Genomic DNA, 126,428 nt, shown 5'->3' with positions numbered 1-126,428 from the left:
TAAATGAAGGTTCAGAGGTTAATTCCAGTCCAGGCTTTGTTTTAAGCGTGATTTGGATTATTATTACAATGGTTTGATTAGCCTCAAGAAAGTATCATCAAGAAAGTGTCATGGGGCTTCCCTGGTGGCGCAGTGGTTGAGAGTCCACCTGCCGATGCAGAGGATACGGGTTCGTACCCCGGTCCGGGAAGATCCCACATGCCGCGGAGCGGCTGGGCCCGTGAGCCATGACCGCTGAGCCTGCGTGTCCGGAGCCTGTGCTCCGCAGCGGGAGGGGCTGCAGCAGTGAGAGGCCCACGTACCGCAAAAAAAAAAAAGATACATGCACCGCTATGTTTGTAGCAGCACTATTTACAATAGCCAAGACATGGAAACAACCTAAATGTCCACTGACAGATGAATGGGTAAAGAAGATATGGTATATACATACAATGGAATATTACTCAGCCATAAAAATAATGTCATTTGCAGCAAAGTAAGTCAGAAAGAGAAAGACACATACTATATGATATCACTTATCTGTGGAATCTAAAATACAACACAAAGGAACATATCTACAAAATAAAAACAGAGAGAACAGACTTGTGGTTGCCAAGGGGGGAAGAGGGGTGGGGGAGGGAAGGATTGAGAGTTTGGGATTACCAGATGCAAACTAATAGGGTGGATGAACAACAAGGTCCTATGCACAGGGAATTATATTCAATATCCTGTGATAAACCATAATGGAAAAGTATATGAAAAAGTGTGTGTGTGTGTGTGTGTGTGTGTATATATATATATATATATATATATACACACACACACACACACATATACAACTGAGTCACTTTGCTGTACAGGAGAAATTAACATTGTAGATCAACTATACTTCAATAAATTTTTTTTAAAAACTGAAAGTGGATAGGATATTCTTTTTGAAAACAAGTGTCTTGAAGTTAAAACTAAAATTTGTTACACTTAAAAGGAAATCTTAACCAGAGCCAAGCAACTGTCATCACTATTATTAAATATTTGTTGATTCCACTGTTCCTCTTCCCTGTTATTAGATACTGAGTACTACATAATTTTCATGTTTTAGGTGTGATGGATTCTCCACCAAGAAACTTAGAGGTATCCATTATTTCTGATAATGAACCATAATAAAATGGATAAATATTTTAAAAAAACTAAAATTTGTTCCTTATGTTTCTCCATAATAAATTTTAGATATTTTTTTTAAAGTTGATCAGAAACTACAAAATGGCACAAGATCTATGGAAGGGAATTTGTAATAGCCAACAAAAGTAAATGTATACTTGCCTTTGACCTAGAAAAACACCCTAGAAACTTATTTACTGCAGGTTATTAACAGATACTAAAACAACTGCTAGGGGAAGAAGATTCTGAGTATCAAAATATCACCCCACATATGATGCTTTTATTCTTATGGAAAAGTCTGTCTTTAAAATAGAGAGCTCTGGTGATTACTATCTTAAGCAAGTAATCAAACTTAGCACACTAACCAAGGGATGTCATAAGTTTACATCTTCCCAATGGAATGCAATTTGATGTACACAACATCACCTTCAAAATATTTTGAAATGACCTTTTGAAGCTTCTACACCAGGAGGTGGCACACTTTGGTCACAGGCATGTTTTTGTAAATAGTTTCTTGGGATCACAGCTATGCCCATTTGTTTCCTTAGGTCTTTGGCTGTTCTCCCACTACAAAGGCAGAGCTCAGTAATTCCGTACCTTACAGCCCACAAAGCATCAAGAACTTACTATCTGGACCTGTTCATACCAAAAGCTTGCCAACCTCTCCTCTGAACCCATTTACTAACTGACAGGAAATACAAGACATGAAGGAAAACTTAAACATACTGTGAAAATAGAAGCAGGAATATAAAAATGTGTGACTTTCTAAAAGAAGGCACGTGAGTCGTCAAAGAGTCAATATAATGAATATAATAGACAAACAACAGCAAGTGATCTAGGTTAAAACAGACTAAAAGGCATAAACAATTGTCATATATAAACCCTGATTGGGTTGTAGATCCCAAAACTACCCAAAACATATTTTGGAACAACGTAGAGAAGTTAACCTTTTAGAGTAGATATTAGAAGACATTGTTATTTTTACTTTCCTTGTGTGAAATAATGATATTATGATTTTACTAGGATAATGCCCATATCGTTAGGAGAAGCCTTACCAAGTTCTTAAAAGTCAAGTAGCATGTATGCAATTTATTTTCAACTTACACTCAAACACCTCACTATACAATGTATTCATAAATCTACGAGAGAACAAATCTGCACAGTGCTAAAAATAAGTGAACCTACTACAACAAACATTCATTGTACTGGATGTTAACATTTTCTTGAGGTTTAAGATGTTACCAAAAAAAAAAAGTGAGTAAAAAACACACTTAGTCCAAACTACACTCCTACCAGGACGAGAAGACGACAACATCAGAAGTAGACAGCTAGCCCAAGATACTGGGCCTGACTCGTATGATCATTTATAATGTTTTCTTGACTTCTTGAACCATTGCATATGAATCAAATGTTTTCCTATCATGGGCATGATCCTATGCTAGTTTTAAAAATCAACCCAATTGTTGGGTTTGTGACCAATTATCTTTGTCTAGTACTTCTGGATTACCTTGGTGGATTTCTCCACTCCAAGGCTCTAATTGGTTGGCCCTTAGGAAATGTATTCTAAAAGAAAGAAATTATAGTCTGTTCAAGCCACTATCGGTATACTAGGTGGGATCCTCTCACCTAGCCAATTAATAATACCTGCTCTGACACTGGTCATAAAAATGAATTTTCCTCTAAAGTTACTCAAGCTCAGTTAGAGCAACAAGCAAAATTTCAGCCAAGGAATAAAACCTCTCACAATTATGGTACGGATTTATGTGGTTAACACCAGGCTATGGTCATTTAAGTTTTAAGACCCTCCTTTATCTTGGGAACAATTAAATGATACTAAGGATAACCAGCCTAGTAACACCAGGAAGTTGGGCTGGGAGCCTTATGGACAGTGCCAACACATAATTTCCCTGAAAGATAAGGATTGGTACAGAACAGACTAAGTCAGATGACCTGGGAATATACTGGGCTGCACCTAATGGAAGTTCTTGGCTTAATTCTTACTTACGACTTTAATAATACTGCTAGCTATGTTATTTGTATTTTGCCTGTTTAACAGGATTATTGTTTCTTGTATTTCCAAATGTGTGACTGAGCCTCCAACAAAAATAATGATGACTAGGCAACTTGAAGCAGTTGATCAAGTATATAATTCTGTATGGGATCAATGATTGTAATAGTGTAACTCTAGATATGGGAAGATGCAATAAGAGGAAATTTTTTTTTCTTGGAACAGACTAGTAAGACAGGTGATCCAGAGACCCTTGGCTATTGTTAATAAGACCTAGTCCAGTAATAGCACATTGAGTGGCTTATCAGCAAAATCTTTGCCAAACTTAGGAATGAGCCTTCCTAGCACCGTGGGACAAAATGGTCATGAAATGCCTCCCAAAGCATGGTCGAATTTATGACCATGAGGGGGCCCTGTCAACTACAAATTGGCACTTGCCACCTACCTCTACAAGGATTAAATCATGAACTGCTGCAGCTGCTGACTTTCAACACCCCCTGAAATGAGGCACTCTGTGCTCTGGGAAAAACTGGCAGAACAGGTCTTCAGATAGTTAGATATTTTCAGGAACCGATTTTATGAGCCCAATTCTTATATCTCCTCATATCTAGAAAAGCACTAAAATCTTTCATGGTGACTCTGCTCCTCGTGACTAGCAGTAACCTTCACAAGATTAGCAGAAACCTTCTGCAAAAAAAATATGTGCTTGATTGCATGTACTCCCCCTATACCAAAATCACATATATATTAACCTTCCCCCCCCCTACCTCTTTGGAGCAGTTACTCAGAGCTATCTGAGACGCTGCCTCTCGAGCCCCAAATAAAACTTAACTCACAACTCTCACGTTGTGCATTTTTTTTAAGTTGGCACATGTAAAATGCTAAAAATAAGTGAATCTACTACAAAGAACATTCATTGTACTGGATGTTCACATTTTCTTGAGGTTTAAGATTTTACAAAAAAATATATATATATATGGGGAAAAAACACGCTTAGTCCGAACACCCTGTTTATGGTTCCTCATTCTGGAACTAGTATCATAAAGCCTATGCCACATCTCCTGGAGGCTCGTTTTCACTCTGTGGGCATGTACAGCCCCAGGAAGCTCAGATGACGAGAAGACTAAGTACTCTTGCTTTTTATTAGAAGAAAGATCTGTAATCTACATACGTTTACATTTATATACAGAAATATGCACACCCTTGACACCTGAGAAAGTATTTTATCTACCTCTATGTAATATTCAAAAATAAAGAACACGGGAAGACAAACCCAAATTCTCAGATGAAACATTCTTTTTCATACAAAAAGAACCGGCCTTTTAAACCAACTCTCCCTAATACTCAGAACAACACGTTAGGATCGCCAGGTTCCTGACACCTGGAGGAGGTGGGAGCTGGAGCAACTGTTGACCAGAACAGCGGAAATTCTTTTCCTCGTGGAGGAAAGTCACAAAAAACAGAGTGGAGGCTTTAGAATAGGGAAACACAGTGAATGACAACACGCCGCAGAAGCGCCCTTACCGCAAGTCCCACCGGCTAAACGCAGTGGCTCAGGTCCCGGAGGACGCGAGCGGAGGGACCAGGTCTTTCTAAGGCAGCGCCGTGGTGGCCTAGTCCAAACCTGTCCTTTATCGCCCTCCTCGCATCCCAGAGCCCTCCCTTGACGCGAGCCTCACAAAGGACACGCTGAATCACACGACGACTACAGCGACTTGCTACACCAGGAACTGGGACACGAGGCAGAAGACTGCCACCAACCAGCGACGCTACTTCCGCTTCCTGCCTCGGCCGTAGGGGGCGGGGCCCCGGGACTCTGGCTGCCAATCAAGTTCAACCATTGCTGGCAGGGAATTGTAGTTGGTGCTGGAGGTCTTGAAGTTGGCTCAGCCTGGGTTCTGGAAGCAGAAACAGGCCCAAGGAGCCAAACTTAGGCTAGAACTAGGCCTGTGGGCGGGGCTGTGAGGAGAGGGCGGTCCCATACCCAGAAGTGGTGCTGGTGCAGGAGGAGGCCCAGTGCTGGCTTAGGGATCAGAAAGGAGAGGTTGGGGGTGGACACTCACCCACCAGGTCGCTCCTCAAAAGCTTATCTACCTGCCTGTCCTCAACATCCTGGAGCCTTTAGAATGAGTCTCCAATATTGATAAGGCTGCCAACCCATGAGATAGGCTATCTATGAAACTGAGCGGGAGGGCCTGGGGCATGGAGGTCTCTTTTTTGTCCCCTATTTCTTGTAGGCAAGACTCCAGACTCTATGACCTTCCCAAGAGCAGATTCAAACAGTTGCCAATCAAGGGAGGAGCAGCCAAGAAACCACCTGAGGCAAGATTAAAGGGACCAGAGAAGCTCATCAAGATTGGGAGACTACCTGAGACCCTGCACACACCCTAATCTTGTCAGCAACCCCAGCCTTGGGAAGTATTGTTATAAAACTCCTTATCAAATCCTCCTGGGAGGGGACACATAGTTTTTCAAGGCAGGAGCCCATTGTGTCCCCCTTTGCCTGGCAAAGCAATAAAACTATACTTTTCTATTGATACTTCACCCAAAACCCCTATCTCTGAGGTTTGATTCGGTACCTTTGTACAGAGAAGCTGAGCTTTCAGCATCATCTCCTCCATTCAATCAATCCTTTATTTAACCTTTATTTCCCCTTATTTTTTAAAAATTTATATTGGTCACCGTACTAAACTCTTATCATTGATTTCTTTGTGTATTCAAAGTAGTGACATTTTTCTGTTACCTATGTGTTTTTCTTCCTTGAGTATTTATTCTGTTTTTTATTTTCCGCATGGCAGATACTCCAAGATGAAGAAAATAGCAGGAGAAGTATAGGAGAGGCTGAACCCTGTGCAAATAAAAGATAAAGACCATGCTTGTGGGCAGCATACAGTTAACTTCTCCCATATTTCTCATTCTCAAGGTCAAGGAGACCTTCCCGACTGTACATGAGTGGAAAGTCTCCTTGGAGGTCAAAAAGGGAGTGATGTCAACCTATCCATAGGCCTCTTCACTGGAATCCATCTCAGCTAAGAGATGCCCTCGCACACATGGGAGGGCCCTAAGACAAACCAAATACGGACTCAGAACCAGGCAAAGCAAGATGATTGGCCAAAGGAAACTCAGAAGAAATGCCCCGTATACGTAATTCAAACTACCATGAGGGCACGACTCTCCGAGTCCGCCCGTGTATCTATCCACACGTACTCTTTTTCCTCCTAATAAACACTTTATTTCTTTCACTACTCTTTGTCTCTTTGTGGAAATTTATTTCTACAAAGCTGATGGGCCAGGGCCTTATCACTGGCCATTGGTCTAGTGGCTAGGATTCAGTGCTCTCACTGCCACAGCCTGACTTCAATCTCTGGCCAGGGAACCAAAAATCCTGCTTCAAGCCGCTGCAGGCGGAGGCCATCTGAGATCAGGTAGTGAGGAGCTTTATAGTAATGGTTCAAAGAGGAGGGCGTGATCAGCTCGTGGACATTCTTCTGATTGGCTGGTGGTGAGGCAATCAATGCCGAAAGCTCTGCTTCTTTGTACACTGGTGCCGAATCGAACCTCAGAGACAGAGTTTTGGTGAAGTATTAAAGGATAGCTTTACTGCTTTGCCAGGCAAAGGGGGACACAGCGGGTTCCTGCCTTGAAAAACTATGTGTCCCGACCCAGGAGGATTTGATGAGGAGTTTTTTTTGTTGTTTTTTTGGTTTTGGGGGGTTTTTTTGATGAGGAGTTTTACAGCAATAGTTCAAAGGTGGGGTTGCTGACAAGATTAGGGTGTGTGCAGGTAGTTTGCCATCATCCATGCCCATGTCGTTTTGAAAGTTCTCATTTAAAGAAGCATTTTCTCATCCCACCATACCTTTGGGTTATAACATCTGCCTTGTGCTTGTGGACGGGAGGGTGGACAACAGTTTGAAAGATGAGAAAATAAAGGCCCAGCATCACCTGAACGTAATTCCACTTCAGCTCTTCCTCCACTCAGTGGGTCGGGAAAAAAGCACTACTGGGGCAGGACTGAACCTACCCGGTGACCCTGACCCACCCCCCAACCCGGCAGTCCATACCTCTGCTGAGTGACCTTGACGCCCGCTGAGGCTGCAGGCGCTGATTCCCACTTCGCTTCCGGTTTTGTGAGCCGGAAAGGGGCGGGGCCCTAGGGAGGAGCCTAAAGAAGCCAGAGGGGCGGCCATGTTCCTGAAATAGCTCCAGCCTGGCGCCACTTACCAAGGTAAGTGGACGGAGCTAGAGAGGAGAAAGATTCTTGAAGGGCGTGGCCTCGGCAGAGATAAGGCCTGGGGGCGTGACCGGGGCTGAAGACCAATCCTAGAAGGCGAGGCTGGGCGTAGGTACAGGATCTGGTGGGCGGGGCTAAGCCGGGCTCCAGGCTCAGGGTCTGAGCTGGGGGAGGGTTTCAGGTGTGAGGGCGGGGCTTGGGCGGGGCCTCGCTTCTAGTTGGCCAGTCCTCAGGATATCCAATACAGGCTTTTCTTGCTCCTTTTCTCTACCATTCCGAGACCCTTATACAACAGAACACCAGGTTTAGGAAGGTAACTGTCCACAAAGGGATGATCCTCTGTTTACCCTGTTTCTTCTTTAGGGTGTTAAAGTTTAAATTTTTCTTCTTCAGTGGGTTGTATCTTTCTATTAGGTTAACTCCTAGACACTGTACATACATACATCTAAATTTTCGTTTCATTTCCCATTTGACTATTTTTGGGGAGTTCTGAGAGATGAGGGATGTGCTCTGGTTTAAATCATAGGTGTAAGTCAGAGTATCCTGCTGATAAAGTGGATATTCAACAAATACGAATTCCTTTCATTTTTCCCCTTATGAAGGGTGAAGAGGAATACGAATGTTAGCAGCGTCTCTTAATTCCTGTGTTACGAAGTTATAATATTTTTCAAATAAATTTATTTATTTTTGGCTGCGTTGGGTCTTCATTGCTGCTCACAGGCTTTCTCTAGTTGCGGAGAGCAGGGGCTACTCTTCTTTGCAGTGTGCAGGCTTCTCATTGCAGTGGCTTCTCTTGTTGCGGAGCATGGGCTCCAGGCACACGGGCTTCAATAGTTGTGGCACACAGGCTCAGTAGTTGTGGCTCACAGCCTCTAGAGCACAGGCTCAGTAGTTGTGGTGCGTGGGCTTAGTTGCTCCGCGGCATGTGGGATCTTTCCGGACCAGGACTGGAATCTGTGTCCCCTGCACTGGCAGGCGGATTCTTAACCAGTGTGCCACCAGGGAAGTCCCAAGAAGTTATAGTGAATAATTTACATGGCAAATTTGGTGATGTGCTGCCATCTGCTGGGAATCAAGGGTATTAGATTCTATCTCAACTGGCTACTTTTGAAATCAACCATAAAACTTCCCTTTCCGTATTGGAAAGTTCTCATTTTAAGAAAGCATTTTTCAAGACTGTACTTTCAGGGATCATTTCTATAGGTCGTTTCTAGAGAAGTTTCTCTGAATGTGTAGAGCACCTGAAACCACGAGGAGGAGGTGTGGTGTTCTGTCCTGAGCATGAAGCTGGTTATTGGTGTTGCTTCTGCAGTTGCCATTAGCCATTGATGATCGCTCTTCTCTTCCTTTGGGAGAGTGAGAGGGAGAGAATGCCATCTGAGTAAAAAAATAAATAAGAATAATAAAAATAATAAAAATTTTAAAATTAAAAAAAGAAAAAAGAATAAACAAAAAGAGAAAAAAAAAACAAAAAAAGAGAAAAAAGATTTTTTTAAAAAAAGCATTTTTCCTTACCACTATACCTTTGGGTTCTAACAGTGTTTAGTGCTTGGGCTTGTAGCGGGGAAGAGCGACGGTTTGGCAAATGGGAAAACTAAGGCCCAGAGTTATCTAGACACAGTATTTCCACATTACCCCCAGCAATCAGGCTGAAGGAATTTGGGGACTGTGAGAATTTCTGGAGGAAGAATGAACAGCAAGTGCAAACGTCCTGAGGCAGGAAAAGTTTCGCCTCTTTGACCAACAGCAGAAGCTCAATACCTAAAATGGTTGAAGTGAATTGTGAAGGTTGGAGACCAGCAGGAGATAAAATCAGAGAAGTAACAGAGTCAGATCATATGAGGCCATCTGGGCAACTGTAAGAATTTTGGGTTTTACTGTGAGTGCGGTGGGGAGCCCCTGAAGGGTTTTGAGCTACATTATCTGATGTATATTTTTAAAAGATCTCTGTCTTGTGTGTGACTCCATGGAAGCAAATATAGAATTGGGGAGGACAATTAGAAAGTTAAGGAAATAATCCTGATGACAGATGAAGATGTCTGGACAAAGGTGGCAGGGGAGGATGGAAGGAGTGGGACAGTGCTCTGATGCTAGAAATAAGGCAGAGCCAATGACTGTCTGCTGATGGATTTGTTGTGTAGTTTGGGGGCAAGGAGTCAAGAATGACTCTGAGGGACTTCCCTGGTGGTGCAGTGGTTAAGACTCTGCAATCCCAATGCAGGGGGCCCAGGTTCAATCCCTGGTCAGAGAATTAGGTCCCACATGCATGCTGCAACTAAGAGTTCACATGCCACAACTAAGGAGCCCGCCTGCCACAACTAAGACCTAGCGCAACCAAATAATAAAAGAAATATATAGATACTTTTAAAAATGAGGATTTTTGTTTGTTTGTTCTGTATTGTCAAATAAAAATAATTCTGGACATTGGTAAGAGGAGACTTTATTCAAAATGGTTATTGCAAGAGGGAGAACACTCCGACGAGATCTGCAAGCATCTTAACGAGTTAGGCAGAAAAAGGCTCTTCTTTTGTTGGGGGAGTTTCTCCCCAAGAAGCTCAGGGATATCTTTGCATTTAAGGAGGTGCAGTGTACATGGCTGACATTAGCTTTTGATTGCTGAGGCATCTATTTCAAAGATATCCGTTTCAGATAAATCTATTACCAGTTGCATAACACAGTTACTAGCTAAACAACCAGATAGAAACAAGGCTGCCCCATCCACGAAGGTCCTCTTTTAGCGATCCCTGGGCAACCTAGATAACTGATTGTTTAAGTGATCGCATTTTTCTCTTCCTGCCCCCTAGTTCCTGCTCTTATGTTTTAAATTCACCAATACAGAATGAAACCTTAAAATACTTGTCACCCCACCCTCCACCCCAAGAAAGACAGAACCCAGGTCTGTGCTTCCTATCTCCTTCTATTTGAGACCTTAGGCATGCCCTCGTACCCTTTAGGACCTGTGACTAATAAACCTTGTTTTTTCAAGTTCCCTGTCGATTGTTGCTGAGGTGCTTCTTGAAATTCTCAGTGAAAAAAAAATTAGTAGCCAATCTAATAAAGAAATAGAGAATTTTATTCTAGCCAACCTGAGGATTATAACCTGGGAGACAGTCTTTCAGAAAGCTCTGAGGACTTTTCCACCAGCTACAGGTCAAAGCACAGTTATGTACATTTTTTTGAGAAAAAGGTTATACATCAAAGTGACATTCTGAGAGTTCACACAGTACAGATCTGCACGTACAAGGTGAATAGTTAGTCATTGTGACCTTTTACAAGATTAAGAAAGGAATGTTATCTCCCAAGGAGTTACCTTGCTGGTGCCAGGAGAAAATTGCTCTTTGCAATCGGGCAGGTATTCTTGTGTCTTCTGAGGAGGTCTGGTTAATGTATAATGCAGAAGCACGTTGTACACGAAGGAGAGGAGGTAGTGGCCCAAATGGGCAGAGAGAGAATCTATGTTTAATTTTTTCTTGTCCAGCCTTAAAATAAATTTATTTCATCACAATCATAATAAGAAACCATAAGGGCCAGTCCAGCCACATAGCAGTGGCTCAGGTTGGGGAAATGTCTGTGGAGGCTCGCTGCATTTAGTCTGGGCCCAGGTGAGTGCTCCAGGCATCCCTAGCTGATAGCATCCTTGTCGATAGGCTGAGATAGACGCAAAACAGGTATGGGGACTTCCCTGGTGGCGCAGTGGTTAAGAATCCGCCTGCTAATGCAGAGGTCATGGGTTCGATCCCTGGTCTGGGAAGATTCCCCATGCCGTGGAGCAACTAAGCCCTCAAGCCACAACTACTGAGCCCATGTGCCACAACTACTGAAGCCCGTGCGCCTAGAGCCCGTGCTCTGCAACGACAGAAGCCACCGCAATGAGAAGCCCGCGCACCGCAACAAAGACTAGCCCCCGCTCGCCGCCACTAGAGAAAGCCAGCGTGCAAGCAACGAAGACCCAACACAGCCAAAAATATGTAAATAAATAAATTTATTTTTAAAAAATAAAAAAAAAATTTTTAAACAGGTATGCATCACTTTAGTCTGAGTTAGGGCAGAAACTCCATTCCTCTGGCTCCCTGGGTCCGAGTGGGGGGAATTTCAGCTGAAGCAACAGTTCTGATCCCTCTCTGCACATACACGTGCACACACTTTATCTGAATAGTGGGTTTGGAAGAAGGAGCTGAGTCTGAACGGTTCACACCCTTTCTCTCTGCCTTTTGGAGTCTTCTGGGCCCCAGACAGAGGGTATTTTGATCAGGCTGGGGCCATGCAGTAAGCATCTACAGGAGCCTTGTGGTTGACCAGCTCTGCCATGCCCGAGTAGGTCTGGCAAATTTAGGGGTGAAATATCAGAAAACCCACCAGGCTGCATAGTGGAGCCACGTGTTTCAGTCCTGCTTTTATGGGCCATGAAGCTGATGTTTTCATTGCTGATTCCTGTGACTGGTCTCAAACTCAGGAGGGAAATGAAGAGATGCCCACGTTTTTTTTTGTCCAAAGTCACAATAATAGACTGCCAACTAAAAATTGTCACTTGCCTTCTGGTTCTACAGGAGTGAAGTCACTAGCCACTGCAGTGGCTGACCTTCAACTCACCCTGCAAGGAGTTCAGGGTGGAGATCAGGAATGAGGCACTCTGTGCTCTGGGAAAAACTGGCAGAACAGGTCTTCCGATAGTTAGATTTTTCAGAAGATTTTATCAGTCTAGTGTCTTCCATCTTCTCATATTTAGAAAAGCACTAAAATTATTAACGGAGACATCTGCCCCTTGCGACTAGCAGCGACCTTCTACCAAATGTGTGCTTGGTTGCACGTATCCCCCTTCATTAAAGTCATATGTACACTGACCTCCTCCCCTACCTCTTGGGAGCAGTTCCTCAGAGCTATCTGAGAGGCTGTCTCCTGGGCTATAGTCCTCATTTTGTCCCTAATAAACTTAACTCACAACTCTCACATGGTGCATTTTTTTTTCAGTCAACAAGACAAAGAAAATTTTAGAAGACGATAAGCCAAACTTACAATGATTCCCTGCGGGCCGGAGATTAGAAATAGATTCAATTTCTGTAATGTTAAAATTATTTACAAGCAGGTATTATTATCAACATCAGGAAAATTTCTTGTTAACCAGAAATTATATGTTTTTTAAGGCTCTTTTAAAAAAAATTATTTATTTATTTGGCTGCACTGGGTCTTAGTTGCAGCATGTGGGATCTTTAGTTGTAGCATGTGAGATCTTTAGTTCCCTGACCAGGGATCGAACGCGGGCCCCCTGCATTGGGACTGCGGAGTCTTAACCACTGGACCACCAGGGAAGTCCCAAGGCTTATTTTATACTTTACTTTTTTAACTGAAGTATAGTTGATTTACAACGTTGTGTTAATTTCTTCTCAAGAATTATATGTTTAAACGCAAATAACCATCCATCAGTGAATGGATAACAAATTGTCTCTAGCCGTATGATGGAATACTGCTCAGGAACAAATTTTTTTCTTAAGTTTTTTGGTTTTTATTTTTTTGGTCACGCTGCAGGGCATGCGGGATCTTAGTTCCCCCGACCACCAGGGATCAAACAGGGGCACCCTACAGTGGAAGCATGGAGTCCTAACCACTAGACTGCCTGGGAATTCCTGGGAACAAATTTTTGATCCCTGCAACTGTCTGGATAAATCTCAAAATTATTACGCTGGGTGAAAGAAACAAGACCCCTCCCATACACACAGAGAAAATAACACACTATATGATTCCATTTATATAATATTCTAGGAAAAGCAAAATAATCTATAGTGACAGAAAGATCAGTGGTCCTGGGGACAGGAACAGAGGGAGGGTTATGAGGGGCCACAAGGAAACTTTTGGGGGTGATGGAAATGTTTGTTATTTTGATTGTAGTGGTGGTTTTATGAGTGCACACATGTCAAAAGTCATCAAATTACTTAAACATGTGGTTTGTTATACATTAATTATGCCTCAATAAACTAAAAAAATTTTTTTGTCTAATGGGGCACAGTTACTGGGCCATCCTTTCACATAATGTTCCATGTCAACAAAGCAAATTCACATAATGGTTAAGATCATGGAATAAGATTACTCAAGTTTTGCTACGTCATTAGCTGTGTGGCTTTGGGCAGCTTAACTTCTCTGTGCCTCAGTTTCCTCCTCTGTGCCTTTCTCACTGGGCTGCTGATAGGAGTCTGTACATGAAGGACTGAGCACAGTACCTGACATGCAATAAGCAAGCACTTGATAAATGATACCTTACCTTCATGGGATGGTGTATTTTTTGTTTGTTTTGTTTTGGGGGGTTATTTTTTGGTCACGCTGCGTGGCTTGTGGGATTTTAGTTCCCCGACCAGGGATTGAACCCCGGACCCTTGGCAGTGAGAGCTCGGATCCTAACCACTGGACAGCCAGGGAATTCCCATGGGAGGGTGTATTAATCATGTTTTTTATTTTCTACATTTTATGATGCTTTGACATCTTAGGTCTTGCAAACCTGGGGAAAGACCGCCCCTCCCAGGGTTAGCTAGTTCCTAGAGATAGCAAACCACATGCTTGGGAGCCCGCTTCTCATATGCAAACCAGCCAATCCGATCACCTCCTTTATCTAACCCTGGGACCCTACACCAATATTCCCTCTGCCCTAAATCATCCCAGGACCATGTAGCATGCAACTAGGGACCACCCCTAGAGCCTAGAACCCACTGAAATTATTTATTTATTTATTTAAATGCCTTTAAAAACATATTTATTTATTATATATATATTGATTTAATTGTTGGCTGCATTGGGTCTTAGTTGCAGCACGCAGGATCTTTCTTGCAGCATGCGGGATCTTTTGTTGTGGCACATGGTCTTCTCTCCCTAGTTTCAGCGTGCTGGCTCAGTTGTAATCCCACGGCATGTGGGATCTTAGTTCCCCGACCAGGGATCAAACCCACGTCCCCTGCATTGGAAGGCGGATTCTTAACCACTGGACCACGAGGGAAGTCCCCCACTGAAATTATTTAAACCATCCAATTCTTAGCTTGCTCTGCTGGTCTCCCCTGCCTCTCCCATTCCTTCCAGCAAAAACTATAACAGAGGCTCTGGCCCATGCTTTTTCCTCCCTCCTGCTGACCAGTCCTGGTGCGCCCCCGTGTGGCCGTGCTTGGCATGGCATGCCCCTGCTCTTGGGAATTGTAGTAATAAGCCCTTCTTTAAAGGACAGTCGGAGGATGGAGAGAATGAAGAGACCACCGAAATAAGAAAGCATCTTGAGACCGAAAAACAAGGCAGGCAGCTCTATGTAATCAATGGATCAGTTTATTAGAGGGTAACTTGCTCACAGGGTGGGATCAATTGGACAGCGATCCGGAAGCATTCACAGCCTCACTCCACACCCCCGAGGGGCCATTTGGACAATTTATAGTTAACCTAGGGGATGGGGGAAGGTGCTTGGAAACAGGATGTGCGTTCCTAAGTCAAGATTTATAAATGGGTAACTAGTCTCATGGGTGCCGGGAATACATCAGCAGTGAAAGTTTTCATCATTGTTTGGGGCCTAACAGAGCATAGAGGCCACCTGAACCTAATGATTATGAAACCGTATTAACTACAAAGCCCTTGACGACAGAGAAGTCATTTACTGTACAGTACAGTCTCGCATAGGGTCAGTGGAAGGACAGGAGGAACAGGGCCCAAGATGGTGTCAGTTATGCTAATGGCCATACAACCACTGTCTCCACGTCTATCACCTTACTATACCTGATTAAAACAAGTTCCAGGTACATTCTGTCTTGTTTTATTTTTATTTTGGTGGGGGTGAATTAGAAAAAAAATAGCTTTTTTGCTTTGCCAGGCAAAGGGGGCCACAGCAGGCTAATGTCCTCAAAACTGTGTGTCCCGACCTGGAGTGGGGTAGTGAGGAGTTTTATAGTAATGGTTCAAAGAGGAGGGCGTGATCAGCTCCTGGACATTCTTCTGATTTGTTGGTTGAGGTAGGTGGGAGTCAGCATCATTAACCTTCTGGTTCTAACCGTTCTGGGGTCTAAATGCTTGTGGGCACCATACCGTTAGTTAACTTCTCCCACCTGGTGGAGGTTTCAGTATCTGCAAAACAGCTTGAAGATACTGTTATGTATATCCCTTGGTGGGGGGGGGGGGGTACCAGGACCCTGTCCCAAGGCTGCACTATTGTCCAGGTACATTTTAAAACAGATGACAGGGACTTCCCTGGAGGTCCAGTGGTTGACACTCCACGCTTCCACTGCAGGGGGCATGGATTTGATCCCTGGCTGGGGAACTAAGATCCTGCATGCCGTGCGGCGTGGCCCCCCCCCCAAAAAAAATGTATATACATATGTATAACTGAGTCACGAGTCACTTTGCTGTACAGCAGAAATTAACACAACATTGTAAATCAACTATACTTCAAAAAAAAATTAACGCTCATTTCATGGGTGGGCACTTAGGATCACTATCAGTCTGCCACCTGCATCTTTCAAGTGGTTCAGACTCAAAGGGCAGGAAAAGGAGTTGCTACCTTTTGAACCCCTAAAACCAAAGCCACCTGTGAGGCCCTTCTAACCTCTCCCCATCATCTCTCTGACTTCACTCTTGATTGCTCACCCCCTGTTCCCTCAGCCACTTGGACCTTCTTCCCATCCCTGGAAATTGCCAAGCTCACTCCCATCTCAAGTCTTTGCCTTTTCTGTCTTCCCCAGCGCTTCCCAGGGCTGGTTCCTCACCTCTCAGCTCTGGGCTCAGAGAGGCCCACCCTGCCCACTCAACCAAACACGTGTGCCCCCATCACGTGGCCCTGGTTTATTGTCTCAGAGTCTCTGAAACCGTTCCATGCGTGTGTTCACCTGTTTACCATCCTGTCTTCTTCCTTGTCTGTTTTGTTCACTGCTGTGGTCCCAGTGCCTAGAACCATGCTTGCAAGAGAGCGGAGGCTGAAGGCACATTTGTTGAATGAATAAACCAAATGCTTTTTTGAAAAACGTGATTATCTTTCTTTAATAGCAAAATAATATATATTGCGCAAAACTTGGAAAATACAGAATACAAAATACTGAAAGGACAACTTATAAACTTTATTAACATTTCGAACATCAAAGCATGAGTTGTATCTGCCCTTCTCTCCGTGTCTCCTGCGTGCATGTAGGACTATCAGTGGTGTGTCGGCGTGTCAGTGGTGTGTCGGCGTGTCAATGATGTGTCAGTGTGCTGATGCACATGCGTTGACAGCCCTTCCAGGCTTCCTAAAGGGCCTTGACCCCTCAGGTCTCCCTAACTCCTAACCCACCCTTCCACATCTGTCCTGTTCCTGAGAATGGCTCTTCATCCAGGACCTTCTCGGGCCTCAGGGCTGGTAAAGAGTAAGGCTTTGCAACATAACCGAGAGGTAGCTATGGTCTTCCTCATTTCTGGAGGTGAGGACAGGGCCTCCGAGAGGCTGGCTGATGTCACAGAGGCCACACAGCTGGCAAACCATGATTCTAATGATCTGGAGGAGCCAAGGCTTAGGTTCTCTCTACCTGTGGCCTTCATAGCTCTCCAGCCGGATTACCTGCCCATGGTAAGGTGCTGCTCAGAGGGTCTGGGACTCATTAATAAAAGCTGAGAGGGGTCTCAGGCTCGGCTGGTGCAGTCACATCCACCAGTCCATGGACTCTTTGGGGCAGGCCCTGACAATGACCATACAGTGGGGTAGCCCCTTAGACAGGATCCTCTCTGCCTCCTGACCCTCCCAGCCCAGCCCCTGCAGCTCAAGGACCCTGAGCTTGGGCATGGTGAGGCAGGAGGAGAGGATTTCATGCGGGGAAGGCATTTCTGGGGTGATGAGCGGCCCCAGCAGGCACAGACTCTCCAGGGCCGGCATGCCCTCCAGGACCGACAGGCCAGGGGCCGAGAGGCCCCGCACGGTCAGCCGGATCTTCCGCACATCTCGGAGGTGGCGGCTGATGGCCAGGAGGGTGCTGTCGGCCGAGAGGGTGCAGCCCAGCACCTCCAGCCTCTGCAGGTAGCTCAGCTCCTGCAGGCCCATATCCAGCCCGGTCTCGGTCACCCGGTAGGTGCCGCCCAGCACCAGCGAGCGCAGCGCGCGGAAGCGCGTCAGGCCCTGCAGGTGCTCGTCGCGGAAGGCGGGGACACGGTCCAGCACGATGCACTCGAGCAGGGGCAGCACGGTGGGGTCCTGCTCCTTGAGGAGCCAGGCCATGGAGATCTCACAGCTGTGCAGCTCCAGGGTCCTCAGGGTGCAGGGGAGGCTGGTGATGGGCACCATGCTCAGGTTGGCCACGTGCAGGCAGAGGCGCTTGAGGTTGGGGCACTTCTGGCCCAGGGCCCTCATCAGGGCGGGGGACAGCTGGGGAGCCTGGGAGCCCGAGAACAGGTAGCCGCCCATCCGCAGGGAATGGAGCCGGGATGCCATGTACCGGCGAAGGAGGTGCCACATGACTTTAGGCCGCATCTGTAAGAACCAGAAACGGGGTGTGTGTGGGGGGGCTGTGACTGGGGGAGAGATGTGGGGCATCTTCCAAGGCCCCCACCTGCCTGGAGACAGGCAGTCCCCAGCTGGGGCTCTGATGTTCCCTGGGAATTCTGTCCTTCCCTCACCAGCCTCACACAACCAGATACCTCCCCAGAAGCAACAGGATGATTTAATCTGTGTTGACCTCTAGGTTGGAACGAAAGCAATGGCGATAAGAGACCATAACAGATCCGTCTCTAGCAAGAGAGTGGATTCTCGTTATCTTCTGCAGTAAGCAAGAAAGTAAATCCACCTGGCAATATTTTTATCCCTTTCTTAATGACTACCTCCTCATAGAAATAAGCAATACAAAATAAAACTGAAAAAGGCTAAAACTGCCCAGGGTAAATCAGATCTAGGTTAAAAGAAAAAAATAAAAATCACAGCTTGGTAATAGTGAAAGCTGCAAAAATTAACCCTGGGAAATTAGTAGAAAACAAACAAACAAACTATAACTAACTGGTACCCTGTGCATTTCATTATATGTACATTTTAGCTTCAAAAAAAAAAGGACAGAAAAAAGAAATTGTAGGGACTTCCCTGGTGGCGCAGTGGTTAAGAATCCGCCTGCCAATGAAGGGGACAAGGGTTCGAGCCCTGGTCCGGGAAGATCCCACATGCCGCAGAGCAACTAAGCCCGTGCCCCACAACTACTGAGCCTACACTCTAGAGCCCACAAGCCACACTGAGCCTGCGTGCCACAACTACTGAAGCCTGCGTGCCTAGAGCCCGTGCTCTGCAACAAGAGAAGCCACTGCAGTGAGAAGCCCGCGCACTGCAACGAAGAGTAGCCCCCGCTCTCCACAACTACAACGAAGACCCAACGCAACCATAAATAAATAAATAAATAAAATTAAAAAGAAACTGCATACCATAAAATCTGTTCACGAGGTTTTTTTTGGTAAATATGACTTTTTTATTAGCAAAATCCACGACCAGGCAAGAGGATATTTTGCTGCCTCTCAGTTACACCTTTTCTGTTGGGTTCTTGGTATCCCTAATCCTTTTATTCCTAAATTCTTTTTTAAAATTTTTTATTGAAATATAGTTGATTTACTATCTTGGGTTAGTTTCAGTGTACAGCAAAGTGATTCAGAATATATATATATATATATATATATATATATATTCTTTTTTTACATTGTCTTCCATTTTAGGTTATTACAAGATTTTTAGTATAGTTCCCTGTGTTATACTGTAGGTCCTTGTTGGTTATCTATTTTATATACAGTAGTGTGTATATTTTAATCCCAAACTCCTAATTTATCCCTTCTCCCTGTTGACTACTCTTGACAGAGGAATCAAATATTCCTGATAAAATTTGGACCTGCAAGTTTGGGCCGAGGGAAAGGGACTCACTAGAAACATTGCCCACTAAAAGGGAACTCACAAAAGTAGAAGCGACCGTTGGCAAAATTTTAAATGCCCACGAAGCCAGAGGTTGAATCCCTTTTACTTGTAAAAGGACAAAATTAGAAAATCCTTTAAGTTTCATAATATCAAACACTGGCCAGGATGTGGAGAAGCAGTTCTCAGGTCCTGCTGGTGGCACTTGGTCTGGATACTTTGGAATGCGATCTGGTGGGTTTTACTGAAATGTAAAATGTGGACACCCACTGGCACCTGTTTTGTTTTTAAGAATATGGGAGCAGGAATTCCCTGGCGGTCCAGTGGTTAGGACTCCGCACTTTCACTGCCAAGGGCCCGGGTTTGATCCCTGGTCAGGGAACTAAGATCCCACAAAAAAAAAGGGGGTGGGGAGCATCTGCTGCTTCTCTGGGAAAGAACAAGGTGACCTGGGTGACAGAAGTAGGGAGACCTTACTTTCCAATTTTTATTATTTTGTACCTTTTGAATCCTGTGTATATCTTTTTTTTGCACCGCCCCCCTTATTATTTTTTTAAACTAATTTTTCAGTTTGTTTAAATGCACATACTGCCTGACCTAGTAAGACCTCTTTTGTGGAATTTACCCTACAGAAACATTAGTTTCTGACATCGTGGTTTTAACAGCAAAAACCAAATGTCCACTAATAAGATAACAGCCATGTAGGTAGTAACTAAGAACAAAGTAGATCCAGAGATATGAACCCTGGTAACTCCTCAAAACATGCAGGAAAGAGTGGCAAAATGATACTTTAAAGGTTAAAGAAAAAAGAAACAATACTATATATTTTATATGGGTACAATTATTCCAACCATAATGGCTAACTTGTATTGAGTACCTACTGTTTGCCAGGTGCAGTGATGAGCACTGAACTAGAAAGCTCACACAGTACCTGGTTGTGTAGCAGGTACCTCTGGAAAAATGCAGTGGCCAGAATCTTGTTCTTGCAAGAGTACAGCTATGATTCAACACAGCCTGACTCCAAAGGCCAATCTTGCTCTTGTAACCACTTTACTTTCCTTCCCTTATACAGGCCCAAGGATATAAAGGCATAGAAGATGGGATAGAAGGAAATATTCCACACTTATAATAGTGGTTACTCTGGGTAAGGGTTGAAGATACCAGGGGATGACTGTCAAAGGCTCTTAGCTTCATCTGTGGCAATACTTCAATGGTTTTTTGTTTTTAGATATAATTGACATATTATATTAGTTTCAGGTGTACACACAATGGTTCGATATTTGTATATCTTGTGAAATGATCACCACATAAGTCTAGTTAACATCCATCACCACACATAGTTATACTACTTCAACATTTTTACAAGAATTATTCATGACTTGTGTGATTTTTAAAAATTAAACCTCAAAAAGAGAAATGCAAAACAAATGTTCTAGTTAATCTCTATTACGTACGCTAAAGCATTTAGGGATGAAGTGGACTCTTGTCTGCAACTTATTTTGAAGTGTATTTAAAAAATAAAATGGATTGATGGATGGAAAGAGGGATGGATGGATCGGTCAACAGGGGATAAAACAAATGTAGTTAAATACTAATAGTGGGCAACTTCGTGCTCTCTGTACTATTCTTTCAACTTTTATATATGTTTGAAATTTCTCATAATAAAATGGCAGAAAAAATAACTAAGAACTACATTATTATGTAATGTGTTAGTTTTTTAGTACAGAAAAAATAACCATTTTTAAAGGTGATTTCAATAAAAATAATTTCTATACAAGGCCACAATTCCTTATCCAAAACTCCTGAAGACAGATGGGTTTCAGAATTCAGAATTAATGTGGTACAAATACCATATATGATACCATCAGAAGGGTCAAGGGCAGCACCTTGTTATCAGATTAATATTTTTCAGTATAACATGACTTTTATTCCAAGTGGGATAAGGAAAAGGACATTAATAGCCTCACACCAGTTCACATCAGCTGTTGCCACCAAATGAATTTGTGCCAAGCTTACAAAAAACCTTTTCACTTTTCTGGCTTTCTGATTTTGGAATTGCAGATGAAGAACTGAAAGTGAGAAAATATAAAGGATCCTACCTCTCAGAAATTGTACTTCTAGGTTTCAGAGTAACTGGTACCTGGATGCAAGAAGACAGACACAAGGACATTCTTGTGGAACAAGAAGCAACAGCATCAGTAACACCTTGAAAGTTGTCAGAAATTTGGAATCTGGGGCCCCCACTCCAGGCCACTGAATCAGAATCTGCATTTTAACAAGATCCCCATAGGTGATTCGTATGCACAGTAAAGTCTGAGACACTGCCTTATAAAGCTGTTCACAACAGTAGAAAGTTGGAAATAACCTAACCATCTGTCAACAGGAATATAGATAAACAATTTGTGGTATATTCATTTGACAGCAGTTAAAAGGAATGAATTAGATTTACAAGTGCTGATTAGAATAAATCTCAAAAGCGATGTGTGAATAAAGCTGGTTATATAAGTAAAACAGCATTTAACGATCTAAAGAGTAGAGCAGCATTATCTAAATTTTAGAAATACGTTAACAATACTGTGTATTGCTTACGGGCACACACATAAGAAGTAAATAAAAACGCGAAGGGATACAAATCCACTTTATGATAGTGGTTACCTCTGAGGAGGGTTTCAAAAGTGCAAGAGATATACCTAAAAATGTTGTATGCATATGTGTCTATATAAACATTTGTATGTGTGTTTCACAAGATCAGCAGTAAATAAGGCCAAAGGTTAAAAAAGGTTAAATCTAGGTAGGGGGGGAAATAGTTTCAGATATTATCCTCTGTACATTTCTACATATATTTGAAATAGTTCATAATAAAAAGAAAAAAATAAAATGCAAATGGGAGAAAGTGGAAATGGTTTGCCTGCACCACTCAGGAGATTAATTCTGGAAATAAGTTGACTATGGAAAATGATTTCTCCATGAAAACTCATCAATAAGCCCTTTCCCTGCACGGCTTTGGTAACACCCATTCTGGAGGTGGGGAAACTGAGGCCTGGACGTCACAGTGGAGCAAATAACTGACGCGGCCGGGATGCACCCGGAACAGCCTCGCTCGAAACACAGGGTTGGAGGCGTGGTCCTCGAGGTCGGGCCAGCCCGACCTTGGCCCAGACCTGCCCGGCCAGCCCCGCATACCGTGTAGAGCGTCAGGTCGACATGTCTCCACAGCCACCGGTCGTCCACCAGCCTCTTCCAGCGGTGACAGACCCTGGGGAAGGGGACCTGCCGTTAGAACGTCCCGGCCCCGCGGGGACCAGATGTCCATCTCCTGGTGCACCCCCCCTGCCGCCCGGCCCTTCCCTCGCGCGGGGCGGGGCCGCACCTGGAGATGCGGATCCTGTCCCGAACCGGGAGGTAAGAGAAGATTTCCAACAGGACAGAGTCCGGCAAGTCCGCAAAAGTCGCCATGATCCCGCCGACACGCACTTCCGCTTCCGGCGAAAGAGACTCGTTGACTCGCCTTGGAAGCCCCTAAGAGACGGCAGGAAGTGAGGGTGCCGGCAGGGAGGTGGTCGTGGCTTCCGGTAGCCGGCAGAGTTCTGGCTTTCCTCTTGCCGGGACGTGGTTGGGCCCTGGAGCCAGACCAGCACGGGATCTGAACGCGGCACCGAAGGTGGGGTTAGGGACTAGGACCAAGCCCGGAAGGCGTGGCTAGGGCGATGACGATACCTGGGGGCGGGGTTAAGGGCGGGAACGAGACTCGGGGGGCGTGCCTGGGGAACTACGACTACGCCCGGAAGGCGTGGCTAGAGCGGTGACGAGGCCCGGGGGCGGGGTTAAGGGCGGGAACGAGACTGGGGGAAAGCGTGGCTGGGGTGGTCACGAGCCCTAAAGGGAAGGATTGAGGGCGGAACCAAGAGCGGAGGACAAGGCGGAGAGTTCGAGAATAAATTTGTAGAAGTGAAATAGCTTGTTAAAAGGCGTGTTGAATTTTTCGCTTTTATTGATGGCGCCAAATTGTTCTCCACAGAGCCTGAACTGACACTCCCTCCAGATATATATCACTTTTTTTCTAAATATATCACTCCCTTTTAAAGTTGCAATTCATAAGGGCAGTGAAATTTAATCAAACATTCCCGTATTGATGAGTATTCACGTTGCTTCCAGTTCTATCACCGCAATATCGGCGCTAAACATTCTCTTTATATATGTATGTACATGCATATGTGTGTGTGTGTATATATATATATATACACACACACACACATACATATGTAATATATACCTGTTTTTATTTCTATAGGATAAATAACCAGGAGTTGGGTTGATGGGTCAAAGGACATGTGAAGTTTAATTCTGAATAGGTTTTGCCAAATCACACTCCCAAGAGCCTATAATGGCAGTACATGGTTTTGGGTTGTTTGTTTTTGTTTGTTTTGTTTTGGTTTTGTTTTTGCCGCGCTGTGCGGCTTGCAGGATCTTAGTTCCTCGACCAGAGATTGAACCCGGCCAGGGCAGTGAAAGCACCGAGTCCTAACCACTGGACCGCCAGGAAATTCCCTGGCAATACATGTTTTTAATACACACACAGAGAAGAAATTGGAGACGTTGAAAACTGTTTTAGAAATAAATGCAAACTGGGACTTCCCTGGCGGTCCAGTGGTTAAGACTCTGTGCTTCCATTGCAGGGGGTGCAGGTTCGTTTTCTGGTGGGGGGATTAAGATCCCGCATGACGGGCAGCCCGGCGTCCCCCCCTCAAAAGAAAGCAAACTCATTAAGATGTATATGTTAGGGCTTCCCTGGTGGCGCAGTGGTTAAGAGTCCGCCTGCTGATGCAGGGGACATGGGTTCGTGCCCCGGAACGGGAAGATCCCACATGCCACGGAGCGGCTGGGCCCGTGAGCCATGGCCGCTGAGCCTACGCGTCCGGAGCCTGTGCTCCGCAACGGGAGAGGCCACAACAGTGAGAGGCCCGCGTACTGCAAAAAAAAAAAAAAAAAAAAAAAAAGTATATGTTAAATGTGTGCAATTTTGTATATCAACTATATCTGAATAAAGCTTAAAAATCTGTATGCTTTCACTTATCCATAAATAAATAAAAAGTAAAACACTGTGGTATTCACCTATCAGATTAAGATGAGGAAGCCAGAAAATACCCACACTAGCCTTGGTGTGAGGAAGTAGACCTTCTCAACCACTGCAGATGGGGCAGAATTGATGCAAAATCTTTGAAGACAGTTTGGCAATATCAGATTGCAGCCCCTGTAGGGCCCAATAATTCCACTTCTAGGATCTCAAATTGTCAGAAAGAATGAGGTAGGTCTTTCTGTGCTGTTTGGAACAATCGCTAGGATATTGTTTTCTTTTAAAAGCAAAAGGTGTAGAGAACAGTGTATATAGTTTGATCTCGTTGGATATACATATTTGTTGTGTTTCATTTTATACATAAAGGCCTGTATGAAAACAAAGTCATTCATTTCTGCCCTTTGACACAACTTAAAATATTGTATGTTACTTGAAAATACAAAGTCCCTATCTCCATTGAAATGAGTTATTGACATCTGAGAGGTTTCATCATTTTCTTGGGAGGCTCTGTATCACATGTTTGAAGACACAGAGATGAAATGAAAACTTTTAACTGTAATTGTCCCTGCGGAGGGCCTGGGGTCTGGAGGGTGAGGAAACTTCATGCTGCTGTATATAATACTTCTGTACTGCTTGAATTTTTACCATGTGCAAGAAAGTTCCAAATGTTTTATTAATAAATCCAACCCCTTTCATATTTTTCCTCAAACAAGAGCACAGAAAAAAAATGCTTCATGCTCTGGCAACCATTTTACGACTGTGGGAGAAAAGACCAAAAGAATCACATAGAGGTCAAGTCGCTTGCCAGGGCCACAAGCCCAGATTTTTCTGATGCCAGAGCGTGGGCCTCTATCACAGTGCTCTCCGATTCCCTCTGGAAAGCCCATGCCAGCACGCAGGGGCAATGACTCCTCTGCTCCCAGCGCCTTGGGCTTCCCCTTCACAGCACCTGTGTCACACTGTATTGCAAGGACCTCTTCACTTGTCTTCTTTACTTGTCTTCCTCCTGTATCAGACTGAATTCTGGAGTGGCAGGTCGGCCTTGGACACTGCTGCATCTCCAAGGCCTGCTGACAGGCTGAGATGTTGGGAGAAGGGACCTCCTGAGCAACTCTCTCCACCTCTAAGATTATTTCCCCTCTGGTGAACCTTTAAGTTCAGCGGAACGCAGGTGTCGCTGACCCCAGCTCAGTTACAGGGGTTTCCTAAGAACCATCTCCTCCCCATCAAGCATACAGGAGTGGAGGGATGGGAATCCCCAAGTATAAGCTCCTTCCTCTGGGTCAGAAACTAGGCAACAAGGGGCAGAGGGGCCCTGCCCAGCTTGCTCCTTGAGTTCTGACCCAGAACTCTCCCTCCTGGGAAGCATCTACCTCCTCACAAGAGCAGCTCTGACAGCAGGTCCTTCGGCTGCCTAGACGGGAGGATGGGACTGTCCTGGCCCCTCAAGGGGCAGGCACTGAGGCCCTTCATGGGAAGCGCCGAATGATATTTACCAGGATGTGGAGAGAGGTCTCTAAGGTGAGGTGTCCTGTCTCCTGAGGCCTTTCTCCCTCCCACCTGGCTCTGGAGGAGGCAGTCCGTGCAGCAGTGGCAGCCTAATCCTGGGACTTCCCATTGCCCATCCCCTCCACTGCCTCAGGATGCCTTAGCCCAGTTGGGGCTGGCGGCCCCCGACTAGATCCCCACTACTGCCCATGGAGCCCAAGCCCCCAACAATCCCAGACTTTATATTCCTCCCCTTTCAGCAGCACTCCTCACCCCTTTCCAATCTCCCCCAGCCCATAACTCAGCATCACCATCCTGTGCCTTAGCTCCCCTTTTTTTTTTTAATTTTTAAAAACATTTGGGGTTTTTTTTTTTTGGCTGCACCACACAGCTTCTGGGATCTTAGTTCCCTGGGCACGGATTGAACCCAGGCCCTCGGCAGTGAGAGCGCAGAGTCCTAACCACTGGACCGCCAGGGAATTCCCTAGCTATCTTTGAATCAAACATTGAAAAAATAGAACTTCTTGTTTTAAAAAAATAACATTTACTTTTTCTTCTGATTACAAAAGTAACATATGTTCATTGTAGGTAATATGGGAAAACACCAAAAGCACCAAAAAGAGGAACATGAGACACAGCAATTCCACCGTCTAGTGGTAAACACCATCAACATCTGGTGTGTCCTAGTATTTCTATGTGAGTGCAAAAATGTGTTCCTTCCAAACTTTCTCAGGCACATTAGTCCCCTCAAGCTCACCCTTGACCTTCCCATCTCCCCCTCTTGCCCCATCTGTTCTTCTGCAAGAGGACTGTCAGGGGCTGGTCCAAGACCGATTCTTACTACAATCCTAGGGTGGGGATTGCTCTCCCCATTCATAGGTGAGGAAGATGAGAATCAGAGAGGGGAAGAGTTGAGATCACACAGCTTAATATTAAGGGGTTTTGACTCATCTGTCTGGATCCAAAGCCTGTGTCTCCAATCTGAATAAGCTTTCCGTTCAGATTCCCTGCCTGCTCAAGCCCACTCAGAGGGATTCTGCAGGGGTCGGAGAAATAACGGATCAAAGTCCTGAGGCAGGAAGGCCCCTGAGTCTAGTGTTTGAGGTGGGACTCCTTGGGCCAGTTCCCTAAGGCAGGACAGTCCCAACAGGGTCACAGAGCATCCTCCCTTTCCCCAGGAAAGCATCTCATGTCTTCCACCTAATCTCATATCCTAGATTGAGAAGGCGGATTGGGTGAATCAGAAGTGGTGGCCCCGCGGCTTCCCTGGTGGTGCAGTGGTTGAGAATCTGCCTGCCAATGCAGGGGACACGGGTTCGAGCCTTGGTCCGGGAAGATCCGACACGCCGCGGAGCAGCTAAGCCTGTGCGCCACAACTACTGAGCCTGCGCTCTAGAGCCTGCGAGCCACAACTACTGAGCCCATGTGCCACAACTACTGAAGCCCGTGCACCTAGAGTCCCCGTGCTCCGCAAGAAGAGGAGCCACCACAATGAGAAGCCCACGCACCGCAATGAAGAGTAGCCCCTGCTCGGGGCAACTAGAGAAAGCCCACGCGCAGCAACGAAGACCCAACGCAGCCAAAAATAAATAAATAAAAATTAAAAAAAAAAAGAAGTGGTGGCCCCTTTTCAGAGTGAATCCTTTTAGGCTCACCAAACTAGGAGAATCCTGTCTGCTGAGAAGGAACAGTTCAAGAGTCAGTTCCATTGACAGGTTGGACTTAGGGAGGGGTGTTCTCTGTCCCACCAGCTCTGGGGAACCAGACCAGTTCAGGGGCTGCTTTGGCGCTGAAAGGCAAGGTTGGGAACTGGTACACAGTGCCCCCTGTAGGGCGGGAGCGACCTTCCTTGAAGATACAGACCTGGGAGATTTTGCAGTTGCAGGTAGGCGTGCAACGTGAACTCCATTCTGGTAAGTGCTGGTATCCAGGCCAGGATCAGGAGGCTCCTTCACTTATTGACTGCAGTCTGCACCCAAGATGTCCCTGGGGGCAGGCGAGATAAGCAGAGGGAAGGGGTGAGCAAAACGCTTCCGAGGCCCAGCCCTGAATGAAGGCAGGGGGGCGGACGGGATGCCCGCAGGACTTGACCCAGGCTCCCCAAAGCCCTAAAGCTGCAGTTAGAGGCTCCGTCAGGCTCAGGAACGAGAGGTCATCCCCGCCCACCGAGATGCCACACCAGACGGCGTCTCGGCACAGCGAAAAGCCTTCAACTAACTGCATCCAAACGGCTGGGCGCCGGTTCATGACCTCTGACTCTCCACGCCCCTCCCCCGCCCGGACCCTCATTCGGCTCCACGGTCCGTCCACACGTGTCCCTCTACTCAGGCTCGGGACCCCAAAGCTGCTCCTGGGAACCGCAAGCCCACTTCCGGCCCGGAGGGGCGTACTCCGCGCGGTGTTGACGGGCACTGGGAGGAGCGGAGGGAGGAGCTTTCGGCTGCGCACTTCCGCTTCCGGTTCTTAGCGTCAGCGCCGGTCGGGGTTCTGCCTTCGAGCGAGCTTGGTGTGGCGTCTGCTGGTGCCAGGAGGTTCAAGGTGAGGTGGCCAGGTGGAGAGGCCCGGAGTAGCGGAAAGTTGATGGGACCCGGCCATCGAGGATCCGCCCGCCTGCGAGAGGCGAGGCTCGGCCTTCAGGCTACCTGAAATGGGACTGGGCCGGGCCGGGGAGGTGGGACGCGCGGCTGCCTGGGGTCCGCGGTCGCCATGGGGTCCGAGGTCCTGGGACTTGGGGCCCAGGAAGACTGCGTTCTGGGGGATTGAGGGGGGCGTGAACATTAAGTCTCAATAACCGGGTGCCTTGGGGCCTGAGGGACCCCTGAAGTCCTGATTCTTTTGCCTCTATCCCCGCCCTGTGTAGCTCCAGCCAGGATGATCGAGGTTGTTTGCAACGACCGTCTGGGGAAGAAGGTCCGCGTTAAATGCAAGTATCCACTGGCGGCCGAGAGGCGGTGGCTTCCGGAGGGTGCTTGACATGAATGAGGCAGGCAACTCAGTATATGTTGTAGGGTGATTTTAGTTAAACCCGGGGGCAGGGGTGGGAATGGGGTCCTGGCAGAGTGCATTCACTACTGGAAATGTCCTCGTCGCGTTCTATCTCCCCCTTCCATTTTCCTTAATTCCTCTGCGCCCAGTACTGATGATACCATCGGGGACCTTAAGAAGCTGATTGCAGCCCAAACTGGCACCCGTTGGAACAAGATCGTATTGAAGAAGTGGTGAGTACAGGGGTAGAGCTGGGGGCTGGACAGGAGCAGGCCAGAAGTTTTTGGTTGGGGGAGGGCTGCAGCCAGCCCTTTGCTTAGGCAGAACTTCCTCAGCTTGCCTCCAGGCTGAAGGGCCTCCTTAGGCTTTTTCCTGAAAAGTTTTTATCCCGCAGGTACACGATTTTTAAGGACCACGTATCTCTGGGGGACTGTATCCTTTGACTTATTGAGGAAGGGTCTCCATACCCGGACTTGGTTCTCTTTGTTCAATACTGGAGTCTATATGAGATTATGCACATAATGTGTTTAACTTAATATGTGGCACATGCTAAGTATTTAGAAAATGGGAGCCGTGTAATTATTTTGTTGGGGGAGGAGGGTGGTTGGTGAAATGTTTTGATTTGACTTGGCTTGTAAGACTTTGACACTTTTCAGTCAAAGTATTTATTACTGAGCTCCACTTGAGTTGGGTACGGGAGGTCAGAGTGGAGGGAGACTCGGGCATGTTTGTTGTGCAAAAGGAACATGAACTTCTTTAAAAGTTTGGATTCTTTTCAAATTAAAATGATCCAAACTAAAATGTGGCCACCCTGACCCAACTGTGACAGATGGGAGGGGTGGGGATGGAGCCCACAGTGAGGATTCCTTAACGCTTGTACTTCAGATGAAATCCATGATGGGATGAACCTGGAGCTTTATTACCAATAGGGCAGAATTCCTTCTCCCTGTCCTTCTCTCTTCCCCCACCCTCGCCCCCCACACTAATATGGATGCTTGTGTTTGAAAACTCATGTTAATAAAAACTTAGAGGCTGCTTCATTCACTGTTGTCATCTTTGAGTGAGGGCTATCTCTTGAGGGGAGGGTTGGCATCTCGTCGTCACTATATTCTCAGTACCCAGCTGCTCAATAAGAGTTCAAGATTGGATCAGTGAGGGAGCCAGTAGACTGGGAGCCTGAATGGAAGACCAGAGCTCTGGGGCTAGCCATGTGTCTCTGAAGGTCAAGAGATCCTGGGATTATTGTCACCCTAATAGACCAAGGAACCTCTGGGTAAGGACAGTAGATGTAGTAGTTAGGAATACAGGTTTAGATTCAGAGAGACTGTGGGTGGAATCCCAGCTCTGCCACCAACTGTGACCCTGGGCAAGTTACTTAATCTCCCTTAACCTTCATTTCCTTATCCAAACTGGAACCGACAGTGTTTACTCCAGTGGTGTGTTGTGAAGTGGAGATGAGATAAAGCATGATTAAGCCGCCACAGTTCTTAGCGCTTATGAAATCCTTGTGGACAGAGTGAAACAGTGTGGCATAGGCTATAAGAAGAACCCAGCCTCAACAGTCAGACCAACTGGGTTTGAATTTTGATCATTAGCAGTGGAATTTGGAGGAGTCAGACTCTCTGATCCTCAGTTTCTTCCTCTAAAAGGTGGAACCATGATGACAATCACGTTTCCATGAGATAATGATGAGATAATGGATAATGATGAGATAATGGAGTTAAAACAGCAGGATGGGGCTTCCCTGGTGGCGCAGTGGTTGAGAGTCCGCCTGCCGATGCAGGGGACACAGGTTCCTGTCCCAGTCTGGGAAGATCCCACATGCCACGGAGCGGCTGGGCCCGTGAGCCATGGCCGCTGAGCCTGCGCATCCGGAGCCTGTGCTCCACAACGGGAGAGGCTACAACAGTGAGAGGCCCACATACCAAAAAAACCCAAAATAACAGCAGGATGCCTGGCATTATTAGCTGTCTCCTGCCTTCTTCCCTCAGGTTTGAGTAGACAGGACCACAAACACTCCATTTCTGTTCCCCTGGCCACAGACCCTGGGGTCAACCTTGGCCCTGTCCTTTCCCAGAGCCACATTCTGGAGCTGCTTTGAGAGTTTCACCTAGAGCCTTGCTCCATCCCTTCTCCCCTCTCTGTGTATTGACTTGGCTGATCCTCCTCAGGACATAACTATGTTCAAGTTTAGCCCACTGCCCCACCCAGGCTCCTGCCTGCCTTTTGCCACCAAGCTTCTTGGGATGCAGACCTGCCGGCTGCCTGGGGTGATGGTCTCACCTTGGTCTCCATTGGCCACCTCCCTACCTGCTCCCTTGGCTTCCCTCCTGTCCCTAGGACTCCACTTCCTCCTGACAAGTTAGAAATCTCTGTTTTCTGGTAACCCTGCTCTTATAGATCAGTATCCTCCTTACCTGTCTGCTTAAAAAACAAACCCCCCCAATTTTTTTTTTTTTAATTTCATGACAACCTTGACAAGGTGAGTCCTTGTTTTCAAATCAGCATAGAAAAGTACAGGCCAAAAATAAGACCCCACTCCTGGCCCCATTCTCTCTCCTGAGGTCAGGCCTTTTTCAGTGCATTTATATAAACTTCAGTTTTATTTTTAAAAAGACTGTGCCAATAACTACTTGTAAAAAAAATCCAAATGTTTTGTTAAAAATTGTTTCTTATTTTTATAATATCCCCACCGACAGTGGCAATAATTAACATTTGAGTGAATCCAGAAGTTTTCTGAAATACAACCTATAGTTTTTATACAGTTGGAATAATTATATATTATGTAATATTTGCATACCATTCAGCGGTTTGCTTTTTTATGCTTCTTTCTATATAAATTATGTTTCATTCTTTTTAATTAGTATTTTTATTGATTTTTGTTTGCTTTTTTTTTTTAACATCAAAGGGCAGTATGCAGGGATTTTTGTGGTGATGGCTGGAACTGTAGTGGTGGATGCAGGACTCAGCATTTGCCAACAAGGACATAGGGAGAAAGATGGAATGCAGGCTGTCAAATAAATCTGCCTGTATTACAAATGAATCACATGTCCCCACCAAAGGGGTTAGGGGAGAAAGGAGCTGACCTAAATAACCTTGAAAAAGTAATTTGATTTAATACTGTAAGGATAAAGAAAAAAGAATTATACACAAACACTGTACTTTAGTTGGTAACTGTGTTCCTTACAGTGGTATAACTTAGCAAATCTGAAACTAGTTTTGTACATGTATACACACACAGGGTTGGATAATATATTGTATATAATTAGAGCCAGGTTTCTTGCTGCTGGAGAAAGAAGTTACAAATAAAACTAGGAGAGGGTACAGTGGAAGGGAGTGGGTAGAATGAACCCTGTGGGGCTGGATTAGAGTTGGGAGTTATCAGTGTGGACTCATGGTTTTCGTTTAATATGTTTACAGACACATGTAGAAATACAGACATGTGCATATATCCATATATTTCCTTTACCCACTTAGAGGGACCAGAAGCCGTGACACCCCAGTATCAGTGAGCACACCCAGCAGCCAGATCTTGCTTTCTAAATAATATTCTCCAATAAAAGGAACCAGGGCTTCTGGGAGAAGTAATTTGGGGTGGGGGTGGGGGGGAGGAGAAGTAATTGATTCCAGAGCTAGGGCAGGGAAAATATAAGCTGAGCCCATATTTTCCTGCTCTTATAGGTCAGTATCCTCCTTACCTGTCTGCTTAAAAAACAACTCCCCAAAATTTGTGTACCAGAAGGTAAGAAGTACTCAAATAAAAAGGATGGAAGCATGTTGAAAGGGCACAGAGGCGAACCTGTGAAAAAGCTCTCAGTGGCCAAATTTGGAACAACTTGAGCAACAAAATAACGATAGTATTGGATTATAACCCAAAGAATTAAATGTCCTTGAGCCCATGCTCATATAAATAAATAACTGAATATGTAAATGAGTGGGGGAGAAGGGACAACTCTTCATTACAAAAGGATTTCAGTTAGTTGTAGAAGGAAAGAGAGAAATAAGAAATCACCCACCCTTGCATCACCGTAGTAATAATTGCTGTAGGCAAGATGCATTAATAGATGCTAAAATTGGTGGGCAAAAGTTTAAGCAGAAGTAGGATATTTGCACAGTCTCAAAAGTATCTCTCCCAAAAGTAGTTATTCATTACAAAGGGGAAAATAGTTCAGATACTGCCCTAACCAAGTGATCAAAAACGTCACAACTGAGAGGCAGCTTCTAAGATGGCCCCTAATGATCTCATGTATTCATACCCTTGTGTGATCCTCTCCTCTTGAGTATAGGGTAGATCTAACTTCTGACAAACAGAATATGGCATAAGTGATGGTATATCACATCTGAGATTGGGTTGTGAAGAGACTGGTTTCTATCTTGCTTGCTCTCTTGCTCATTGATGAAAGCCAGATGCCATGTGAGCTGCCTTACTGGCCCCCAGCCAGTAGCCAGTGAAGAACTTGTGGTCCTCAGTCCAGTATCCTGTTAGCAACTGAATCGTGCTAGCAACCATAGGAGGGAACTTGGAAGCAGATCCTATCCAGTTAAGCCTTCAGATAAGACCACAGACACCCTTGCTGACACCAGCTAAACTGTACTGGAAACTGAGATGGCAAATGTTAATCCACTAAATTGCGGGGTAATTTGTTATGCAGCAGTTGAAACCCTAATACTACCAGTAATACATTGCAACATCATTGATCACCCAGTATGATGCACTGAGAAGGGCATATCATCTCTGTGGTATCCCTCCCAATAATGCATAACCTCAGTCTAATCATGAGAAAATACCAGACAAACCCCATCATGACCAAACATCAGAATGAGAGACATTCTACTCTACAAAAGTATCAAGAGCATGAAAGACAAGGAAAGACCTAGAAATTGACATATATTGGAGGAGACTAAGGAGACATGACAATGTAGATCCTGGAACGTAAAAAGGATATTGGTGGGAAAACTGGGGAAATTCTTTTAAAGTCTAGTTTAGTTAATAGTATTGTACCAATGTTGATTTCTTAGTTTTGATCATTATTCTGTGGCAGAATTTCTCAAGTTTTGGCACTGTTGACATTTTGGGTGGATAATTCTTTGTGCATTGTAGGATGTTCAGTAACATACTCAGCCTCTACCCACTAAATGCGAGTAGCATCTCCTTTCTTCCATTTGTGACAATCAAAAATGTCTTAAAACATTGCCAAATGTCCCTTGGGGAACAAAATCACCCCTAGTTGAGAGCCTCTGTTCTATAATGTAAGATGCTAATATAAGGGAAGGCTGGGTGAAGGACATTGAAAACTATACTACTTTTGCAGCTCTGCCCTAAGTCTAAAATTATCTTTTAAAAAGTATTATTACTACTGTGCTCATAAATGCTTGTAAAAAAGAATCAAAATGTTATGTTAGAATTTAAGTTCCCATTTCTTCCTTCACCTGAATCACCATGTTAGTCATTAACATATTTGAATAAATCCAGAAATTTTCTGTGATATAAAACTAGTTTTTACACAATTGAGATAATTGTACATACTCTAATAATACACATAATTAAATTATTTTTTGTTGATTTTTTTTTGGTTTTGTTATGCTTTCATACATACTATAATTGCCACACTGTACTGTGACTTGCTTTTTTTTTTCACCCAGCAACACATATCCTTGCTATGGGCCAGACATTGTTTTTGAGTGCTTTACATAGATTAACTCATTTAACCTTTACATCAAAGGTATTTATGAGATATGTATTTTTCTTACCCTCATATTGCAGATGGAGAAGCTGAAGTGCACAAGTTAAGTAATTTGTTCAAGGTCATAGCAAATGGTAGAGCCAGGCTTTGAATCTAAAGCAATCTGGCTCCTGAGTGCTCTTAACCTTCAATTCCCATCCTGCCTCTATAATTTGTCATAGACATGTTTCCCTGTGTTTCATGTCATTACACCTCATTCTTTTTAACGGTTATGTAAGGGCCTGTGCTATAGATGAACTGTAGTTGAACTCTTCCCTGTTGGTGTCTTGACTCCCATGTCTATCTCCAGCCCTAGGTCTCCAACCACCTCCTCAGTGTCCCACGAGTGCCACAGACTTAATTTTAAATTGACTCATTCAACTATACTTAAATAAAAAATAAATTAAAAAAATAAATTGACTCAAACTGAGCTCATCATCCTTCCATCCGCGCCTCCCATCTGAATGGCAATGCCAACACCCACTAGTCACCCAGGACGGAGGCAGGAGCCAGACTGGGAGGAAATAGGTGAAGTAGACTCCAACGGAAATGTAAGGTGCTTGGGTCATGGGTCAGTAGCATAGGGAAAGAGACTTGCACAAAAAATTAAAAGGAGGTGGGCTAGCTTTGGACATCTGGAGGAAACAGGTGGGAAGACGGAGGATGCAGGAGCCAAATTTAGGCTTCTGGGTTCCTAGCTGTTCATCACCAAGGTAACTGCGTTGCTATGGCAACAGCAAAGGCAGCACAGCCTCTGCCAAGAACCTTCTCTGCTGCAGTTACCTCCATACAAACCAGACACTTCCGCATGGGGAGCTGCGGCCCTCCGGGTACGGCTTAGGAAGGCGGGAATTGCTGCTGCAGTAGCCAATCGGATGAGCTCTGCGGCGAAGGACGCAAAGGAGAGGTGAAGACTTCTTTGAAGCTCGGCAAAGGGCGTTGACAAGGAGGGCTCGTGTCCCTTTCCCACCACTTAGCGGCCGAGGAAAGGAGGAGGGCGGGGCCTGGGTGAGGCCGACCGGGGGCGGGGCCCAGGTAAAACCGTGTGGGGTCCCGCCCACCCCCGCTTCTGCTCAATAGGAAGCCAGAGAGCCCGTCCGGACAGTTGGGGTGTCCAATGAGTGTCGTCGCTAGACCCCGGTGCGGGGCGGGCCCATCCAATCGGCAGCGGCGGTGGGCAGGCGCGGGCGGCAGAGGCGGTGCGGCGGAGGCGGAGCGGGCTCTGCGGCAGGAGGGAAGATGGCGGACGAGGAGAAGCTGCCGCCCGGCTGGGAGAAGCGCATGAGCCGCAGCTCAGGTGCCGTGGGGGTCGGGGCTGGGGCGGGGCCGCGAGGGCCCGCGGAAGCAGGGCTCGAGCTCGCCCCTCGGGCGCGGCGCCGCCCCTCGATTGCCGTGGGGTCTTGGCTCCTCCGCGTCGTCCCAGGGTGACGGCCCGGCTCACCCCGTGGGGGCTGCGAGCCTGAGGAGTGGGGAACCCTGAGGAAACTGAGGCAAGGAGCGGGGCCGGAGAGGCCCCTCGCACGGCCGGGGTGATAGGGGGACGGTGATCCCTCGGCACTCTCTCAGACGATGGCCCTGGCCCTGCCGATCTGACACCTTTCTTTCGGCCTAATGCACGTGACGTCCGGGGAGAAGGTCTTTGCACCCCGCTGGGCCCAGGGGGCACCCCTGGGGGAGGACACCCCAACCCCATGCTGAGGGCGGGGCCCCAGGGTTGCTCGGCCTCGGGTCCACAACCTCCTACTGCTAACATGCCTACTGCCATCCATACCTAATTCTGAGTTTGCGATATCCGCCCGGTGGTATTCTGCCTGAGAACATCCCCCCGTGCTCCGGGACCCGATTTAAGGCTTTTCCCCCAATAATAATGTCAATAATAGGGCACGTTTATCTCAGTGCCAAGCTAGGTGTTTTCTTTCTCTGATTGGCTGCAATTCTGGAAGGTAGGTAGTTATTACTCCCATTTTGCAGGTCAGGAAACTGAGGCCAGAAAACTGAAGGAACTCGCTCAAGGTCATTCATTTCGGGGGTTGGGGGCTGGGTTAGAATCCAGTCAGTCTGACTCCACAGCCCCCTGCCCTTCTTACTGCAAACCACTGAGATACACTGAGGTCCAGTGTTTCACTCCGCTGGACCAGAGCTCAGAGTAATCACAGTCGCAGTAAGAATTACGATTTATTGAACGCCAGGAGCTCTGGTGAGCACTTTGCATACATCATCATCGACTCTCCACATTAACCCCATGAGGTTTGATGTCCTTATTCTCTCACCTCACCCCCACTTTTCAGATGAGAAAACTGAGGTTCAGGGAGATGGAGCCCATTGCCAAGGTTTTAGAGGCAGTCAGTGGGTCAGCTGTCCCCCACCCTGCTGCAGCCCTGGCTGTGACCTGCAGCATAAAGCTGATACTCTGCCCGATTCTGGGCCCCCACTCCCTCCATTTCTTCCCAGTGCAACCCTAACAGTGTTCCCCGTGGGTGACATCGATCCCTTCACATTGGTGGGCACAAGTCCTCCACGTAACCCAGGCAAACTCTCTGCCCCTGGGATGACAGCCTATCTCTACTGGGTCCTACTTCAAGCTTATTGTTTGTGGCCCTCACTCCATGCTCCTTAGTCTCTGGGTAACATCTGGCCCCAGTAATGCTGGCTCCCAGTCCTGCAGCAGAGTACACTGGGTAGGGGAAAAGAGCAGAGCTTTTGTGTCTGACGCATATGGGTACAGTTCCTGCCTCCCCCACATGTGCCTGGAGCAGAGTAAACACCCAGGAAATGTTGCTTAGTTTTGTGGTCTATAAAATGGACATAATAGTTGCTACCACACTCCTAATGTGTGCCAGGTGCTATCCTAAGGACGTTACAGATATGAACTCATACAGCCCTTACAGCAACCCTTCAGGCAGGTATTGCCGTTATCTACATTTTACAGGTGAGAAAACCGAGGCCCAGGGAAGGTTGATCATACAGTGAGTGAGTGGCAGAGTGGCAGATTTGAACGGGCGGTCTGGCTGCTGAGTGCACGCTTGGAACCTTTCTTCCTCACCTGGGGTTATTTTCCCCCTTGAAGTTATGAATGACTGAAGTTATAACGTGGTCTTATTGCTTGTTTGGTGTCTGTCTGCCCCCACCTAGAATGTTAGCTCGCTAAGACCTGGTGGCACTGGTGGACAGCAGTGGGTTGGCTGAATGGAGGCATCTCATTGGCCAGTCCCTTATCACGGCCTTACGGTGGTGTCCTCTGAGCAGGTCCCAGCTGAATTCCACTTCCCCCTCTTCCAGGCCGGGTGTACTACTTCAATCACATCACTAACGCCAGCCAGTGGGAGCGGCCGAGTGGCAATAGCACTGGCGGCGGCAAAAATGGACAAGGGGAGCCTGCCAGGGTCCGCTGCTCACACCTGCTGGTCAAGCACAGCCAGTCGCGGCGGCCCTCGTCCTGGCGGCAGGAGAAGATCACCCGGACCAAGGAGGAGGCTCTGGAGCTGATCAATGGTGAGCAGAGGTGGAGACAGGGTCTGGGGGCCGGCGGAGGGCAGGTCCCTCTCCCCAGGGGCCAGACTGGGCCTTGCAGAAATCATGCCAGACTCTCTACCCCAGCTTGCTCAGCTGTCAGCTGTGGCCTTGACAGACCTGGAAGTGCCTCAAGCCTGCCTCCCACGGCTGCCTCTCCTTTTCCTCTCCAGCTGGTATTTGAGGGTGAGCCAGGGTAGGGGTGGAGGACCCAACCTTGGGGCTGGCAGACCTGGGTTCAGGCGGTAGCCATGCCACTATAAGCTCCTTGACTTTGGGACATTCACGTTGCTTCCTTGAGACTCAGTTTTCACCTCTGTAAAATGGGCATCATCATATACCTGCCTCCAAGGGCCATCGTGAAAGCTCAGTGAGATGAGAAAGTGCGTGGCACACAGTGGGTCCGCATTCAGTGGGAGCTATCCTTGAGAGTAGTATCATCAAGCAGGGTCCTGGGGCACATGTATGGATGGGTCAGGAGGCAGGTTGGAAAGGTAGAGTCGGTGAATTAACTGCCCTGAAGGAGGAGGCTGTTCCTCGTTCTGTTCTGTGTTTCCTCCACAGTCTAGAGCAGCAGTCGATAGGCAAACTTTCTGAAAAGGCCAGATGGTAAATATTTTAGGTTTTGCGGGCCATATAGTCTCTGTCAGCTCTGCTTGGTAACTCCATAGCAGCCATAGATGATATGTAAACAGATGGGTGAGGCTGTGTGCCAATAAAACTTTATTTACAAAAACAGCAGGATTTGACCCGTGGGACATAGTTTGCAGCACCCTGGGCTACAGCTGTCCAGCGTGGCCACCACCACCTACATGTGGTTATTTCCATTTAAATTAATTAAATTTGAGTCATATTAAAGATTGGGTCCTCAGTCACACTGGGCACACTGTTCAGTAGCCACATGTGGCTAGTGGCTGCCATCTCGGACAGCACAGATAGAGAATGTTTCCATCCTTGCAGGAAGTTCTGTTGGACAGTGCTGGTCTGGATCACACGTGTGGTTTCATCATCCACCCAGCCTCTCTCACCAGAGATCCCAGACCCCTCCTGGGCCCTCCAACCCCACATAACCCATCTCTCTCCCATGCCCAAATAGCCTGAGTGCCCATCCAGCTCTGCCAGGTCCTGGCTGTGTGACCTTGAGCATGTTACTTAACATCTCAGAGCCTCGATCTTTTCACTTGTAAAATGAGAGTTATGATAATAGGACCCACTGCATAGGGTAGGTCCTTCTCCTATTGAGAAGACTCTGACCTAATGCAGTAAAGCATGAATAACAGCCTTGGCATCTAGTAAATGTTCTGTAATTGCTGGTGGCGATTATGATGGTTGTTATTAGCACAGCCCTGGCATAATCAGTCCATATTGGCTGTTGTTTTGCTATGACATCACTGGTCTGGTACTTGGCCAGTGGGATTTTATTTTATTTTTTTTAGTTATTATTTATTTATTTCTGGTTGTGTTGGGTCTTCATTGCTGCGCGTGGGCTTTCTCTAGTTGCAGCGAGCGGAGGCTACTGTTCGTTGCGGTGCGCGGGCTTCTCATTGTGGTGGCTTCTCTTGTTGTGGAGCACAGGCTCTAGGTGCGCGGGCTTCAGTAGTTGTGGCACACGGGCTCAGTAGTTGTGGCACACGGGCTTAGTTGCTCTGTGGTGTGTGGGATCTTCCCGGACCAGGGATCAAACCCGTGTCCCCTGCCTTGGCAGGTGGATTCTTAACCACTGCGCCACCAGGGAAGTCCCTGGCCTGTGGGATATTCTTAAACACACCTCTGCCCACACCTACACCCCCCATACAGTGTCTGGCACCTGATAAATAGCACCTCTTAGCCTCCTACCTTCCAGCCTTGTAGAGCAGAGCCAAGCTCTTGCACAGAATCTTGAAGGCAGATTCAAAGAGCTCACCTCCTGAGCTCCGTGAGGGCAGGGACTGGATCTGTCTCTTTCCCCACTGTATTCCTGCCACCCAACACAAAGCCTGGCCCACGGCATTGCTCGCAGCCTGGTTTCCTGAAACAGGAGGAAGCGAGAAGGATCCCTGGCAGAGGAAGTGACAGAAATGAAGGCCTGTGGCTGGGCTGTAGGTAGGACTCAGGGCAAGGCTGTGCAGGGGACTGAAGTGGGATGAGACCCCTCAAGGGCAGGTCCCAGCCAGGTGGAGGACGGCCCAGAGTGAGGCCAAGAGTTTGGGTCCTTTCCCAGAGACCGCAGGAAACACATGGCCACGTATGACTGGGAGGGGGGCCCTGTGGCGCTGGCTTTTAGGAAAGAGCCGTGTGGCTGGAGGGTGACGGACCAAGAAAGCCAGAAGGCCCAGGGCCCAGGCTGGCTGGACCAGCGGTGAGCTGTGAGCAGTGAGTGGGGTCTGGCGGCCCCAGGGGAAGAGGACGTGGCAGGAAACCCGGAGGAATCACGAGATGACCTCTTGGGTCCTCCTAGCTCCTAGAGGGGCCCCTGTTCTGAGGCTTCCGAACCACATGAGAGTGAGCAAGAGGTGATGGGCACTTGGAGGTTGAGCAGAGGAGGTGCCGCCACTGGTTGAGGGGGTTGGGAAGAGGCACAGTCTGGGGAGGGACTCAGTAAATCTGAGGGTCTGAGGAAGAGACGTTGGCAAGGCAACCGTGAGAGGACCTGGCTTCAGCAGAGCAGCAGGCCAGAGACAGAAGCCCTTGCGACAGTCCTGGCCAGAGATGGCAGGTGGACATGGGGATATCTGAGCATCACGTGGAAGGAAAGCTGTTGGGCCCTGGGGACTGCCTCGGAGTGGCAGGTGAGGATGCCCCCCAACCCACCTCTAGAATGGACAGGGATGTGTCTGGTGGGGCTCACACTGCAGTGGGAGCCTGGCGGTGCTGAGGTCAGCCTGGGTCTTGGGAAGGGGTGTCTGGGGGTGTGCCCAGTAAGCAGCTGGGCCCTGGGGCCTAGCCTTAAGTCAGTGCACACTCGGGAGTGTTAGCAGGGGTCCGACATGCCTGCCTGTGCCAGAGGGCCTGGTGGAAGCTGTGGGAGGAGTTTCAACTAGAAACACTGTGACTTGAACTTGGGGCAGGTAGGAAGCAGGTAGAGTAGATTCTAGAGAGATTTAGGAGGCAGAATCGGGAGGACAGGGTGATGGATTAGAGGGGCAGGGGTGGGGTAAGGTCAGAACCAGCGTGGCCCAGCCCTGGAGTCACACAGAGATGGATCTCGGTGCCAGCGGTGTAGCTTCAAGCAAGTGTCTTTACTCTCGGAGCCTCAGTTGCCTCATCTGTAGGATGGGGACAGGGTGGCCATGAAGATCCAGGGGCCAGCCAGCAGCTGAATGCTCAGCAGAGCAATGGGCTTGGTGTCGGACGCTTCCTGTCTACACAGCAGAGCCTCGACCCCAGTCATTTAGGAGTGTGCGGTGGGCACCATGGTCTGGACAAGGCTTCCGCCTACCAAGAGCTCCCTGCTGCTTCCCCATGGCCCATGGGTGGAGCTCTGGGCCAGGACGTGGGAGGCCTGGTGGGTTTAGCGTGCAGACCCTCCAGTGACATTGGCCTGAGGCAGGCCCCCTCGAGGGTCATTACGAGGGAGCAGTGAGATGGCCCGGGCCATGGTGCACTCGGTAACCAAACACTTGTGTGGCACATCAGCAAGCTTTGGGCGCCTGGGCTTGGTTTTCTCTTTCGTGAAAGTGGATGTTGTCCCCCCTCCCCTGTTCTCGTCGTGGGCTTGTTCCAGGTGATAAAGAGACCAGGATTTGGGTGGCACACTCTGCAGCTGGCAGCCTGGGTCTGTCAGTTTGCTTTTAGGTCCTGTGCTCCCCAGTTGCCCCGAGGGGACAGGCTGCCAGCAGTGTGTCCACATTTTCTGCTGAGGCTCCTTTTCCCAGTGCTGGCTCCTCTGCAGCTGCTGGGCTGCGGCCACAGGCTTGTCAGGGATCTGGGGACCGGCTGCCTGTCATTGCCAGTGTCCTTGTGTAAGGAAGCCAGGCCATGGAGAAGCCCTCCCTGCCTACTCCCATCCCTCCATCCCCACATGCCCAGGGCCTGAGGGTCCCAGGGAGGCCCTGATGTGAGCAGCAGCCCCCCCACATGTAACTGTGCCCAGGGCCTGAGGGTCGGTGAGCACCTTTGGCCCAGTGTCCCCACCCAAGGTGGGTGGCTCCCTTCTAGCCTGCTGGTTTCAGGCTGTGTCTCTGGCCTCTCTAGGCACCCCCTGCTGGGATTTGGGCCTTGAAGGAAGGCAGACCTAATCCTGTCACCTTTTTCCCTGTCCAGGCCCCTTCCCTAGTTTGTCTCTAAACCTTTTTATTTTTTCTGGCCGTGCTGTGCAGCATGTGGGATCTTAGTTCCCCGACCAGGGGTAGAACCCACGTACCCTGCATTGGAAGCTCAGAGTCTTAACTGCTGAACCTCCAGGGAGGTCCCATCTAAACCTTTTTAGAGTCAGAGACCAGTCCGTTTGTTCACTCACTTTCCCTGAAATAATTATGGTGCAGCTCAGGCTGCTATGACAGAATACCATAGGCTGGGTGACATTTATTTCTCACAGTTCTGGAGGCTGGAAGTCCAAGATCAAGGTATCGACAGGTTTGTTTTCTTCTGAGGCCTCTCTCCTTGGCTTGCAGACAGCCACCTTTTGTGTGCTCACAAGGCCTTACCTCAGTGCATGCAGTGGGGAAAGAGAGAGAGAGCTTTTTGGTGTCTCTTCTTAAAAGGACACTAATCCTGTCAGATCAGGGCCCCTCCCTTATGACTCAACCTTAATTACTTCAGCAAAGGCCCTATGTCCAAATATCACATTGGATGGTTAGGGTTTCAATATATGAGTTCTGGAGGGACATAAACATTCAACCTGTATTATTTATGGACTGACAGCTAGTAATTGTCAGGGGCTCACTCTGCACCAGGCACTGTTCTGGCAGTAATTCCTTTACCCTTCACAGCAGCCCTCCAAGGTCAGAGCTGATAATTAGCCCATTTTACAGACCAGGCAAGTGAAGCTCCAAGAGACGAAGTCACGTACCAGGGTTGCAGAGCTCAGGATCGGTAGAGCTGGGATCCGAACACAGTAGTTGGGGTCCACAATCTACCCTGCTCTGCCTCAGCTGCCCCGTTGGGTGAGGGTTAGATGGACGCTGTCTGGGTAGGGGGTGTTGCCGGTCAGGTGAGGCAGGGCATTGCTGAGAACAGCCCAGGGTGTCTGGTTTGCACTTCCTTTCTTGCCTCCTCTGTAGCATTTGAGCCTGAGGTTCACAGAAAAAAGGCATGAGATTCCAGCATTTCCGTCTACAGAACCCAGTGGTGGATCCCTCTCTCTCCTTCCCCATGACCTGTTTCTGTCTCATTTATTCACGAATTCCTTCAACATTAGTGAACACCTGTTCAGTGCACAGCACGGGGAGCTGGGGACACAGCAGTGAGCAAGGCCGACCTGGTCCCTGTCCTCCCCGTGTGAGGCGGCAACAGACGCACAAACGGGAAAGGGGTAAATGCAGGGCCCAGGGAGGCACCTCGCCTAGTGAGGCCTTAGGGAGGCTCCTGGGTGAGACCAGAGGACAGCAGATGAGCTTCGGGTGGGAAGAGACGATTAAACAAAGGTTAAACAAAGGCTGAGAGGTGGGGGGCGGGGGTGGGCAAGACTGGGCGGGACACCATGGGGGGTGTAAGACTGAGCTGAGGGGACACAGGGAGTTCTGAATGTAGCCTTGCATCCTGACTTATGGCCAGACCCCTGAAGGTCAGCTTTTGAAAGGAAAGCTCAGGAAGGAAGCGTTGTTTCTTTAAACAAAATCATTTCAGGCTCCCATCCAAGCAGAATATTTTCTGAGAGAGTTGGCTGGTCAGAGGAAGATTTGGGTGCTATGAACTATGGGGGACATGGGAATTCTTTGGCATTTCAGTGGTTAGGACTCCGCTTTCACTGCCAAGGGCCCAGTGAACTAAGATCCCACAAGCCATGCGGCTGGCCAGATAAACCCCCAAAAAACAAACAAACAGGGCTTCCCTGGTGGCGCAGTGGTTGAGAGTCCGCCTGCCGATGCAGGGGACACGGGTTCATGCCCCGGTCCGGGAAGATCCCACATGCCGCGGAGCGGCTGGGCCCGTGAGCCATGGCCGCTGAGCCTGCGCGTCCGGAGCCTGTGCTCCACAACGGGAGAGGCCACAACAGTGAGAGGCCCGTGTACTGCAAAAAAAAACCAAAAAACAATTGGGGGGCAAAAGCTTGGCTTTTATTCAGTCTTTAGGCTGCTGTTGCTTGCACACATGCACTGTGTGCACACCTTGGCCAGGCCACCTACTCTCAGGGGTTCCCTGCCACTGTGCCCACAGCTCCAGCTGCTGGAGGATGCAGCAGGGGGGTGCTTGTACAGGGCTCGGGGCTGGGCCCGACTCCCCAAGTGCTGGGCATGTGCAGCAGTGCCCGCCAAGGTACCTGGAGGCGGGCAGGTGCACTGGGGAGCATTGTGCACTCAGGATTCCCTGGCTGGTGTTACTGAGGTCCGGACAGAAGAGAGAGGAGATATCCTGGTGCTGCCCGGGTGAGGCTGAGGACACAACCAGAACCCAGGGAGAGGAGGAGGTAGAGGAGGGGTATCCTAGTGACATCCGGTTCAGATCGCAGTCACCCGTGAATGCGTCTGGCACGGGGGGATCAACCTGGCAGCCCCAGGGCGGTGTTGGGAGCACAGCACAGCATTACGGCAGAAGCCACTGCAGCATGCGTGCAGTCCACAGAGGGTGGGGCTTGTGTCGCATCCGACGGAGAGCCTGCCTGACCAGGCGGCGCGTCACGGTGACGGCCAGCGCAGACTGCGAGGTGCGGGCGAGGAGGACCAGGGATGGGCAGGTCAGAGAGAAGTAGGGGCAGCCTCATCACCGGCTGGCACAGCCCACACGGAAGAGGGAACAGGATGGTGACAGCACGGGCCATTTGTCAAGGCGTCTGTCTGTGCCGGGCACTGTGCTGCGGGGCACTGTGGCCTGCTGGCAAATGGCTGACAGTTGAGGCTCAGAAGCAAAGGGACGGTGAGGACAGAGCGAGAGTGACAGGGACACGGGGGAGGCAGGGGTTACCGGGCCAGCCGTGGAAGCAGCCGTGCAGATCAGATGCCGGGACACGCAGTTGCTGCTGTGACATGCAGTGAGACGGGGGGGTGGGGAGTGATAGGTGTGCTGTCACCGTCGTTCCAGGGAGATAGATGGATACCAGTGATGTTGAGGTTGGACAGGAGTCGGAGACCCATGGGCCGAGGTGAAGTTTGCACCAGCCGCTCATGAGGCAGATGGCCTGGCTGCGTGTCTGGGCCTCAGAGCACCAGGTAGATTAATCCGCGGTGTCACTGTGGTGCTCAGACAGGTACCAGGCGTATCACAGCCTCGTTTAGGTCAGACAGGAGCAACGGGTAGAGGTGTCACCATGGAGTTCAGAAACCCACCGGTGGGTGTGACAGGGTGCCTCTCACATCCAGCGTGGGCCGGTGTCCCGTCGCTAAGCTGGGGGTGGTGCGTGGTCCCAGGTCCCCCCAGGGGCCTCAGGGATAATGCCCCCCAGGAGAGTGGCTGTCAGGGAAGCCAACGTAGGCCTAGCTCGAGGCAAGGGGCTGTCCGGTGGTGGTCTGGGGAGGACAGGATGGGTTCTTGCTCCAAAGGCTCCTGCCTGGACTCAGGAGAGTGGCTGGCGGCCCTTTCCTACCCCCGCACACGCAGGGTCTGGGAGAGTCACACAGGTGCTCGGTGCTGCCCCCTGGCGCCCTCTGCTGGGAGCCCTTCGCCTCAGTCATCCTTTTCCTTCCCTCCTATCAGCCCGGCCTCCCTGTCCCTCCGGGGAGAATCGGTACCCAATGGGGACAGTTTGGGCTGCACAGAGGGTGAATCTGGTGCGCTACCAACACACCCTGCTGTCTCTGGGGCGCAGTCTGTGGGAATGACGCGTGTCCCTTCCCGAGCCCCGGCTAGGCCGCCGCTGGGTCTCTTCACGATGCCCCAGTAAGCGGCCCTGGCCTTCCTCACACTTTGGACAGATGAGACAGCTGAGGCCCACGGGCTGAGGACCCAGCCGTCTCCTGTGGCAGAGTTGGTCTGGCGCCCTGGCCTCCTGCCTTTCTCCTAGAAGCCTCTAGAAAACTCTCCACTGGGGCTTCCACCACTGCCCTGGGGCTCTTGGGGGACCCCTGGGTCCCAGTGTCCCTTTGTAACTTCTGTCCTGTCTTCTGCTGTCCTCCCCAGAAGGGCCTGGGGGATAGATTTTCTCAGAGTATGTGTGAGGGTAGGAAGAGGCCATGCTCTGTTCATTGTATGTTGCTGAGTGTATGTGTGGTGGGGAGTGACACAGCGGGCGGTATTGGGATGGGACGTGAGATCAGCTGGCTGTTGCGGTCACCACAGGGTCACGGTTTGCATGCACGTGAAAGGCACTTTCTGAGTGGAGTGCCGCCCTCCCTGGAGCCCTCTGCCCCGCCCCACCCCTGACGGGGAGGTCTCCCTGTGTGTCCCCCTCGCAGGTTACATCCAGAAGATTAAGTCGGGAGAAGAGGACTTTGAATCTCTGGCCTCACAGTTCAGCGACTGCAGCTCCGCCAAGGCCAGGGGAGACCTGGGTGCCTTCAGCAGAGGTGCGCGAGGAATGGGCACCACCAAACCCCGGCAGGACCCTCTGACCCACCAGCGCCCGCCCACCACCTAGAGACCGGGAGGGGTAACGCCTGTCGCATGGGCCTTTGGAGTCCACCAGGTGGCAGCAAAGTCCCTCCCTCAGGCTTCAGAGGCCGCCCTGCTGGGGGTCGTGGCCGCAGAGCCTTCTCCCCGGTGACATTCTCTCTTGCGGTGGGGAGTCCATCCGTGTGTCTCTCTGCTCAGTTGTCCCCATCACGGGCCCACCAAGGTGGGTACTTGCTGCCATTTTCCTCTCCTCCTGTTGGAGGTGTAAGGCTGGGGCCCCTTAGAGCCCCAGGGCATGTCCCCCAGCATCCCCTGCCCCGCCCTCATGGGTGGGGAAACCAGGGGTGAGGGGAGGAGGGGGTCAGATCAGCAACCCCGAGTTCAGGCATCTCCAGCTGGGGCTATGGAAGGGGGGGGCGGAGGGAACCAGGCCTCCGCCTCCTTCCCACTCCATCCCTGGGGTCTACAGAGCATCGGGGAGGGGCCCAGGATGGGGCGAGGGGTGTCGGGGAGCCAGCAAGGGTCTGTGGACCGCCTGCCCGCCCCAGGAGGCAAGGGAGACAGACAGTGTGGCAGGGGCTGGGGACCGGCACAGGGAGACCAGTTCATCCCTAGAACGCGTCTCTACATGCGCGGCAGAGACCGCAGCTCTGCCCTCATCCCTCACTTGCTGTCCTCAGCCTTCCCGGGGCCTCCCTAATTGCCCTGCTGCCCTCAGCTGGGCCCCACTCGCCACTGTGACCGGGCCCTAAAGCACGTGACAGATGAGTCCAAATGAGCGCCCGGGGGTGCAGGCGGGAGCCCCATCTGCCTGCCCTGCCTGGTCCTGGCCTGCAGCCCGGGTCTTGACCCCCCACCTGCCATCCCTCATGCTTCCTTCCCCAGGTCAGATGCAGAAGCCGTTTGAAGACGCCTCCTTTGCACTGCGGACAGGGGAGATGAGCGGGCCCGTGTTCACGGATTCCGGCATCCACATCATCCTGCGCACGGAGTGAGGGGCGTGGACGGCCCAGGCCCGCCGCACACACACCCCGCCCCCGCCCGGGTGGGTGCGGGGCAGGGTGGCCGGGTGCGCAGACTCCGCTCCCTGCTGCCGCTGACCAGCGGGCACCCCTCCCTGCTCGTGTCACACAGTATTTATTGATCCCAAAATGGCTGGGAGGGGGGCTCTTCACCACCGGGGGCTCCCTGCCAGACTCGCCTCCCCTTTAGGAATTGACTTCAGAAGGGCGCGGGGTGGAGAGGCTCGCCGGGCTTCCACATCCAAGGGCTGGGGGTGACCTGTCCCAAAGAGAAGGCCTGGCTAGCTGAGCCGCCCCCTGTGTCCCCCCAGGTCCGGGACGGGGGCGAGGGGTGGGGCAGGAGGGCCTTGAGTTATTTCTGGTTTTGCCACCTCCCTCTATTCGGTTGCAAAAAGCAAACGCTCCGCCTGGGGCCCGGGCTGCCTGCTGCTTGGGGGCCCTCTCTAAGCAGCAGTGCAGCACCTTCCCCAGCCTCCATTAAACCTGGAACCGGTGTTCTGCTGTCCCTGTCTCTCATTTCCTCCCTGCGGAGGTGAGTGGGGCTCGATTGGAGGAGCGATCATCTCCCACCATCCCTGGCGTCCAGGTGTCCAGGCCGCCTTTCCTCCCTGAGCAGCCTCTCCTCTTCCTGGGCTTGGGGGCATCCTAGCGGCAGCTGGACTCTCGGGGAATTGGAGCATTGCTCAGCGCCAGCGCTCCTCACACTCGGGTGTTCAAGGGCCCTGACCCCCCAGCTCTGGATTCAGCAGGTCGGGTGGAGCAGGGCATCCTCGGGGAGCCAGATTGAAGCCCCCGTGCCCTGGGTGCTCTCGCCGCCCCCCTCCCACAACTCCCTCCACGCACGTGGGCCACTTGAGTTAGAATGAACTACGCCCAGCACCCTGAGGCCTGCTTCCCTGTCGCCACAAGCGCTCTGGAAGATTGTGCTTGGGTCCTGCGGCCTCTGCAGGCGCCGTTACCATGGCAGCAGGGGGCCAGGCGGGTGGGGGTTCCTGCCGGGCGCCTCTGAGAGCAGGGATCCTGCCCCGCCCTCTGGGGGAGGGGCCTCCGTGGAGCAGAGGGAATCGCTGTGGCACATGGGGGTGGGGGTGGGGGGACTTCCTCCTCTTCAGATTGGGGGCTGGGGTGCGGCCCACCTCTTGTGCATCACCTCCTCGGAGCTGCCCCGGGGCCAGGGCCTGGGCTGGGGGCTCAGGTCAGTCAGGAGGTTTGCGGCGCTGCTGAGAGGCGGTTAGGCCTGGTCTGCCCACCTGCTTCGCGGGGACCAGACCGGGGCGGAGGCGGGGGGCAGGTGGCGGGCTAGCGGGGCTTGGGCACCTGAGGAAAATAAAGCCCTTCCTGGCCTGACACCAGGGAACACCCCGCCCCCCGCCCCCCGTCCCCGACGAAGCTGAGTCTCTGATAAAAGCCCCGAGAATCAAACAGCCACCTGGGCCGACTCCCATCTGGCCAGCTTCTGGAGCCATCGCTCTCTGCCTGCCGCCTGCCAGAGCGTTTGTCATTAGGAAGGTTTAATGAATTTCCTCTCAGCTCTGGTGGGCTGGGGAGAGCCGGATGGTTGGCTGCGCCTCCAGGCAGAATCCTCTCCCACCGCCCGTGGAGGCCACAAGGCAGGCAGCAGCCCTGCTGTCTGCGCCAACCGTTCTGTGGTGTCGGGGGAGCCACTGCACCCCTCCAGGTCCAAAGGAGCCTCTGGGAAGGATCGGAAATGAGTACTTGGGGGCGGAAGGGTTTTCAGGGTCCTGCTCCAAGGCACCGCCTGAGGGTGGGCCTGTGCCTCGCTCTCAGCACCAAAGGCCTGGGGAAGGTCTCCCTGGGCTCCCAGGCATCTGAGATGCTGCCGGGGAAGGGAGGGTGCGGGATGTGTGTGTGTGTGTGTGTGCGCGCGCGCGCGCGCCCAAGCCTGCATGTGCCCATGTGACTAGTTGGCCTTAGGTGTGTGTCTGTCCTGTGTGACCCGGGGGTCCCTCCGTCTGGGCGTGACCACCTGCCTCCATGGACCTCCCTCTTCCTTTGTCTAGCTGTGCAGCGGCCAAAACCCAACACAAAAGAACGTTGCTCTTTGGTAAACATGCCCCCAGAGCCCACTCAGCACGCGTGATTCACGAGCTGTGGCTTGTGTCACCTGCTCCACACCCCTCCTGCCCAGAAGTGAGGCCCTACATCCCAGGCCTTCAGCGTGGTGAGAGTATACTCTTTGTCACTGGTCTGGCATCTCCTGGCCCACTCGACCCAGGGGGCTGGTTTCCACTCTTTTGCCGTTTTCACCAGCTCAGGCTTCTGTGGCCGCAGAGCAGGGCTAGAGCCAGTTACTTCAACTCGGGGTAACATGGGTACTGCCACGGGATGGGCTACAAAGCTTCCCCGATGTAGACAGACACACCTCCACAAAAGGGGAAGCAGGGGAAGCAGTAGGCAGCCTAGGACACACGCAGATGACACGCAACCCTCGCCTGGGTCGAGGGGCAGGGGGTTAATTACTCCTTGCCTACCTTGGTTGGAACAAAAGCCACCAACCCCAAAGTATAAGGAGGGCTGGGCCTGCCTCTCTGTGTGTGTGTGAAAGAGAGAAGGGGCGCCTGTGGGCATCTGTCTGATGCCCAATACAAATCGGAGGGATGGGGCGCAGATGTTCTAGGTGCCCTCGCCCTGTGCCTGTTTTTTGTTTGTGTGTTTGTTTTTTAAAAGCAGATACAGAGCGAAGTGCCTCTCAAGGTGCTTATCCAGGAATCGATTCTCTTCAATGTCGAACTTGTTAATTTAAATGGAAATTAATTGCTTTTCTTGAAGATTTCTTTAAAAATTGGTTTTAAATGAGTGCATTAGGCAGTCGCATTTATTATTCATTGGTTTCATCGGCAGTACGGCCCCAGTGTCCCGAGTTCCCGGAGATGCCATCACGGAGCGGAGATGATTTAATCAGGCCATTAATTAGAGACGGGGAGACAGGGAGGGAGGGTTCCTCCCAGAGGAGCAAGCTTGGCCTCCGTGGCCTCAGCAGGGCCGGGCGGGGGGGGGGGTGTTGTCTGGGCCGGTGGGCTGTTTGCACAATGTTTCTGCTGGAGATTTCAGGGGGGGCCGTGTGTTGGGGCGTACGCGGGGGTGGGGAGTGGTCAGCACTACCTTTGTTCCCGGCCACAGCTTCAGAGGCGACTGTCTCCCCCATCTCCTTGCAGTCTGTCACCCAGGCTACCAAAGATCTGGCTAAAATAAAGCCTTCATTTTGTTTTTCCCCTTCTATGACCCCCTCCCACCCCACCTTAGTCACACTGCCGAGGTTCCTGAGGACTTGGCCTTTGCTTACTTCAGTCTTTTCCCCACGCGCTCACACACCCCTTCCCTTCCTGTCTCTGATACTTGCTAGCTTTGCCCGTCCTTCCCCTCCAGCAGCTCCAGTCCCCATGTAGGTCCCCACGTCAGGGACTATCCCTACCCAAGCCCGGGCACGGGGCATGGGTGTGTCCAGCAGAAGGGCCCCCATGCACTTTCAGACTTGCTGTCTTTTCTTAAGCAGCTAACTCAGAACAGGTGCAACTCATACAAAATGATTTTGATGTTACAAAGAAAAAAGAGAAGAAAAAGGAAAAATTCTGTGTGCTACCCTCTCATACCCATATTCTTAAAAGCAGCCAAATTGTTAAAAACCCATTTTAAAAGCTGCCAGATGGGTTATTGATGCACCTGTGTGATCAGTGAGTGAAAGAAAAAACAGTGACAAAGAATATTCATTTGAGGCCAGTCTTCATCATTGTGATAGAGTTCTTGGTTATCTGGATCATGTTGTTTGAAACAAGTTTGGATCGGGTATCTTCTCCTCTCTTCCCAAAGGGCTCTGCCAGGGCCCTCACCCACCCACCCCCCAGGCTGGGCTTACCTGCCCCTGTTCACAAAGCTTGTGGCCTGGGACAAGGGGACCCAGCTGGGGTGGGCCTCCAGGCTCACCCTCCACCTGGCCTCTTCTGCCCCTTCCAGACACACAGAGCCGCTGAAGCATGAAATGTCAAAGGTCCCGTTTATTCCAGCAACCCGGAAAGAAAAGGTGTAAATAAAATAAACATCCATGCACTCAACTCCTTGGGTCGGGAGGAGGGGACGTGAAGCCAAGGAGGAGGAGGACTGAGTGGGACGCAAAGAGGGAAGGGAGGGAGGGAGAGAGACAGGCAGAGATAGCTGGAGAGTCACATCGAATAAAAGATAGAGAGGCCTCAATAAAAAGAAAGCGAAGTATCAAAATCAGAGATCAATAAAGAAGAGACAATACTGAGAAAACGCACTGACAACAGAAGCAGAGAATGAAAGCTGGGCGCAAAGGTGGAGGGAGAAAAAACAGTACAGGAGGGGAGAGGGGGAGAGAGAGAGAGAGAGGGCAGGACAGAGACAGAAAGATAAATTTGGAAGGACACAGGCGGAGTAGAAAGGGCTCCCGTGGCCCTCGTGTGGCTGCGTGAGCGACGACGGCAGCCCCTAGGGGCCCCCAGCGGTGCTGATGACGTGGAAGAGGGTGACATTGTAGAGCACCTGGTGGCCATTGTTCCAGGTGTAGAGGGCCCGCTCGCGGGGGTTGTAATCCAGCATGGAGATGTGGGAGTACTGGTTGTGGAAGGGCACGTCTGTGTACTCGTAGCTGGACGTGTTGGTGAAGTAGGCGAAGTAGACCTTGGCCCCGGCCAGGTGGGAGTTGGTCACGTAGAGCACGCCACAGATCATGAAGGCCTCGCCGGCGCTGCGCTTGGGGTAGCCGGTGTCCCAGGACCGCACGACCTCGAGGGTGTGCGGGTCCAGCCGGCTGACCACGATGTTGCCTGCGTTCTGGTTGGTGGTGTACACGGCCCAGAGCCCACTCTCGTCCACCATGAAGTCCATGTCCGAGAAGCCACCCCAGGAGTAGGGGAAGGTGTTATTGTAGCCGGCCCCAGGGAGGCTCCTCTGCACCAGCACGGAACGCGAGCGGAAGTGGTACTTGACCACCACGTTGCTCTGGTACTTGTTGTAGAACAGGGAGCCATTGTACACCACGTGGCCCGTGCCTGCCCACGGCTGGGGCAGCAGGTGCTGGATAAAGTTCTGGCCTTTGATGAAGTCTCCCAGAGTACGGAACTCCAGGACCCGCCGGCCCTTGTAATAGCCATCCATGTACCAGACCTACGAGAGAGCCGCTGGTCACTGGTGGACCACCACCAATGACCCAAAGGTCCCAGCAGCCACTAAGGAATCATATGGTCATTAGGGGTCAACAGTCACTAAGTGGTCATTACTCAGTCATGGGATGTCCAGTGACCTTTCACGACCAGGCATCATCCCAGTGACTGGGATCATTTGGTCAGGGAGTGCTATTGGTCTCAGACACTCAGAGGACAGTGCTTGATCCCCAAGAATCGGGGAAACTGCAGTCCCTGGCGACTCACTGGGCCTAGGAGTTCACTGGTCATTGGATACGGGATGGTTAGTGGTCATTAGGCTGCCCTTGGGTGGTAAGAGGTCACGTGAATCCATCGCCCGTGGGTAATTCCTGTACGTCAGCATCCTCTCCGTCAACGTCTTTCGCTGTCACCATGGTATTAGCGTGTGTGAGTGCCCTTACTCATGCTGGTTATTGGGCTAAGCAACCTAAAAACTGTAACGCTGATGTTATCATAACCATTTTTAAGATAAGGAAAATTGAGGCTCAGAGACATTAAGGAACCTCCCCAGGTTTCCCAGCTAAGAATTGGTGGAAGCGGGTTATAACTCCAAGTCTGATTTCTTTCTTTCTTTTTTTTTTTGGTGCCTCGTGGCTTGTGGGATCTTAGTTCCCGACGAGGGACTGAACCCATGCCCCAGCAGTGGAAGCACCAATTCTAACCACTGGGCCACCAGGCAATTCCCCCCAAACCCAAGCTCGTAACCCCTTGGTTGAACCACCACGATGCCTGGGAGGCCAATGATCACGGTGGGGCAGTGGCTATTTGCTGCCTCTAATCTATGACACTCTATGGCTGCCCAGTGACCGACATCCATCACTAGGATAGTCACTAGGCAGTTAATAGATGGTTCCTGTGGATCAGAGGTGATAGGCAATTGTGACCATGGTGGCCACCGGAAGTTTAAAGGTCATTGAGGGCTTCCCTGGTGGTGCAGTGGTTGGGAGTCTGCCTGCCGATGCAGGGGACATGGATTCGTGCCCCGGTCTGGGAGGATCCCATGTGCCGTGGAGCGGCTGGGCCCGTGAGCCATGGCCGCTGAGCCTGCGCGTCCGGAGCCTGTGCTCCGCAACGGGAGAGGCCGCAACAGTGAGAGGCCCGCGTACCGCAAAAAAAAAAAAAAAAAAAAAAATATCATTGAGTGGTGCTGGTAGGTCCTAGTCCTTGGGAAGGCAGTGGTCACTGGAAGCTGGTCATTAGTACTAGTAACCATTAGTCTCTATACAGTCATTGGAGGTCAGCTGACTTACAGATTCACAGGGCTGGAAAGTTCTTGGTCACTTGGTGGTCGCTAGACAGTCAGGGGGAGGTCCAAGGGCCCTGGAGACCCTAGGACACTTTGGCTTACAAGATAATCATTGATGCGGAATCGCTTGGCGCCTAGGGGCAGCCACAGGCTATGTCTCCTCCTCAGTATAGGTCCTGAGCCCTGGTGTGGGCCCAGTCACTCACCCGGCTATCCGCACTGGGGGCCATCGTGTCAGTCATCCAGGAGCCGAAGCGGGACCCCATGGCCCGAATGGTGATGGGGTTACTGACCCCCGTCAGCTTCCCACAGCCTGGGAGGCAGGAACAGGGGGGATGAGGGTGGAGAATGGGAAGAGCGCAAGGGAGGCAGGGCAAGGATGAGGTAGTGTGATCAAACTGAAGAGCTGGGAACAGGGGTGAGGAAGGATCCAGAAATCTGGTCCCAAGGTGGAGTGAGGTTGGGGGTGAGGGACTGGAAGTGTAGGGTCAGGAGCATTTCCAGCTTCTGGGTCTATTTTTGGCCTTGGGTAGGGAGGTCAAGGGTCAAAGTTTCGAAGTTAGAGGTCAAAACCATGCCCTGGGCACACAGAGGGTTTTGGGGTTGGGTGTGGAGGCCAGGGGTCAAGGTCAAGCATCAAGGCATACCCAGCTTCTGGGCACAGGCGTGGAGCCGGGCCTCCAGTGCCATCACCCGCTGCTGCAGGTCCCCGTAGCCGTAGGCGCCCATCTCCTCCTGGATGGCTGCAAGGCTGCCGGAGAGATTCCTCACCTCCTCCCGCAGGCGCACAATGGTCCTCATGTCCGCCTTGTACTGCTCCAGGACCGAGCTCAGGGGCAACAGCTCCGTCATCCTGTCCTTCATCTCCTGCTCCCAAGGTGGAACCATTGCTGATCCCAACCCCTGACCAGTGGCCCAGACCTGAGCCCAGCCTTCAACCCACAACTTCACCCCTTATCTCTGATGCACACCTGGCCCTTGGCATTCAGCCCACACTGGACCCTAGATCTGGGCCAGCCAACACTCGGTCCTTCCCAGATGTGACCCCCACTCTGGGAACTAATGGGCACCGATCCCAATGCTTCTCTTGACCTCTGACCTGAACCCAGAAGGACCCACCTGGAAGCTCTTGGCCGAAAGGGACCCGTCGGCCGCCCGGAGCCTCGCATCCAGGCTCCGCATGAGGGTCTCCATGCTTCGCACGTACTGGAGGTCACGGTACGTCCGCAACTCAAGGACCTCCATGGACTGGGAGACGTTCTGAACCTAGGAACTTGGAGGGTTAGGAAGAGCCACACTCCTGTCCCCATCCCCGGGATGCCACAGACAAGACCTGGCGGGGCCAGAGGCCAAACACCCAACCAACCTTCTCCTCCCAACCTTACCAGCAACCTGACCTCCCAATGGCAGTCCCGATCCATCCACTGGCTACTAGTCTGGCCACCACCACCTCCCACCTCTTCCCTCTTCCCTGCTCTCCCTGCCTCCACTCTCGTCCCCAGCAGTCAAGTCTCCACAGAGCAGCCAGACAGAGGTTTTTCTTTTTTCTTGTTTTGGCTGCACTGCGAGGCGTGTGGGATCTTAGTTCCCCGACCAGGGATCAAACCCAGGCCTTCTGCAGTGGAAGCACGGAGTCTTAACCGCTGGACCACCAGGGAAGTCCCGAGAGGGAGTTTTTCAAAAGGAAGATTGGATCACCTTCCCCTGTAGACCCTGCGAGCTGGTCCTGCCCCTTTGCCTGCCTACTCGCCGTGTTCATCCACTGCAACCACCAGCCCAACTTCGCTCACATAGATTTGAAGCTTCTTCCGTCCTCAGGGCCTTTGCACTTGCTGATCCCTCTACCTGGAGCGCTGTTCCCTTTGTCTTCGTCGCTGGCTTCGCCTCATCCTTCATGTCTCAACTCCAGCATCACCTCCTCAGAGTGGCCTTCCCTGATCACCCTGCCTTAAGCAGCCACTCACCCTCTCCCCCTTACGTGGTTATTTTCTTTCCAGCTATGACTACTACCTGGAACATTCCTATTCATCTGTCTCCTTTAGGTGGGATCCTCAGAGGCAGACCCAGTGTCTGGCTTGTCCACAGCTGAATGCTCAGTAAATACTAGATGCTCAATAAATACCTTTAGGCTAAATGAGGGAACTGAACTTCCCCTTGCCCTGACCTCTCCTAATCCAGACCGAGGGCCCCCTAGCTCCCACCTCCACTTGGCTAAGTTGAGTTTCTCCCGGCCAAGGTGAACTCAGAGGCAGCACTGGATGCTTGTTGAAATATACAGACTTTCCTGAACCATCGTTCGCGTGACACTTGGAAGTTCTCAGAAAGTCAAGAGCCTGATACCCATCCTGGACGCCACAAAACATTTTTATGGTCATGGTCAACAATCAGGGGACACCACATGGCCATTCTGCACTGTTGGGGAAAGCAGTTCCGGTGTCACGGGCAGGGCAGGATCCTACAGAGTTAATGGGTGGAAGACTCCAGTGCCAACAAGGGTCTCTTCTGTCCTCAGCTTCCTCCTCTACAGGATGGCGGTGGGAAGTTGCTAGTCCCTTTCAACACCGACATCAGAGGTGACTAATGGGCAGTTCAGCTGGGTAGTGGAGAGACAGCTGTCGGCCTCTAAAGGGCACCGAAATATCCTTGGGAATGTACTGAATGGGGACCAGTTTATATCAACCACAATCAGAAGGGGAAGGCATCTTTATGTAAGTCTCTTGGGATGGAGGGTGAGACCCTTCTTAGCAGGTGAGTCTGGCTGAGTGCGTGGTGGGGCCAGAGCTCATGCACCGAAGACTCAGATGCTGCCACTGGGGTTCTCCTTCCCTGTCCCCATACAGCGCTCAGCTTCTCCTCCAAAGAAAGCACTAAACAGATATTGACCGGAATATCCACCTGGAGGGGAGCCAGGTCATCCACCAGTTCTGAATAATCTGCTTGGCTAGATCTGGCCCCGGCTGATCTGGATGGGGGCAGAGGGCAGGGTGGGAATTGGGAGATTTTTCACAAGGGAACCTGGAAGGTTCTTACCTTCTCCATCATCTGCCGCAGCTCCCGGCTCCGGCCATCGCGGGAGCAGGTGCTCTGCGCGGGGATCACGGCCGTGCAGATGCATTTTCCGTCGGGAGCCTGGGCCGAGGTGTACAGCTGCCAGCCTTCCTCTGGGCTTTGGAAGAGGGTCTGCGGGGAGGTCGGAGTCAGAGAGTGGGAACCCAATGGGGGAATCACCCCATCGCTCCTGGGAGAGAAAAGGGGCCCCGGAGAGATGACAGAGGTCTTTTGCTGGACCCTTGGAATGTGCCAGACAGTGTGCTAAGTGCCAGACGTGTGTGATCTCAATCCCTCCTCAGGGAGCCCCATTTTACAGATGATAAGACTGAGGTATGAGGGGCGAAGGAACATGGCAAGGAATTGTGGGATTTGAGCCCTTCCAAAGAGGGGAATTCATTCTCTCAAACACATTTGCACACGCATGCAACAATGCCTCCATAACCACCATTAGAACATAGACTCAGACTCCTACCAACCCTCAAACCTGAACATTCCTCTCTGCTTCTCAACCCACAGTGACAGACAGGTTCTGGATATATCTTGGGGGCCACTAAGCATAACTCTACTATTGTCATTCCCCCTTCCACCAACCCCTGTTCCTGAGAAGAGGCAGGGTGATGGCCAAAGGGTGACCGACTCCTCACAGAGACCTCCAAGCCCTTGACTAGAAGGTGTCACTTTTAGACTCCTCCTAAACTAAACTTCAAGTCAGTTGATGCTGCTCAGATAATTCAGGGATCAATTATGGCTGTGCTTCCCAAACCATGCTCCTTGGAACCCTGGCAATCTTAGCAGGCATGCTGGGAAGACGGTACTCTGAGGTCAAATATGTTTGTGCATTGCTGAGTGAAATGAGTTTCTTTCTGTTTTTTTTTTTTTTTTTTTTTCTTTTTTGGCCATGCTGCGCGGCTTGAGGGCTTAGTTCCCTCATCAGGGATCAAACCCGGGCCCTCAGCAGTGAAAGCACAGAGCTCCAACCACTGGACCACCAGGGAATTCCTGAAACGAGTTTCTTTAATGCAGGACTTATCAGAACCTTTGAAATGCTCATCTTCATCAGGGAACTGATGTTGGTTGTTCAGGTTTTTAAGGGATGCGTGTGTCCTATGGCTCATGTTCATCAGAGCCATATTTTTCCAAAATTATTAGAAAATATCTAGTGAATGCCTATTCTATGCCAGGCATGGGTCTGGGATAGGGTCTAGGAAGAGAGAGATGAAGAAGGCATATCGACTGCTGCCCATAGATGTGGAGGAGACAGACATGAATTATGGAATCCTACCATTACTTCTAGAACTATATGCTGCAGTGAATGCTACAAAGAAAGTACAGAGAGTAACAGACCCTCCCAGGCTGAGGGTCTCAGACGAGGTGCCCCAGGGAAGGGACAAGTAAGCTGAACTTGAGGGATGAGTGAGCCAGGAGAAGGGGAGAGAGGAAGGGACACTTCTGGCACACAAATTCTGACCAATACCTGGAGGGATTGGAGAAACATTGCTCAAAAAGCATTGAATCCTCACTGGATGGAACGTGCTGGGCCCCCAGATCAGGCCCCCTTGAGCTTCCCCAGAACGTACTGGAGTCAGTCACAAGTCCCAGTCTTTTCGTTTTTAATCAGGGCATGGTGGTCTCATTTGTTCAACAAATATTTGTTAAGCTCCTGCTGTGTGTCAGGCTCTGTTCTGGACATTGAAAACATAGTAAACAAACACAAAAGCTCCTCTAGGAGTTACTTTAAAGTGGAGAGCAACAGAAATAAATAAGTTAACACCAAGTATTTAAAGGGTTTTGAGTGCCATAGAGAGAAGTAAAGCAGGGAAGAAATGATGGAGGATGCTAGGGTTGGGGGGTGGTTAGGGTTGCAATTTTAGGGGCCCTGGGAAGGGCTTAATGAGAAGATGTCATTTGAGTAAAGACCTGAAGGAGGTGAGGGAGGAGCCATGAGGATATTTGGGGAAAGATGCTCCAGGCAGAGAGACCAGCAAGTGCAAAGGCCCTGAGGCCGGACCATGCCTGGTATGGTTGGGAAACATGGAGGAGGCTAGTTCAGCTAGAACAGAGTCACCGAGGGAGAGATTGTGCGCAGGGTGGGGGAGATGAGGACAGAGATGGGACAGGACAGCATGTGCAGGGCCTTGTGGACCATGGGGAGGACACATTTTTGCTCTGAGTGAGGTAGGAGCCAAGGAGGGTTCTGTGCAGAGGATGGACAGGACCTGACTCAGGTGTTCGCAAGCGTCCCCTGGCTGCTGTGGGGGGGAACAGACTGTGGGTGTGAGGTGGCAAGGGTGGGAAACCAGGGCAGAGGTGACTGCAAGAGTCCAGGCAAGCGGTGATGGGTGGAAACCGAGGAGATGGGAAGTAGAAGATGCTGGTCCCATCCAGAATGCATTCCTAAGACAGGGAAGAAAGTCTGATAAAACCCCAAGTGTTTTACAGAGAAACAAAGCTTCACCATCATGGATCATTTGCACAGCCGCTACTTATCACCCCACAGAGGCTGTTCCCATGAGCTGTAGCAGAGATAAGCCAGGCTGTGAGCAATGGGCAATGAGCAATCCCAGAGACTCCAGCTGTTAGCCCACTTTTTCTCTCCCACTCAATAAAGCCTTCTTTTTTTAGCTTATTGGAATGTGAGCAAGTGATATCACTGTTCAGATGAGCTTGACTCGTCCGCTAATTTATAAGAAAAAAAGAAAACATTCATAGATGCCATCTGAAACTATTGTCATTACTCATTCTTTGAGCCTTACGTACTCACTTCGGAGGATGAGGGAACCCCCTCTTTACAAGTCCATGTTTCCCCGGCGGAGGAATGAAGTCACTCACCTTCCCAGGCTCCGTTGCATGTAGGCATGGTCCAGGCGGAGCCCACACTCCAGCCTTACTGCAGAGCGCCCAGGATCCCTCACTGCCAGGGGCTTCCTCGGGTGGTCCGAGCCCACCCTGCCTTTGCACTGGGCAGGCAGAAGCACCTCCCACCCGGAAGTCCCCAGGGAGTTCGTGTTAAATACCAGCCCTCTCGCCTCTCCAGTGGGAGAACGCTGGGGTGCCTGCTGCCTGCAGTTTCCCAGAGGATCCCATGGGGATATGTGCTCCAGGTGCCCACAGTGGGACCATTAGATTGCCCTGCCTGGGTTTCCTTCATTTCCCATCTCCCTTTCGCCACTGGTTCCTCCTGGGATCGCCTCCCAGCTAAGTATTTGCACTCAACTCCTCTCATCCAGCTCTGCTCCTGAAGAAGCCCGACCAAAACCAAGAAGGATGGCCTAAGGCAAAAAGGGTGACCCAGAGGGGGAGGGATAAATGAGGAGGTTGGGATTAACATACACATACTACTCTATATAAAACAGATAATCGGGGCTTCCCTGGTGGCGCAGTGGTTAAGAATCTGCCTGCCGATGCAGGGGATGCAGGTTCGAGCCCCGGTCCGGGAAGATCCCACATCTTCCCGGAGCGGAGCGGCTGGGCCCGTGAGCCATGGCCGCTGAGCCTGCGCGTCCGGAGCCTGTGCTCCGCAGCGGGAGAGGCCACAACAGTGAGAGGCCCGCGAACCGCAAAAAAAAAAAAAAAAAAAAAAAAGATAATAAGGTCTGACTGTATAGCACAGGGAACTCTATTCAATATTCTGTAATAACCTGTATGGGAAAAGAATCTGAAAAAGAATAGATATATGTATACGTATCACTTTGCTGTACACCCGAAACTAACACCACATTGTAAATCAACTAAACTCCAGTAAAAGATAAAAATTAAAAAAAAGAAAAGTGATTCAGGAATGCCTTCCCCTTTGGTTCTAGGAGAATGCAGAACTAGCTTCACCTTTTTTCATGACAAATACAGTTCTTAAAAAACAAAGACCAAAAAAACAAAACCATGAACTTGAGTCCAAACATCTCCATCTGTGCTCCCCTGGCTCTGATCCCCAAGCAATTTGGATAGAACCCCCCGAAGATTCTCATTTGTGCAGAGACAAAGCAGCCCGGTTCAACATAATTAACGTCCCCTTCCTACATTCTGTAGCGCGTGCTTTGAAGCAAACAAGCCATTTTCTCTCAACACACGAAATATTGAATTGTAAAAGAGAAGCATGATTTAAGCGGCGCAGAGAGAAGGCCTCCACGGCTTTCCTAAAATAATTGTCTGCGTTGGACGCACCTCGCTGGAGTGTTCTCTGCAGCAGCGTAATTAAATGCTCGGGGTTTGGCTGCCAAATCTCAGCACGGCAAAGAGCCTGAGTTTCGCCCATCGGGTTCAAGTTCAAACGCACAGTCAATTCATGTCCTTGGGAACCCACTGGAATGTCCTGGGAGGCTCCGTGTTTGACAGTCCAAAGACCAGCTCTCCCAGACTGGGTTTAGCTTCAAACCAAAGTCACAAATTCTCAGAGGTCACACTCCTAGGGATAGAGAATGCCTATACCTAAGGGAAATGTTTATAACAGCAGGTGTGAGAGCCGCAGACTTCTCCCGGTACAGACACTTCTGATCTGGTGGCCTGTCTCACCTCACATGTATATGTGTCCATGCCACCCTCTCACTCTGTCCCAGCTTACCGTTCCCCCTCCCCGTGTCCTCAAGTCCATTCTCTAGTAGGTCTGTGTCTTTATTCCCATCTTGCCCTTAGGTTCTTCATGACCTTTTTTTCTTAGATTCCATATATATGTGTTAGCATACGGTATTTGTTTTTCTCTTTCTGACTTACTTCACTCCATATGACAGACTCTAGGTCCATCCACCTCACTGCAAATAACTCGATTTCGTTTCTTTTTATGGCTGAGTAATATTCCATTGTATATATGTGCCACATCTTCTTTATGCATTCATCTGTCAGTGGACACTTAGGTTGCTTCCATGTCCTGGCTATTGTACATAGAGCTGCAGTGAACATTTTGGTACATGACTCTTTTTGAATTATGGTTTTCTCAGGGCATATGCCCAGTAGTGGGATTGCTGGGTCGTATGGTAATTCTATTTTTAGTTTTTTAAGGAATCTCCATACTGTTCTCCACAGTGGCTGGGATTTTTCAAATGCTTTCACCTAGGCTGCTGCCCCAATTAAGCAGCCGTCTATGTAACAGGTCCAGGATTGACTGAGTACAGGACACGCAGGAAAAGTTTTTCTAGCTCTCGCGTCCGGGATCATCAGCTCAGCCTACAGCTCCGTCACCTACGTCTTGGTTCAAAAAACAATTCTTGGTTCTTCCGGGGGCCGAGGGATTGCTACAGGATCCCAGGGGCAGCCAACCATTGAGCACCGGCTACTGGGGATGAGCAAACAGGACTAGAGCAAGCAGCTGCCTCTTGATAAGTCAAGGATATTATTGCGTTTGAGGCTGGATAATTTAATCGGGAAGCAGAAGTGGCTTGGGGCTCGTATATTTATTTGTTGGCTGCCTTGTTCCAGAGAAGACCGCAAATGGTTTACAAGGATATGTAAAATACCACACGATAGCTCCAATTAAATAGGAGAGCAGGAATTAGATATTTCTGGAGGGCTGTCTGCCAATCCAAAACCTTAAGGTTTCTGCATTTGTATTTAACCCTAATCTGAGTCTAAGAATTTAGCCCAGGGAAACCATGTGACAAGTACTCAATTGCTACAAGAATGCTCATTAAAGTGTTGTCTAAAATTGGACAACTGGAATTTTTTTCCCCTCCAGTCGTTTGCCAGTAGGGGCATTGATTTTAAAACTCTGCACGAGGGAATACTATGCAGCCATTAAAATCGGGGACGAGTAGGGATTTTTATTCCCATCTTCAAATTTACCTTCTAAGTTTTCTACAATAGACACGTATTGTTCTTGTGAAGTTTTTTCTCAGTCCGTTTAAAGTTTTGCGGGTTTCTTTTTTTTTTTTTTTGCAAGGAAGAGAGAGAAAAAGTGGGGACATAGAGCCAGAAGTGAGGCTAAGAAAAACCCATCCCTTAAAAACTTGAACAACCAGCATATGGTTGGGCCATAAATTTGGCTTCAAGCTCCTTAGCAGCCAACTCAAAAAGGGAAAGCTGGTCATTTATGCGGCTCCCAGTGTCCTGAAACAAAAACACACCAGATGCTCAGGAGAAAACTTAACTATTTTTAGTACCAAGAACAGGCAAGGATCTCTCCCACGGTCCTCCCAAAAAGGAGTCCGTGTGATGTCACCAGCATCTTTCCAGACAACATCCTTACAATGGAAATGACTCGTTTCTTCTGGATGTCCCTTCTTCCTACTCAGCTGGTAGAGTAGAGCCAGGTGGTTAAGAGCAGGGTCTGAGGGTCAGGCTGCCTGGGTTGATGTCCTGGCTTGGCCACTCACTTGCTGTGTGAGTTGTTTAACCTCCCTGTGCCTCCTTGCCCTCATCTGTAAATTGGACACGATAATCTGTACCTACCTCACAGCGTTGCTGGGAAGCTTGAACGAGTCAATACCATACATGTGAGAGGGGACTTCCCTGGTGGTCAAGCGGTTAAGATGCCACGTTCCCAATGCAGCGGGCACGGGTTCAATCCCTGGGTGGGGAATTAAGATCCTGCATACCGTGTGGCATGGCCAGAAAAAAAAAAAAATACTATACTTGTGAGCAATTAGAACAGTCATCAGCATGTAGTAAGTGCTACAGAAACGTTTGCTATTATTGTTATAATCCCCATGATGCTCTAAAGCCAATTTGGTAACTTCCTGAAGTTAAAATGGTTTGAATCTGATGCGGGCACTGAACTGAGATGATCTGGAAGAATGGGTGAAAGTCCATTGGATTTGGGGCTGAGAATGCAAGATGATGAGAAGTCACAGCCGGATGGCAGTGAGAGAGAGAAAGAGATACAGGGAGAGACAGGGTGTCCAGTCCTACCAAAGACAGACAGAGACACTGCCCCATCCTACTCGCCACGTGACTCGGCCAGTTCAGTTTCTGGTCCTAGTTACATCTCCCTGATGTAATTTGGTGGAGGGGACTCCTGTTTCAGTGTAACAGGCAATCAACAAAGCTCATGGGACTTCCCTGGTGGTCCAGTGGTTAAGACTCCTCACTTCCACTGCAGGGGGCACAGGTTCAATCCCGTAGGGGAACTAAGACCCCACGTGCCATGCGGTCCAGCCAAAACAAAACAAAACAAAAAAGAACAACAACAAAAAAAGACAACAACGAAACCCCAAGGCTCACACGGCCGTGTTCTCTGTGGCCCATCCTCTAGGCAACCTCCTCTTCCTGGAACACACTATGCTTTTTCCCACCTTCAGGTCTTTGCACTGGCTGGTCCCTGAGCCATCAAAACTCTTGCCCCATCTCATGGCTGGGCTAACTCTTCCCCATTTCTCGGGCTCGAGCATAAATGTCTCTTCCGAAAGCAGCCTCCGCTGTCCCTTCCCCATGTTACCCACTTCTCAAGGCACCCTGTGCTTTTTTCCCCTAATACTTGTATTTCTTACTGTATGTCAAGCCTTGTTCTAAGCACTTTGCATGCTTTAACTGGTGGAGCTCTCACCATGGCACTAGGAGACAGGCACTGTCATTATCCACCTTTGAGAGGTGAAGAAAATGAGGGGAGAGAGGGCTCAAATCTCTTGCCCAGAGCCTCACAGTCTATAAGTGGTGGAGCTGGGATTTGAACACAGGCCACATGGCTCCACAGTCTACACCACCATGCTGCACCTCCCCTGTTCTCCTTCAAGCCCGGATCACAATGGCCATTGGAACCTCTTGGGTGTGACCACTGGCTCAAAGCCTGCCTCCGCCCCGCGACGGGAAAGAGGATGGGAAAGGGGAGTTCTGTCTGCTTTGCTCATTGCTGAATCCCCCAGGCCTGGCATGATGAATGTTTGTTGAATAATTAGATGCTGATGGGCAAACAGCCCATCACGGATTCACCATGCGTTTCCTCTCCACCACCAAATCGGTTTCCGCCTGTCCCAGGGAGGGACTGTCTGAGATCAAGTTGCAGATCATCTGTGGCAGGCACAGAGGCGGCGGCGGCTCCCCTCTGACCGCAGGGACGGCAGAAAGGCCGTGATGAATGATCAGGGACATACCTATCTGCCACGTCTCAGCCGTGATGGGGCCTGAGTCCCTTTGGAGGGCTTGAGATGATAGCAGGCTGCTCCTGTCAGACCTAGCGGTATTGGGCAAATCCCTGCTGAGTGATAAGCTTGACAGGCTTTAAAGAAGATATCAGCTCACCCGTGCCGAGATGGAGAACCAGAGCCTCCCTCAGTCTGAGCAGCTGGGGCTTGGCCTGTGAGAGCCCGTGGCCGGGGGAGGGGCTGGGATGGGATGAGGGGGGGGCGACTGTGAGTTCATTCATTCATGCATTCTTTTTTTTTTTTTTTTGGCCTCGTCCTGCGGCTTGCAGGATCCTAGTTCCCCCACCAGGGATTGAACCCAAGCCCTCGACAGTGAAAGCACTGAGTCCCAATGACTGGACCGCCAGGGAATTCCCGATTCATTTATTCATTCGTTCCCTTCCAATGCAGATAACCCATCTTGCCCTGAGAGGCTATTCAGGCTGGCACACACCACCTCTCACCCTCTGAAGCCAGCCAAGCCATGGCAGAAGACCCCCATTGCCCCTTGGGCCCCGGTCCAGACATACATTCCTGGATGTCTTAGGCTCTGCCATTACAGTGCCAATGTGGACCAAAATGAATGAAATAGACTTCCTTGGGAAAAGTGGGAAGAGACACAGGTCTCTGAGTTTGACTGACTGCCCTCCCTGGGGTCCTTCTCCCTAGAGAAGGCTTGCCTTATGCAAGAATTTACAAACACAGTCCATTCCCTTGCAGTGTGGCCCAGACTGTCGGAAACACTGTGGATGCCCGCAGACAGCCCTAAGGGTTGGGCTGATGGACAGAGGTCTGCATCCAGGCTACAACACGAGGGCCACTCCAGTCGTCAGACCAGTTTGCTTTGAGAAAGGACAAGTTCCTGCCCGTCCCCAGCACTCAATAACACCCCATTTGAGGAGACCCCTCAGGGAAGAAACAAACCCTCACTCGGGTCTCCTGAATCTCACCAGCCTACATTCAGATTCCCAATGACTCCTGAGCTCTTTATCACCCCAGGGCCTTTGAACATGCTGTTCACCCCCACAGTCATCCAGGTGAGCCATGATGAGGGCTTGCACCAGGGTAGATGGAATGGGGACAGCAAATGGGTAGATTCCTATGTTTTAAAGGCAGAGCCCGGGACTTCCCCGGCGGTCCAGTGATTAAGACTCCGCGCTGCCACTGCAGGGGGCACAGGTTTGATCCTTGGTTGGGGAACTAAGATCCCATATGCCTCACGGCACAGCTAAATAAATAAATAAGTATAAAGGCAGAGCCCACATGATTTGAGGGACTAGATGTGGGGCGGAAGGGAAAGAGGGGAGTTGAGGATGAGTCCAACTTTTGGGGCCCAAGCAATGGAGTGCATGGATGGGGGGTGCCATTTACTGAGCTGAAAAAGGCTGGAGGAGGAGCCCATGTGGAGTGGGGCGGTGAGGAAAATTATAGGGGGGATGAAAATCAAGAGTCCAGCCTGAAGACATGTTCCATTTATGCTGCTTGTGACCACCTCCAAGTGGAAATATCAAGTAGGTAGCTGGGGAGAGGAGGAGAGAGGGTTTGGCTAGAGATACATATTTGGGTGCCCTCAGCATTGAGATGGGATTAAAAGCCATGAGAAGCCTCTCCTACTGGTTTTTAATTTTTTTTTTTTTTTTTGCGGTACTAGGGCCTCTCACTGTTGTGGCCTCTCCCGTTGCGGAGCACAGGCTCTGGACGCGCAGGCTCAGCGGCCATGGCTCACGGGCCCAGCCGCTCCGTGGCATGTGGGATCTTCCCGGACTGGGGCACGAACCCGCATCCCCTGCATCGGCAGGCGGACTCTCAACCACTGTGCCACCAGGGAAGCCCTGGGTTTTTACTTTATTTAACACTTATAGAGTGCTCTTTGCTATAGACTCTTTCTGTCTCCCCAGAATTCATATGTTGAAAACTAATCCACAGTGTGATGGTATTTTGGGGTGGGGTCTTTGGGAGTCGGATTAGTGCCCTTATAAGACACCCCAGGGAGCTCCCTGAACCCTTCTGGCACGTGAGAACACAGTGAAAAGACATCGTCTATGAACAAGGAATCTGGTTCTCACTGGGCACTGAATCTGCCAGCACCTTGATCTTGGACTTCCCAGCCTCCAGAACTGTGAGAAATAAATGTTGTTGTTTAAGTCACCCTGTCTACAGCATTTTTGTTATAGCAGCCTGAACGAACTAAGATGCTCTTCTAAGCTGCTTTACAAATTTTAAATCCTTGTAGCCTCCCCTCCCCCAATGAGGTGCGTACTAACATTAGCTCCACTTTACAGATGGAAAAACTGAGGCAGAGAGAGGAAAGTTAGTTGCCCAAACTCACAGAGCAAGTGTCTGAGCTGGAATTTGGACCCCAGCCTGTGAGACTCTCAAGTCCTCACTCTTAGCCGCTATGCTTATGGGAGAAGACTCTCTCTCTCCATGGAAGCTTGGCTTCAAGCCTTGCATCCACCGACCCATTCTCCCCAGAGAAGCCAGAGCCAGCTTTCAAAGTGTCACCCCCGGGCTTCCTGGGTGGCGCAGTGGTTAAGAATCCGCCTGCCAATGCAGGGGACACGGGTTCGAGTCCTGGTCTGGGAAGATCCCACATGCCGCGGAGCAACTAAGCCTGCACGCCACAACTACTGAGCTCACACGCTGCAACTACTGAAGCCCGCGCGCCTAGAGCCCGTGCTCCACAACAAGAGAAGCCACGGCGCACCACAACGAAGAGTAGACCCCGCTCGCCGCAACTAGAGAAAGCAGCGCACAGCAACGAAGACCCAAAGCAGCCAAAAATAAATAAATTTACAAAGTGTCACCCCCCACATTGGACCCTTCATGGCCCCCAGTGCCCTCAGTATAAAGCCCAAATGCCACCTGGATGCACTCACCAGTCCTGCCCACTGGGCTACGGCTGAATTCTCAGCCTTACTACTTACTTGTCTTCACCCACATACAGCTGTTTCAGTTCCCCTTGCTGCCTCTGCATTTTTGTCCGCGCAGTGTTCTTTGCTTAGGACACTCTCCCTCTCTTCCTTCACATGGGGAAAACCTGCTCAGGTCTCAGCAGAGTGGGGTGTTCTGGTTCCAGGATGGACCCCTCTCTTAAATGGTCCCCATCTCCACCCCCTCACACACACACCCATACACACACAGAGTCCTGTGACAGTGGGATACAGCAGTTCTATGCAAAGGAAGGTCCTTTAGCATCATAAAAATGACAGTAGTTGTAATAATAATTATTATTATCCTCCTCCTCATCAATAACAACTAACATTTATGGAGCATATCCTGTAAGCCAGGCTCTATTCTAAGGGCTTTGCAGCTCATTTCTCACCAATCCTCAGAAGAACCCTACGAGGTTGAACCCATAATACATGTCCAAATCCTGGATCTGCCACTTCCTCTTTGTGAGTTTCTAAGCAGATCCCTTTGCCTCTTTCATTTGTAAAATGGGAACCAAAACCATCCCATCCCCTTCCTGCCTAGTCCCCCCATGCACACACACACTTAAGTGTAAGCTGCCTGATGGCTGAATTTTCATCCTTTCCTTCCCCTGCTCTGCTGCATACGGTTGGGAACTACAACTCTCACACTCCTTTGCTTTCAGAAAGGTTCAGCCAATGGGAGGCACTCATGGAGGATATGAGGGCAGGACAAGGGGAGAAGCAGCGGTATTTCCCTGCTTTCTCTGGCTCCTGTGCTCCAGCATTGGTTCCGTGGCTTCAGCTCCCCCTGGTAATCCCAGGCCTGGGCTCTGTTTATACCACCTCTTCTATCCAACACCCCACCACCACCCGTCCTAGGGGGATAAATGCTCTCAGCTGTTGCTAATCTCTGGTTTTCGTTTCCATCTCTGTTTAGTTTTTCATCTCTTCCATCATCTTTGTAACCAATCCCCTGAACTAAAATTGCCAAAAGCCCTAGAAGAGTTGTTTCTGTGGTCAGCCTCTGAAGGGTATAGTAACTGCTCAGTAAATACTGTGCATGAACAGCCAGCTGTAGATCTTATCACACAGGCTGCTTCAGTCCAAATTCTGATCTACTCCTTCCTGTGTGACCTTGGGCAAGTAGCTTAACCCCTCTGTGCCTTTCTTAACCTCTCCATTTCCTCATCTAAAAGTTGGGATAATAACGGCCAGGCTTCACAGGGTTCTTGTGAAAATGATGAATTGGTACATGTCAAGAGTCAGTCACGGTGCCTGGTACATTGTGACTGCCCAGTCAGTGGGAGCTTTCATATCAATTCACGGAACCAGCACTGTTCTAGAACCGTTCCATGTCCCCTGCTAACTTTTTTTTTAAATAAACTTTTTATATTGGAAGTATTTTATTTTTTACCTTTTTAATTATTATTTTTTTAATGGATCATTTTTAATTTTATTTTTTGGCTGCGCTGTGGGGCAGGCGGGATCTTAGTTCCCGACCAGCAATTGAACCCGCGTCCCCTGCGGTGGAAGCGTGGACTCCTAACCACTGGACCACCAGGGAAGTCCCAGAAGGATTTTAGATTTACAGGAAAATTGTAAAGACAGGACAGAGAACTTCCATACGCCCCTCACCCGATTTCCCTTGTTGTTAACATCTTATATATCCATGGCATATTTGTCACAACTAAGAAACCAGCATTGGTTCATCACTCTTACTAAACTCCAGACTTTATTGAGATTCCTCCAGTTTTTCCACTCATGTCTTTTCTGGTCCAGAATCCCACCTAGGATTGCACATTGCATTTAGTTGTCACATCTCCTTAATCTCCTCTGGTCTGTAATAGTTTCTTCATCTTTCCTTGCTTTTCATGACCTTGGCAGTTTTGAGGACGACAGGTCAGAGACTTTGTAGAATGCCCCACCAGCTTTGAAGGGCGGGAAGCAGGTCCTAATTTCTCCCTGAGGTTTCCCTGGCTCACAGCCCAATACCTGGCATGCAGTAGCTGCTTCACAGACACTTCCTGAATGAATGAATGAATGAATACAGGAACGGCAGTCATTTATTTCTTCATCCTCCTGCACTCCATGTTCTGCAGGCATCCCTGCCAGAGGCCACATCTAGAAAGGTTCACAGCGAAATAAAAGCTCTTCTCCTTTCAGAAAGTCTCGTTTTTGATCCTCTCTTTGTAGACATCAAGGATTCATTTCTTTAATATTTAGGGGCTTTTGTACCAAAGGGAAGCAGCTACATTTGCATCAGACGTCTCATTTTTCAAGGCAAGTGAGAGAGATTTTTTTCTAGCAAGACGGGGATTCTTCCTTCCCAGAGCTATCATTTGATTTCTGTTTCTTCCTTCCCGGCCTTGGGGCAGGCGGCAGAGTCGGGGTGAGGGGCTACGGAATTATCCACATTTAAAACGAAATCTTTTGGTCTCGCTGTGCGACATGTGGGATCTTAGTTCTCTGACCTGGGATCGAACCTGCAACGCCTTCAGTGGAAATGCGGAGTCTTAACCACTGGACCACCAGGGTAGTCCCATCCCATTATCCACATTTTTATGTCCTCTTTGTCATAGCACAGGGAAGATTAATTAGAACCTTGTAAAGTTGCCGAGACTGAATCGGCCTCAGGACCTGGTGCAGGAAGTGGCCTGGCTGTCACGTGATTCCCATCCCTCTGAATGGCTCAATATTTGCCACAGGGACCAAGAGACTTGCCTTTGGGTACACAGAGCTTGCCCCTTTTGAACATTAGTTGGTCAGAAATGGGAATTCCCTTTAACCACACAGGCCTGTGGGTCCGGTTGCTTTTTATTTCTCAGCGCTGGGAGGCCAAGGTGAAGCCAGGGAATGTAAGAAAAATACCCACGTCAAGGTCATTTCCCCGCCACCACAGTCCCTGCTGCTGGAAGACACCGGCCCAGGTTTAATCTCTCTCCTGACGTTTGTCAGAAGTAAAAATGAGCCTGGATGAGGTTTTCTGACAATTCTCTTGACCTATAGGAATTCAATTTCTGGCTTGGGCATAAATTTGCAGCCATCAGTGCCTGCGGTAGGGGATGGGCCCATTGGCTGGAGTTGGATTTCTGAAATCAATCCATCGGTGCACGGAAAAGGTCGTCATGGTGGAAGCTGACCTTCTTTGGCTGGCTCAGGAATCTCACGCCGGGTGCCAGGGAAGCCCCTGCACAAAATGAAGGTGTTTGCTATGAGGCTCCCACGTGGGGGAGGGAGGGAGGGAGGCCTTGAAGGCTGGACAGTGTGACCAGGAGGTGACAGGAGCCCGATCTGCTGGCTAATAACTCACAGAGACAGCCAGGCATAAGCACTGCCTGAAAACTGACTTCCGTGGGCTCTGTGTGCGCCACTGGGGGTGGCAAGTTAATTTGGGGTCCAAACCTTTTATCGTTTGGCTACACCTTGGACTCACATTCAGGATTTCAAAGACAGGCATTCAATTCCCCCAGCCAAGGTGAGGCAACAGAGCATGGTCATTGAGGGCACCGAATCTGGAGCCAGGTCGCCTGGGTTCCAATCTCAGCTCTGCTGTGTGACCTTGGGCGAGTGACTTAGCCACCCTGGGCCTCCGTTTCCCCACTAGTGATATGGAGCTAAGAATAGCAGTGATGTCATTGAGGTTGTTGTTAGTGTATTCGAATAGCTTAACATCGGCAATGTAATATACACGTGAGTGCAATAAAATTGATTATGGCATGAAAATAAGCAAACAGAGGGAATTCCCTGGTGGCCCAGTGATTAGAACTCAGTGCTTTCACTGCCAGGATCAGGGTTCAATCCCTGGTCGGGAAACTAAGATCCCGCAAGCTGTGCAGCGCAGCCAAAAAAAAAAAAAAAAAAAAAGGCAAATAGTTGCTGACAGGGAAACCAAAAAGGCAGCCCAGTATCTGGGGCTCAGACAGTCTGCATTTAAATCCTGGCTCTGGGTTACCTTGGGCGAGTTACTCTCTCTGCGCCTCAATTTCCTCAAAGCGGAGAAGAGTGATGACAATGCTGGTGTTTTGAGGATTAAGGGAGCTAAGATATTTGAGAGACAAAGAGGCGATTATAAAACAGCGCGACAAAGCCGTGATGGAGCCAGCACAAGTAAGAGCAGAGGATGGCTACGGAGCCTGGTTACACGGGTTCCAGGCAAAGGGAACAGCATGGGCAAAGGCATCCCACAAATACTGATTGAGCACCTACTCTGTGCCGGGTACTGGAGACACAGCAGCAAACAAGACAGGCAAAGATCCCTGTTCTCGCCAAGATTCTACTCCAGTAGGGAGAAGATGGTGCAGAATTTGAAGCTCAAATCGGGAGGCCAGGAGATGAGCTGGATATTTTGTTTGCCCCTCCAGGTCCTCTCTCCCCACTTCTCCATCGGCTCTGTGCTCCGGGAGGCTGACCCCTGCAGCCTCCACCTCCCAGAAGCCCCCGCCCTCCAGCTTCCAGCAACGTCTGGCCAGTGAGTGTGACCACAGGAGACTGGGGTGGGGGGCGGACAGAGGAAAGAGTCTGGCGTATTGAATCCCCTGGTTCCCTTCCTGCCAAGCAATGGTTTCACGGTGGCAACGTTCCTCTCCTGACACTGGTGGCTCCTCTGGGCATCTCCCCAGGATGTCAAGCCCAGGATGACCGGAAGCAAGTGTAAAAGCAGTGGTGATGTAGCTGGTACTGTACTGTACTTTTCAAGGTACTGTACTATACGATTAAAAATGTTTTCTTTATTTTTCGTGTTTGTTTGTTTTTTATGTGTTATTTGTGTGAAAAGTATTATACACCTATTACAGTACAGTACTATATAGCCGATTGTGTTAGTTGGGTACCTAGGCTAACTTTGTTGGACTTACGAACATGATCTCAGAACAGAACTCATTTGTATAGAGGGAACTTAACTGTACAGTCATATTCTGAGGTCCTGAGGGTGCGGACTTCAACTTATGAATTTGTGGGGTGGGGTGTGGGGGGACATCGTTCAGCCCATAACCACGTGTGAGCAGATAAAAGACCTGGTCAGGAAGATCATTGAGGGTGGGCTGGTTAGAGCAAGACAGAGAGGCAGAGAAATCCACCAGCAAGGTTCAGGTGAGCACATTGTGGGTCTGACTCGGCCCGTCCTTTGAAGTTTGCCAGAGCTTTCAAAGAAATGGATCTCAAAGAAAACAGCTCCGGCCGCGAGGCACATCCTCCGCTCGGAGGGCAGGAGGCAGTGATGGCCACCTGGGTCACCGGAGCCCTTTGTTAGTGTGAATGGCCCGCTTGAAGGGAAATCGATCCTGGCTAAGCACAGAGCAGCTGCTCCCAGCCAAAGCTGCTGTAGAGAGGCCCTTTGCCCTCTCTCCACCAGGGCTGGGACAGGAGCCAGCAGGAGCCCGAGGATTGTTCTACCAGGTCATGGATCCCAGAAGGACCTTCAGTCAGCATGCATTGTGACTGCCGGCTCCTGCACTGGTCCAAGGTGGAGTTTCAGCATCACCTCCAGTCTTGGCACTCAGCAGAGACCAGCTCTACATGTAATGATGATCATTATCACCAGCCTTGCCGAGTGCCGTCCGTGTGCCAGGTCCCATGCAGGCATGTGCGTGCGTGAGGGACTTCCTAGTGCCACCTCCCAGCCATGTGACCTTGGGCAAGGGCCTTGAACCTCACTGTGCCTCGGTTTCCTGTATATAAAACAGGGCCGGGACTCCCCTGGTGGCACAGTGGATAAGAATCCGCCTGCCAATGCTATGCAGGGGACACGGGTTCGATCCCTGGTCCGGGAAGATCCCACATGCCGCGGAGCAACTAAGCCCGTGTGCCACAACTACTGAGCCTGCGCTCTAGAGCCCGCACGTCACATCTACTGAGCCTGTGAGCCACAACTACTGAAGCCCGCACACCTAGAGACCGTGCTCTGCGACAAGAGAAGCCACCACAATGAGAAGCCCTCGCACCACAACGAAGAGTAGCACCCACTTGCCACAACCAGAGAAAGCCCGTGCGCAGCAACGAAGACAAAACAAACAAACAAAACAACAGGGCTAACAGCAGCACCCACCTCTTAGGGTTGTGGTGGAGGTAAATGAGTGCCTGAGCACATAGAGCTTCAAACCATACGTCGTAAGAACTGTGGAGGCTCAGCTCCTGATAGGATCACCTCCATTCACCTCCCGACAGTTGTGGGATGTAGGGGGCGTCCTAAGCTGAAGGTCAGGGAGGAAAGGCAGGGGGCAGAGCCTACCATGCCATCAGTCTGTTGAGGGACAGAAGCTATGCTAGATGGTTCCATGGAGGGAATTTAATATGGGGAGTGTGGTGCCAAGGAGCCAGAAGGGCTGGATGGGGTAGGTGCGGAAGGTGAAGTGATCAAAAGAATAGCAACTGTAAGAAGCTGCAGTGTTGGGAGCTTCCCTGGCGGTCCAGCGCTTAAGACTCTGTGCTTCCACTGCAGGGGGCACGGGTTCCATCCCTCGTCGGGAACTAAGATCCCATATGCCACGCGTCGTGACCAAAAAAAAAAAAAAAGAAGAAGAAGAAGAAGAAACTGCTGCAGGGTGGCAGGGCAAAGGGGGTTAGTGGAGCTGGACCCAAGGAGGGGACAACAAGGCCACTGCCTGCAGCAAATAAACAGGGGTAGAAATCCCCTGACTTCTCTCTTCCTCCCGCCTCCAACTCCCGTCATGGCTGCCCATTGGCCAAGTCTAACAGGAAGCCAGTGAGCAAGGGAACCTGGGAAATGTAGTTTTCAGGGGTCAACCCCCCTCTGATACCAAAAACAAGGGGAGGGCAAGGAATGAATCTGAGGGACACCATGTAAATGACCAGCCCACAGGACTCAGGGCCCAGCCTGCCTCTCTCTAAAGTTGTCTTAACTACGAAGCTACACACTTAGGGAGGATCTGTTTCAGTCAACCGTCCCATTTCATGCCTCACAATAATAAGTCTTTGAAGGAACAGTGATAATGCTGGATCCTTCTTATCCATAGTTAAGAGTCACCTAAGTTTATGAGAATTCCCTGGTGGTCCAGTGGTTAGGACTTGGCGTTTTCACTGCAGGGGCCTGGGTTCGATCCCTGGTCGGGGAACTAGGATCCCGAAAGCCATGCAGCATGGCCAAAAAAAAAAAAAAAAAAAGAAGAAGAAGAAGAAAGAAAGAACGAAAAGAAAAAGTCACCTAAGTTTAAAAGTCACCTCCTCAAGAAGCCTCCCCTGATTACCTCTTTAAAGAAGATCTTCTCAGTCCCCATCTCCCTGCCTGCTACTTGTCGTGGAAGAAATCATACTATATACATTTGTTAGCTGGGGTAGTGTATGAGAAGTGTACAAATACAAGGACCTTATATCTTGGTCACTACCATGTTCCCAATGCCTAGAACAGCACTTGGCACATAGTAGGTGTTCAATAAATATTTGTACAATATTTTTTAAACCCTGACGTGGTGCTGCTTGCTCTGTATATTAAATAGTAGAGCTAGAATTACAAACCCAGTTCCGTGGCGCTGTAGAGATGCTGGTGTTTCTACTCTGCCATCCTCCTGCCAACTACCCCAGGGCTGTCCAAACTCTCTGCATCCTTCAGGGTTCAGAGTAAACATTACCGCCTCTGAAAAGCCTCCCCCATCCCCGCAGACAGGTCAGAATCCCCTTTGTGTATGTCTCCAAAATCCCTACCCCTTCCCTCTTACAAGGTTCTTATATCTGATACATTTTCTTGCCTGGATGAGTGTCTGCGCGCCCTATCAGACCTTGAGCTCCAAAAGGGTGGAGTTGGGTGCTCGTTCCCGCTGAGGTCCCAACACCAGCACATGCTGGACAGAGTAGGCAGGCATCACCAGGACATGAAGGAGTAAATGAATGAACGAACAAATGAATGAATGAATGAGTGCCTCCTGCCCACTCCAAGTTCTCCAGGTGACCTCTTTCTCCCCCACCCTTCACATATTCTCTGTTCTATTCTCTCAGGGTTTCCTCCCTTCTTCCCGCTCCTCTCAGGGTGGATACAGGGGCTTTGGGTTTTGAAGGGGGCATGGGGTCTAAGGCAGTTGAATGTAGCTCAGAAGCACATAGACCCCAGATCCTAACGACTTGAGTTCAAATCCTGGCTCCTCTGGTTTCTAGCTGTGTGACCTTGGCAAGTGATTTAACTTCTCTGTGCATCCATTTCCACATCTGCAAAATGGGCATGACGGCAGTGCCTTCCTACAGGACCATGGGAGAATGAAATGAGCTACTCGGGTCTGTTTCAGGGCTGCATCTCTTCCTCACAGCTCCCTTCTGCAATTCCCAGGCAAGTCTGGGCAGTAGAGAGCTGAGTCTCGAGCAGTTAATGAATCCGGAAAGGATCTCAGCTGTGTGAGGGGAGCCCCAGTGCCAAGTTGGCCTGATTTTCATCCTGAGAGAGCTGAGAACAGGTTCTGGTGTCAGACATCTGCGCTGTGATTGGCATAAATGCCTGGTGCTCCCATGACCCTCTTTGTTGGAGCCTGGGGGTGTAGGCAATGCTCTTGGGGCTCTGCCTAAATCTTCTTATAATGGGGCACACACACCCCACAGCTGCTGAGAGTGGGGGCTCACAGCTAGCACTGGTGACCTTTTCTGGAGACCTGCCCTTGGCTCTGGGGAGCTACCACACACTGGAGATGCCTCGGAGGCATCCCCCACCCCCAGGAGCAGCCAATGATTGATTGACGCAGGGGTCCAAAAGCCCATCCTTCTGCGGTACAATTTACGTTCCAGAGCTCCCCCCATCCCTGTGGATCAGGCCAAGCCTGGAATGTACCCGAGTCCCCTTCCCTGGTCCCACTTCCCTTACCCTCCACTCACAATTAGTCATGTGCTCCAAATCCCTGTCTTGGGTTCTGCTTCTCAGGAACCCAACCTAAGATGGGGGAAAACAATGAACATTCAACAGAAGAGGGTATTTATGTGGGTGTCCCTTCAAAGCTCATCTTCACACCCAGGCACCAGGTTCTGTCATTTCCACCTACATACGCCATCTATCAACCAATCCTGATAACAGCTCTCGCGTCAAAATGTATCCCCAGTTCTGCCCAGTCCACCCAACCTACAATGTGCAGCCCCTATCACTCCCCAAGGCTCGCCCCTCTGCTGCGTTTTATTGCATAAAATGTACTGCCCCTTGACCCTACATTAAAATTTATCTTGCTTCCTCTGTCTGCCCCGCGATGCTGTCAACATTCCAAGGGCAGCACCCAAAGGATGTTTACTGCTTTGCTCATTGCTGTGTCCTCAAGCCAGAATGGTGCCTGGCACCCAGTAGGTGCTCAATAAACATTTCTGGAAATAAAGAATGAATCCTTTAAATGCATTCATTTGGAGACAGCTTTAACTGTCTCTTTGTCTTACCTCTTTACAGTCGGAATCTATGCACTTTTCCCGCTCTGGATGGGCATCTTCCTGGTGCAGTCGTCTCTGCCCTGGTACCCTGGATCCCACCCTCGCCGCCCACAGTATGTTCCCCCTGCAGCAGCCAGAGGGCGCCTGTGAGCACAAGTCAGATCATATTCTTCCTCTGCTCAGAAGCCTCTATGACTCCCACCTCACTTGTAAAAGCCAAAGTCCTCCTGCAGCCCACAAGGCTCTGCACAGTCGGTCCCTGTCCCATCCCTGCCCTCGCCTCCTCCATGCTCCCCCTCACTCACTGCTCCAGCCACACAGGCCTCCTCTCTGTTCCTACAACACCCCGAGCACGCTTCTATATGAGGTTTTGCATCCGTTATTCCCCTTGCCTGGAATGTCCTTCCAACTCCTTTATTTAATGTCATTGTTTCAAAAGGCCTCCTTGACGCCCCTTCTGCTCCAGTCAGAACTACGAATGTCTCAGCACCACCCGTTGCCTTCTTTTCTTTATCAGCTTCCAACACACTACATCATTTATGCATTAATGTTTTGTTCCCCTCCAGAATGTCAGGCAGGGATCTTCATCTGTTTTTATTCACTGCTGTTTCACCAGTACCTAGAATAGTACCTTGACCACAACAGGTATCCATTTTTTACTTTAAAAAATTCTCACAACTCCCGGGACTTCCCTGGTGGCGCAGTGGTTAAGAATCCACCTGCCAATGCAGGAGACACGGGTTTGATCCCTGGTCTGGGAAGATCCCACATGCTGCGGAGCAACTAAGCCCGTGTGCTACAATTACTGAGCCCATGCACCACAACTACTGAAGCCCAGTGCCTAGAGCCTGTGCTCTGCAATGAGAGGAGCCACCGCAATGAGAATCCCGCGCACCTCAACGATGGGTAGCCCCAGCTAGACGCAACTAGAGAAAGCCTGCGTGCAGCAACAAAGACCCAACGCAGCCAAAAATAAATTAATTAATTTAATTTAAAAAATTTCTCACAACTCCCTATGAGGCAGGGACTCTGAGTGTCCCCCTACACAGATAAGGACACCGAGGCCCACTGAGGGGAGACGCCATGCTTGGCTTGTGGTTAAGGGAGTGGTCCACAGGCATCTCTTTGGGGGTGTGTGATTGTGTGCGACTTTGTGCTGTGTGTGCGGGTCTGAGCCTAAATGCCTGTATCTGTCTGAACGTGGACACAGGAAGAGGCCGCCTGGACATGTTCAGGCCGATTTTGCAAGTGCGTGTCTCTGTGTGGAAAGGAGGCAATGGGCTAGATCCCAGGCAGGTGCGAATGTGTGTCTGTGTGCTCAGCTGTGTGGGAATGTGTGTGTGTGTGTGTGTGTGTGTGTGTGTGTGTGTGTGTGTGTGACAGTGCACTAGATGATGCGGATTCACGTATCCACAGCCAAGCTGTGTGTGTGTGGTGGGGGGGGGGGGGGGGGGGGGGAGTGAGAAGGGGTAGCTCTGGGAGGCTTGGATGGGGCTGGACCTGAAGTCGAAGGAATGTGGTGGGTGAGGGAAGAGCCCGTCAGGCACGGGCCTGATTATTTATAGACGGATCCTGGTTCATAGATTCCCAATTTTTTTTTTTAATCTCCCTCACTGTCAGGCCCTTATAAATATTCATGAGTTTCCTGCCTTGGAATATTTAAGTAGTCAGAGGAGGAGTGGGGCGGGCCGTGAGAGGGGAAGGAGAGGGTCCTGGTGGCGATGGGAGGACACGTGGATGGAGAGGACTGGGGTCTCTCTGGAATCGCCTTCTCCCCTCTGGGTTCCTTTTCCAAGCTGCAGTTGGCAAGATGGGGAAGGTTCTCGGCCAATACGGAGATCCCCCAATGCCTATGATTCTTCTTCCGCAGGGGGAAGAGAAGGTATGTATGCTGTTTTCTCAGCTCTGACTACAGCACGGGCTTGGAAACTTGTTACCCTGAGACTCCGCAGCTCAGGAGGGAGCAGAAGATCCCTCAGATGTGCCATGAAACAATGGAGCTCTGGAGGCAAACTATGGGCAGGGCACGTGTGGTCTGCTGCCTCGTCCCATGGAGGAGAACAGGTGCCAAAGACTAGTCCATATGGGAAAAATAAAATGTGCACGTATGGGCCTGCCTCTGTGAATGTCTAACTCTTCGAATGTGTAAGAGACTGTGGCAGCTGATAGAACTGTTCACACAATTTCCAGTTCTCTCTTGGGTACATGATAGGACTGTACTTCTCCAATGTGGCCCTGGGACTTCCTTTAGCCAACGCCATGTGAATGGAAGTGACCTCCGGCTAAGAGCTCTAACATCCAGCGTGTGATCTGCCACGTTCTTGCCTCAGGAATTGCGGAACTGTGTGTTGATGAGAAGCCTCCAGCAGGTGGCCACACAAGGCAGAGACCCCCGACAGCCCTCATGTAGCATGAGCAATCGCTCATTGGGTCATGCTAATCCCCTGAGACTTGGGGACTGTGTGTTACGCAGCACAGCCTCGCCTACGCTGACTAGCACAGAGCCTGAGAGTGCATGAGATGGACGAGTGGCACGTCTGTGTCCGTGTGGCCAAGAACACACGTGAGTCTGTAGCCATGTACAGGCTTAAGCGTGAAAGCATCAGCAACTGTATGCAACTGCACACATCAGTGTATAAAACAGGGACTGAGTAAGTCTGTGCAAGACTCTGCAGGTGGGTAAGAAAATGTGAATGTGAATGGCGAGGGACTGCATGCACAACTCCTGGGGGCACTGTTCTCAGAGAACACCACGTCCCCAAGAGTAGTGCCACTGTTGTACATATGAAAGTGTTATGACTACGGTGTGGGAGGCTATGTCTGAATGCACTGCCTTGGCTGGCTGGTAGTGTATTTGTGATGCGGTCTGTGCTTCTGTGTGTGTGTGTGTGTGTGTGTGTGTGTGTGTGAGGATTTGTATATGGCAGCTGTATCAATGTGCGTATTTTTGCGAAGCGTGTTGCTGTGTGTTTGAGGCACATGCATGGGTTTGTGTGCTGTGTGTGTGTATCTGTTGCAGTGTGAATGCATGAGCCCCTGTGTGTGATGAGCCTGTGTGAAGTGTAAGCGTCACTGTAGTCTCCATCAGAGTGGTCACAGTCAATACGGAAGGAGGGGAATTCCCTGGCAGTTCAGTGGTTACGACTCCAGTGGTTTCACTACCGGGGCCCAGGTTTGATCCCTGGTCAGGGAACTAAGATCCTGCAAGATGTGCGGCACGACCAAAAAACCCCGAAAAACAAAAACAAACAACAAAAAAAGCAAAAACGAAAACAAACAAACAAAAAACAGGGAGGGAGGGGAGGCTGGGCTACCCTGGGCATTCCCAAGCTGTCAGCTCTGCTGAACGTGTTTCTAGGCCTATGGGCCTGAGCTGGCTCCGACTTGGGTCCTAGGATGACCTGGCATCGGCAAATAAAATTCACTCCCCCTCATTAGTCCTGGGATATGCCGTGTCATTTACAATGGACATTAATCAAAGAGGTACTCACCAGTTAGAGCAAAGTGGCTCAACAGGTTGGGAGATCCCCCGAGGGCAAGCCTGCTCTCTCCAGCTTTCCCAAGAGAAGCCCATTTTCTGTCTGTATCTTCGTAAGCTCTGCTCTGGTCTCTCTAAGGATATGGGTTCAGCACTGGACCATCTCAGGACTCAGGTTCAACTCTTGTCTATCCCAGGACCAGGTTTTGGCCTTGTCTCTCTCAAACTCATATTGTAGCCCTGACTCACCCAGGACTTGGATTCATTCCTCGGCTCCTGTCTCAGGGTCAACCACGGAGTATCTTAAGACCTCAGGGGTGTATCTCTGCTCTGCCCCAGGACTTGAAATAATCTCCAGTCTCAGGACCTGAGCTGAGCCTGATCTATCTCAGAACCCAGCTTCCCCCAGATCTATCTTAGTATCTGAGCCCACCTTGCCCCAGCTCAGCTTTCAACAATAGGTGGGAAATCAACAGCTGAAGTTTCCTCTTCCTGGGCGTCTCCCCACTCATGGATCACTTCCCCCGCAAGTGCTCAGGCCTCTTGAATGAATGTCCACTGCAAATGATTGGTGTGTTCCAGGATTAACAAGGGTAGGGGGATTTTATTTTTCCAATGCCATTATCTAAAATTCACTAGAGTGGATTTTACGGGTCTTTCAAGGATTATTACAAGGCTTTCTTGATAAGTTATTACAAACAGCATTAATCTTCAAGAGTTGGGGACTTTACGAGAAACCATCACGAGTCTTACCTCATAAATATTGGAGTTGGACACCCCACTCCCCATCTTATCTCTCTCTAGGCTCATATGCCAAACCTCAGCACAGAAGTTCAGTAAGAGACGTGGCAGAGGGCTTTCTTCATGGGTGTGTACCATGGGGAAGGCCTGCACACCATCACGGGCAATTCCAGCTACATTGGAAGGCTCAAAACATTCTCCGTTCCCCTCCAACGTTCCCTGACCTCCCAGGGAAAATAAGAGCCATAAAATGGAACCCCCTCTTCTCCCCTGACATAATTTACAAACCTTTGCCCCATCCCAGCCCCTCCCTCCTGTTACAGTGGAGGAGCTGCCCTTCATCGTGTAAGGATCACGCAGCTTTTCTCGCCTTGGTCCTCTTCTGCCTTCTTATACAATGTATTGCATTTATCTGTCTCTTGTCTATACTTAGCTATCTATCATATTACTTGTCTTTATCTTACATATTTAATCTCTCCCTCTCAAGCGAACTTTCTCTTTTTTTCCCAAGGCATTTTATTTTATTTTATTTATTTATTTTTGGCTGTGTTGGGTCCTTGTTGCCGCACACGGGCTTTCTCTAGTTGCGGCGGGCAGGGCCTACTCTTCGTTGTGGTGCGCAGGCTTCTCATTGCGGTGGCTTCTCTTGTTGCTAAACACGGGCTCTAGGTGCTCAGGCTTCAGTAATTATGGCACGTGATCTCAGTAGTTGTGGCACGTGGGTTCAGTAGTTGTGGCACGTGGGCTCATTAGTTGTGGCTCGCGGGCTCTAGAGTGCAGGCTCAGTAGTTATGGCGCACGGGCTTAGTTGCTCCACGGCATGTGGGATCTTCCCGGACCAGGGCTTGAACCTGTGTCCCCTGCATTGACGGGCGGATTCTTAACCAATGCGCCACCAGGGAAGCCCTCTCATTGGATTTTAAATAAACTCAAGTCTCTCCTATGAAAAAACAAAACGCCTTACTTGACTCCTCCTTCCATCTGTCTACTGCTCCTCTTCTTAGTTGCCTACACTAACTGCCTCCATTTCCTCACTTCCTGAACTCGCACCTCCACTGCTCCTATCTAGTTTCTGACCCCATCATACGACCAACATAGTTCTTGCAAAGTCCACCCATGGCTTCTACGTTTCTAAACCCAGTGGATGCTTTTCAGCCCACCATCTCTCTTGACCTCTCAGCAGGGTTCAACTCTGTTGACTCTTCTCTCTTTCTTGATATATTTCCTTCTCTTGGCTGCCATCACATATGTTTGCATGCTTCCTTCCTACCCCAGTGCATCTGTTTTGCAGACTCATCTTCCTCTACCTGGCCATTAAATGTTACTCTAGACCAGGGTAACTCAACCTAAGCACGATGGACATTTTGGCCAGATAACAATTCTGTGCATTGTAGGATGTTGAGCAGCGTTTCTGGCTTCTACCCACTAGACACCGCTAGTATCCCCTCTCAGTTGTGACAACAAAATGTCTCCAGACATTGCCAAATATCTCCCTGGGTGCAAAATCATCTCTGGGTTGAGAACCACTGCTCTAGACTCAGCCTTAGGCTCTCTCTTTACGTCAATCTTTCTCTAAGGATGCTTCCTCTAACCAAATCTTATATCATCACTTGTATGCATTAACGTCCTTATATAACGTCCATATAACGTCCTCCAAATCCATATATACATCTGACTCCTTGATCCCCTCCTCCCAACACCTTTGGACAGCTCAAAAGCACCTCAGTTTCAACATTCTCAAAATGAAATGCAAGATCTTCTCTCTTGAGCCCAGTTCTCATTCAATACTCCCTATGTCACCTTCTCCATCCCCCCAGGCCAGTGGTTCAGATACCCAGGCATTATCCCCACCCCCATTTCCACTCCCTCACTAAGTCTGGTTGACTTTAACTCCTAGATATTTTTACAACTCAGGCAGGGTTCTCCACTCTCTATCACCACTCAATGGTCCAAGCCACCCTCACAATTCAGAAAGTCTATCTGGTCTACCTTGCCCTACGCTTCCTCTTACCAGTCCACTGCACACATGGGAGCCTCAGGGAACTTTTTTTTCTCGTATTTCTTTCCATTATGGTTTATTACAGGATATTGAATATTGTTCCCTGTGCTATACAGTAGGACACTGTTGTTTATCCATTCTATACATAAGTTTGCATCTGCTAAGCCCCAACTCCCAATCCATCCCTCCCCAACCCCCTCCTCCTTGGCAACCACAAGTCTGTTCTCTGTATCTGTGAGGCTGTTTCTGTTTCATAGATAAGTTCATTTGTGTCATATTTTAGATTCCACATGTAAGTGATATCATATGATATTTGTCCTTCTCTGTTGGACTTACTTCACTTAGTATGATAATCTTTGGGTCCATCCATGTTGATGCAAGTGGCATTATTTCATCCTTTTTTATGGCTGAGAAGTATTCAATTGTATACATATACCACATCTTCTTTATCCATTCATCTGTTGATGGACATTTAGGTTGTTTTCATGTCTTGGCTATTGTAAACAGTGCTGCTATGAACATACGGGTGTATTATCTTTTTGAAGTATAGTTTTGTCCAGACAAATATATCCAGATATATGTCTTAGGAGTGTGATTGTTGGATCATATGGAAACTCTATCTTTAGTTTAGTTTTGTTTTTTTTTAACATCTTTATTGGAGTATAGTTGCTTTACAATGGTGTGTTAGTTTCTACTTTACAACAAAATGAATCAGTTATATACATACATATGTTCCCATATCTCTTCCCTCTTGTGTCTCCCTCCCTCCCACCCTCCCTATCCCACCCCTCCAGGCGGTCACAAAACACCGAGCTGATCTCCCTGTGCTATGCGGCTGCTTCCCACTAGCTATCTTACCTTACGTTTGGTAGTGTGTATATGTCCATGACTCTCTCTCGCCCTGTCACAGCTCACCCTTCCCCCTCCCCATATCCTCAAGCCCATTCTCTAGTAGGTCTGTGTCTTTATTCCTGTCTTACCCCTAGGTTCTTCATGACATTTTTTTCCCTTAAATTCCATATATATGTGTTAGCATACGGTATTTGTCTCTCTCTTTCTGACTTACTTCACTCTGTATGACAGACTCTAGGTACCCTGAGAAAACCATAATATCTTTAGTTTGTTTTTTTTTTTGCGGTACGCGGGCCTCTCACTGTTGTGGCCTCTCCTGTTGTGGAGCACAGGCTCCGGACGCACAGGCTCAGCGGCCATGGCTCACGGGCCCAGCCGCTCCGCGGCATGTGGGATCCTCCCGGACCGGGGCGCGAACCCGTGTCCCCTGCATCAGCAGGCGGACTCTCAGCCACTGTGCCACCAGGGAAGCCCTATCTTTAGTTTTTTTGAGGAACCTCCATACTGTTTTCCATAGTGGCTGCACCAACTTACATTCCCAGCAGCAGTGTAGGAGGGTAGGGAAATTTTATAAGGCACATCTGATGATATCATCCTCCCAACCAAAACCTCATTGGTAGACACCTTTTATTCTTAGGATACAGATAAAACTCCTTAACAAAGTCATAAGGCCCTGCAGGTCTGCCCTTTATTTACCTCTCTGCTTTCATCCTACACTGTCTTTCCCCTCCAAAGCCTTCTTTGCTCTGTTATACTGCCTACACTTTCCCTCACCTCAGAGCCTTTGCATGAGCAATTCTCTCTGCCTGGAATACCCTTTGTTCTCTGCTTCAGATCTCAGCTCTTACTTCCTCTGACCTTCCAGATTAGATCAAATCCCCTTATTAGAATCTCCTATAACACCAAGAATCTTTTCCTCAAGCTGTTATCACAGTTGCAATTTATATTTCTCTGTGAATATCTGATCGTTACCTGTCTCCCTGTTTCAAAGGAGGCTCCATGCACTGCTTGGCTCATCATCTTATCTCCCAGCAAGGGCACACAGTAGGTCCTCAAAAGTACTTGTTGAATAAATTAATGATTGCATAAATGGCCCCAATGCTTTCGGGATTAAGTTTAGGTGACTTGCCCTGGCATTTGAGGTTCTCCATGACCTCAAGGACTGAGCTCTCAGTCCAGGTAAAGGTCAGAGCAGAGACCAAAAGACACAAGACACCAAGTGAAGAATAATAATTGCACAGAAGCAGGAAGTCAGAGGCAGGGATGACCAAGAGACTATAGGCCCTCCAGGGGGTGGGGGAATCTTGGGGAATAAATGGCCTTCCATGGATCTTAGAAGGGGATTCAGGCCATTATATCTTCCTGGTTATTAGGAGGCAGAGTGACCCAGCTGGTATCTGGTCTGCTCTGGTCCCCCCGGGGTCTTTTAGAAATGCTTCCTAGGTCTCTGGTTCTCTGTAAACATCACCCCATTTCTCGGTTCCTCACTTTCTCTTACCCCTAACATCTGATCCATCAGCAAGTCCTGATGGCTCTACTTTAAGACATGTGCCAAGTCTGCCCACTGTTCACCATTCTGGATGCTTCAATCCCGGCCCAGCCACCACTGGCTTTTGCTTGGACCATTGCAGTCACCTCCTCCTTGATCTCCCTGCTTCCACGCTCACTCCCTGGAATCCATTCCCCGTCACAGAAGTTAGAGGGATCTTTACACAATGTGAATCAGATCATGGCTCCCCTCTCCACTGCAACTTGTCAAGTGGCTTCTCACTGTATTTAGAATAAAACCCAACAACTCACTTTGGCCTGTGAGGCCCTGCATGCGGTGTGTCCTGCCAAGCTATAAGACCTTATCCTCTCCTCCTCTAGATCCACCTGGTCCTCTTTCCAGAAGGCAAGAAGCTCCTTCCCACGTCAGAGCATTTGCACTGTGGTTCCCTCTCCCAGAATGCTCTTCTCCCAGAATGCTCTTCCCTCTCCCAGAATGCTCTTCTCCCAGTCATTTCCCTCTCCCAGAATGCTCTCCTCCCAGTTATTTCCCTCTCCCAGAATGCTCTCCTCCCAGAATCTTCTTCTCTCTCCCAGAATGCTCTTCCCTCTCCCAGAATGCTCCTCTCCCAGTTCTTTCTACCACTGACTCCTTCTCATCTGTGTTCACATGTCACCTCTTCAAACTTCTAACTATAAGATGGATAAGTTCTGGGGATATTATGTATAGCATGGTGACTCTAGTTACCAACACTGTATTATATACGTGAAAGTTGCTAAGAGAGAAATCTTAAATGTTCTCACCTCACACACACACAAATGGTAATTATGTGAGGTGATGGAGGGGTTAACTAACCCTACGGTGATAATTATTTTGTGATACATACATGTATCAGAACATCTTGTTGTACACCTTAAAGTTACACAATGTTATACGTCAATTATATCTCGATAAAGCTGGGAAAAAAGCCACCTCCCCAGAGAGGCTACCCCAGTGTCCTGACAAAATGAGCTTCCCCAGTCACATTACTTTACTTCTTGTTATTTTTATTACAGCACTTATCTATCCAACATGAACTTGTTTACGTATTTGCTCTCCCAAGTGCCCAAGGTGTCTGGCAAATTGGACAACAAGTGGATTCCTGATACAAGTTGAAAGAGACAAATCCTCCAGTCCAGGGAAATGGAATTGGAACATGGAGGTCAAAGCAATGAAAAGGTATGGAGCCAGGGGGGCCCTGGAGCTGAAGGTTCATGGGGGATTGGGGGCTGCAGAAACCAGAGCCATGGGCAGGCTGAAGTGAGGGGTGCAGAAATGAAGGGCCCCCAGAGTGGAGGGGAGGACAGGAAAGTGGGGATTTTCTCCTGAATCCAGAGTAGCCCCACCTCCACCACATCCCTCACCCTGGTTTAAGTCTGCACAGAGCTCTTACTGGGTGATACGTTCTCGTTGTGTGTTACTGGTCTCTTCCCACTAAAATGTCAGCTCCACGAGAGCAAGCACCCTGTCTATCCTGTCCACCTGGTTCCTAGTAGGTGGGTAATAAATATTTGCTAAATGAGTGCGTGAATGACGGCCTTCCAAGTCCCTAAAGCCTCACCTATTGGGTTTTCTGAGACTCCCTCCATTCTTTATCTAAAGCTCCTATTTCACCAGCCCATTTTAGGGGGCTCTATATTCCAAACAGACTCTCTAACACCCCCACACCCCCAGGCAGACAGACTGGAACTGTGATGCTTGGAGGCAAATGAGAATGAAGAGAGATGTCAGGGAAGAGTGCACAGTGGGAGAGGAAACCACGGCTTTAATGGACTAACTGACTCTCTCAAACGAGAGCAGGAGAGAAACAGATGAAGCTGAAACGCTGGTGGGACACTGCGGTGGATGCCAGGACTGAAATGCAGAGGACCAGGATCTCTCTGCATTTCAAGGAGAATATTCACAATGGTAGTAACATTTCTACTCAGTGGTAATGATGCTCCTTAACATGCTGGGCGCTACTGTAAGCCACTTCTGAGCATTGGCTGCCATAATTGGCCCTTATGCAAGGTGGATGTCAAACAGGTGAGAATCTCAGCTAAGACAGCCTGAGAGAGGCTGGCTCAGGGCTCTGTGTTCCTGGATGGCGTTGCCGGGTCGCCCAGGCACTCATGTGACTTGAGACATCCCTTCCGTGGTCCTCCAAAAAGGGTCTGGGGGCAGTTCTAAGGTCACTCTTGTTGCTCTGAGATCTCACTTTGCCAGGAATCTGGGGAATTTGCGAGGGAGTTGGTCATTTGCATCCCCAAATAGTGGCATGTGGGTACTGGGGTACACAGGGGGCTCTGTGACTGTCTGTGGGCATCCATGTTTACCCACAGGCACCTGTGAACATCTACATTCCGGACACATACGGAACATCTGGATACATCAGTGACTAGCTATGTGCATAGGTGCACGTTTGTGTAAATTCAAGTGAATGCCGGTGTGCATCAGTGAGCAAATGCCAGTATACATGCCTCTTGCACTGTTGTCCATAGCCGTGTACATCCCCTTCATTTAGACGTGTTCACAAGCATTCTATTCCCATATATTCTGTGCACAATTTGTGAGCCCACGAGTCAGTCTGCATGAGGACTCTTTATATAAAGAGTAGCCACCTATGTAAACGCACATTGCCTAAACCCACAAACAGCTCTGCCACAGTGTGCCCATCACACAGGGGAATGCCCCCCTCTACATACCCACAACCCTCTGTGTGCTATTCTGGACAGCCACGTACATATGTGTAGGTCTATCCAGAAGCCACAAACATGTTACGCAACTGTGTCCCTTCAAGAACCCCCGCACCCTTCCATGTATAATCCTCCAGGTCCATTCGTGTCCATCCTGTAGCCTTGAACATTCCTACACTCTTCTCAGTAGGAACTGACATCTGTATACATTCTGTCAGTTGCACTCTTAGGTCTCCCCGACTAACTCATTAGCACTGCAGTCAGTCCTGAAATATTCCTGAAGAATTTATGCGTTACTAATAAGCCTGGTGTTCTGCTGAGGTCACATGACACTTACAAGGGCTAATGGAGCCAGCTTCGGCCAACAGGTCTGGGGAATCCTTGTTTCCTGGAATAGCAAGAGAATGTATTCACCAGAATGAGCAAATTTCTCTTCCTTCTCACTGCACCAAATGTCCCAGCCAGTGCCTGTCTGCAGAACTGAAGTCAGATTTCAAGATAGTTTATGGCCCCGACACTACCCCGGCATCACACTAAGGACTGTATCTCCAGATTTGTCATTATATCTTAGGCTGCATCACTCTGATGGGAGCTACACTGAGGGTTGCATCAACAGACTGTGTGGGGTGGGAAGGTGCAGGCAGAGGTGAGAAGTAATCCCAAGGGACCTGGTAGGACTGTAGCAATGGGGGAAATGGGGACCCTGATGCCATGCACTGGCGGAGGGAAACTACAGAGGACAGAGGAGCAAATAGTGCATCGAGAGTTAGAACTCGGGGACTCCCTGGCTGTCCAGTGGTTAGGACTCCACGCTTCCACTGCAGGGGACACGGGTTCGATCCCTGGTCAGGGAACTAAGATCCCACATCACACGCGGTGCAGCAAAAAAAGAAAAAAAAGAGCTGGAACTCAACTCTCCTGACCCACCAGTGCTGAAGGGGATGTGGAAACTCAGAGTGCAACAGCTGCAGGGGTGGCAGCGGGTGGGGGTGACCAGTTCCTCCTGGAAGTTGTAGATATTGTTATGGCTCTGTTATCCCTGCCAGGGGGGTTCTGCAAGACATAGTTTGCCTTGCACTTGAGGATAAATGCTTAACCTGCAAGTGCAGACCTTCACTGCATGGCATAGGAGCCATCCTGTGCCCTGTGCCCTGCCACGTGCCACATCCTCTGTTGGGGTCCTCATGCTCAGGTGTCCCCCACATGAGAGACATGCTCTGACCTGCTCCAACATGTCCCGTGTGCTCAGATATGCCTGGTGGCCATCGGACTCTCCTTACACGAAGGGACATGTTCGCCATGAAGACATACCCCAACATGTTCAAACATGCCACAACATGCCCTGACATGCAGGGAAGGCTCCAACATATGCACACATGCCTTGGCATGCTCTGGGGGACCAGCAGGTCTCCAGCCTCTGCCTGAGTCTACGCGCCTGAGGCCACCTTGCCATTCCCGATGGATTGTAGGGCAGCAAGGAGAAGGCTGTTATAAATTAAACATTGAGACGCTACCTGAGTACCAGACTGTCATCCAGTCATTGGCTGGTTTTCTCCCAGGAGACGGCGGGACCTCAGGGTTGGGGAGAGGGCAGGGGAAGTGACTCGCTTAATTCATTAGTCCTAATTGAGATATCTTTGTAAATATCCCTTTATGGAAGGACACGATCCCATCATTTCCTGGGAATTTGCCATCTCTGTTTGTCTCCAACCCCTGAGTATCGCAGAAATGCCAACAAAAGAAAGAGCAGTCCGAAGGGCTGCTGGAGACTTAGCCGTGCTTCTGATAATGAAGACAACACCGAGGGGCAGGCGAGGAGGCTCAGAGATACACAGAGATCCAGGCGGCGTGGCAGCCAGAGAGACAGGGAGATGGGGAAACTGAAATACAGGGCAGAAGGTGTCACAATAAGAAACACAGGCAGAGTCAGAGATGCAGGCTCTGAAACACAGCCAGAGGGAGAGACAGCCAGAGACAGGCAGAAAAACTTCACACGAGGGAGGACCAGAAGTGGGGACAGATGGGCCACGCGTGGGCCGACAGACCTCCCTCTGCCTTTTTCTGCCTCACCCAGTCTCCCATCTCCTGGGCACACTACCCGCTGCAGCAGCAGCAACAATCAAGCCTGATTCCTCTTTGGCCCTTGCAACCCTCCCCTTCTCTCACCCTCCCCCACTCACTCCTGCAATCATCTCCCTTGTTCAAAATGAGCTTCTGCAGCTGCAGCCCAGACAGCTGTTCCGTCTTGGAGCCAGCGCTGGGGCCTGGCGGCTGGGTCCTAGAGGGATGCCCTCCTGGGCAGCAGAGGGGAGTGGGAATGGTGGGGGAGGGCACAGGGTCACCTGGAGCTTGGGCACCCACCCACCCTTTACCCCGGGCTGAAATCAAAGCTCAGCCTCCATTCCCAGCATCTCCAGGGGTACAAACATCTCCTCCCTTGTCCCCCCAGGGCCTTCAAGGGCTGATGCTGGTCTGGCTCATCCTGTCCCACTCACTGAATCCTGCCCAACACCCAACGTACATTCTGGCCCTGTCCTGTCTCAGGAGCTCTCTTAGGTCTGAGAATTTGAGTCTCTCCCCCACTCCCTGTCAGGGTCCTGGACCGTGATACAGTAACTATGGCGATACGGAAACAGAATTCTAGAGAGAGAGAAACAGAATCCTGACAGACAGACATAGACTGAGAGACAGAGATGGAAGAGATATAGTGACAGAGACACAAAGAGGCAGAGATGGCAGAACCAGAGACAAAAGAGACACATAGAGATAGAGACACACAGAAAGGATGAAACAGACTTAGAGACAGAGATAGAGACAAGACAGAGATGGAGAGAAAACAGAGAGCAGGATAGAGACAAAGAGACGCAGACATGAGACACAGGCAGAGAGAGAGAACAAAAGTCTATCATATGTTGTAGATACATCGTGAAGACAGAGAGGAATAAAGACAACTAATGAGACAGAGATATGTGAGAGAGACACACACACAGAGACAGACTCAAAATACAAAGTTTAAAAATAGAGAAGCCTCAAGGCTGAGACAGAGAGAGACAAGGACTGAGAACCAGCTTGGTCCCTCAGATCTCCCAGTGGCAACTTCTTCACTCCCACACACAAACACACCCAACGCCACATCAGACTCTCTCAAAACGCCTGAGCCTCCCCCAGAAGCCTGCTTTTTCCTCGCCCAGCTTTGCGGTTGCTCCTCTCTTGGAGTTTCACAAAGAGGCGTCAGCCGCCCAGGGCAGGAGGTGAGAAGGATGCTGGGGGCACGAAGACACCAAGACGCAGAAACCAGAGCTTCCCTCGGGAAGAGGAGGAAGCCAGTTTTAACTACACTCAAGCAGCCCCAAAGCCCAGACCACCTCCCTTGGTAGCTGTCCATGGTGCTGTTGTTGGCAAAGGCAACATCTCAAGCCATTTCTATGTGTTGCATCAAGCTTGGGGTCTAGAGTGGCAGTCAGGTATCTGCCTATCTCGCCAGATCCTCACACGCCACCTGCCATCCCATCCCAACACCTTCACACACCCTGTTCTCTTGGCCTCTCTCCCTCCACGTTACCAGCTCTGTCTTTGCCCAACTCTTACTCATCTTTCATGTCTCAGGGCAAACATCACCTCCTCAGGGAAGCCTTCCTTGATTAACCCTTCCCAAATTTCTGCCCTCACGGCCCCCACCAATCTTTAATTATATAGCCATCTGCACAATTCCAAGTTCACTGTGTCTCCCTATGAAGCTTTGTGAGGAAAGAGATCAAGTTTCTCTTGTTCACTGCTGTATCCCCAGCCCCCAACACAGGACTTGGCACACAGAAGAGCTCAGTGATTGCTAGTCAGGGATGACTCTGCTCTCTGGTGGCAAGATCTATGTCTGACAGACAGACATAGACCGAGAGACAGAGATGGAGAAAGTGACAATGTGCACATTTGTTGGAAGGGTTGAGAAACAAAGACACGATAAAAAAAAAAACTATAAGAAGCAGACACTTCTGAGCAATGGGAGAAGACTAAGTGGTCACAGAAATACTCATCAAGGCTCAGAAGTTTCACCGGGAGGACAAAGGGGCAGTGGTCTCATGGGGCAGAACTGAGACCATTCAGGAAATACCTATGGCCCCAAATGAGAAAATCCCAGTAATAACAAGACGGACAAAGTTTTCACTCAGATAGCACTTCTGTTCTGTTGGTGGTAAACAATTACCAAGATGATTTCAGATCATTATGAGTACTGAGAAGATAATAGAACAGGTTCAAATAATAAAGTGGGGACACTGTAGCTGGGGTGGTCAGGGGAGCTGTCTCTGAGCAGGTGACATTTGAGCTGGAACAGGAGGGGTGAGAAGGAGCTGGCTAGAGGGAGGACTGGAGGAAGGATGTTCCCAGAGGATGGGAACAAGTGAAAAGTTCCAGAGGCAGGAAAAGCAGCAAGGGATGGAAGAGTGATCCAAGATCTGAGACTCAGGCAGGGGTCTAGCGATAATAATAATAGCGAACCTTATAGGCACCTTCCACATGCCAGGCACATGGCTGAACACAATGCTATATGGTACAATCTACTATTATCCCCATTTTATGGATGAAGAAACTGAGGCTTACCAAGTTGGGCCAGGGTAAGGAGTTTAGATTTGGTGCAAGTGAGACAGGAAAATGTTAAAATGAGATAAATTTCATACTCACAATCTAGAAGGATTTTCTAACAATCAGCTCTTTTGAAAAATGCAACTGACAGCCTCATATTCTTTTCCTGCTCCAAACCCCTTCAAGTTTCCCATCCTTTGACACTCAGAATGAAGTACAGACACCTCAGTCCAAATCCCTTTGTGACATGGACCCCTCTGGCCACTCAGGCCACTTCCACACTCTTCCCAACCTGGCACATTGTCTTCAGCAACTCCGAACAGCTTGCAGTGTCCGTCCTCAACAGGATGTTCCTCACTTATGAGCCTTTGTCCGTGCTATTCTTTCTGTCTGGAATGCCGTTGCTCTGTTTTCACCTGGCCAGTTCCTTCTCCACTTTTAAGACTCAGTTGGACATCACCACCTCCAAGAAACTTCCATTGCAACCTGGCTGATTTCAGTGCCCCACTTCTGTGCCCCAACAGCATTCCAGAAATATCTCTGTCTCTACACATACCATGTCGTGTCACAAGTACTGTTGATGAGACAGCGATCTGATTGAAGCCGGGGCATTATTCATCTCTATATTCCATAGTCTAGGACCCTTCCCAGTACAAAGTAGGCGCTCAATAAATATTTCCTGACATATTGAGGTGTTTGAGCAAAAGCCATTAAGTCCACAGTTAGGAACAGGTGAATAGGCAGGTGTGGGTCAAATCCACAATAGGCCTACTTTTCTCTACCTCCTTGGTCCCTACCCTGGTCCAGCCCCCATCATCACTCACCCAGACCAGTGCTGTGGCCGCCTCCCCAGTCTCCCAGCTCTCACCCTCATCTCCTACAGTCTGTCCTCCCCACAGGGGCCAGAGAAAAACTGTGAACACCTGAGTTAAGTCTCATCCCTCCTTTGCTTAGCACCCTCCCTGGCATCCCATTTATTCACTTAACAAGTATTTATTGAACACCAACTATGTGCTAGACCCAGTGCCAGGCACTGGAACTATAACTGTCAACATAAATGGATTTTTAAAAAAATCTCTGCCCTCATGGAGCTGACATTACAGTGGGGAGAATCAGACAACAAAATAAATATCAACTACACAGTGAATGTTAGAAGGTTAAAAGTGCATGTTGAAAAGGAAAGCGTGAAATGAGGAGAGGGAATGCATGAGAAGTTGCAAGTTAAATCCAAAATCCCTGCAAGTCCCTCTCCCCCGAACATGATGTGGCTCCCACCACCTCCCTGCCCTCATCTCTTCTCACTTTCCCACCTCACTCGCTCTGCTTCAGCCACACTGGTTTCCTCACTGACTCTCCAAAATTTCAGGCATATTCCCACCTCAGGGCCTTTGCACTTGCTGTTCCCTCTGCTTACTTCCTTCAGATCTCTGCTCAAATGTCACCTACTCAATCTAAAATAGTCCCCCCCAGCACTCTCCACTCCCCTTATATTGCTCTATGCTTCTTCATAGTACAGGTATCACCATGTATTATAAATTTATCTGTACACTTATTTATTTCTCCCCTACCCTGCCCTAGAATGTCAGCTCCACAAAGACAAGGATTTCTGTCTGTTTTGTTCACTGTCATATCCCTGGCACTTAGAATAGCGCCTGGCGCATAGTAGGTGCTCAATAAATATTTGTTGAATAAATGAATGAGTGAATGAATGAATGGAGAGACCCTCCAAGAGAATTCTTGTTGTAGAATAAGAGGAAGAGGGATCAGTAGTGTATTTAGGGCTGTTCATAAATATTTGGCCGCTCTTCTCTGTCCAGGTCATAGTAGGACCACACTTCTCACCCTCTTTGAGGTTAAGCATGCCATGTGACTTGTGCTGGCCAATGAAATGTGAGCAGAAGTAACGTGTCACTTCTAGGGAAGAGCTTTAGGAGCCAGTGGGGGCTACGCTGTACCTTCCTTTCCCTGCTTCAGTGATCATGTCACCATAGAGCCTGCATCATTCTAGGTCCATGACGACCATGGACAGAGCTCTCCAGCCAACATGGATACAGAGTTCAAGCACAAAATAAACCTGTGCAGTATTAAACCACCGAGATATGAGGCCACGTGTTATGGCAGTGTTACCTTGCCTCTCTTGACTGATACTGAGTATTGGGGTCCTTCCCCCCTGCACAGAAAACTGTCAAGAAAACACATAGATTCTGAACTTTGGTTTTTACTGGGAAGTCCTCAAACAGCCTCTTGCTGATAGCTGCTCAGACCCTCCCTGTTCCTCCCATGAGGAAAAGGGTCCTCCCCAAACAGAATATCCCTCCTCCATCTCCCCTTCCTTCCCTCCATCCCTCAAGGAGGAGGGGATGGACAAGGGCATAACATATAGGATGCAGGTAACTCACTTCAGGCCCCGTAATGACGGCAGCTGCTGGCCATGGGGCTGACAATTCTTAGTCTGGTTCTGAATTTATGACCCCCCAGGTGAGAAGCCATTCCACTGAAGGCTCCATCCCACAGGGATGGTTTATGGCTGGGAGTTGGCCAAAGGGAGTAGCAGTGGCAGCTTCTCCCTCCCCGCCCCCCTTTCAGGGATGATCTGTAACACCATCTCTCAGAATCTCTTAGCATGCTAAACTGTTTCTCCGGATCAGATCGGGGAGGGGAAACCAGAGACAAGAATGGCCTGAGGGTCTGGGCTCACCCCTACCTCACAGAGATCGTTTTTAAAGTCCAGACCAGCATCCAACTGTCTGCCTCATGACTGGGAATTCTCACTACCTGGGTTCCGGAACCCCTCAGCTTACCCACGTCGGTGCTGTGTAGCTTCGCACAGCTCCTCCTTACTGAGCACCGACCCTGTGCCTCCTCACTTCCATTTGTTTTCCCCAATCCTTAGGAAGGTGCATTATTGATGTAGACACTTGACAAATATTTATTCCATGCCTATTACGTGCTTGGCTACAAACTCTCCTTACTGAACACCTACTATGCACCCAGCTATCTTTCCATTTGAAGATGGAATCCTTATGAAGATGCGATTGTTGATTCAGCCACTTGACAAATATCTATTGTAGGGCTCCTCTGCATCAGGGCTTAGGGTTCAATAGGGAGTAAAACACAGATGTTCTCATGGATCCTGTGGCTTAATGGGGACTCTGAACTCCCCTTGACTAATGAGGTTATTGGAGTTTAGAGAGATTAAATAATTTCCCCAAGGTCATACCACTGGTAAATTGCAGGACCAGAATTCAAACCCAGATTCATCTCAGAGTCCTGTCACTAACTGAGCATTTACTGTGTCAGGCACTGAGCTGGGATTTTCAAGCATATACACATTTGACATAGAGGAGGTACTCAATTATTTTGTTGAATAAACAAAATGGGTGGATGGATAGAGAGATGGATGGATGGAAGGATGGATGCGTGGAAGAATCGATGGAGAGAGAGATGATGGATAATGGGTGGATGGAAAGATAGATGGGTGGAGAGCTGGATGGAGAGATGGATGGAAAGATGGAGAGATGGATGGATGGGCAAATGGATGGATAGGTGAGTGGACGGATGGATGGGTGGATGAAAGGATGAGTGTAAAGATGGATGGATGGAGAGATAGATGGAAGGATGGATGGATGAAGGGCTGGATGGTAGACCTCTTACCCACCACAGTTCTGTGAGGTAGGAACTATCATTCTCATTTCATAGATGGGAAACCGCACCTCAGAACGGTGATGTCACTAGGCCAGAGTGCAAGTCATGGAGCAAGTTAAGGCAAAGTCTGGATTTCAACCTATGTCTATCAGACTCCCAAGGCACTTTCCTGAGCACCCTCATGTCACAGTCCCCTCCCAGGTGCTACCCTGAGTTACTTGGAATCTCACTCCATAGAGCTCTTCTGGCAAGGCTTAGTGAGACTGAAGGATGGGGTAGGGTTCAGGAATGGGAGAACTATTAGCTTTCAGCAGGTGATTTCATGGAAGCATTGAATCAAGGTCCTGTTAGCTACAGATGGGCTAGAGTGAAGACCAGGTCAGTTTGGGTACACACACACGCTCACACTTACAGAAAAATCATGAAACACACAGGAATCCACCCACATGCATACAAACTAGGCACACACACCATTCATAGACCATTCACAGATACACACTTGAACATATATGCACACACTTCTAAAGACATACATGTCCACATTTATATGCACAAAACATGTACTTGTACATATTTGCAAAGACACATATACACACACAAAATCATAACTCAGAGACATGCTCTTATACACTATGTACACGTTCCCCAGACATACATGCTCTCATTTACACATATGCTCTACATAATACATGAACACATTTACACTGACTCAAACTTTTTAGATGGTAGGGGAGGGGAATCTGACTTCTGATTTCAATGAGACACCATCTCTCTCCCCCCTCAGAAGGCAATAGCAAGAAGTCTGTCTCAGACTCATGTATATAAACTTATATGCACACATGCAATTACATACATGCAAACCCATAGTCAGGGACATACAACTGCAGACACATCCACACCGAGATACAGCGAGTACTCAGGGACACACCCACACTCGTTCTGGGATGCACCCTCATATACAGGCAGACACACTTGTGCCCTCATGCTAGCAAAGCACATACACTTTCTCACACCCTCCACTCACACACACACCCATACACACACCATGCATAGATAGATACACCAGGACATATTCAAATATCGCTTGATGTGACAGATCAACACTGTTTCACACATTGGCTTCAATTCTGAGGATTTAAACTGCAAGCCCTCACCTGGGCCAAGCCCAGGGACAATTCCCTCCAGGAGCTGGACAAAGCCTGAGCCCAGGGCACCCCCCTCTCCACTTGCCCACAACGCTTGGGAGCAAAGACCTCTTAGCTTTCAGTGTGGTGGCAGTTGGAGGCTAAACAGGGGGGCTGATGAAGTTGGCGGAACATCAAGCAAGAGGGGGAGCCCCCAGGAATCCCAGTTCCAGGTATTGGGAGGAGTCCCGAAACCAGATTGAAGAGGGTAAGGAATGGGAGGGAAGGGGCGTATCTGGAGGAGGCTGAGGGAAGTTTGCAGTGGAGGATGTCTCCTCCCCTCTCCCCAGGACCCCAGGACCACCATTATTAACCCCGAGGGAGTGCCCCCCAACACACACATCCTGCCCCCCTTCACCCCCCAGCCAAACTCTGTGGCTTGGGAAGCTGGAGGATGAAGGTGATAGAAGAGGATAGGATGGGACGGGGGAGGGAGCAATCCTTCAGTTTCTGGGGGCAGCATGAGCCCCAACCCCGGCTCCCACCCCAGTACGAGACCGGGCCTCCTACGGAGGGTCAGTTATGGGAATAAATATTCAGCACGTGGTGAGGCAGGTAATGAGGAGGGAGATGCAGGGGGTGGGGTGTTGTGCAGGGGAGAGAAAAGGAGAGACAGAAAAAAAAAAGATACAAACTCGGAGACAGCGCGACAGAGACAGACAGAGAGGAAAATAGAGACGCAAACCAGAGGAAAAAGAATATAGTGAGACAGAGAGAGACAGAAAGAGAGAGACATAGAGACAGAGACAGAGAGAGAAGAGAGGGAGAGAGAGAGACAGACAAGGGGCTACTCAGAGACACCGAGACACAAACAGGGAGAGATGCTGAAGGTGGAGACCCTCGGAGACCCGGAGACTTCCCTATTCGGAGGCAGGGTTCCAACCAGCCGCCCGAATCTACCCTCCAGCTCCGCCCCACTCAGCCGGGACCAGACTGAATTCCGCAGCCCTTCCGCCTGCGCCCCGGGGCCAGAGCGAGCCTAGTACATTGTTGCCGCTCGGACACTGCACACTAATAATAAGAAATAATAATAATAACAATAATAAAAGGCGCGGAGGTGGCTGCGGGTCCTAGGGCTCCTCCGCCTCCGCGTCCAGCCCCCAGCCCCAGGAGGGCGCTCCCCGGCCGGGCGCGCCGGGAAGCGGGGGGGGCGGGGGCCCCCGGGGGCTGCTGCTGCGGCGGCGCGAGCACCACGCCCCCCGGGAGCGCCCCCTGCGCGGCGGCCACTCACGATTTTCTCGGAGGCGCCCGCGCGGGACACGGTGCCGTTGAGCCCCACGAGCGAGGGCAGCGTCTGCGACATCCAGTTGGTGACCATGGCCATGGTGCTCAGCACGGCCCCGATCTTGAGCAGCGGCACCGACATCGCGCCCCCGCCTCATGCCCCGCGGCCGCCCGCCGCCTAGTGCTCGGTCCCTTGCCACCCAGCCGCCCAGGGGGCGCGAGCGCGAGCTGGGGGGCCGGGGCCGGGGCCGGCCGGGGGGGCTCGGGGACGCGGGCTGCGGCTCGGCGCGCCCGGCGGGCTCCGCTTATAAAGCGCCGCCTCGGCCCCCCCCACCCCCTCCCGCGCCTCCCACAGCCTCCGCGCCGGGCACTTCCAGCCGCTGTGACGTCACGGCTCCGGCCCGGAGCCCGGCGGGGGGCGGGCGGCGCCCCGGCTGTCCCCACCCCTCTCCCCCGGCCTTTCAACCCCTCTGTCCGGGATCGGCCCACCCCACAAGGGGCCCCCTCCGGCAGTATTCCCCCCCCGCCCCCCCCCCCCCGCCGCGGCATTCCCAGCCCCGCCCCCAGCGGTGTTCCCGCCCCTGCCCCCCGAAGCGAGGTATTCCCGGGCCACCCTCCGCTCACAGCCCCTTTCAGAGCCCCGGGCGCTCGGCCTGCGTTTAAATGGGCAGCCGCCCCACCCCGTGCACCCAAAGCTAGCAGGGGGCCGGAGTCGCAAGTCCCCACCCACCTACTGTTAGGACACCGACCCCGGCTCACTAAAACCCGGGAGAGCAGGTTATGGGGCGGTGGGCTCCAGTGCGCTCCCTTGAATCGGGTGGCCAAGTGTTTCCTTTTCCCTTGGGGAAGGGGCTTCCCTGGTACCAGGACCACTTTGGGGACCGCTTGGTTGTTTCCGAACGCGGGAAGCGCAGAGTGGCAGGTCCGAAAGCAACAGGCGATTACTGGGATATGTGGAGTGGGGTCACTTCTGCAGCAGGAGGACCCCCATGACTCCAGGGGGCGGCATTACAACCCCGGACGGCCGACACCGGAGCTAGCCTTTTGCCGGCAAGTCCCAGCTGGGTCTCCACTCACAACTTGGACTTGGGGTGGGGGCGGGGAACTGCTACTTCGGACCTTCCTCCAGACCCCAGGGAGCAGCTCCGGGGCCCGCCCTTTCGAAGGAAGGGGGAGTGCAGTGCCCCAGCTTTGCACCCACGCACCAGCCGGCGGCGGGGCGGCGAGGCCGCCGGGAGGAGAGCCCGGCTGGTTTAATTTCCTCTGTTTTCCCTGCACTCACGCCCTCTCGTGGCGTCCCCGCATCACCTCGCGCTGCCGCCGCGGCCGCTGCAGTCGCCCTCAGTTCGCGGCCGCCGCCGCCGTATGGAGGCGGCGATGACTCAGGCCTTTCCCTGGGCCGTGGCAGCTCACCGAGGGCTCGCCTCGGGAGAAGCACTGAACATGGGGGTAGGGATGGTGGGGGTCTTGAAGTATCCTTTTTTTTTTTAGCTTAACAGCAGGGAGAGGCAGGTTCTGCCCCTATGGGACTTCCAGCAATGACCTCTCTCTGCCTCAGTTTCCTCATCTGCAAGGTGGGTGGTTTAAGGACCCATGGACCTAATACGTGTAAATGGCTCCTGTGTCCTGAGAATCAAGTGAAAGCTTTATTGAACATCTACTATGTCCCAAGCACTGTAAACAACAGATTTAAAAAATGCCTGCCTGGGACTTCCCTGGTGGCACAGTGGTTGGGAATCTGCCTGCCAATGCAGGGGACACAGGTTGGAGCTCTGGTCCGCGATGATCCCACATGCCGTGGAGCAACTAAGCCCCAGTGTGGCAGCTACTGAGCCCGTGCTCTGGAGCCAGCGAGCCACAATTGCTGAGCCCCTACACCAGAACTACTGAAGCCCACGCACCTAGAGCCCGTGCTCCACAACGAGAGGCCACCGCAATGAGAAGTCGGTGCACCACAACGAAGAGTAGCCCCTGCTCGCCGCAACTAGAGAAAGCCTGCACGCAACAAAGACCGAGTGCAGCCAAAAAATAATTAACTAATTAATTATTTTTAAAAATGCCTGCCTATGTGGAGATGAACATTCTATGGAATAAGTCAGACAACAAGTGGGGGTGGGGTGGGGAGTAAAATACCTACGGTATCGGGAGGAAGGGGCATATGGACTAGGTAGGGGAGTAAAACTTTAATCGAGGTGGTTGGGGAATGTGACATTTGAGCAGAGACCTGAAGAAGGTGAGGGAGGGAGCCATTTGGATATCTGAAGGAAGAGTTCCAGGCACCAAGAACAGCAAGTGCAAAGGCCCTGGGGCAGGAGCATAAGTGTTCAAGGAACAGGAACGAGGCCAGTGTGGTTGCAGCAGAGTGAACTGGGGCAGACTGGGGAGAGATAATGCTTGTAAAGCACTTTGCCTGGTGTCTGGAACATGGTGTTTCATAAATAGTAGCTGACATTGTAATTATTTGCAGCTGATAATGAGCTTTAAAAAATGAGATACCTCCTTGCCTACTTGTACTGCAGCTTGCATTTATGAGTACTGAACACTTTGCAAACACACTTGCTGAGTACTGGATGCAACCTCCCATGAACAGTACAGCAACTTCCCTATTTACAAGAGAGGAAACTAGGCTCAGAGAGGAGAGGGGACCAGCTCAAGGTGACCCAGCACATAAATGGGAGCCCAGGATTTGGACCTAGGTGGGTCTGATTTCAGACCTGGGCTCCAAGCCCTTCCTGTTTAGATAATCTGGAACCCAATGAGACTCTCTCACTCTCTCACCATTGGTGATGCAGGAAACTGCCCTGCCTCCTCCCAGCCAAACTCCTCCAAGGAGTGGTCTACACTCACATCTGCACTTGCTGTCTCTGCTTCCTTACCTCCCACCTCCTGTATGCTTCCAAAACTCCTCTCACTAACGGCACCGGTGACCTTACGATTTGCTGGTCCCACAGTCTCACACAAGCCCTCATTTAGTCACTCTCACAGGTAAGTCTTCATGAATCGTTCCCTCCTTCTTGAAAGTCATTTGTCCCTTGACTTAAAGGCTGCACTATCACTGTCTCCTGCCTTATCCCTAAATGTCTCCTACGGCTTTGCCCTAGGTCCCTAGCCACTGTCATTCTGTATACTGTGCCTGGACCATCCATCACACTCACAGGTAGGGTTTTGGTTCCATTTGGCACACTCCCACCTCAGGACCTTTGCACTTGCTGTCTGCTCTACCCAGAGCACTATTACCACAGATACACATGCGGATTGTTCCTTTACTTCATTTATATTTCTGCACTATCATTGTGCAAGTCAGAGCAATGCCCTACCCTTCTCCAGAAAACTACACTTCCCGGGTTCCCTGGCACACTGGCTTCCTATTAGTCTCACCCAATGAGAGGCACTGGAGGGAGACTGGAGAGTGGGGAGGAAGGGAGAGGCCAGGGTATTTCTTCTCTCTCTTTCTGCTTAGGGTGGGGGTGTGTATTCTGACGGCGGCCATATCTACTCCATGATCCCATGATCCCAGCTCCCACACAAGAAACTTTTCTTCATCACACTACCCTTTTGTCATGTGCCTCCAGTAGCTTTGTGCTGTGGTTTATTCCTGATCATCCCATCAGTTTGGCTTCTCAACTCTTCCATCTCACACTTAACCAATTCTCTATATTAAATTTCCTCTCTTTGAAACACCTAGACTGGTTTGTTTCCCTGATGGGACTCTGAGCAATTTGGCTACCGTATCCTGAAAGACATCCCCTGGCCACCTCATCTACAACAGCAACCCCTCTGCCCCCGTCCCCTACTCTGCTCTATTTTGTTGAACAACATTTATCACCATGTGACATTATATTGTACTTCTATTTGTTTATGGTTTGTCTCTTCCACTAGACTTTCAGTTCCGCAAGGGCTCCTACATGGCTGTGTTTTTTACAGCCTCATCCCTAGGGCTTAGCACAGTGACTGGCACATAGTAGGTGCTCAAGAAATTGTTTATTGACTGACTAAATGAATCTACAGCTGAGGCTCCCAAAAGCATTTCTGCAGCCCACATCTCCATCTAGAGCTCAAACCCCTATGCCCATCTGCTTCTTGGACATCTCCACTTGTGTGTTTCACAGGACTAATAGCACATGACACCCGCCAGAACAACCTCAATCAAAAGGCAAGGGCTTCCCTGGTGGCGCAGTGGTTGAGAGTCCGCCTGCCTATGCAGGGCACACGGGTTCGTGCCCCGGTCCGGGAAGATCCCACATGCCGCGGAGCGGCTGGGCCCGTGAGCCATGGCCGCTGAGCCTGCGCGTCCGGAGCCTGTGCTTCCCAACGGGAGAGGCCACAACAGTGAGAGGCCCACGTACCGCAAAAAAAAAAAAAAAAAAAAAGACAGGCAGTACCAAGTATTGGTGATGAAGTGGAGAAACTTAAACCGCTTTCTAGTGGGAACATAAAATGCTGCAACTACTTTAAGAAACAATTTAGCAGTTTCTTAAAATGTAAACTGAAATTGACCATAAGACGCAACAATTCCATCTACCCAAGAGAAATGAAAGCATATGTCCATGGAAAGACTTGCATGTGAATATTCATAACAGCATTGTTCCCAATGAATGAAACAATTCACATGGTCATCAACTGGTGAATGGATAAACAAACTGCGGTACATGCATACAATGGAATGTCGTTCAACGATAAAAAGGAACGAACTACTGATACATGCTACAGCATGGATGGACCTCAAAAATATTTTCCTAAGTGAAAGAAGTCAGACACAAAAGGCCACACTTTGTATGAGTAGTTTACACAAAATGTCCAGAGAAAGCAAATACATAGAGACAGAAATTAGATTAGTGATTGCCTGGAACTGGGGATGGGGTGGGGATGGCATGAGGGATTTTTTTTTTTTTTTTTTTTTTTTTTGCGGTACGCGGGCCTCTCACTGTTGTGGCCTCTTCCGTTGCGGACCACAGGCTCCGGACGCGCAGGCTCAGCGGCCATGGCTCACGGGCCCAGCCGCTCCGCGGCACGTGGGATCTTCCCGGACCGGGGCACGAACCCGTATCCCCTGCAGGCGGACTCTCAACCACTGCGCCACCAGGGAAGCCCCCGGCATGAGGGATCTTTTGCGAGTGATGGAAATGTTCTAAAACTGGATTGGGGTGATGTTTGTACAACTCTGCAAATTTACTAAAAGTCATTGAGTAGCACACTTAAACAGGTGGATTTAATGGTATATAAATTATATCTCAATAAAACTGTTTAAAAGGAGGAATATACCTAAACTTTCCCTGCAAGTTCCCGCCCCCCAGGAGCCCTGCACTGACATGAGAATGAGTCCTTCCTTAAATTTTGCACCCTAGATTTCTTGCTTGCCTCGCCCTGGTCCTGGACCAAATGTACCCACAGTTAGAAACTACAGATAGTGCCCCTCTCACCTTCCTTCTCTTTCCCTACTCCATTCAAATTATCACCAATGCCAGCTGAAATTGATGTAGAAATATCTCCAGAAAGAATCCCTTTCTCACTGTCACCATCATTACTCTAAACGTCGTGTTGGGGAGTGCTACAGATTGAATGCCTGTATCCCTCCCCAAATTCATATGTTGAAAGCTAATCCCCAATGTGATAGTATTTGGAGATGAAGTCTCTGGGAGGTGATTAGTTCAAGAGGGTGGAGCCCTCATGTATGGGATTAGTGCCCTTACACAGAGACCCCCCAGAGAGCTCCCTCTCCCTTCCATCATATGAGAACACAGTGAGAAGACACCAAGAAACTGGTCCTCACCAGACACCAAACCTGACAGCACTTTCACTTTGGTCCTGGACTTCCCTAAATCCAGAACTGAGAAATAGATTTCTGTTGTTTATAAGCTACCTGGTCTATGGTATTCTATTATAGCAACCTGAACACACTAAGGCCAGGTGCCATGAAAAGAAATTTTTTTTCCCTGACCTGAAAATTATCAGGAGGAAAAAAGTTCATAACTCTCAGAAACAATAACAATAGTTGCTAAGGTTTATTGAGTACTTATGAGCTCGGCACCATCTGCAACAATGTACATGTAATAACTCATTTAACCCTCAGAATACCACTCTGAAGTAGATTGGGTTAAATTCCATTTTTTTTAATGAGGAAATAGTGGCACGGAGATGCTAAGAAACTTTTCCCAGCCCCCAGGAATCTATCCCAGACAGTCAGGCTCCAGAGTCTGGAGCCTGTTCCTGGGTCATTTGGCCCTATTCAAAGGGGAAAGAATAAATGTTGATCCCTACCTCAAGCCACATACAAAAATCAATTCCATGTAGATCTTACATCAAATGTGAGAGATAATAAATCTTTTAGAAGTAAATATAGAAGAATATCTTCATTACTCTGAGGTAGGCAAAGATTTCTAAAACAGGACACTAACAAGCATTAACCCTGAAGGAAAAACAGTTATTATTTAAACTACATTCAAATTAAGAAATTCTATTTATCAAAGACATCACTAAGAGAATGAAAAGACAAGCTACATAGTAGGAGAAGATATCTGCAATCCTATGTCCAACAAATAACTGATATCCTCATTTTTAATTTATGTAAGAGAGAGAGAAACACAGATATAAAATTTGGATGTATAAAAACACATGTTCTCACAAATTAATAAGAAAAAGGCAGACAACCTAATAGAGAAATGGGCAAAAGACTTGAGCAGGCATTTCACAGAAGGGGATACTCAAGTGGTCAATAAGCGTGTGAAAAGGTATTTAAATATTAGTCATCAGGAAATGTAAATTAAATACAAAATGTGATACCACTAAACACCCATCAGAATGTCTAAAGTGAAACAGAAAGACAACACCAAGTGTTGGTGATGATGCAGAACAACTCGAATGCCCAGACACTACTAGTGAGAGAGTAAATTGGTAAACTCTTTGAAGAGTCTTTGGAACTTTCGAAGGCTGTTCAGCAGTTATCTCCTGAAGTTCTATATTCCTCGCCTATGACTCAGCAATTCTACTCCTCGGTATATACACTTGAGTCTCACGATTTGTGGGTTCCATATTGTCAAACTCGCCTACTCACTACAGTTTATTTGTAACCCCCAAGTCAATTCTCATGGGGCTTTTGTGGTGATTCACGGACATCCACAGGGTAGCAAAAACTTGAGTCACTGACACACAGGTTCCCAATGGAGATCCACCACAGCCATGCTCTGGCCTTTTTGTTTTAGCTCTCATAACTGTAATCAAGTGTCTTTTTCACAGTCTACTTAGTGCCAACATTTTCACATTCTCGTGCTTTTTATTGGTGATCTCGCTCTTTTAAGTGGCCCCATGCACAGCGCTAGGTTCTGTCTAGTGCTCTAGGCGCAAGAAGGTTGTAACATGTCTTCCAGAGAAAATACAACTTGTCCATAAGTTTCACTCAAGCATGAGTTATAGTGCCTTTGGCAGTGAGTTTGTTGCCAATGAATCAACAATGTATGTGAAATAAGGTGTTTTTAAACAGAAACATTCATAAAAGAAGGTTGCATATTCTTTGGTCAACAAAAATGTCGTGACCAGAAGCTTGCAAGAATCTAACCCCACGATGATTCGGTATTCACTAATTCAGTATTCACTAATTCTTTATAGAACATAATTACTGCGAATAGAGAATCTACTGTACACATATACCAAACAGAAGTGTGAACAAGCATTTACTAAAGACACGTGTCGGAGTGTTTATTTCAGCACAGTTTGTGTCAGCCACAAACTTCACCAGCCCAAATGCCAAGCAACAGTAGAATGGATATACCACATGCGATATATCCACACAACGGAACACCATAAAGCAACAAAAACAGAGAATCAATCACAAAACAATAATACGGAGGAATCTTACAAACATTATGTGGAGCAAAAGAAGCTGGGCACAAAAACTACATGCTTACTGACTTCATTAAGTTACAAAGCAGGTCAAACCAGTGCAGAGTGAGAGACATTAGCTTAGCTGTTACTCTTGAGGGGGCAGGTGGCAACTAGAAGGAGGATGAGGGGGTTTCTGGATTCTTGCAAAGTTCTGTTTCTTGACCTAGTACATTATGTCACTTCAAGACAATTTATCAAGCTGCACCTTTATGATTTGCATACTTCTTTGTAGCTATGTTTTATGTCAAGAAGGAAGTTTACTCAAAAATATGAATTAAGGTATCAAGTATAAAACATAAGGGTCATTTCTGTTTGATGTGCAGCAGGTAAAAATGCTAGAAGTTCCAGTAGAAAAGCTAGAAAACATAAACCAAGCAAAACTCACTGTCCTTTGTTAGAAGCCAAATGGTCTCTGTCAACCAACTCTGCCTTCTTGGTCTCCACAGTATTTCATTCACACAGAGGAAAGGCATGAATTTACGTCTGCACATACACAGCTTTGCACCCCTTGGAACACAAATGGTGTTAATCTTCTAGCCTATGCCTGCTTTTAGTTTTTTGCTCGGTTACAGCAAATGTTTGGAAATGGTGTTGAATTCTCCCTGGAATTCTCTCTCTTGCCATCTCTGCTTTCCTGCCTGCTTCAGAATTCCAAGAGGAGATTCCAAAGGAGACAGTAGTCCTGGCTGAGGACCTTGGACACCAGACAATGAGAGGTACATTCCCCCTGTCCTCCCCCAAATATCAGTCCTACTATGCCTCTGGCTGTCACCAACTTGCCTCAGGTCTTGTTAGCTCCTGAAATAATTCTGTCTTCACACCTTTACTGTCCCTACTCTAGTTTCAGTCAAAGGATCTGTCCCTCACACAAATCCAACCATGTCTCGTTCCTGGCTTTAAAACCTTCTATTTAAACAACAAAAAAGCAAACATCCCAGTTTTGAAAAGGAACAAAGGACTTGACTAGACATTTCTCCAAAGAAGATATACAAATGGCCAATGAACACATGAAAAGATGCTCAGCATCGCTAACTCTTAATAAAATGCAAATCAAAGCCACGATGAAGAACCACCTTACACCCCTTAGGATGAGCTAGGATCAAAAAGTCAAATACTAACAAGTGTTAGTGAGGATGTGGAGAAAATGGAACCCTTGTGCACTGTCGGTGGGAGCGGAAAACGGTCCAGACACTGTGGAAAATGGTATGCATATTCCTCAGGAAGTTAAACACATTATTATCATACAATCCAGAAGACCCACCTCTGGGTATACACCCAAGAGTTAGAAGCAAGGTCTTGAAGAGATATTAGCACACTCATGCTCATAGCAGCATTATTCACAATAGCCAAAGGTGGAAGCAGCCTAAATGTCTATTGAAGGATAAATGGATAAACGAAATGTGTTCCAACCATACAATGAAACAGTATTCAGCCTTAAAAAGGAAGGAAATTCTGACACCTGCTACAACATGGATGAACCTAGAGGACATTATCCTCAGTGAAATAAACCAAAAAGACAAACACTGCATGATTCCACCCATGTGAGGTCCCTAGAGGAGTCAAATTCATAGAGACAGAAAGTAGAATGAAGATTGCCAGGGGCTGGGGGTAGAGGATGGGGAGTTGTTGTTTAGTGGGTAGAATTTCAGTTTCGCAAGATGAAAAGAGTTCTGGAGACGGATGGTGGTAATGCTTGCACCACAATGCAAATGTACTTAATGCTACTGAATTGTATAATTAAAAATGGTTAAGATGGTAAATTTTATATTCTGTGTATTTTGACACAATTTAAAAAACGCTTTTATTTAAACACACACACACACACACACACACACACACACACACACCCTTACTTGGCCCTGAGAACGATTCCACAGTGGGCTGTGTCGCACCCCTCCACTTCCCCAGTACCTCGCTCGGTGTCATTCACATAGGAATTACTAGAGAAATTAGGACTAGAAAGAATCTGGCTCATCATGTGCTCCCCGTGTATTTTTCTTGGGAACAACCAGGATCCTCTCAGCACCTAAAAGGTAAGAAGGTATCTGCCATCTCACTCAATCGCTTCAACCGACTTTGCCTCTTGGTTTCTTTCTTCTCACGCTGCGACACCCTGTCTTCTCATCTGTTAAGCAGGGCTTAGATGCTAACAGGCACTGAGACCCTCCTGGGTTTCCCAGAAGCAACACAAGTCAGTTTCTGCACACAGACTTCATGGAACCTATTCTGACTCCTCTCTGTTCCTCTGGCTTCTCCTTGATTTGTGGCTGAGCTCTGCATGGATGAGGTTGTGAGACATACCAGGCTTCCGCTCTGGGAGTAAAGATATGTCAGTGTTCTTGGACAAGAGTTCCTGAAAAATGGGAACAAAATCTCCTGCCCTTGTCACAACTCACTTCTCCCCAGCACAGCCAGGCTCAACTTTAGAGAAGTTAAATCTTCCATCCCAGTCCTTGAGAGCTCCAGCAGCCACCCAGCCTTGGTGTCCAGTATAAGGCTCAAAACACAGAAGGCTCACAATGGACGCTTTCTAAATGAATACGTGAATGCATGAATAAATGAAAAGAGCAAGTTACTGCCTCCCAGGCACGGACACTGAATTCTGGGGACACAGAGTCATTGCCAACAACAACTGCTGGGATTTTGAGAAATCCACACACGCCCACATGGTCAACCTGTATGGACACAGAGTCACTGTGCCCACACACCCACAAACATGTCCCTAAACATACACACACACACCCCATGGACACTACGGACACATCCTATAGGGCCAGAGTTACAGTGAGGTGAGTCATACAAGAGCAGAGGTGGCTCCTGCCTTTATTTAAATTTTGATATTTTGTTCATCATGGATCTTTTGCATTAATTTTGAGTTTCTTAAAATATTGCATTTAAATAGTATTTATCTTGGTCTCTGAGGCTTTGGGCGCTCCCTTCAATCTTGCACCCAAGGCAAGTGCCCCGTTTGCTTCACACCCTGATCAGGACCCTGGCTGACACACACACCCAGGGGCATCTGCCCACACGTCTTCCCCAGAGTCCCAGGGACGTACACAGTCTCTGAACAAACCTCATTCTACCACTAGGTGTCGCCCCAGCTCCTTCATCTTCGGCTCAGCATCAACACCACCATTCCTTAGGAAGAAAATGTCCAGTTCACTTATTATCTGGGAGTCCTCAAGATTTCCTTTTACTTCCATCTACCTGGGACATTTACATTTTCTAAAGGCGCCCTGGGAGAAACAGCATCTTAACCCCAAATAGTGGTGCCCTGCAATGGTGGAATTTTAGGCACAGATGAAGAAGATGGGTTTTCCTGATGCCTCTGATCCAGGAGCTGTGGTTGACTTGAAATGGGTATGGGATAGCCCAAGGGGACAGTTGTTCCCCCGACCCTCCCTTGACACAAGAGTTCCACTGTTTGAGAAAGAAAGAGATTCTGTGGGAGGAGGAGGGGGATTCATCCATTCATTCAACAGATATTTGTTGAGAACCTACTATGTGCCAGGCTCTGCTGTAGGCATTGAGGATACAACAGAGACCACTGGACCCTGATGAGCTGCCCCTCTAAGGGAAGACAGACAATAGGTGAAGAAACAAATCCTGGAAATGTAGTGACAAAGCCTATGAAGAAAAATAACACAGAGTAAGAGCTCAGAAAGTGGCAGTGGGAGGTTATTTTTGATGGCCTCTCAGAGGAGGTGACATTTAAGCAGAAAGAGAGGGAGGAAGTTGAGTAGTTACCTGGGGGATCAGTGTCCCAGGCAGAGGAAATGCAAAATGCAAAGGTCCTGAGGCATGCATTGTAAACTGAGCTACTCCTCTTGTCCCATCCTGTGGGGACCCCAGGAAAGAGGTGACCCCAAACCCAGATAGTACCAAAGATGTAGCTAGATCTTTTTGTTGTCGTTGTAAATGTATTTATTTTATTTATTTATTTTTGGCTGCATTGGGTCTTCGTTGCTAAGCGTGGGCTTTCTCTAGTTGTGGCGAGCGGGGCTTCGTTGCAGTGCACGGGCTTCTCATTGCGGTGGCTTCTCTTGTTGCGGAGCACGGGCGCTAGGCTCACAGGCTTCAGTAGTTGTGGTGCGCAAGCTCAGTAGTTGTGGCTTGCGGGCTGCAGAGTGCAGGCTCAGTAGATGTGGCGCACAGGCTTAGTTGCTCCGCGGCATGTGGGATCTTCCCGGACCAGGGCTCGAACCTGTGTCCCGTGCATTGGCAGGCGAATTCTCAACCACTGTGCCACCAGGGAAGCCCTGTAGCTAGATCTTAAGGAGGACTTCCCAGTGGTCAGGAAGGGACCATCTTTCCCACGGGTAAGATGGTGGGCCTTGGACCTGTCAAGCTCTCTGGCAGCTCCAGACCCTGGAGGGATGGACAACTTCTCTGACAGGTTCCACTCCCCTGTTCTCAGGGTCAAATCCAAACTGCTGTCCACGGCCCACAAGTTCCCACTTGGTCGGTCCCTCCTGGTTTCCCTGGCCTCATCTCCCCCCAACTCCCCCTTCACTCGCACCTATCCAGCCACACCAGCCTCTCTGCTGCTCCCCAAACATACCATGCTTGTTCCCACTTTCAGGGCCTTTGCATTTGCTATTTCTGCTTTGAATTCTCTTCGCCTGGATACAGAAGGCATCCTTCTCTCACTTCCTTCAAGTGTCGCCTCGAATACCACCTTCTTAGAGACACCGCCTCTACCACACCTGCTAAAATAGCCCCCCACTGCACCACCATCACACTTTAATCCCCTTTGCCCTGTTTATTATGCTTCAGGCCACTTGCATTGTATTATATATTGATTTAGCTGTTGACATTGTACTATATATTTATTCGATTCTTGTCTGTCTCTCCTGCAACAAGGTCAGCTCCAGGAGGGCAGGGATTTGATGACTTGGCTCATGGCTATATCTCCAATGCTTCATCATATCTGTTGATTGAATGGACAAATGAATGATTTCTAGAAAGAACCCCTGGTGGAGACCAGGGCCCATCAAGGACCGAGGAGGGGGTTCTGGGAAGTGATGGAGGGGACGGAGATGGGACAGAGCATCCATTCTCCAGACCTCTTCCTTCCCTGGCGCGCCAGGCTGGGTGGGCAAGCTGGGGCACGCAACACTGTAGTGCCCATGGCCGCCTGGAGGCACTGTAGTTGGTGGCAGGACCCTACCAGTCTCACCCCACCTGATTACTCCAGCTTAGCTCCGCCCCACCGGCCATTTAGCCCCACCTCCACTGAACCCAGTTTAGTCCCACCCCCTAAAGAGCCTGGTATGGCTCTCGTGCATCTTTATGTTAGCCCTGCCCCCAAGCATCTCCCACCCTCCTCTGGGGTCACCCAACATCACCTCTCACTGCACTCTCCCACCCCTTAGGCAATCTTGGAGAACCAACAGGATATCTAGAGTTTCCTAGGGGCCGGCAGGGGTGGAGGAAAATCCCCAGGTAGTGGCTCCAAGGATCCTCCTTGGAGACCCAATTCAACTCCACTCCTGGTGCATTTTTATGCACCATTCTCTCAAGTGTATACCTCTTTCGGTCTCTCGTCTCTCGCTCAGCTGACTCTCTTTACTTCTTCGGGGCTCACATATCAGTTGAGCACCCAGTGTGTGTGGCCTGATACTTGGCTCTGAGCACACTTCCCATCCCAGCCAGTATGTGGGTCCTGAGATAGGGAAACAGAGGAGTGAGGGAGGGGACCTCACGAGGTCTCCTTGTAGCCTGGAAATCTTTCTATCTAGAGTCTGATCTCCATCCCTCCCAATAGCCCCCCTCAGGGTGGGTACAAGGTTCTGATTCTTCTCTTGGCCAGGAAAGAGAAGGTGCCAGGACTGTTTTTCCTCTGAGCTTCTACCCAGAAACCCTCCTAGTGTTTACACAGGCACTGTTCACACCCATGGAGTGGACTATTTAACAAGAGGGTAAATGTGTGGGCTAAGGAGCCGGACTGCCTTGGTTCGATCCTAGCTCTGCCACTCCCAAGCTGTCTGAGCTTAAGCAAGTGACCTAACTTCTCTGTGCCTCAGCCCCCACCATCTGTAAAATGAAGGTAAGCCGCTCAGAGGATTAAATGTCTTAGTTCATTCGGTGTGCTTGAAACAGTGCCCAGCATATAATAAGCAGTTAATAAGGGTTAGCTGTTATTATAATTATTTTATTATTTTGGAGAACTTAGGGGGCTCCCACCCCCAAGATGGAGGAGGAAGGAGGTTTCCCAATAGCATTAGAAAGCTGGGACCATCCCCCCGCATTTTGAAAAGCCCCCATCTCTTGCCCAAGAGATCAGGTACCATGGGGAGGGAGACGTGCTCCTGTGAAAGCATGTAGTGTGCAAGGCACCAACACACACACACACGGATGTACACGTTCGCACACACAGCCCTTGCCCCGCACATCCGCTTTTAGAGTGACTTAGGCACAGAATGACACATGGTTACCCAAAGCTCCCACACACCTGGTCACCCACATTTTGTACAACACCCGGGCAGATGGGCCAGGGTCATGGGGACACTGACACACACCGTCCTTTATACACAGCCACAGCTACCCACATACCGCTGGGATTAATACAGTCCTCACTTGCTGTCACACAGCCGGTCACACACAGATACACAACTCCCGGTCTCAGGCTCACAAGCCTTCCTCATCGGCCCTCCAAGTCACAGCCTCCCACTGTCACATACAGACTCTGCCTCAGGTACAAACACCCTCCCCCAATCATGTCCCAGGTCATGCACAGTTGGGCACACCTGCACAGCCACACACGCAAACTCTCAGTCACACCCAGCTGTGACACACAGGCACACACGTTTACCCAGCACCCTCCAGCACTTCACACACGTCCCCGTCAGTCACTCACACGTGAGTCCCGCCCCCTTGCCCACCTTGGGGGTGCGGGCGAGGAGTGGGGGAATATAAAAGCCGGGCACCTCCTGCCATGATGGGGGAAGTGAAGGATAAGCGACACACAAGGCCCCCTGAAGTCCCCCCACGACCCCACTTAGCTCGAGCGAGATGGCGGGTGTGGGCTCCGGGTCACCGAGAGGTTGAGAACCCCAAAGCTGGGATCAGGTTGTCTCCCAAACCATCCCACTTCTGAGGCGGGATCTGAAGCTCCCCTTCCCATTCCCAAAGCCAGGGTGGACGTCCCAGCCCCTCCCTCGCCGCGACGCCCCCTCCCTCGCAGCCGCGGGGGGCTCATGGAGCCCCCAGTCCCGTTTCTGCGGGGCCCCCTGAGCCCCCGCCCCTTCTGGAGCCCTCTGCGCCCCCACCTGCCTGCCGGGCCCCTACCTGTCCGGCGAGGCCTGAACACAGCAGCAGCAGCAGCGGCAGCGGCAGCGGCAGCGGCGGCGGCGGCGGCGGCGGGACCGTGAGCGGCCACATGACGTGCCCCCGGCCCGGCGTCCCGTTCCCCGCCCGCCCTAGCGACGCCTCGGCACGGGGACCGCCACCAGGCGCTACCCCGCCCGCCGGGCCGGGCGACCCTATGCCGCCGCCTCCCCGGCCTCGCGGGCGGCTGGGATTCCGCCCCACCCCCTCCCCTCGCTCGCTCCGAGTCTTTGTTGCGGGCTCCGCCCCCCGCCCCGCCCCCAGCTCGTCTTAGGGCGCCGAAGGAGCGGGGTCTGGGGTCGGCGAAGCGGGGCGGGGGGAAGCCGGCACCCGAGAGGGTAGCTGGGATTGCGACCCAGAACCCCAAGGCCAATCTGGGGGTGGCTTATGGAGATGGGGACGGTGAGGGGGTTCCTTCACGTGGTAGTCAATTTCACCCTCCCTGGACATTTCCCACGTTATAAATGGGGTTGGGAGAGGGATCAAGGGGCAGGGGGCGTAGGAGGAAGGCCTGGTAGCAAAGAAGAGAAATTGAGAGGCCTCCTCTTTAAAAAGCCCAGGAGTCAACAGGGAAACTGAGACAGAGTCTGTGAAATTGGGCTTCGAGGGACGAATCACTGCAGGGGCGGGGGCGGAGATGGAGACAGAAAGTGAGAGACAGATACAGGGGGCGGGAGATCTCTAGACTAGGCCAAAGGGGATGGCCAGCTGGTGGGCATCTTCCTTCCCCCATCACACCTGGGACAGTCTCTGTTTCCCATTGCAATGGCAAGAGACCAGATCCTGAGAGAATCAAAATATTAAGGCCACCTCCACACGAAGCTATTTGCATATGAAGGACGTCCTCGTCCAGCCTCCGGACTTTCTCTGCCTGTCCCCCCTCATCGGTCTCCCCAGATATCTTCCCTCACCAAAGTTCCTCTATGGTTTTTTGGGTGAGGGAGCAAGCAAGTCAGGTTATAGAGAAATCAGCCATAAAATATTGGGAGTGGGGAAGCCTGGCATTTTTCCTACCCTACTGTGTGCCCTGTAGATAAGTTATGGTTTTGTCAAAGCAAGGAGAAAGAGCTTGTTATCCAATATGACCTGGGTTCGACCCTGGTTCTGTCACTTCTTGGCCATGTGACCCCAGGCAAAGAGCTTTCCTTCTCTTAGGAGACCTGTTTCCTCTTGAGGTGTTGGGGACTTCTGTGACTCATGAGTGAATAGAGCACCTAACCAGCGCCCAATCCCCAGAGGGCATTACTACAATGAAGCGTGGGGTTGAGGACACTGGCCATGGGATGTGGGACACAAAAGAGAATCTGAGCCAGGAAAGGCATCTCGTCATCTCTCTCCCTCTTTTTCCCAGATGGGAGATGATCTTTTTGCTGACTCCTCAGGCCAAGCCTGCATTAGGCATGGGATAGGAGAGGGGTATTGGTTGTTGGAACCCACGAGCTCTTGACGAAGAGTGGGCTGTGGTCAACTCGGGTGGAGGAGGGCCCTACTTGTCCCTGTCCCTTTCCTTGCCCTTGTTAGTGCTGTGTTTCAGAACCACGGACAATGTCCTCCTTGGGATTGGTCACGGAGGAGGTCATTGTATGGTCAAGCTATGGCCTGTGTTGTGTGGTTGACATGGGTCAATAGGCCCTTAGGTCCATTCCTCACCCTTCCCCTGCTCTGTTTCAGGAGAGATGGCCCCTGAAAACTACATTTCCCAGGTTCCCTTGATCCTTACAAACTACATTTCCCAGGCTGGGCTCAGGCAATGGGAAGCCTGGAGAGAGATTGGAGGACCGGAGAAAAAAAGAAGCCAGGGTATTTCTCCCTCTCTCTCCAGTTTGGGTGTCTCTGGCCGTGGCTGTTGTCTCAGCCTCTGTGGTCTCAGCCCCTTTGAGGGTCCCCACCATGGTTCATTCAGCTCCTGCCAGGTGGCCGTAACTCTGGTAAACACCTCCTCCCTTTGCTGCTTCAGACCTTGGAAGGCGGTGGCTTGCTATTCTAGAGTAGATTCACCGCCCCCTATCTGCTCTTAAAGCTTAACTAACACGTCTGTAACTAAATCCCCATATTAAATTCTTGCTGTTGAACTATCTGGCGTGAGCTTTGTTTTTCTGACTAGACCCTGGCCAATACATTCAGTGCTGTAGACATAACCACAGCTGTGGTCAGTGGCACTGCCAGTGGCCTGATCGTGCTGTGTCAATGTTCTATTAAACCGTGATCTGCACTGCCCTCAGCATCCCGGTTCTACTGTGGTCAGCATTGTGGTCAGTACTGTGGTCTCCACTGGTCATTCTTGACTGTGCTGTGGTCAGTGTGGTGGTCAGCTTCCTGGCTGTGTGTGGCTCAGAGTCACAATCACTGTCCTGGTCATGCTGTGGTCAGTGTTCTGACCTAGCTTTGGACAGTGACCTGGCCAGGCTATGGTCAGAATTATTATCGTGTTGTACTGTGGTCAGGGTCATACTCGGTGTCCCGGTTGTACAGTTGTCCGCTTCAAGATCAGCACCATGGTCAGTGCTACGATGAGCGTGATGTCTGCCTTGTGCACCGTCACTGGAGAGAGATCAGCTTCTCAAGGACCTTGTACAACAAAACTGACGGACCAGGTGGCTTGGGGTCTGGTACTGCGCAGTCTGCTCTCCACAATGTGCAGAGGCAGGGGAGAAGAGCAGTGGATCCCTGCCAGCTCTCGCCAGCTGGCCGTTGGGTTTTCTTAATTGATGCTTGGGCAGCCATTGGCTTTACTCACCTGTGACCCCTCTATGTGTCCAGCCAGAGGAAGAAACAGTCCAGGCCTTTGTTTTCCCATACTCTGCACAGGGCCTGACATGGAGAAGATGATCAAGAAGAATTTAATGAGTAAATGAATCTAGGCCATTCATGTCTACCCATACATTTGCTCTTGCTGACCCCTCCATATATTATTCAGGGCTCCTTTGATAGCAAGTAGCAGAAAGGCAACTTGAACCGTCTTAAACAAAAAAAGAATATCTATTAGCTCACATAACTGAAAGAAAAAATCCAGAGGTAATGGAATTCAGGCATGGCTGGATCCAGGGGTTCTGTTACATCATCAGAATTCTGTCTCCATTTATCATCTCTACTATTCTCTACAAGGGATCCCTTTTAGCCAGGAGGTGTTAAAGATAATTCCCAGGAGCTTACATCTTCCAAGCTCAGCAACTTCAGCAAAAAGAGAGCTTGCAAAATAATGTCTCTCATTGGTCCATCCCAAGTCATGTGCCCATCCCTGAGCCAATCATGGTTTCAGAGGAATTGATTATGTGGCTTGACAAGACCTGGCTCATAGTTCAGCCCTCTGGACCCAGAAAGTGGAGTTAGCCTCATTCAATCTATATTGGATGGAAAACAAGGGAGCGAAGTGTGTGTGGCGGGGGGAGATATGGAACTTTTACCATTGAAAGAGGGAAAAATTCCTGTGTAAGCAAAACCAAAAGACAATGAATTGACTCTCAGCACCATCCCAACCTCCTAGTGTGCATTCCTACACTACAGAGGCTGCAAAGCTAAAAACTATGTTTTCCAGACTCCCTTGCAGCTAGATTTCTGTATGGCAATGAGATTCTATCAATTGGAAGATTGAGATGTGGGTGGGGGAAGTGGATGGAGGTCATCTTTCTATTGTGGGTTTTCCTGCAGAGATGTTACTGTCTTCAGTCACCAGTGTCACTAGCTTTTGTTGAGAGGCCGTTGCAAGTGACAATGAGGGTAGCTTCCAAATCTCTAAATTGCAACCATGGAGATGTACTTTTTTTTTAAAAAAAACAGTCTTATCAAGATATAATTCACGTACCATACAATTCACCCTTTAGTGTATACTTCAATGGCTTTTGGTATATTACATTATTAATTTTTTAAGTTGTAGTAAAATATAAGTATCATAAAATTTGCCATTTAAACTATCTTTCTTTCTTTTTAAAAAATATTTTATTTATTTATTTGGTTGCGCTGGGTCTTAGTTGCAGAAGGTGGGTTCCTTAGTTGCGGCTCGCCAACTGTTTATTTGTAGCATGCGAACTCTTAGTTGTGGCATGCATTTGGGATCTAGTTCCCTGACAAGGGATCGACCCCGGGCCCCCTGCATTGGGAGCTCAGAGTCTTAATCACTGTGCAACCAGGGAAGTTCCATCTTTCTTCCTTCCTTCCTTCCTTCCTTTCTTCCTCTTTCTTTCTTTCTTTCTTTCTCTTCTTCTTTCTTTCTTTCCTTCTTTCTTCCACACTGCGTGGCTTGTGGGATCTTAGTTCCCCAACCCAGGGATCAAACCCAGGCCCTCAGCCGTGAAAGCACAAAGTCCTTACCACTGGACCACCAGGGAATTCCCTGAACCATTTTTAAGGGTACAATTCAGTGGTATTAATTACCTCTTCAGTGTTGTGAAACCATCAACACTATCTGTTTTCAGAACTTTTTCGTCTCCCCAAAACTCTGTAACCATTAAACAATAACTCCTCATCTTTCCCATCCCCAACCCCTGGAACCTCTAATCTACTTTCTGTCTCAATGGATTTGCCTATCTAAGATATTTCATATAAGTGGAGTCACAAAATATTTGTCCTTTTGTGTCTAGCTTCTTTCACTAGACATAATGTTTTTGAGGTTTATCAAAACCTCAAAACATGGGGTTCAAAACAAAACCTCAAAGTATGGGCTTCCCTGGTGGCACAGTGGTTGAGAGTCTGCCTGCCGATGCAGCGGACATGGGTTCGTGCCCCGGTCCGGGAAGATCCCACATGCCGCGGAGCGGCTGGGCCCGTGAGCCATGGCCGCTGAGCCTGCGCGTCTGGAGCCTGTGCTCCGCAACGGGAAAGGCCACAACGGAAAAAAAACTCATGGTATGGCATGTATCAGAACTTTACTCCTTTTTATAGCTGAATAATATTCCATTGTATGGCTGGACCGGATTTTGCTTATGCATTATGGTGATGTATTTTTTTATTTTATTGGCATATAGTTGACTTACAATGTTGTGTTAATTTCAGGTATACAGCAAAGTGATTCAGTTACACATATACATATATTCATTCTTGTTATGGTGATGTATTCTTGAAGTCAGTGGTTCCCAGTGTGTTATTCCCCACTTTCCTATGTGAATATCAGAGGCAGAAGCTCCTGGAAGGGTCAATTCAGAAGTCATGTTCTGTAGTAAGTCATCCAATAGGCTTAGCCTAGAGCCCCATCCTTCTGCCTTCCAACAGTTTTGTAAGCACTAGGTTCCCTGATTTTGGTCCTTATTTCCTATAGCTAAACGCTGATTGATATGTTCTTGGAATATTCATTCCCCTTACCTGTTTGGAGAAAACCTTGTCATTCATGAAGTCCTAATACCCCAGGCTATGTGCGACTACCTACTCAGGGCTGCATCTCTCTCTCTCTCCCTCTCTCTCTCTCTCTCTTTCTCTCTCTCTCTCACACACACACACACTTTTTTTTTTTTTGGCTGTACTACGTGGCTTGCGGGATCTTAGTTCACGAACCAGGGATCAAACCGATGCCCTCTGCCATAGAAGCACAGAGTCCTAACCGCTGGACCACCAGGGAATTCCCTACATCTCTTTAATAACAGCCATCCCCACTCATCGAGCTCCCACTAAGGACTCAACACCAGATGAAGTCCTCTCCATGCATTATTTCCTTTAATTCTTCTTTTTTTTTTTTTAGTTGTGGACACGGGATCTTTGTTGCAGCACGCAGCATCTTCGTTGCCACGTGTGGGATCTTCGTTGTCGCGTGCAGGATCTTTAGTTGCGGCATGTGAACTCTTAGTTGCAGCATGTGAGATCTACTTCCCTGACCAGGGATTGAACCTGGGCTCCTTGCACTGGGAGCATGGAGGTTTAGCCACTGGACCACCAGGGAAGTCCCTATTTCCTTGAATTCTTACAACAACCCTATGAGGTAGGAATGATTATCCCCAATTTAAGAATGCAAAGTCTGAGGCTCAGAGAGGTTAGCTAACTTGACCAAGGCCACCCAGCTACAAACAGCAGACATTGGGTTCAAACCCAGTTCTGTCTGACTCAAAGCCAACCTATTGAGCTCTGTAGCATGATACTGGGTTACTTGTTCTGCATCTTTCCTTTCCTATCAAATCCACGTAGACAACTGAGGGTCAGTCCTCCTGGAGACCCCTTGGAGAGAGCATAGATGCTGCCCTTCATAGTTGTCCCACCAGAGGGTGAGGGAGGGAGATATTTATTCTCCAAGTCCCACGTGTCACTGTGGGAGGCCTGCTCCCAGGGGCATCAGCTCCTCAGCATTTCTGGTTTGGCCGGAATATGAGTTGAGAAAGCCCTGAGGCTAAAGTGTGCACAGGAACCCATGAGGGCAAGGGGGATACAGGCAGGACACCGACATCATCTGCCTCGGTCCCACTTTTCAGATGGAGGAATTGAGGCTCAGAGAAATTAAGACACTTGAGCAAGGTCACAGAGAGGGTGTACAGCAGAGCTAAGACCATAATTTGGTTCATGTCGGATTCCAGACACGAGGCTTTTTATGCTGTGGTTGCAGGGGATATCTGTTCACGTGGCAGGGGATATGTTCACGTGGCATCCAGAAGACCTGGTCCATCCCAGATGAGCTGAGCATCACCTCTTCCCTTCCCCGGCTTGCACATGCAACTCCATGGCGATCATTCCAGGCGCCCTCCAGGTCCAGGGCTCTGCTCTTCCAGTTGTTCACTCAGAATGGAGCCCAGCTCTCCTTCCATGTCCTAGGAGAGGCTCCTAAGTTCAGCCCTTGAGCCTGGGGCTTCCCCACAGACTGGCCCCACTGTTCAGCCCCATTCTTTCCTTCTCTTGGGCATTTCTTCCCATGGAGCTGCAGCCACCAAAGGAACTCCCTCCCCTCCAGGCATCACACACACACACACACACACACACTGACCATGTGAAAATGAGAATTTGTCCCCCAGTTGCACAGGCCTGGCCTCAAGTGAACTGACACACAAACACACAACATGGACTTAGAGTCACCCGGGGACACTGCACCCTGATAAATGGTCCAGGCACAATGCCATGCTCAGACGGAACAGTGTCACCCAGAACCAGCACATACAACCACATGCAACACACAGCCTGATACACGTTCCAGGCAGAAGAGCCCACAGAAACCCACACACACACCCATCAAATGGTGGAATAACGTCAGAGGTGAACCAACCACAGTTACCCAAGAACCAGCACTCACAAATACATTTGATCCAACACACATACAGACCCCCGACACAAAAAACACCCAAACCCATGGTTCAGACGCACAGCTCACACACACAGATTCATGTATGTGGAGATCTATGAAACAGACATATCGTTCATACAGTAACATGCACAAACTTACAAGACAATCACACAAAACAGGGCAGGTAGTTTAAGTACAACACACAGACACAAAAAAGAGGCACACCGGGGGAGCTTTCCTGGTGGCGCAGTGGTTGAGAGTCCGCCTGCCGATGCAGGGAACATGGGTTCGTGCCCCAGTCCGGGGAAGATCCCACATGCCGCAGAGCGGCTGGGCCCGTGAGCCATGGCCGCTGAGCCTGCGCATCCGGAGCCTGTGCTCCGCAACGGGAGAGGCCACAACGGTGAGAGGCCTGCATACTGCAAGGAAAAAAAAAAAAAAAAAAAAAACAAAAAACCAAAAAAAAAAAACAAAAGAGGCACACCGTTTGTATAAAACCCACCCACAGACCCACAGTTCAGACACAGTCACAAAGTACAGGCAGACAGTTCACACACACCCACAGGGACCCATGACACAACACAGACACCCACAACACGCAAACCCCAGGCCAGAGCAGTGTGGGAATGAGGTTGTGAGAAGCAGGGGAGGGGGAGGGGGACCAGATGACTCAGGAGGCCTCTCTGGGGGAGGATACGGAGGAGGGAGGGCGGGTGGACAGGCAGGCGTCCAGTGCATGTGGTTCCCATTAAAGGCCTGGGAATTGAGGAATGAGCTGGCGGGACAAGGAGACCTAGCATCACTTCCCAGCCCTGCCAAGCCAGGAAGGAGAGAAGCCCTAATCCAAGGTTATGGGGCCGGAACTTGGCTCAGACCCACAGCAGCTCCTACCAAAAGCGGTCTACCCTGAGCCAGACCTGGCTGGGGCTCATTTCAACCCCTGCAACAGCCCTGGGAAGGGTTTCACAGGAGAGGAAAGTGAGGGGCTCAAAGGGGTTAAGCCATTGCCTGAGGTCACACAGCTAGCAAGTGGTAGAACTGGGAGTGGAGCCCAGGTCTCTGTGCAGCTGCCACCCCAGCCCCAAGGCAGATGCACAGACTCCTCCAGCTATCCACAAGCAGAGACCGGGCACTCAATCCAGGCCCAGCCTGCACTGGCTTTAGGGAAGCCCCGTTTTCAAGTAATTGAGAGTTAGGAGTAGGGTGCCTGCACAGATTGGCAGGGTTCACTGAGTGTGACTAGGGGGCCCAGATCTAGCCTGAGGGGTCAGCATCAGGGAGTGACACCAGAGTTGCAATCCGAGGGATGAGTAAGAGCTGGCAGGGCGTGGTGGGCAGAAAGAAGAGCAGGCGCAAAGGCCCTGAGGCCACAAGGTGCAGGAGGCTAGGTCTCCTGATGAGGTGTGGTGGCAAGTGAGGCCAGAACCGCAGGTAGAAGAACTTGGACTTTGTCTTAGGGCTAAAAGGGAGTCTCGGGAGAGTGGTGATCTGAAAGGTACATCGTGAGGTTTGGGCAACCAGCATGAATATCCTACTCAGGATAGATGAAAATGCACCTTCTCCCTAACCCAGAATTTCCTAACTTCTTATATACTTAGACACCCTAGAGATACTTACCATGTGCAACACATGCCTAGATGTTTGAAGAGGAACAAAATGGGAAGTACCTAAAAGTTTATGAGTAGGAGAACAGCTAACTCTGCTGAGGTGAGCATTTTCAAAGCAATTAAAAAGACAAGACTAGAAATACTTGTGCCTACATGGAGAAGATGAAAAAATCTCTGGCTGAACTAACAAAACGAGTCACAAAAAAACATGTTCAGTATCGTACCAGTGTGAGATAGTTTAGAAACTTGCAAAATCATGTTGTCCATCATCCCTGGATACAGCTTTCTGTAAGCAGTAAACATGGAGAAATAAACTGAGGTCAAAAATTCCCACAACCGGGCTTCCCTGGTGGCGCAGTGGTTGAGAGTCCGCCTGCCAATGCAGGGGACGCGGGTTCGTGCCCCGGTCTGGGAAGATCCCACATGCCGCGGAGCGGCTGGGCCCGTGAGCCATGGCCGCTGAGCCTGCGCGCCCGGAGCCTGTGCTCCGCAGCGGGAGGGTCCACAACAGTGAGAGGCCCGCGTACCGCAAAAAAAAACAAAAAAAACAAAAAAATTCCCACAACCTAGGGAAAGGAAAAAATAGGAAGTTAGGGTTTCATGGGGACGGAGTTTCAGTTGCAGAAGATGAAAAAGTTCTGGAGGTGGGTGGTGGGAATGGTTGCCCAACAATGTGGATGTATTTCATGTCACTGAACTGGACACTTAAAAATGGGTAAATGGTTTAAATTTTATTTTATGTATTCTTTTTTGGCCGCGCTGCACGGCATGAAGGATCTTAGTTCCCCAACCAGGGATCGAACCCCCAACCCCTGCAGTGTAAGCACGGAATATTAACCACTGGACCTCCAGGGAAGTCCCTAAACCCATGGTTTTAATTCTCCACATTCATCTACCCTTGCTGGGGAAGGGAGAGGAATGCAATGGCAGAAATGTATACAGGAGGCATCAATTGTGGGTATGATGCTTTATTTCTTAGGTTGGGTGGTGGGCACATGAGTGTTCATTATGAAGTTTCTCTCTATCTCTCCCTCTCTCTCTCTCCCCATATATTTATATGTATGTTGCATTTTAAGTGTTGCATATGTATGCATATTTTTATATATGCAACACTTAAAATGTAACACTTTTGTAGCACTTACCACATGGCAGACATTGTTCTAAGTATGTGATCTATTTTAACGACTTTAATCCTCACAAAATCTGACGCTGTAGGTGCTATTATTCACCCCACTTTACAGCTCTGGAGACTGAGGTTCAGAGGGGTGAAGGTCACATCTGATATAGCAAAGGAGCTGAAACTTGGACCAGGTGGTTTGGCTCTAACCACTACACAACACTACCTCCATAAACCTTCCATATTTCATTCATCAGTTTTGCCACACTTGGAATGGATCCGAGAAGAAGGTGTGTCTCCGGGGTGGGGGGGCATGGGAAAGGGCATCAGGATTTTCTGGGTGCTAGAAACAGTCTACATCTTATTTAGGGTGTGTAGACAATTGTCAAAACTCCTCCAACAGAACATTTTTAAGATCAGTGCATTTTATTGTACATATTGTGTGCCTGGATGAAAACAATTGCTAAGAAAGAAATAATACTCAATCTAGCAATTCCACTTTTGGAGATAGATCCAAAAGAATCAAAAGCAGGGTCTCAAAGAGATACTTGCACTTTCATATTCATAGCAGCATTATTCACAGTAGCCAAGAGCTGGAAGCAACCCAAGTGTCCATCAGTGGATGACTGGATATACAAAATGTGGTCCATCCATCCAATGGAATATCATTCACCCTTAAAAAGGAAGGAAATTCTGATGCTATAACATGGGTGAACCTTGAGGATATGATGCTCAATGAAATAAGCCAGTCACAAAAAGACAAATACTGCATGGTTCCACTCATGTGAGGTCCCTAGATGAGTCAGATCCATAGAGACAGAAAGTAGAAGGTGGGTGCCAGGGGTTGAGGTGGGAGGGCATGGAGAGTTGTTTAAAGAGTATAGAGTTTCGGTTTTGCAAGATGAAAAAGTTGTAGAGATCTGTTGCCCAGCAACGTGAATATACTTAACACTACTGAACTGTACACTTAAAAATGGTAGATGGTAGGGCTTCCCTGGTGGTGCAGTGGTTGAGAGTCCGCCTGCCGATGAAGGGGACACGGGTTCGTGCCCCGGCCCGGGAAGATCCCACATGCCGCGCAGCGGCTGGGCCCGTGAGCCATGGCCGCTGAGCCTGTGCGTCCGGAGCCTGTGCTCCACAACGGGAGAGGCCACAACAGTGAGAGGCCCACGTACCGTAAAAAAAAAAAAAGGTAGATGGTAAATTTTATGTTATGCACTTTTTCACCACAAAAATAAAATAAAATAAGAAATTTACCAAGGGGGAAAAAGCGTGTATAAAGGAGATTAGACTAGCATCATGGAAAGACAGGACAACCTCTTGGTGTCAATCTGGGTCTTCCATCTGCTCAGCCACCCGTCTTCCCAGTGCTGCACTGTCACCTTCAGGGTCCAGGCCCGTCCTCTCGAAAGGAAGCTCTGGTGTCTGGGGCACTCAGCACAGGAGGCCACACGTCTGCCCTTGTGGGGTCAGGACCTCTTTGCATGGCCAGATGTGGATCGGCGCGGTTCTGCATGGGTCAGTGCCTCTGGGCCTGGCTGTGTGAGATGTCACATGGCTCCCTCCCTCTCTCTCTGTATGAGCCACCGCTTCAGGGATGCCTCCTCCAGGAAGCCTTCCTTGACTACTCTGTCTCAACGAACACCCCTCTAGTCCTCCTTCCTGCCTTATTTTTCTTCATAGCACCACCTGACATATCATATATGTATTTGCTTACTGTCTGTCAACGCCACTAGTGTTAACTCCAAAAGGGCAGGGATCTTTGTTTTGTCCACAGCTGGGTACCCAAAGCCTAGAATAGTGCCTGGCACATGGTAGGTGCTTAACAAAGATTGGTTGATTGATTGAATGAATGTGTGGGCAGAGGGAGGGTTATCTCTGAACCACCCACGATGGAGTTTACCTGGGCCCACATCTGCGGCTTGTGTGTTGGTGGCATGTCTCTGTGTGGGGCTGCGTGTTCCTCTG

The 126,428-nt window shown here is 49.6% G+C and overlaps 4 protein-coding genes and 1 non-coding gene across 12 annotated transcripts; 3 read left to right on the top strand and 2 right to left on the bottom strand.

Annotated features, from left to right (window-relative positions):
- Window positions 1-8,551: 8,551 nt before the first annotated feature.
- LOC113609009 (small nucleolar RNA U3) lies at window positions 8,552-8,762 on the top strand. Its single transcript, XR_003428472.1, has one exon. It is a non-coding gene; the product is annotated as a small nucleolar RNA U3 (small nucleolar RNA).
- A 7,579-nt stretch (window positions 8,763-16,341) lies between these two features.
- Window positions 16,342-28,187, bottom strand: FBXL12 (F-box and leucine rich repeat protein 12). 2 transcript variants are annotated; one of them, XM_027085257.1, is made up of 4 exons: window positions 27,659-28,187; window positions 22,604-22,752; window positions 22,417-22,489; window positions 16,342-17,826 (listed from the first exon to the last, which is right to left on the bottom strand). In XM_027085257.1, the coding sequence occupies exons 2-4, from the start codon at window positions 22,687-22,689 to the stop codon at window positions 17,005-17,007; spliced, it is 981 nt and encodes a 326-aa protein (XP_026941058.1). In that variant the 5' UTR covers window positions 22,690-22,752; window positions 27,659-28,187; the 3' UTR covers window positions 16,342-17,004. The 2 variants fall into 2 exon arrangements, with proteins under 2 accessions (XP_026941058.1, XP_026941059.1); XM_027085258.1 differs by lacking the exon at window positions 27,659-28,187 and adding an exon at window positions 21,333-21,373 and having other exon boundaries at window positions 22,604-22,641.
- Window positions 28,188-28,203: 16 nt separating this feature from the next.
- On the top strand, window positions 28,204-29,820 carry UBL5 (ubiquitin like 5). Of its 2 annotated transcripts, none has more exons than XM_027085259.1 (5): window positions 28,204-28,333; window positions 28,656-28,722; window positions 28,930-29,013; window positions 29,175-29,212; window positions 29,666-29,820. In XM_027085259.1, exons 2-5 carry the CDS (start codon window positions 28,667-28,669, stop codon window positions 29,707-29,709), a joined length of 222 nt encoding a protein of 73 aa, XP_026941060.1. In that variant the 5' UTR covers window positions 28,204-28,333; window positions 28,656-28,666; the 3' UTR covers window positions 29,710-29,820. The 2 variants fall into 2 exon arrangements, with proteins under 2 accessions (XP_026941060.1, XP_026941061.1); XM_027085260.1 differs by having other exon boundaries at window positions 28,230-28,335; window positions 28,611-28,722.
- A 5,787-nt stretch (window positions 29,821-35,607) lies between these two features.
- PIN1 (peptidylprolyl cis/trans isomerase, NIMA-interacting 1) lies at window positions 35,608-48,154 on the top strand. Of its 2 annotated transcripts, none has more exons than XM_027085255.1 (4): window positions 35,608-35,800; window positions 37,783-37,995; window positions 46,482-46,592; window positions 47,524-48,154. In XM_027085255.1, exons 1-4 carry the CDS (start codon window positions 35,743-35,745, stop codon window positions 47,631-47,633), a joined length of 492 nt encoding a protein of 163 aa, XP_026941056.1. In that variant the 5' UTR covers window positions 35,608-35,742; the 3' UTR covers window positions 47,634-48,154. The 2 variants fall into 2 exon arrangements, with proteins under 2 accessions (XP_026941056.1, XP_026941055.1); XM_027085254.1 differs by lacking the exon at window positions 35,608-35,800 and adding an exon at window positions 35,829-37,432.
- Window positions 48,155-51,653: 3,499 nt separating this feature from the next.
- Window positions 51,654-114,735, bottom strand: OLFM2 (olfactomedin 2). 5 transcript variants are annotated; one of them, XM_027085250.1, is made up of 6 exons: window positions 114,509-114,735; window positions 57,117-57,266; window positions 55,206-55,352; window positions 54,734-54,953; window positions 54,293-54,399; window positions 51,654-52,802 (listed from the first exon to the last, which is right to left on the bottom strand). In XM_027085250.1, exons 1-6 carry the CDS (start codon window positions 114,599-114,601, stop codon window positions 52,125-52,127), a joined length of 1,395 nt encoding a protein of 464 aa, XP_026941051.1. In that variant the 5' UTR covers window positions 114,602-114,735; the 3' UTR covers window positions 51,654-52,124. The 5 variants fall into 5 exon arrangements, with proteins under 5 accessions (XP_026941051.1, XP_026941053.1, XP_026941050.1 ...); XM_027085252.1 differs by lacking the exon at window positions 114,509-114,735 and adding an exon at window positions 110,292-110,308; XM_027085249.1 differs by lacking the exon at window positions 114,509-114,735 and adding an exon at window positions 99,348-99,530.
- Window positions 114,736-126,428: the final 11,693 nt, after the last annotated feature.

Source organism: Aethalodelphis obliquidens, unplaced genomic scaffold (genome assembly GCF_003676395.1).
Source record: "Aethalodelphis obliquidens isolate GAN/ISIS:26980383/991018 unplaced genomic scaffold, ASM367639v1 scaffold53, whole genome shotgun sequence".
In the NCBI taxonomy this organism is placed as follows: domain Eukaryota; kingdom Metazoa; phylum Chordata; class Mammalia; order Artiodactyla; family Delphinidae; genus Aethalodelphis; species Aethalodelphis obliquidens.
This window is presented reverse-complemented; position numbering and strand designations above follow the sequence as displayed.

Coding starts and splice junctions, on each gene's coding strand:
- PIN1 (XM_027085254.1), top strand. CDS start 37,219: ATGGGTACAGTTCCTGCCTCCCCCACATGTGCCTGGAGCAGAGTAAAC. Junction 37,433..37,782: donor CCGTTATCTACATTTTACAG/GTGAGAAAACCG, acceptor CCCCTCTTCCAG/GCCGGGTGTACTACTTCAAT. Junction 37,996..46,481: donor GGCTCTGGAGCTGATCAATG/GTGAGCAGAGGT, acceptor TCCCCCTCGCAG/GTTACATCCAGAAGATTAAG.
- OLFM2 (XM_027085249.1), bottom strand. CDS start 99,482: ATGTCGGTGCCGCTGCTCAAGATCGGGGCCGTGCTGAGCACCATGGCC. Junction 55,353..57,116: donor TGCGGCAGATGATGGAGAAG/GTAAGAACCTTC, acceptor CCAAGTTCCTAG/GTTCAGAACGTCTCCCAGTC. Junction 54,400..54,733: donor CGCCTGTGCCCAGAAGCTGG/GTATGCCTTGAT, acceptor CCTGCCTCCCAG/GCTGTGGGAAGCTGACGGGG.
- FBXL12 (XM_027085257.1), bottom strand. CDS start 22,689: ATGGCGACTTTTGCGGACTTGCCGGACTCTGTCCTGTTGGAAATCTTC. Junction 22,490..22,603: donor GACAGGATCCGCATCTCCAG/GTGCGGCCCCGC, acceptor CCCCTTCCCCAG/GGTCTGTCACCGCTGGAAGA. Junction 17,827..22,416: donor TCGACCTGACGCTCTACACG/GTATGCGGGGCT, acceptor TGGTTCTTACAG/ATGCGGCCTAAAGTCATGTG.
- UBL5 (XM_027085259.1), top strand. CDS start 28,667: ATGATCGAGGTTGTTTGCAACGACCGTCTGGGGAAGAAGGTCCGCGTT. Junction 28,723..28,929: donor AAGGTCCGCGTTAAATGCAA/GTATCCACTGGC, acceptor CTCTGCGCCCAG/TACTGATGATACCATCGGGG. Junction 29,213..29,665: donor CCACGTATCTCTGGGGGACT/GTATCCTTTGAC, acceptor CTTGTACTTCAG/ATGAAATCCATGATGGGATG.